Below are 144,179 nucleotides of genomic sequence, written 5' to 3'. Positions count from 1 at the left end.
TTCAGAAGTTACAGTCAGTAGCATACGTACTTCGGCAGAGTTCGGGGGACTACCAGAACAAAACGTTCAGCTATTACTACCAAACCAAGGTTATACTTTTTTTGAAAATGTTGCACAAAATATATCCGGAATATTTGATCCAGTTAAAATGAACCAAACAGTTTTTGCCGTTTACTTTCATTCAAGATCTTTGACTAAGTATGGTTAAAATTTAGTACCTACTCCTGTCCTATCAACTATCTACCTATCCTAGTCCTAGTCAACTCCCGGCCTATAAAATGAATGACTGCGAGTGGTACGCAAGAAATCCGCTAGATGTCAGTGCCCTTAGTGTAAGTTTTTGTTTACAAAATACGTCTCGATCGCGTTCGCGTTAAAATCTCAATTTGTATGGAAACACGAACATTGCAAACGTTCCGCTAGAGGGCTGTTCGTGTTTCCTTATAAATTGAGATTTTAACGCGAACGCGATCAAGACGTATTTTGTAACCGAAAACTTACACTAAGGTACAGAAGTAGTCTTGTTGCCTGTACTAATGATGCTGCACGCCCGTAAATACGTAAAGTTAACTTGACGAACGAGGAAAGAGGATCAAGGAGTTGGAACGTGCAAGGTCATCCAGGTAGGGGACGCCCTTTTGTCAATTTCTGTAATCGCTTCTTGGCAGGCATAGTTTGCAGAACTATCCGCTACAGATGCTCAATGGTATATTAGGAGATAGATCTCCATTGATGACCGATCTCCATTGAATGGTAAACGAGTCCTGAGCAGATCTACCAGATGGACCGATCAATTAAGGGACTCCAGGTCCCCGAGGTTTAGCTCCGTTGTCAGGGTCGCGATGAAAAGCCGTCGGAAACAAATCTATTCCAAGTATATAGACCACGTTGACGACCACGATCCTATCCTAATACTAGACAGAGAATTTCATCACAATACGGTATTTGACAACTTACTGTTGAATTTTCTATATCCTTAATATTATTATAAAAATATAGACCTACACAGGCAATGTTTAGCGAAGAGAAAAATTAATTCAGTTCAAAATTGGATTTATAGCAATTTTTTGAAAAATATATATATCTAAAAAACTATAATAATATACCGAATGTAATCTAAATTGGTTCAGCGGTTTAGACTTGATCAGGTAAAAACAAACAAACACTAACTTTCGCATTTATTATAATATTCAGGGGTCGGACAAAAAGTGCGGATGACGTAAAAATGACGTAATCTTGCACACAAGATGATGTTTTTATTTAAACTTCCGTGTGACATGTAGTAACAAAGTAGCATTAATGAAGTAACAAAATAATCGTAAATAAATTAATGGAATTCAGTGAATAAAATAAATTTCATATCGTTTAATAAAGAGGTTGATAAATGATAAGTATAATTGTTTATGAAAATCAAAAATACTATTTGAAATCATCCTATAAGTGGTTTGACGTCATCGGCACTTTTTGTCCGACCCCTGAATATATTTGTCGGATTTGTTACAGATTACTATGACCCCAGGCCGATCAGTATTTGAGGCAACCCTCAGGCATTTCGTAAAGAGTGATTTCTTTGCGATCTCTGAACATGATATCTCGAGGGTAAACGCGTAAGTTTTGCTTCGTTCCTAACCCACTGAAGCCCACAATATAAATATTTTAAAAAAAATTGACAAAGCAATTAGAATCTAATTGTTTCGAGAATAAAGTCAAACTTCCGTCAAACTGCCATGGTGTAAAACAATAGAAAAACAAAAGAATTTTTACTTTGTTACATTGTCATAGATTCCTTATTCCCTTGAACTTATTGTGTACATTCTATAACATTGGGCCGCGCGAGGCTAAGGGATGAAATACATTGAAATAGGAGCTCCGCAAAGTGGAGCCATGCAGTTTCATATTAGTGTGAGCAGTGTCACTTTGATGCCTCATCATTATAATCATATCAGCCATAGGTACAATCGAGTTCATAAACTTGTGAGCAAAATTTTGATCAAAAAAACTGAACACGCTTCTACGCCGTTAACAATAGAGTCGTGTTCAGATATTTTTGATAAAGTTTTCGCTCTCAAGTTTATGAACTCGACTGTAGGACGTCCAACGTTGTGCATGTCTATAGGCCTCCCCCATTTTTAGTGCCAATACTGGAAACTGTAACAGAATCTTCTATCAGTCAACAAAAACACGCACGAAAAAAATCGCTCGTTTAAATCGACCCACCTATAATATTTTACAAGCAATAAATATAGATGAAACTTAAGTTGATTAATGTCATAGCTATTTTTTGTTTTTTTTAACTAGCCTACAATAGTGTCCCACTGCTGGGCAAAGACCTCTCCTCTTGATCTCCACACCTCCCGGTTCAGCGCAATGTCAGGCCAATCCCTTGCATACGCGTCTAAATCGTCCCGCCATCTCCTTTTCGGTCTGCCTCGCCGTCGACGGCCGTCCTCCGGTGCCCACCAAGTGACTGTGTGAGCCCACCTCTGTGGGTGCATGCGACAGACGTGTCCAGCCCAGTCCCACTTCAGCTTAGCAGTTAGCTATTATTTAAGTATTTTAACTATTTTTAAATTATTAATCATTATTACAGGTACGCCAACGAGTCATCGTGTGTCACAAATAAAGGCGAGCACATAAAAAAGTTCTGTTACTGTAAAAATAATTCACCCAATTCACTGAAATCGCTATTTTTTTAAATGAGTAAATATAAATAAAGTCTGTATAATTCAAAACGAATCGAAGAAATGAGGTTTGTGTGAAAAAGAAAAAGAATCGGGTTTAAAAATCTCCACACAGATCTAATCTGAGGGATACAGTGCTTTAAGTGGAGATTTAACACCTGTTTCACCATCCATCGATCAATTTATTTGACGGATAAATGTGATGCCGTCTCTGTTTGTTTTGTTCGAATAGGCATCACATTTATCCGTCAAATAAAATTAATCAATGGATGGTAAAACAGTCAGTTTGTCTCCTTTTCGTCATTAGAGTACCCATGGATGGCTAGTACTAAATAAACAACTACTCAGAATTTTTTTAGTAATATACTTATACTGTATAGTCTCATATTTCTTAAACACGCACTGCGGAGCTCCTATTTCTTAACTCTGATCTTATGTTTCCTATTTCAACCTCGACATTGGCGGAATCATCGATAGTATCGATGGAGCTATATTTTTTCTAAAAATTGAATTGAAATGTTTCCTAATAGTAGCGGATCCAGCTTGACTCGTCATCAAGATGAAATATGCTACGAGGAGAGGGAAGTTTATCACAAGCTTGACAACTAAGGACAGCATCGTGAGGAAACCTGCCTACCTGTGAAGCAATTCAATAGCGTGACGTTCCCAATCCGCTCTGGGCCCGCGTAGGAACTAGAGTCTGAGCCTTCTCATTCTAAGAGTGATAGCCCTCGAGAGAGCGAAGTTGCGGTATGAACTACACGAACTGTGATGTCTTGTTGTAATAATATAAGAACGGAAATATAAGATAAAATAGTTCATTGAAATAACCTTATTGCTTATTTATTGCTTAGTTATTAAGAGCTATTTTATTTTACATTGCCGTTCATTTTAAACTGAGGGTTATGCACTTGAGGACATAATTAGAATACAATGGCTTTGTTCGAAAGGTGGGCTGTTAAAGAGATCGGGACACCCCAAAAAATTAATACTACACTTAATTACGCAACGTTTGCAGAGATGCGTAATAACCTATCCAAATAAAATCGAAAATGTTTTGCTCCAACTTTTATTGATTCGGATAATATACAACGTCTTATTGTCTATTCTGCTAGCGGCAGTAACAAAACTTTCTGAGAGCCTGATGCTTGGATGTGAGACAAGCCGATTCGTTGGCATACCTGAAAACAGCAATTTTATTAATGTTATCATAACCTAACATAATAATATTTATATATTTATGTCATTCATGGATGGCGGAAATTTGCAAGTGTCAGCTGCGTTTCAACCAGAGATGTGCGAGCCGCGAGGATGTGTTTTTCATGAACCAATAGAAACGCTTCATTTACCTCGCCTCGCTCCGCTCAGCTGTTCCCACCAGAGCGGTGCTGTGCGAGGATAGGTAATGAAGCAATTCCATTGGTACATGAAAAACACGTTCCTCGCGACACATTCTCGCACAGATGAACCAGAGATTGGTTGAAACGCAGAACGCAGCCTATAGCAGGCTCTTTTCAAATAAGCGAACGGGGTGCGGTGGAGCGGAGAGTGGGCCCGACTGGGAGCTAGTTAACCAAACCACTACCACTACCACTACCACTACCACTAGACCACACGGCTTTTTTTAAATATAAATAAACCCATGCTTTTTCTACATTCTAAATAATGCGAATCAGTCACTACGAGATCTTCCATCGAGATTTCTTTCAATTCCCACTTCTGTTTGTTTATCAATATAGGCGTGTGATCGAAACCGATCTGTTTTGCCTTCAGTATCTAGGTTAGTAAAGTTAGTGTTTATATTTAGTGTCTATGACTAAGTGCTATAATACAGCGCAAGATTAACTCTATGTGGTGGAATTGTAGAGCTGTTTTTGCATAAGTAGGTGGAGGTAACTTAATGGTTGGAGTATGACTCAGTCTGTCTGTGTGTGCCGCAGGATGTGGTTCCCTCGGTTGTGAGAAAATCTGTGTTTTTGTGTAAAAAATATATGATTTTTGTGTAGTTGTATGTTAATACCTAATGGTGAGTTCCTAATGTACGTTAGGTACCAAACTGTCATTTTGTTAGATATTGTTTTCAACTTTTGTTATTTATATTCATAATATGTTTGACGGCCATGTGGTTAGAGAACCTGACTATGAAGCTTGAGGTCCAGGGTTCGATCGCCGATCGGGGCAGATATTTGTATGAATAATACGAATGTTTGTTCTCGGGTCTTGGACATTTAATATTTATTTGAGTATACATATAAAATAGTTACTATACTTCGTTTTTTTAAGCATTTGAAAAAGCGTAAACAATTTTGACGAGTCTTTTTATTGAAAATTCTTAAAAAAACCGGTAACGTACTAGTTATGATACCTAAATAATGTGAATTGTTGCATATTTTCTACAACTTATTTTTCAAAGGTGGTTTTCAATAAAAAGACATACTAAAAATAATGAAATCCTCCCTCGCACATCTGGGCATTTCTATCTACCGTGTTGAACCCTGAGTTTATCTCTCTGATTACAACAAAATTTGGTAGGTAGCCTCAGTCCATGATTTCGAGGTGGAAAAATAGGGTCTCCAGATGTGTCCCCAAAATCATAGACAGAGTCTACCTCCCAAATTTTGTTGAAATCAGAGAGATAATCTCAGGGTACAACTACATAGAAATGCCCATCACTCGTATGGAAACGCAGTCTTGCTGAAAATAATAGTTCCAAATCCCTCCAAGATGGCGCTAGAGTAGGAATAACTAGTGTCTGTTTTTTTTTATTTGAAAATTCAGACAGGAATTTTGGGAAAATTCCGGAATTTCAATTTAACTTCTACTAGCTTGTTGCCCGTGACTTCGTCCACGCAGAATTCGTTTATCACTATCCCGCTGGGACCATGCAATTTTCTGGGATAAAAACTATGTCCTTCCCCGGGACTCAAATTATCTGTATACCAAATTTCATCTAAATCGGTTCAGCGGTTTAGATTGATGAGGTAACAAACAAACAAACAGGCTTACAAACTTTCGCATTTATAATCATCATCATCAGCCGAAAGACGTCCACTGCTGAACAAAGGTCTCCCCTTAGAATGCCACAATAAACGACAACTCGCCACTTGCATCCATCGGTTTCCCGCAACTCTCACGATGTCGTCAGTCCACCTGGTTGGAGGCCTGCCAACGCTTTGTCTTCCGGTACGTTGTCGCCACTCGAGGACTTTTCTTCCCCAACGGTTATCTGTTCTTCGAGCGATGTGGCCCGCCCATTACAACTTCAACTTGCATATTTTTCCAGCTATGTCGGTGACTTTAGTTCATTGACGAACTTCCGTATTCCGGATTCTATCGCGCATTGAAACTCCAAGCATAGCTCTCTCCATAGCTCGTTGCGTGACTTTGAGCCTCTCTAAAAGGCCAACAGTCAATATATAATATTAAGTACATTTATAATATTAAGCAGGATTATTATTGTTTACAACTTACGAGTTCAGTCTCGATATGTCTTGCTCGGAGGCCGCAAAGTAATCTAATTTACTATAATACCTCACGGTTGCCTCGAACACAGCATCACCAGGATTCATTATTACCTGTAAAAACGGTTTGTCAATACCCACATCTAAAACAAAAATAAGATAATTCGGTCCGCATAATTTTTGAAAGTCATAATGTGATGTTTGTTATATCATAATATTTGTTAGTCATATTTTTTCCCCCGCCGACACCGTAAATTCCAATGCCGCCGATGCTGGCAGAATATACTGAACTAACACTTTTTACTAACTTTGAATGTGCGCATCCCTATTTAAAGTTGTACCCTAAGCTTATCTCTCCGATCGCAACAAAATTTGGGAGGTGATTCCGAGCTGGATAAACAGGGTCTCCATATGTGTCCCCAAAACATTAAATAAATCTATATATATAAAAGGCAAAAGTGATTGACTGATGTATCAACGCACAACCCAAACCGCTAGGTCGAGGGGTTCCAAATTTAGCACGTAGGTTCCTTTTAAGGTCTAGGGGTGCACTAAGAAAGGATTTTTCAAAATTCACCCTCTAAGGGGGTGAAATGGGGGTCCAAATTTAGTATAGGGAAACAAGATTACTTAGACTGTTTTATTCGAAACTTCACAGGAGTCCTCTTAACATTAAATAAGTAAACACGTGTTTCAGGTTTTTTGAGAATTCAACCCCTAAAAGGGGGTAATGTGGTGACAACGTCAATCGAAAATCAATCGTTGATATATCAAAGCACAGCCGAAACCACTAGACGAACAGACTTGAAATTTTTCACATAGATACCTTATACAATGTAAGCATCCACTAAGAAAGGATTTTTGGAAATTCTTACGGGAACGGGAAAAAACGGGGACTTATATATTCGATTCCGAGTTACCCTATCTCAGTAACTATAATAACTAGACTCTTCAAATTTGATTCACAAGTAGGTAGTCAAAACATCGATTTCAAGATTTTGGGAAATTACCACGGGATAAGGAAAAAACGGGATTAGTTTAACGGAATCTATTTTTCGTTATACTGGTCCTAGAAAACTGATATTTGGCATTTAGGTTCCTTAAAAATTGTAGGGCAACACTACAAAAAAAAAACCTGAAATTCTGACGGGAACGGGAAAAAATGGGATTTTTCCATTTACTGGTCGTAGAAGGCTGCAATTTGGCATGTATGTAGGTTGCTTAAGGAGTGAAGAGAACCATTAAGAAATTTTCCGAAATTCCCACGGGAAAGGGAAAAAACGGGATTTTTCATTTTACTGGTCCTAGAAAGCTGAAATGCGGTATGTAGGTGTTTGGGGAGTGTAGAGGAGAGCTAAGAGAGGGCTTTCCAAAATTCCCACGGGAACGGGAAAATACGGGATTTTTCCTTTTACTGGTCGAAGAAAACTCAAATTTGGCATTTAGGTTCCTTGGGGAGCGTAGGGGAGCACTACAAAAGGATTTCCTGAAATTCAGACAACAGGAAAAAACAGGATTTATCGTTATACTGCTCGTAGAAAGCTGAAATTCGGCATGTAGGTTGCTTGAGGAGTGTAGAGGAGCATTGAGAGAGGACTTTCCAAAATTCATACGAGAACGGGGAAAAAACGGGATTTTACTGGTCGTAGAAAGCTGAAACTTGGCAAGTGGGTTCCTTGGAGAGTGGAGGGGAAAATTAATTAAGCATTTTCTGAATTTCTTATGGGAACGGGAAAAAACAGGATTTTGCGTTATATTGGTTATAGTCAAAATTCAAAAGTTTATACTGCACGTACGCTGCAAAGAGCTCTTTAACCGACTTCAAAAATAGAAAGAGGTTATGAATTCCGCTATATATATATATATATATTTGTACGTTCAACGATTTTTCGCTCAATTGCGGACCCGAGGTAGCCCCATGGTCACTAAATCAGAATCTGATGACGGGATCTCGGGGAAATCGAGGGCAACCCTCAATTTTTTTAGGCACGCCTTACGTTTTTCATATATTTTCTCAAGCTTATTAAATATTTGCGTCTGATAGACATCATCTCATGTTGATGAGATGGAAGGTAAAACTGCTAACCGGTTAGGAGGTAGAGGAAGTTTCTTTAAATATCATATGCACGTATAGGTAGACCTTTAGTTGTATTCTTTCTGGTTATTCAGGTGAGCTGATGATGGAAGGTATAACTCCTTAACAGTTAGGAGGACACATTAAGTACCTATGCCAAACCAATCAACTCATTCCGTAACAAAATTTATCCATACCTGTAAAACAGTATACTGTGACAGGATGACTGACTGACAGACGACGCGTAGTTTAAACTACAGACCTGAGTTTGGCACACATGTAGATAAAGTATCATAGAACACTAAGTATGGATTTTTCGAAATTTCCATGGGATAAGGAAATATTTAACTTTGTCTGCTTCTTTGTTTCTGTGGGGGAATCTCCGGAAAAACTGAGCTGATTTAAAAAAATCTATTCGTGAAAGCTTTTTAAAAATCGATACGCGAAATAATAGAAGCCTGTTTCAATCCAATCGCGGACAGTGAGGTTTTCTATTGAATTCAATTATTTCTATCCTGCGGGAACAATCCTCACAGGTACGAAGCCGCACAGGTACGAAGTCGCGGGCAAAAGAAACACGTGGGTTTTCCAAAATTACACCCCTGACCTAAAGATGTGAAACAGGGGTTCAAAGTTTGTACGAATTATGATTATGTAGGTTGATTTTTGAATTCAAAAATTTGCAAATATTATCCGCCGAAAAATCAATTAAAACACGAAAATAAAGATCGTATAGAGTAAATCTGTGTTACCCCAAATTTAACGCGAGCGAAGCCGCGGGCAAAGCTAGTAATAAATAAATATCATGGGCCACTTGACACCAATTGACCTAGTCCCAAACTAAGCAAAGCTTGTACCATAGATACAAACCAACGGATAAACATACTTATATAGATAAATACATACTTAAATACATATTAAACATCCAAGACCCGAGAACAAACATTCGTGTTATTCACACAAATATCTGCCCCGGCCGGGATTCGAACCCAGGACCTCAAGCTTCGTAGTCAGGTTCTCTAACCACTTAACCATCCGGTCGTCCGGTCGACATTGTATGGAATATTTTTTTTTAAATAATTTTCGTAACAAAACGTACACATCCATACAATATTTTGGGGATACATCTGGAGTATTCTGGAGACCCCGTTTTTACAGGTCGGAATCATGATCTGAGTCTACCTACCAAATTTTGTTTAAGTAAATCGGAGAGATAAACACAGGGTAGGTACAACTTTAAATAGAAATGCCTGTAGCATTTCTCAGAAATAAATAAATTATTGATTGATTCCATCCCAACATTTTAAACGGGAATGAATATTGAATGAACTGTAATCAGTATTTTCCAAACAAATTGAATACTAAATATAATGACCCGGATAACTCACGTCTTAAATCGAGTTTAGCTTGACATGTTTCGGGCTAATCCGTAGCCCTTCGTCTTCGGAGCAACGCGACTCAGCGGCTGCTGCGACACGCGCACTGCGCGCCGCCGCTCAAGACGAAGGGCTACGGATTAGCCCGAAACATGTCGAGCTAAACTCGATTTAAGACGTGAGTTATCCCGGTCATTATATTTAATATGAGTGAGTCTCACGGTAGTTTCATGTTCAAAATTGAATACTATGAAAAGTAATCAATGAATTACCTTAGCTTTGTAATACTTGCTCCTCGGCACGACCCATTGCTCAATTTTTAGCTCTCGTTCCTCGTCGCTATTTTTCGCGTCCGGCAGTAGTCTTTGCACACGCTCTATTACATTCAGCTTCCGTGGCAGGCAATGCTTTCTGTTGTGAGAGAGAAAACATCATCAAAGAACACGACGACAGAGACAGCTATAGCCCCTGTAGTCCCATCTCTTAGCCAGATTTGGTATACCTACCTAGTGCCACGAGAGTTGAAGTGAAACACACAGCTACAAAAAGAACTGATGGCACACAGTGCCGGTTTTAGCACTTCCGGCGCCCTGGGCGAGATTGCCACGGCGCCCCCAACTTTTAGGAATTTTTCAGTGTCAGCTAGATGCTTTGGACTCGTTGGAGCGCCGAGCGAAGAGGATCATAGGCAGTGACTCACTCGTGGGGGCAAATCTTCTGAGCCTCGAACACCGTAGACGAGTGGCCTGCCTTTCGGTTTTTTATCGGTTACATTTCGGTGTGCGGAGGTTTTACATAACCTACCCCCCCCCTACCCCTTCCCCTTTCCGTCACCGAACGACTAGGCACGGCCAGCAGTTTCATCCTTATGTTGTAGACATTCCTCCATTACGCCTCAAATCAAATAAAAAAGTAAAGATGGAGAGCGGTAAACAGCCAAGTGAGGCCTGTTTTATAAACATGTGTTCGTAGGCCGGTGTTGCCATAATAATTCTCAGTACCCCGCAACTACAAAAATATTGTTATCGTTAATAACGTTTCTATTTATTGCTTTAAATTCATAAACCAGCCTAAAACAACTACATTAAAATACGTTAGTAAACGTTTACAGGAAACAAATAACTTTACGTTGCGTGTCACGTTAATACCGTTACTATAATAAAAAACGTTGATGAACTTTTACAAGAACCAAATAACTTAACGTTACGTGTCACGTTCTCAAGTTTTAAGCCATAGAAAGAATAGAATTTTAAAATAAAAAATAAAAGATTGTATTACCTAGGCGACTTTTACCCAATAATAGGGTAACTACAATTATTATAATGGCAACACTAGTATTGACGTTTTGTGTTCAAAGCAAAATTCAAACAAAATTATTTCGATTTTTAATGAAAGTATTGGTTTTCGAGTTTACTAGCGTGTGAAAAGTGATTCCATCCTGCTTTTTATCTTTGGATGGATAGTTTTTAGATCCTTTCACGACACAATTTGGCATTATTAGTTATATTTGTCGAAGTTTAAGATACGTCATGCTCCACGGGAATGCGTTGCTAAGTGATAAGGTTTTGGTGTAGTTTGGTTGCAAGTGTGTGCGTGCCACTGTGTAAGCACACGGATTGGTGTAGTTTGATCGGCCTCACTCGGCTGTTCACCGCTCTCCATCTTTACTTTTTTATTTGATCTGAGCATTACGCACGAAGCGGTTTGTCTCTTCTTTCATTATGCGGACGGCTAAAGTAGAACTCTCTGCCGAGGTCAGTTTTTCCGGAACGTCTTTAAGGACAAAGTGAACAGACACCTTCTAGGCAAACGTGTACCATTTTAGGCCTCATCTTCGCCTTCCATCAAGCGAGATTGAGGCTAAACGTAAACCTATTTTTTATATATAAGTATATAAAAAAAAGTATAGGCTTCGCTCAATGAGCGAGAGGATAAAGGGGCGCCTGCACGCTCTGCAGGCTAGCGCGTATATTATATATTTTTTATATAAGAAGGGGAAACGAGCATGCGGGTCACCTGATGAAAAGCAATCACCGCCGCCCATGGACATCTGCCAACACGAGGGGTATCACAGGTGCCCTTTGACTTTGAGAGATAGATAGGCTCGTATTTAAAGATCCCTAAGCTGTACCGCTCCGGAAACACTGCCCCTAAGCTGGTTCCATATTTGTGGCAAGCAAGGCATCTTACCTTAATTCAGCAGTAGCGTCGTTGATATAGTTAGCCAGCAAGGTGCCGATCTCCTTGTGGAGGGGGTCGTGGCGATCCAGGGGTTGCCAGGCGGCGCACGCGCACCAGTGCGGCATGACCCCCGCCTCGCCGCACGATCGCGACAAGGGGATCCAAAAATATACAACAATCAAACATTTCAACCAGTGGATGTATCTATAACCCTACAGTTTTAAGGTCTCTGCCCACCAAATCATACCATGTCCGTAACATAGGAGCGTGTCAGGCACAATATATATTCTCGAAGATCATTACTTTCTGGAAGTCTTTCACCTAAAACCGCTTCTGAATGCGACTCTCTTCGAACTCATTTATAATTTATCATCATCAATCATCATATCAGCCGTAGGACGGCCATTGTTGGACATAGCTCCCCCATAGACCCCTAGTTGCTTCGGTTGGAAGCGATCTACATACACCAGTGGTTTTAACCAGGTCATCCATCCACCTCGCTGGTGGATGTCCTCCGCTGCGCTTGCCAATTGACGGTCTCCATTCGAGATCTTTTTGGCCTCAACGGCCATCTTCTCCGGTCACTGATATAATTATCTGATGGGAACTGCACTAACATGACCTGTAGCCATATTGTCTAACGCTCTGACGTTCGCGTTCACATTCACCGTCTCTTTCTACCCTCATCTTATACCATATGACAGAAAGAAGTGGGAAAAACGTTAGTGATTATATGTGTTAGACGATATGGCCTCTGGTTTTCCAGCAGAAACATTCAACAAACACTCACAGGTCGCAGCAGTGTCAGCCCTCTCTCCATATCGGCACCAGGCACTGTATACTGATTCCTCGTGTCTTCAATACCCAAGACATCCGTCAAAGTCGAGTGGATATCGAACGGCGTGGTCAGAACGTCAAGGTTGGCTGCCAACGCCGTCGTAGCATCAGGTCTGATCTGCTTCAAACGATCTGGTAACACTAGTGCCATCAGAGGCAAGTGGTCTTCTAGGGTCAGTTGGGGTACTTCACGGAGTGATGAGAAGCTGTAAACAATTTGATCCAGCCGTTACTTTGCTAAGGTCCACGCATGTGATGTGAATGAACCACAACTCGATCTTCTTCCGCTATAATTTGCTGTTTGCTTGCTACAGTGTAAGTATAATCCTTTCATATTATATTTTTTGGAGAACGTTCGTATTTGTCATGTTAACCTCAGTAGGTATCCACCAAGACAGCATAAGGAAAAGTCACATCAAAAGATTAATAATCGATACAGAGCGGTTAACACCTTAGGAAAGCTTTTTATTCTATTTTTAGGGTTCCATAGTCATCTAAGAACCCTTACCTTATAGTTTCGCCATGTCTATCCGTCTGTCTGTCTGTGTGTCTGTCTGTCCGTCCGCGGCTAAGCTCAGAGACCGTTAGCACTAGAAAGCTGTAATTTGGCATGAATATACATATCAGTCACGCCGACAGTGATAAAATAAAAAACGTAAAAAAAAATTATTATACCTCGCATAGACGTATAGAGGGGAAGATTTTTTTTTCTCGACGATAGTTTGGGGTATCGTTGGATAGGTCTTTTAAAACCATTGGGAGGGTTGCTAAGACGATTTTTCTATTCAGTGATCTTTTTGCGAAATAATCAACTGTGAAGTGCAAATTTTCATTAAAATCGAGCGTCTCCCCCCTCTAAAATCTAAACTTTTGCGTAGAAAAATTTAAAAAAATCAGAATGGTAGTAAATTTAATATACCAATTTACAAGGAAATTATAGCGGCTAAGATTTCTTGAGAATTATTAGTAGTTTAAGTTAAGAGTAGCATCAGTAGATAAATATTACCTATTTTTTCGTAATAGCTACGGAACCCTACCCTGGGCGTGTCCGACAGGCTCTTGGCCTGTTTTTTTATACTACATTCTCTACATAATTTGATTGTGGGGGTTGTAACATCTCCATGTGATACATACGTATAATTTGATTGTGGGGGTTGTAACATCTCCATGTGATACATACGTATAATTTGATTGTGGGGGTTGTAACATCTCCATGTGATACATACGTATAATTCAAGCTTGTGGTTTGATATTGGAATTATCAAGAAGTGTTCGCACCTTGACCCATGGGCTCCCATGACAAAAAGCATTGTTTTCTTCATGTGTCTGCTTTTGTGGAAGCGATGTAGAAAACTTGCCAAGTCCGCGTCGGCCGCGGAAGCCATGTTGAACTCGTCGTGATTGACGTCCGTGATGAACGTGAAAGAGAATCGGGGCCCGTTCAATCTGGTGAACTGTCAAAAACATGGGAAAGAGGAAGTAGAAGAAAAAAAGGGAAAAAGGTTATAGGCCCGTTCCGAATGACGGCTGGAATCGTAACTCGTTAATTATAGCTTATTTTTGTTTATCTAGGATACGCCTATGAATATAATTAATAAACCCAACTCACTCTAGGGCGTTGTAAAATTATTATTATTATTTAAGATACCGCTTAATACTTTACCACGATTCATATTGTATCTATACACACGTATTTTTGATAGGACAGAGATTTGATAACATGCAAATTAAGTGGAAAATAATGACAGATTCGACACATGTACCTATAATACATGTTGACTTTAAAGATTAGATTAGATAGGCAGTGGGATAAACAGCAACATACTTATAAATAAACTATGATAAAGTCAATCGTTACAGGATGACAGATAGTGCTCCTTAAGCATAGATTTAAAGTGTGACAAAGATTTTGCCCGTCGTAGGTCAATCGGTAAGGAATTCCACAACCAAACAGCCTGGACAGTATAAGAATAGACATAGAATTTGGAGTTAGAAAGAGGCACGGTAAAGAGAAAGTTCTGAGAGCATCGCTCTTTGAGGTAGCATGCCGTAAAGAAGGTGGAGAATGTGAGAGTTACGGCGAAGGCGGATTGGGAGCCACTTGAGCTGTGATCGAAAGCAGAGACATGATCGAACTTACGTAGCCCAAATATAATTGTTAAGTGTTTGTACTCAAACCATGAACATATCATAGACTGACTTATGATTATGTTTATTCATTATACTGTACTGTACTGTTGTGGTAAGGGTACTTGAAAATTGTATTCTGATGATTCTATTCCGGTGGGAGATTTTTTTTGACATTCAATAAGTGATTGTTATAGCCTAAATTGAATAAAGATATTTTGACTTTGACTTTGATCTCGGTTTGATAATAATAGAATGTTTTAATTTCTGTTGTTTTTATGTTGTTGCTGTGTGTTTTGTTGTTGTTTGTGGTATTTTAGCTAACTATGTTAATAACTGGTAATTACCTGATGCGTGAGGTTCAACAACAGCCTGTAAAGCGGCATGTCTCCAAAGCAGAAGTGTCTGGTGTTGGCTCTAGTCTTCCCATACACTGAGTATAGCAGAGGTAAGAGGTGATGGTCCGTCGGTAGACTTTGTGAGTCGTCGAAAGTCCCTTTGAAGGTGCCATGGACCGGGGAATCTCCGAAATACGCTGTACGGTAGCTGATGAGAATGTTAAACGTAAGCTTAGAATCTTATTCCTTATCTTACTTCCTTATATTACTTAATACTAGCTTTTGCCCGCGGCTTCGCCCGCGTGGAATTCGGTTATCGCGCGCTGTTCTATCGGGAACTGTGCATTTTTCCGGGATAAAATATTGCCTAAGTCACTCTCTGGCCTATAAACTGTCTCTATGCCAAAATTCACGTCGATCCGTCGCTCTGTTTCGACGTGAAAGACAGACAAACATACAAACACACAAATATATGAACTATAATATAGTATGGATTAATAAAAAATGAAAAAAATATACCTTAGAATTATTAGGACTACCAAATTCAAGCAATTGAGCGAAACCCTCAATATGATCATTTGAAAGTTAAATATCTTTAAAATGGCTGAATATTTGCTCATTGTTATGATAATATTTTTAATTAAAACAGCTTCCGATTAAAAAAAATGCCTCTAAATGGGCCCATCCTTTGGGAGATATGATGTCACCGACACACACACACACACACACACACACACACACACACACACACACACGACAGTCAAACTTATAACACCCTCTTACGTAGCGGGTGAAAAGAACTCGAAATAACAGAGAAAGAGATATTGATCTTACCCCATTTTGAACAATTGGTGGAGAATACAGTCCTTTGCGTCAAAGAATTCGGTGGAGCGCGTGATGTTCATCTCGTCCCCCACAAAAATAGGAAAGAGAGCACCCGAGGTCCCGTCTCCGACTATATTGTATCTGTTGGTTAGAGTCCGCCGATTATTAATAACTGGCCTACGCTACTGTCGCGGTTTGCACGGAGCGGGTGGACACCTTTTGAAAAATAGCATGAGCAGCGCCAGCGACAGCCTTAGGGGTGGCGAACAGGGCAATCGCCCGGGGCCTCGCTCTTGCAGGGGCCTCGCGCAACAACCCAAGCAAATTTAAAGCATATAGAAACCAGACCTACTTTCGCATCACAAACTTTTCACGAAGGACAAAGAGCCTCGCAAAGACCTGCCGCCTGGAGCCTCGCAATGGGTAAGGCCGCCGCTGAGCAGCGCTAAGATTAAACGCACATTAAAACTGGCCGCCACAAGCTGCGGACGCAAACCAAGCGTTTGAGTGACCGCGTTCGAGCCACCAGCTGCGGGAGTCGACCGCGCTCGCTACTTTTGGCTGCGTATTGTCGTTTGACTCGTGCGCACACACGGCCATAGTGTCCGATCACTTGACGCAAGTGGCAGCCACTGGTGGTGGCGTGTAGTGGTCTGGCTGAACCACTGGTAGTCGCATTTAGTGGCGGCGACTCGTGGCCATAATGTGCGGGGGCCCTAACTGCGCGCGTCGCATACTACGGATTGTTAGCTGCACCCGCGCCCGCAGGCGTGCGCCCGCTAAGTGCACCCGCGCCAAGCTAGCAGGTCCTTAATGTTTACCCGCAGTTTCGAACGCGTCGTTAATCCATTAAGGCTCAGTTACATTGGTCGATAGGGCCCGCATTCGGGGTGCGGTAGATTTCTGTAACGCATGCCATATAGGGCCCGCATTCGGGGAATCGTTATCATTGGTCGATAGGGACTTATGAGTTTCACTAGTCAAATTAACATCTTACCCGTTTAATATAAACGCTCCCATCTTCTTAAGAGTAGCAAGACTCTCGGGCATTTTCCTGGTGAAGCTGTTCTTGGACATGGCGCCAAAGCATAGCATTGCGACGTTGAGGCGAGGGCCGCGGGAGGAGCGCTTGCGCAGGTGTACGCGCCGTAAGCCCGCCTTAAAGCCTGACCATTTGAACTGAGGTCCTGGGCTGCAGAAAGAGTAGAGAATAGAGAAGCGTGGACACACTACGACACCATTTAGGGGCGAGGGGCGAATATCACGAGCTATAAGAGTTGCGGAATCCTCGTGGATTGAGCCTTAAGGGCCAACCAAAGACAACTAGGTCTTTGCTTTTGTTTACTTTATTTCAGTTTTTAAATTTTGATGAGGTGCTTTATGAGGAGATGGAGACGTGCTGTCGAGAAAAATCTATTATGGACGGCTGGGAAAGGAGAGCCCATAAGTGTCGGACTCTCGCCGGCTAAAAAGCCCGTCTGCATGTCCCCAACACCATGGGGTTTACTACGGGGAGGAGAGGGTTGGAGTAGTTTTCTTATCTACCCACGTCTTGTTTCGGTTATTTTGTGAAGAGCCGGAGAAGTTAAGTTATCTGGGTCAGTTTTTTCGTTGATCCTCATTGGTTTTTTACTTGACTTAGTGGTTTGACCCATGGTCTCTCAGGCAGAAGGCCAGGGCTTGCAATTTAAGTGTGAAAACATTTGAAATTTACTATGACCTTTACGGTGAAGTAAAACTTTGTGAGGGAACCTGCACGTACCTGAAGGGAAACTATGGGTCGAACCATGGATCTACGTATAGAGAGGGAGCGTGCACCTGGGACTGGAGGTCAAAGACAGACTACCTCTACCTACACTTCTACCTTTTACATATGCGGGGAACGTCTGGCCCTCACTTCCGCGGGCACTGCAATTTACCTTGTCCAAAAAAAATAGAAACTTGGAGTAGTGACAATAGACATACTGAAGCCGGTTGATGCCAATACAAGCCACGTGGACGAAGTCGCTCTTTCTCAATCTGTATATCTGACCGTCGTTCAGCGTCCTTGCCGGGCCCAAATGTTGCGTCGTGTTACCGACATATACTATGTCGCGGTACACGCAGCTCACGTCTTTTAAGTCATCTTGAACAGTTTTAGCGACGGAGCATTTGTCAAACTGTAAAAAAAGAAAAGCCCGTTGGACCTAAGAGTTTTTGGAAGTGAGTTTTTCGAAAGTCATGTGCGGAATTACATAAATTTAAAAAATAACATTTGAAATTTACCACGACCGAACCTGCGAAGCAATTCAATGGTGTGTGTGAAGTTTCCAGTCCGCACTGAGCCCACGTGGGAACTACGGCCCAAGCCCTCTCACTCTGAGAGGAAGCCTGTGTACAGCAGTGGGACGTATACGAGTACATATAGGCTGGGATGAAGATGATGATGACATTTACCGTCTGTGATAATTATTTTGTGAGCTGTTACCTACCACACCAGTAACGTAACATTCGCTAGAATGTTCATTATCATTACCTACTAGTGTTGTCAAGTGTTGTGTTGTGTTGTCGTTGTTTGTGTTGCCCAAATTTGGGTGGCACAGCACGGTCTGGGGCTGACCCAGCACCTTCACATCTGCTCCTACTAGGTACTTCAACTGTTGCAACGGCTGGCTGTCTGGAACCGAAGACCTGACCTTCCTCCTTCGCTAAGGCTATACTGCAGCCCCTACTGCCTCCAGCCTTCGTCCAGCACCGACGGCCTGCGCTTCGGACTCTAATCCAGGGAAGCCTGACCAGGAAACGCCTTCCAACTCAACTCTCTCGTATCCGCGACCCTCGAGATCTAATTTTTCAGTCAGTACAGCCTCAGGGGCTAATTTACGTCTAAAAACTTTGATTTGTTTCACTCAATCTACGCCCCTAGGGTCCCCCAGCTCTACACTAACAGTGTTTGCTTAAGTTTATCAGCACGTTTTGGTGTAAATGGTGTCAAAAACTTACAATACATTCCACCCAGTCCTTCCCCTCACAGACACCCGTGGGCAACTTCTTTTCATTAATCAAAACATCCTCATCAAATGGATCCAGTTTAGGCATGATGCAACCTTTGCCTTTATTCTCCAATACGTTGTTTCTTAGGTCTTCTTGCATCGCTCTAAAAAAAACCTTTTATTTTTAATATAGCTAGAGCTCTAGGAAGTGGGGAGGTGCAGTCGTCCGGCACTCTCTGGGCCCTCCCCTAGTCGTCTATAATAGATTGGACTGGGCCCCCATCTCCTATAAAGCACCTAATATTATTATTATTTTATTATTTAGAAGCCTGTAGAGGTGTCGCACTACTGGGCAAAGGCCTCCCCCCATGTCTTCCACTCTACCCGTTCTTGGGCGATCTCTGACCAGCTGCGAAGAAAGGCGTCCAGATCGTCCCGCCATCGACGCCTGGGTCTGCCACGCCGCCGAAGTCCGTTTTGTGGTATCCAGCTATTTTAGCCCACCTATTGGGTTCCATACGGCTGACGTGGCCTGCCCAGTCCCATTTCAGCCTGGCAGTCTTGGCACCCACATCAGCAATGCGTGTTTTAGATGATAGCACCTAATATAAAATGTAAAAACTAAAAACAAGTTTTTAAAAGCAAGAACCTAGTCTCTGGCGCTTAAGGCGAAACAACCCCTGACAGATGTCATTCGATCAACCGGCCGGCAATTTGCGGATTGGCGATTGATGGATTAACCTGTAATTGCTGCTTCAATTACTTTTCTGGCTTTTTTATTTTATACTAGGGGTCCTGATGTTGTAAGTATACGTTGATGACATACTGGTATATAAAGTCGAAATCACTTCTTATTTTATCCTCCATATTCAGCCTCCGTATGTAATTGATTGCTAAGATGGATATGACCACCATTACTGCCACGTATATGTAGAGGTTCTGAAAATAATATAAGGGGGCGTTGAGCGACTCTTTTAGTCCAGTTGACGAATTCAGCGCTCGGTTGTTTTGTAACGTGTAACGTCAATTTTGCATCAGATAATCTAATTATCAAACATTGTCTTACGCGGTGAGCGCAGCGGCAGGCGCATGCATTGTCTGATGCAACATTGATGTGCGTCAAACGCATTGCGTTTAACGCAGCGTTTATCGCATAAAAAAATCGAGCGCTTTAACGAGCAATAGTCTGTCAGATCCAGTAGGTAGGTACACATCGCGTCTTGATATTGAGTCATACCTACTTGCTATAACCTCGTAAGGCCCAACGTCCTAAATTTAGGACATACATTACAGCTAAAGTCAAACTTCACTAAATTGCAATAACAAAATAAAGCTAAGAAGCATCTTGACAGTCTGGCAGCCACCGTTACGTAAATCTTGTCGCGAACGTGCGAACCTCCTACCGTCGAATGGCGAACCCCTAAGGTTTCGCGTACCCGACTTTGAGAAACCCAGAAGGACTACTACGAAATCCGAAAATCGAAGTTCGTATATCGTACCGTCTCCCTCACTCTTGTATTAAATAATATTAGCGTCAGTGGGACGGTACGATACGAATTTCCATTTTCGAATTTCGTAGTAGCCTCTCTGTTCTACAGGCTCTGAATGAGGGCTATCGTTTTTTGTCTCACTAGATGGCGCACTGTTGCGTGAGGTTTTTAAGTATGGCTTTCAAAGTCTGTTATTACGGGCGTGAAAACAAAGTTTAGATTAAAATCATATTTAATACACCTTAATACCGTACCATAAAAATATAGAGCATGCCACAGTGTTGCATAGTCCCCGTTTTGTTCGGAAAAAAGGGAGGACAAAGGTTTCCGAAAGACAAAACTGTCTCAAAACCAGACATTCATAGCCCCGTAACGCATTATTGCCATAATTAATTTCAGATAATGCAAAATATTCACAAAATTATATTAATTATAAATAAACTCGCGTAGCTCACCCAAAAACTATGAGATTTGACATTTCGGAAACCTCACGCTACACTAGCGCCTCTAGTGGCGAATTCATACGCGATAGCCCTCATTCGCAACGCTGTTTTTCATTAACCAATAGAAACGCTCTATTTACCTCGCCTCGCTCCGCTCAGATGTTTCCACCAAGATATGAGCTGTGCGAGGATGTATAAATGAAGCGTTTCTATTGGTTAATGAAAAACACATTCCTCGCAACACATCCTTGCACATTATTGGTGGAAAAGCAGCTTAAGAGAAGTCTCTTCGTTCCATTCTCCATACAAACGTAGTCCCGGTCTCATTTGAAAACTAGACAACAGAAATAGATGAAGTTTTGTAAGTATGGACTAGACGTAATTATCTATGCCTGTGGTTTTTTAGATTTTCATATAAATTTGTAATATCAGAATTACAGGAGCTCAAAAGTCGATAAAAAAAAAAGATGACAACTTTTCACGAGAATTACAGACTAAAGCATAAATAAAGCATTTTTACAAAAACCGAAAAACCACAGGCATAGAAAATTATAATGAATATCTTGATTGTAAAATATCATTGATTTCTGTGCTATACTTTTCGTATAATATGAGGACAACGATACCCAAAATTCAACCGCCCAAATCTTGAAAAGCCTACAGCTATCTCGATATAAATTACGGACGTCGTTGCGGAAGGCATGGGGGGGGACGGCTGCGAGCGCTTATGTCACGAGCGATAAGGACAGCAATATCCCAAACGAATACCTAACGCGGCCGCGCGGCTGGCAGGGAAACTTCTCTTAAGGCCTGTGATATCATTTCACTGAACCAACCTACGCAACTCGAAACTTGAAGTTCCTATCGTACCGTCCCTCTCGCTCTCGTATTAAATAGTATAAGTGTCAGAGGGGCCACACGAGACGATCTTCGAGTTAGTCTGTATTTTCCGGATAAAACCTAGGGCTCTTCGTGGCTAGAGCCCAGTCCAAAGTGTGCCTAGTCAATATTGGGAGCCCAAATCTGCGAAGTAGCCCAAATATAATTTATGTTGATAAACATAATATGCCGATGACTTACGTTTTTCAGCGCTATTGCCTTTGAGCTTTTCATTTAGCGCGGTAATATTGTTTTCTTTTCTAATGACATGAACGGCCGCCGGCCGCCTCAATTTAGTTTCTGACACTTTGTTTCTGACGATTTCTGACAGAAAACATTCGAAAGCCACTTTGTCAGTCATTTCGCCAGAACGACAGATGAGACAGAAGGGACAGAAGTGTTTTTTTGTCTAAGGTTTTATTGATTTATTAAGGTGGAATCAGACGGATAATTTTCATACACTTTTGCATCTAAGACTTTTCCCGTTTCCTTTGGCATTGTTCACTTAAAGTGATTACTTAAAGTAGTTCATCTGAACAAAATGAAACAAAATTGAGAAATTAATTACTCTAGTGAACATTTGTTCGAGTGAACTTGGAGTGAACCAAGAGTGAACCACCTAATATTTGCCTTTATGGTTGTCCATTTATAGCATTTATATTCTAAGATAGTACTAAGAAAGTTTTTACGTGAATTTACATGCTTATGGATCTCTGGATTATGAAATCTAAGATAGATAAGAAAAAAAAGCCCTAATATGCCTTTTAAGAATGGCATGTTATGTTTTGTTAAGAACTGTTAGACACCGCACAATGTAAACTAATTATGATAAAATATTATATGGATGTGTCCGTTTTGTTACGATTTTTCAAAATATTTTTTGTAACAAAGACACATCCATACAATATTTTGGGGACACATCTGGAGATCCTGTTTGTACAGCTCAGAATCATTAGTCATACTTGTTAAGGCCATTTTTTGGCCGGATGCTGCACTTCGTGAAGAAAGCAAGCCGCTTTGCACAGTGATAGTACAGACTAAACTGAGTGATTTGACTCGCAGCAGCGGAAGTTTCACCCCTTAGGAACAGAGATGGCGCCACTTCTTTAAAAAATATTTCAAAAAATTCTACAAGCTAAAGTAATAAACCGATTTCAATGTTTAATATCTCAAATGAGAGCCTATTATATGCGTTACTTATAAAAAAATACAAAAAAAATTGTTACAAAAACTTTTGTCAAAAAACGCCATCTTAAGTTTTTTTTTCTTACCTGATTTGTAGTTTTTACTTGATTGCTTAAAAAAACTGTATGTAACATGAATGGTTTAATGCATGTACATATTACTGAGTACATAACAAGTATTTTAAAAAAAATCCGACACCGATACCTATCATATTTAACGAAATATGACAGTTTAAATGTGAGCACAAATTTCTTTAAAAAATATTTCAAAAAATTCTACGAGCTAAAGTAATAGACCGATTTCAATGTTTAATATCTCAAATTAAAGCTCATAACATTCATTATTTACAAAAAAATATAAAAAAAATATTTACTGAAAACTTTTGGCAAAAAACACCATCTCAAGTTTTTTTTTCTTACCTGATTGGTAGTTTTTATTTGATTGCTTAAAAAAACTGTATGCAACATGAATGGTTTAATGCATATACATGTTACTGAGTACATAATAAGTATTTAAAAAAAAAATTGACACCGATACCTATCATATTTCACGAAATATGAAAGTTTAAATGTGAGCACAAATGTCTTTAAAAAAATTCAATAAATTCTACAAGCTAAACTAATAAACCGATTTAAATGTTTAATATCCCAAATCAAAGCTCATAAAATTCATTATGTAGAAAAAAATATTAAAAAAATATTTACTGAAAATTTTTGGCAAACAACGCCATCTTAAGCTTTTATTTCTTACCTGATTGGTAGTTTTTACTTGATTGCTTAATAACATTGTATGTTGTATGCAACATGAATGGTTTAATGCATACTTATATATATTTCTGAGTAAATAAAAAGTATTATAAAAAAAACCTACACCGATACCCTTCATACTTCACGAAATATTTAAGTTTAATTGTGCACGCTTTTCTTACAAATAAATTTCAACGAAATCTTCAAGTGAAACTAGTACTCTGATTATAATGTTTAATGTTAAATGAAAAGAAGAACGAAATTACCTATTATTAAAAAAAAAAAAAATCCTGGTGTTACGAAAAAACATAATTACTTTAAAATTAGTAATTATTAAGACAATAAATAAAAACTATACCGTTTCCGGCATAGTTGATTCTGAGATGTAATATATATTGCTTAGTAGTTGGCGAATTTATTTAAAAATTAGCTTTTTGTGTGATAGGTAGGGCTACAGCTTATAGATATGTCACATTTGAAATAAAAGACTATGAACATCAATGTTCATCAAATATTTAAGTTAAAACCTATAAGTCCTCTTCGGGTTCATCGGCAGATGTAGAACTGAAAAGGAAAAGTCGTTTTGAAGTACTTGTGCTTTTCCAATACTACAAAATCACAGATCTTTTAGACACGGACTGTGTTGCTGTAATTACTGTTGAATTATTTTTGTGCCTAGTTGATTACCATTAGATCTAAGATTTTGTGCCTACCTGTGGAAATCAGTGGGCAGCATACTAAATAACCCTGCATTGAATATTATATTAACTTACTTTTGATTTGTACAGCCACCTTTGCAGGATTTACACTGGGCAGTGCATGGTAAGCTGACCCGACGACACCCACAACGCATGGTATCGCAGCCAGATTTGCAGCCACAATACTTAATGGTCCAAGAGGCTTACTTTCTTTTGCCAACTCTCTTTTGCCTTAGTCCATCCCCAAGAAGATGGACATGGTACGGAAACTTCTGGTTTCAGAGCGTTTCTCCATATTTGGCCCGCTTGGTAAGCTTCACGCAGTGTATGTTTATAGAGAGCATGTCCATACCATGTCCATCTTCTTGGGGATGGACTAAGGCAAAAGAGAAGGACTCCAGAATTGTCGCAGTTACAGCGATTTGGTCGCAATTAAGCCTCTTGGACCATTGTGGCTGCAAATCTGGCTGCGATACCATGCGTTGTGGGTATCGTCGGGTCAGCTTACCATGCACTGCCCAGTGTAAATCCTGCAAAGGTGGCTGTACAAATCAAAAGTAAGTTAATATAATATTCAATGCAGGGTTATTTCGTTCTTCTTTTCATTTAACATTAAACCTTATAATCAGAGTACTAGTTTCACTTCAAGATTTCGTTGAAATTTATTTGTAAGAAAAGCGTGCACAATTAAACTTAAATATTTCGTGAAGTATGAAGGGTATCGGTGTAGGTTTTTTTTTATAATACTTGTTATTTACTCAGAAATATATATAAGTATGCATTAAACCATTCATGTTGCATACAACATACAATGTTATTAAGCAATCAAGTAAAAACTACCAATCAGGTAAGAAATAAAAGCTTAAGATGGCGTTGTTTGCCAAAAATTTTCAGTAAATATTTTTTTAATATTTTTTTCTACATAATGAATTTTATGAGCTTTGATTTGGGATATTAAACATTTAAATCGGTTTATTAGTTTAGCTTGTAGAATTTATTGAATTTTTTTAAAGACATTTGTGCTCACATTTAAACTTTCATATTTCGTGAAATATGATAGGTATCGGTGTCATTTTTTTTTAATACTTATTATGTACTCAGTAACATGTATATGCATTAAACCATTCATGTTGCATACAGTTTTTTTAAGCAATCAAATAAAAACAACCAATCAGGTAAGAAAAAAAACTTGAGATGGTGTTTTTTGCCAAAAGTTTTCAGTAAATATTTTTTTATATTTTTTTGTAAATAATGAATGTTATGAGCTTTAATTTGAGATATTAAACATTGAAATCGGTCTATTACTTTAGCTCGTAGAATTTTTTGAAATATTTTTTAAAGAAATTTGTGCTCACATTTAAACTGTCATATTTCGTTAAATATGATAGGTATCGGTGTCGGATTTTTATAAAATACTTGTTATGTACTCAGTAATATGTACATGCATTAAACCATTCATGTTGCATACAGTTTTTTTAAGCAATCAAGTAAAAACTACAAATCAGGTAAAAAAAAAACTTTAGATGACGTTTTTTGACAAAAGTTTTTTGTAAATATTTTTTTTGTATTTTTTTATAAGTAACGTATATAATAGGCTCTCATTTGAGATATTAAACATTGAAATCGGTTTATTACTTTAGCTTGTAGAATATTTTGAAATATTTTTTAAAGAAGTGGCGCCATCTCTGTTCCTAAGGGGTGAAACTTCCGCTGCTGCGAGTCAAATCACTCAGTTTAGTCTGTACTATCACTGTGCAAAGCGGCTTGCTTTCTTCACGAAGTGCAGCATTTTGTCTCTAACAAGTATGACTACATGGACTGAGTCTACCTCCCAAATTTTGTTGAAATCAGAGAGATAAACTCTGGGTAGGTACAGTCACCAGCACCACTATCTGTCACAACAAAGCGTGCATAAATATCTGTTACGACTCTATTTCTAGGGCCGGGAAGACGTGTCAGATGTTTTTGCACGCTACGCTGGGGAAGATATTAATGCAGGTGGCTGTACCTACAACTTTAAATAGAAATGCCCAAAATACGGTATTTGACTATTTTGTATATGTTTTATAAATTAAAACTACACAATGCCTGTTATCGAGTAGAAAAACATTTTTTAAGCTACCTTTACAAATAACAAAGTTATAAAGGTTTGAAATTCAAGATTAGACAGAGAAAGACATACTGGCATTTGACGTCACACTCCAGTACCGCCATACTTGCTGCGTAGAGAAAAGCGTCTGAGAAAGAGACAGGTATATAGATTATTCAAAAAAACACTTAATCCAATTTTCAACCGAAATACCTACTATCTGTTTATCTATATTTTCATAATAATATTAAGATATGGCAAAAAAAGGAGTTGTCAAATACCGTATTGTGCCCTGTCTATTCGCCTTAACAAATAAAAGAAATAAAACAACATTTCATGCAATATAACTTTATTGTTATAACAGCAAATTGCTCTACCATCATTGTTGATAAAACTTTTTGATCTACACTTTAATCAAGTATAAACATGTCACCAGCACCCACAAGTATCTGACACGACAAAGCGTGCACTATCTCTCTCTGATACTACTATTTCTAGGGTCGGTAAGACGTGTCAGATATTTTTGGACGCTCCACTGTGGCAGATATTAATGCAGGTGACGACATAACATAGAAGTATCCTAAATCGAGCACATAAGCCCTTTTTACTATCACTTTCTTACTTACAATAACAAAAAAGCCCTAAGTGAGGAGCAGATTGCCAAACACACCAAGCCTCGTTGCCATACCTGTAAAGTAATTTAGAAGGCGTTTTTTAATTTATTTTGATTACTTCGTTTGGTCATAGATATCGTAAGGGCTTACGCTAGCTGCCTCGGGTGCACGCAGCGAGCGGCCTGCGGGTGCGGGGTACAGTACCACTATTTTCATTCATTCATTCATCCTAGCCTATATACGTCCCACTGCAGGGCCTAGGCCTCCTCTTAGAACAAGAGGGCTTGGGCCATAGTTCCCACGCGGGCCCAACGCGGATTGGGAACTTCGCACGCACCATTGAAGTGCTTCGCAGGTTTGTGGAGTTTTCCTCACGATATTTTCCTGCACCGTAAAGCTCGTGGTAAACTTCAAATTTCATTCCGCTCATGAATTTCGAAACTCAGAGGTGCGTGCTGGGGTTTGTACCCACGGTCCTCTGCTTCAGAAGCGATAGGTCCAACCACTAGGCCACCACGACTTTTTGTTCGATTGACGAAATAAATAAACAACATAAAGTTGGAAAACCCCCGACTTTGTCACTTCAAAGATCAATATCTCAAAAACAGCTTAACCGATTTTGATGAAACTTGTCTTAGAACCATTGCTTGCTAAAAAAACCTGCTTTCAAATAAAAAAACCGCATTCAAATCAGTCCACCCGTTTAAGAGCTACGGTGCCAGGGACAGACATACAGACACACATAGCGGTCAAGCTTATAACACCCCTATTTTTGCGTCGGGGGTTAAAAATACGTTTCAAACACATGGTCTTGTACGATATTATATTTTATTGACAGTAGAGACCGAACTTTTTGAATTGAATATAATAATAATAAATATTTTTATTTTGTATGTACTTTTCTGTATTTTAGTTTATAGAACTATTATAAAAACCTAAACCTAAGAATGAAAGAAAAATAAAGAACATAATAATAATAATAAATTAATATCACGGGACAATTCACACCAATTAACCTAGTCCCAAAGTAAGCTTAGCAAAGCTTGTGTTATGGGTACTGAGCAACGGATAAATATAATTATATAGATAGATACATACTTAAATACATATACATAACAAACATTCGTATTTTTCATACAAATATCTGCCCCGACACGGGAAATGAACCCGGGACCTCAAGCTTCGTAGTCAGGTTCTCTAACCACTAGGCCATCTGGTCGTCAAATAGTTTAAATACTTCCGACCACAGAACAGAAAAAACGTTTTTACTGTTCCGTGCTTCCGACCGATTGAAGTCGAAGTTAGTTTATACTTACTCAGTTACCCTAGAAATGTCATTTACAGATATCAGATAGCGATTTTCTTCCCTCAGATATATGACGACACCCTCGAAGATCCCGTTCCCTGGACTCGTTACAATCTGAAAACCACAAATAATAATTATACCTAATCTTTTTTGACATTAATAAGTGCTTGTTATAGCCTAAATTGAATAAAGATATTTTGACTTCGACTTTGAAACATCTTGGTGGAAACGCTGCTTAAGGGTTTATTAGCTTGACGCGGTTTGCACGGAGAGCGTCGCGTGCGACGGATTGTACCTGCACCCGCGCCCGCAGGCGTGCGCCCGCGCAGTGCACCCGCGCCAACTAGCGTAGGCCCCAAAAGCAGGTTATATGTTTTTTTATCCCTTTTTTACTGTTTCTAGTTTGAATGATACGAATAAAGCATATGACAATTTTTTTTATTCGACTGAATGGCAAACGAGGAAGTGGGTCTCCTGGTGGTAAGAGATCATCACCGCCCATAGACACCTGCAACACCAGGGGATTGCAGATGCGTTGCCAACCTAGAGGCCTAAGATGGGATACCTCAAGTGCCAGTAATTTCACCGGCTGTCTTGCTCTCCACGCCGAAATACAACAATGCAAGAACTGCTGCTTCACGACAGGATTAGCGAGCAAGAAGGTGGTAGCAATCCGGGCGGACCTTGCACAAGGTCCTACCACCTAAATACAACAGTATGGGGTTGCAGTTTAATGATATGATCGACCTTGGACCTGGTTACCTTAGCCTGGTAATAGTCGCTGGATAATTTGACATACTCTTCTTCCGACTTTGCTTTGCGATGTTCTGAGCTGGTTATTTTCTGCGTCACCCATTCGATGCTAGTCAGCTTGCGGACGCGGCAAAGTGTACTGCAAATGGAATTTATTTGGGGACACCAAAATTTGCTATGTATGAGTTTCTGTTACACATAAAAAATCTCATTCTTATGAGGAGTAAGCACCGAGCGATAGCCACTTTACGGAATCGGAACGGGGACGAATATGAGTAGAGCGGGCGGCGCGGCACAGCACTGGACCAGCGACTGGATTGCGCGGCGCGCGGCGTGGCACTGCGTAGTTTTGTCTTGCGAAGATTGGTAAGCGGCCGTGTAAATGACGCTTGGCTGTGTGCGTGCGTCGATTCGGGCGCTAGTATGAAGTCGAACTACTGTCTATTACTTGTATTATGATTACAGGGTCTGTCAAGTGCTCGGCATCGTGTATCTGCACGATTCGATAACGTGCCGCGCTCCGGCGCCGCGCCGTGGTGATGTGAGCAAAGCTGAAGGGCGTATAGTTGAGAGTACCTCTTGGCGCTAGTGATGTTGTTGATGTAGTGGAGCAGCGCGTGCGCCGCGCGTCTGTACTGCGGCATGAAGCGCGGCAGCGGCCGCCACGACGCGCACGCGCAGTAGTGCGCCACCACGCCCGCCTCGCCGCACGACCGTAGCGGCGGTATCTGCGTACATTAGATCATCAGTCGTAGGACGTCCACTGTTAGCTTACTGTTGGTCATAGGCCTCCCTCATATAATTCCCGTTGCTTCGATTGCAAGCGGCCTGCAGGGCTACTACGAAACTCGAAGTTCGTCGTGTCGTGCGGTCCCTTTGACACTTATAATACGAGAGCGAGAGGGGAGTTTCGTAGTAGCCCTGGTGGGTCATTATTTGAGCGGTTTTTTCGTATGGACACATTTTTGTTGGCAACTTGGCACGGTAGAAGATTCTGTTACAGTTTCTGGGTTATCTAACAACTTTGTTTCAAAGCAGGTTAGCTTGAAATGTTCTCTTTTAGGGATAAGTTCGCCTTAGTACACTTTTTTTTTTTTTTTTGTTTTTTAGCGAACAGCTGGCAAATTAGCAGACGAGTCACCTGATGGTAAGTATCACCGCTGCTCATGATAATGATAATAATAAATTTATTTTTCAAACATAGTACAATCATAGATATTAAAATATTTCCATTATTTATTTTATTATGCCGATTTACATTTAATTTTTAGTAAGTCGCTAGTATGGAAGTAAGTAGCTAAGCCTCTTGGTCAAACCCCTAAATATGGTTATACTGTTTTTTTTACTCTTTTTTTATCTTTTATTTACTTTACCTTTTATTTACTGTACCTCTTATCTTTTATTTACTTTACTTTTTTTATCCCATCAATTGCTTAGTATAAAAGCTCAGAGCCAGTTTGACTACCCTCTCAAAAGTAAGGGCCTACGCTAGCTGACGCGGGTGTACTGCGCGGGCGCACGCCTGTGGGCGCGGGTGCAGGTGTACAAGTACAATCCGTCGCACGCGACGCGCGCAGTTAGCGCAGCTTAAGGTGGTTTTCCACTGGCGAGGCGAGACGAGACGAGGCGTGACGAGAAATGAAATCTGTATGGCGGCGCCCGCGGCGGCTCGCGGCGGGCGCGCGAGAATGCATCATCATCATCATCATCAGCCCGAAGACGTCCACTGCTGGACAAAGGCCTCCCCCTTAGAACGCCACAATGAACGACAACTCGCTACTTGCATCCACCGGTTTCCCGCTACTCTCACGATGTCGTCAGTCCACCTGGTGGGAGGCCTGCCAACGCTTCGTCTTCCGGTTCGTGGTCGCCACTCGAGGACTTTTCTCCCCCAACGGTTAGCTGTTCTTCGAGCGATGTGGCCTGCCCATTGCCACTTCAATTTGCATATTTTTCCAGCTATGTCAGTGACTTTAGTTCTTCGACGAATTTCCGTATTCCGGATTCTATCGCGCAAAGAAACTCCAAGCATAGCTCTCTCCATAGCTCGTTGCGTGACTTTGAGCCTCTTTAAGAGGCCAACAGTCAAGGACCACGTCCCAGCGCCATAAGCCATTACTGGCAACACACACTGGTCGAAGACTCTAGTCTTCAGACACTGCTATTCTCATCTCATCTCGCCTCGACGGTGGAAAATCACCATTATACTCTATTTCAAGAGGCGTCCACCAGCTCCGTGCAAACCGCGTCAGCTAGCATAGGCCCTAAGATCTATCAGAAAGAAGAGAAATAGGCTCTTGAGCCTATAACTCACGGGTTCTAACAAACTCATCCCCCTTGGCAGGTCAGATCCTTTTATGGTGAACCTGTTCTTCATCTCTCCAGCTCCCATGACATCCAGCAGCGTCGTGTGAATATCGAAGGGAGTTGTCAGGGCATTGGCGTTGTCCACCAAAGCTGTCAGAGCATCTGGTCTATTTCTAACCAGTTCTGGAGGCAACCGTATCGCCATGAATGGGAGAAGTTCTTCCAACTTTCCCTGGAAGGTGGTTTCACGAATTGAATTGTACCTGGTTTTTGAACAGAAAAGGAATCAGTTGGCCAAATTAATAGTACAGTCCTAGTACCTGCATATTGATATCTGCCACAGCGTCCGGTGAAATAGAGTCGTATCAGATAATAATATAGATATAGAACAATATCTACTCTTTAGAAATATTTTTCATTACGGCCTCCATCTGGTACTGGTCTGGTACACGAGGCCGATTCACACTTCCCCGATATTTTTGAAAGTTCACCTGGTGCCGTGGTCGCCCATGACCATCAGCATGGTGTCTCCCCGATCTTGGAAGCTCCTGAGCAGGTCTACCAACTCGTCGTCCGCTGTGGTGATCATGTTGAAGTCGTCGTGGCTGATGTCTCCGATGAATGTGAACGAAAAATGCAAGCCATCGAGGTCGTAGAACTAAAAACATCTCATCTTTTAAACTCAGCGGCACAAAATTTGGCCCACTATACATACAAAATTACTATTACTGCATACATTTGAGGGGCAGATTTTTTTGCCGCTCTTCAGTATATTTAAACGTAACGTAATTCATAGAGTCATCATCATCATCCCAGCCTATATACGTCCTCACTGCTGGGCACAGGCCTCCTCTCAGAACAAGAGGGCTTGGGCCATAGTTCCCCAGGCCCAGTGTGGATTGGGAACTTCACACGCACCATTGAATTGCTTCGCAGGTTTGTGCAGGTTTCCTCACGATGTTTTCCTTCACCGCAAAGCTCGTGGTAAATTTCAAATGTAATTCCGCACATGAATTTCGAAAAACTCAGAGGTGCGAGCCGGGGTTTGAACCCACGACCCTCTGTTTGAGAGGCGATAGGTCAAACCACTAGGCCACCACGGCTTTTTAATTCTTATATTCTTATACTAAATATCATACGGTACGGCGTGCGATGAGGAGCGAAACGAGGAGTGGTTAGGGACTTACGAAGACCTGTGACCTATGGCCACACAGGTATGTGGTTCTAAAAGTGCTAATAATAAAAAAGTAACGGAGAAAAATTTAGTTTGGCAAACATTATGAGAGGTCTATTGTGGCCAATAAAAGAGCGCACTAAAAATTAATGCGATTTTCTTCTAAATCTATTGGTAAAATATGCGTAAAAAATCGCTACGTGAAAAAGAAGAATTTCGTTCGGCAAAATGACAAAAAAAACTGCAAGGATAAAATGCTTTTAGGAAAGCGGTCTAACAAACCGGTCGTACCTGGCGCGTGAGGTTAAACATCATAGCGTACTGCGGAGTATCCCCAATGCAGTACCGCCCCTTGACCCCGTGCCACCATTTGCGGCCACCTTCTGTCTCCAGCATGAGCATCGCGCGGAGATAGTGGTGTGCCGGCTGCCGTTCGAACCCGTTGAAACGGGTTTGAAAGGTGCCAATCCACGGCATGTTCTCGAAGTAAGCCGTGCGATAGCTGGAAGCGAAAGTAGTATAAAAGGGTCCATAGCGGCTCTACGAGCCTGTTGTATTTGCAAGTTTGCGACTGTAAGTAGGCTGGCCAGAATTATAAAAAACCTCGATATTGCGGAAAACCATTAGAACTAATTTCTTGTATGTATTATGACTTTCAAAAATTATGCGATTAGACACGCACCTATTTTGCGTTTCATTATTTGTTTCGTTTAAAAAAAGTTCAACTAACTCACCCCAAAGTAGAAGCTACGTGAAACAGCAATATCTTTTCGTCTATGAATTCCTTGGACAGCATTTTCCTATATTCCTTGTGTTCCAGAGGGGTTTTACCGGTGAGCAGAGGGAACAAGGCAGCGGTAGTACCATCGCCAAGGATATTGTACCTTGGTTAGAGAAAGAAAAGTCCTATTTTAGCATGACATCTATGTATGGTAAGGTGTAACAAACATACACAATGTTTCGCATTTATAATAAACACACATTTATAATGTATATCGAAAATACTAACTGAAACATAGATGCACAGAAAAACCAAAAAAAGAGACCAGCGCTGGGAATCGAACCCAGGTGCTCAGCATTCCGTGCTACGTGCCATACCCTTACACTACCACTGGACAGGAGTACAGACACGAATTTCTCCTATGCACTGCACCACATATTTCAGCTTGTTTGTTTCTTATTTAGTCACTTAAGCAGCGACACTAGCGACAAGGTTGACTGGCAGAGATCCCTGCAGGGATAAGTCCGCCTTTGTACTTAACACAACTTTTATTTATGTAACCTTTTTGTTTTTCCTTTTTGTACAATAAAGAGTATAAACAAACAAACAAACAAACATCTATGTTGTAGCCCTCATCGAGAAACTTTCAACACCCCATTGGAACTAACCGTTCACCCGGACAAGAGATGTCGCTATTAAGCAATCAAATTAAGAAAATGGCACGCAGCACGGAATGCTGAGAACCTGGGTTCGATTCCCAGCGCTGGTCTCTTTATTTTCGATATAGATGTGAAGGGATGACCGCAAAAGTAACAAAATTTGGAGTTGAAATAAAAAATACAAAAAGACTCCAAAAACCAATCTTAATTCACAATGTACACAGTATTAGGATTCGGTACTAAGTACTTGTATATTTTTGGTCTTTATCTCTTTATGTTAGTTCGGGAGAAATGGTAACCGAGAGGACCGAAATAAAGGAACACGCGCAGTAACGACAAGAGCTGTATTCAAACTAAAAAACTTGCATTCGCCGCGGGCGCAGCCGCGGTACGCATCATATTTAAGTCTACCCACTTACTACTAACACTTTATAATACCTACTTATTCATCACCACAGCCTTTAATTCTCTAGTTAACAAGTCATAGGACTTGGGCATTCTTCGGACGAAGCCGCCATGCGACGTGGAGTCGAAAACGACGATCAGCACGTTGAAGGGGTCGCTCGGTGGTCGCAGCCTGGGCGCCGGCGGGGGTTGGAGAGTCGGGGTCGCTGGGGGCCTTGGGAGGGGGCGGAACCCCGCCTTGTAACCGAACCAGCGAGACGGAACGAGTCTGAATTGTAATAAATAATAAGGATATTATTAAGTATATCACATCAATTTTGACCATTTTCAACTCCCTCCCCTCCTTTGTCACACGTGTTGCTATGGAAATTTCAATTACTTTGTTGTTGTGTCACAACCCGCAGCCCGCAACAAACAATCTTCGGGAATCTGACTATGAAAAGGTTCCAGCATGGTACACGGTTCAGTTTCCTCTATTTGTAAATAGAAAAACACATAAACAATCAGATAAGTGTAGTGGCTGAGAATCGAACCCAGTTCTTTATAAGCCAGCAGGGATATAAATAGGTTTTGGTCTAACCTAAAAAGGAGTCTAGGGATAGGGTTGACAAATGATCGGAAATCGTCTGGATTCTAAGTGAACAGCTAAGTACGAATAAATGTGAACAGTATTGTATGTTCTTTTATGAGTAAATAAAGATTCTCTAACCCTAATAGTAGGCAGGTACATGTGAGCACTTATAACTGATGAGAATATTGCTTCATTATTTTTGGTAGGCGCAACCTGCGCGGTTAATAGTACCTTTTCACATTAAACGTCCCAGTGGCTTCCTTGATGAAAACAATGATGACTTACTGAGACAAGGTTGTCCTGCAAGTCGTGGTTACGATGTTATACCTATAGCACTCTATTGCTGCCTTTGAGTTTGCCTTGAACCAATAAAAACGCTTCATTTACCTCGCTCCGCTGAGCTGTTTCCACTTGAGCAGCGCTGAGCGAGGATAGGTTAATGAAGTGTTTAAATTGGTTTATAATACATCCTCTCAAAGCATTGTCGCACATCTCTGGTGGAAACACAGCCTCAGGTTGCCCCTATGAAAGACTGGCTACGCTCTATTCATCATCACCAGCATTTGGCTCTTCAAGGCTAGAGTGAATAGGCTGAACCAGTGAGATACACCTTTGGCCTCATCTACACTTAACATCAGGTGAGACTGGGGCCACAGATCACAGTCAGTCTCATGTAAAAAAAAAACCGGAAGACGTCCACTCAGTGTTGCCAGACACCCCGCTTTTCCGCTTTTTTCCCCGCGTTAAGATAACGCGGATCCGCTTTTTTTAAATATACACGAACAACTTTCAAATGTTACCACTTGCTCGTGAAAAAAGGTGGTAAATTCAAAACATCGAACGAACGAAACCGCCGAACGCTTACGGCGCAGCGGAAGCCCTAGCTGTACTATGATTTTTCTTCGGCTTTTCAACGTGCCAAAAAAACCTATAAACATATTCCGCAAATCCGCATTTTCATTTAGAAATCCGCGTTTTGAAAGCGCAGCTCCCGCTTTTTGTATTCCGTCATCTGGCAACACTGCGTCCACTGAATAAAGGCCTCCACCAGAATCCTCCACCTTAGAACGCCACATGAACGACAGCTCCCCACTTTGCATCCACTGGTTGCCCGCAAACCTCACGATGTCGTCAGTCCACCTAGTGGGAGGCCTGCCAACGCGAGGCTTTGTCAAAGTCAAAGTCAAAATATCTTTATTCAATTTAGGCTATAACAGCACTTATGAATGTCAAAAAAAAACTACCACCAGTTTGGAAAAACCTCTGTTGAGAAGAATCCGGCAAGAAACTCAACGAGGTAAATTTTTTAAACAGATTTTCAATACTATTAAATGATATCTATGTATATCACAAGTATTTTATTTAACACAACTTTATTTTTAACACAGTAGATTCGCTATTTGAAGGGATCGCCAATGCGTATCGGAATTAACTTTATAATACGCCTTAGATATTAATGTCTTCATGACAATAGATCTCAATTTTGTAGCCGTTTCATTTGTAATATTTTTTGGAATTTCATTATAAAAACGTATGCAATTTCCCAGAAAAGACTTTTTGGGTTTAGCCAGTCTGTAAGATGGAACTTTGAGCTTCCCTGTGGTGAAAGCACTAAAAATTAACGGGCTAAGATAAGCAACGGCTATGGTAGCAAAGCTTTACTAAAACCCCTGCAAAAATCCTCGAAAGGGTACTGGGTGAACACCATGATAGGTGAATGAATACAAATACAAACCCCTCATAGCTGGTGCAAGCCACTTTGACATGGTCACTGGCTTCTAGCTTGTAAATCCCGCTCCCATACACTTTCTTTGGCGGGCCAAGTTTCGTCGTGAAGTCATCCACGTACAATATGTCTTTGTATATGCAGAAAACGTCTTTCTTTGCGAGCAGTATTTCCTTGATTACTCTGCATTCGTGAAGCTGAAAATATTATAGCATGAAACCCTTCTAAGACAAAGGTACCTAGGTACCTACTATGCGTGTGGTAAGAAGTTAGGAACCTAAGTAAGTACTTACCTACTACCTATGTTTTTCAAATATTTTTTGCTAAGTGTGTTTTTTGACTGTACTTGAACTTGCAAAATTCACGTAGGTAATCAAATTTGCAAGTTAAGTAGGTAAAGCTTTGTTAACACCTAAATAAATATAAGTTGGTAATGCTGTAAGTACAATACATGTAAACATATAACTGAATTAGTATTTACATACTTATCAAATATGTATAAAAATGGCAGAAAAGATAACAAATTTCAAAGCGGTCGCCAAACGGAGCTTCTAGCGACCTCTTTCGGATTATATTCCGAATCATATAACACGAGTGATACAAAGTAGTACCGCTACTCGGCAACAGAGAGCGCTGTAATCAAATTTGTAAGTACTTGCAAAATCAACACCATAACCATAAGGGATGAAATTTGCGACTGTGGGAGTGAGAGACGACTAGAAGCGCAGCGCAATGAACTATTTTTTAAACTTTTTTTAATTTTAAGAATAAGAACTGTTGGGATGGGACTATAGCAGCGACTTTTTATCCAGTATTTTATACATTTCAGTGACTTTTTTGTTTAAGCTGAGAGGTGGCAGGATTTTTTTAAAACGATCATGGATACGGTTAGATTTATTTTTATGTGCTGTAGAGTGGTCTGCTGATGTGAATAATTTTGGTCTGCCTGCTCTCAGTGGTTGCAAATTTGAGATATACCTAGCGCATAAAAGAGGCTTCATTGTTGTGAAAATAAAAAATAACAGAAATGGTCAGTTTTAGTACGTATATAAAAAAGTCAAAAGGCAAAGTGATTTATTTGTAAACATATGACTATTAACTAATTACAGTGGTGGAAAAGTTTGGCATGCAACATTATGTTTTACCGATAGGCGTACAATAATCTAAGATAAAATTGAAATTAAAACTAGGATTAGAGTAAAATAAATAATTAAGGACGTCTTGTAGGCTTTTTTAAATCTCGATTTAAGGCTTAAACTGACAGTTCTTGTATGGATCTGACAGGACTTAAGACCACTTAAACCTAGATTAAAAATACTGCAAGTGGACGTAAAACATTTTTAAAAAACTATTCGAAGTAGACAGACGCCTGCAAGGCTACTACGAAACTCGAAACTCGAAGTTCGTATCGTACCGTCCCTCTTGCTCTCGCATTAAATAGTATAAGTTTCAGAGGGACCGCACGACACGAACTTCGAGTTTCGCAGTAGCCCTGCAGTTTTGGAACAAATTCCATCTATGACATCTCCGGCGAGTTGGTCTGCCGGCTCTTAGTGGTTGTATTTCAGAGATAATAATATGATGCTCGCAAGATTCTTTTATTGTAGAGAAAATTCAAGGTAATGGTAATCAATAAAATCAAGCTCAGAGGCCATAAGTACTAGAAAGTTGTAATTTGTCATGAATATACATATCAGTCAAGCCCGCAGTGGTAAAATAAAAAAACATTTTTTTAGGGTACCTTCCATAGACGTAAAAAGTGAGGGTGATTTTTTTTTCTCAACTAACCCTATAATGTGGGGTATCGTTGGATAGGTTAAACCAAACCATTAAAACCATTGGCAATGTTTGCGAAATATTCAACTTAACAGTGCAAATTGTCATCAAAATCGAGCGTAATAACCCCCTATAAGCCGGGTGGAAAAAATTGAAAAAATTCAGGATGGTAGTACCTAATTATAACAAATTTACAAGAAAAAATTATAACGGCTAAGATTGCTTGAGAATAAGAAGTAGTTTAAGAGTCCTTAGCAGCCTAAGGTATAAAATATACCTAAACTTGGAAGATTCCGTAAACAATACGAAATCCTTAGAAAAATATTAAGTACTTGATTTTTTCGTAATGGCTACGGAACCCTTTCTTTGGCTTGTCCGATACGCGCTTGGCCGATTTTTATTAAATCAACTTACTTATATACTTAATGTTAACAAAGATTGGCATTTCGTAATCGATTCCTGATTTCACGATTAAGTATTTGATTTTACTTTGTAATCCTCTACTGGGTGTCAGATTACATGTAATATAATCAAGTGAGACGGTGAGTTGCCATTACGTATCATGGAATCAGTAATCATCTATACTATTCAAATATTATAATTAATAGTAATTGGGAATCACTACTTCCAGATTACTTCTATATATTAACTATATAAATAAAATGGGTCGGCCACTTATCTAGGATGCCACTTGTGTGGATACCCGCGCGCCGTCCCATTTAGCCTCTTCATCTACCAAGGCGGGCGGAGCAGCAGCGCAGGCTGAGACAGCAAAACGCCGCAAATATACAGGTCTCTCTAAAGACTACATATTTGCAGCTTTTGCTGTTGAAACTTTGGGTCCATGGAGTTCGGACGCTCACAAACTTTTTGGACAAATAAAAAAAAAATATTCGAAATTACCAATGACCATAGGGCTGGTGCATTTCTCGCCCAACGTATTGGAATCACGATCCAGCGCGGAAAAGCAGCCAGCCTTATGGGCACTCTTCCTCAGGGACAAGACTTGGGCGAACTGTATATATAGTTAATCTATTTTTAGGATAGTTTAGTACCTCAATTGTTCCTTTTTAATTAATAAATAATTTCAGTGAAAAAAATTTGAAAAATAATAAAATTAACAATTTATTCATATGGATTTTTTGTATTTTTAATATAATTGTATTTTTTTAGTTTTATTGATTTATTTTGATTGATTTTCTTGGAAACTTTTTACTAACATAATGGATCTTGTTATTTAACATAATAAATATTTTGATTATTATTTAATAAACTGAATATAATAATAATAGCCTTTATTTAACAATCTTTCTTACAATACAGTTACAGTAATTTTATTTAATTATTTGACACCGGTACGTGAAGAATTGTCTTGCTGTCCAACATAGGCCTCCCTTAGAGTTCACCATCGAATGCGGTTCTGCGCTTGTCTATTCCAAGTATGTCTTGCTATTTTTAGGGTGCCGTACCTCAAAATGAAAAAACGGCAACCCTATTGGATCATTTTTTGCCCTTCTGTCTGTCTGTCTGTCTGCATGGCAAGACCCTTTTTCTCGGGAACGCGTGGAGGTATCAAGCTGAAATTTATATCAAATACTGAGGTCTACTGTCCCTTGGAGCTGTGAAAAAATCAAACTTCTAAGCCAACGCAATCAAAAGATGCAGCCGTTTATGCTGCAAATTTCCGCAAATTTTCGAAACTCGCAAGGGAATCAAAACCTACAGGGTTACTTCCCTTGAACTCAGAATCTTGAAAGGGTCTAGCAGGCTAAGCTAACAAGAGTGGCCCCCGCAAAGGGTTATGGTTGTAATTTGAGGTGCAGTAGTGGCAGGACCTCTTAATACTGTATGCGTAATATCAGCCTTCGATCTTCTTTTGTTTCAGACTTATTCACGAAAATGTCAAAAAATCAAGGTAATTTTTAAACTTATTTTAGCTAAACCAAGCAAGCGAGAGTAACCAAATAAATTCAGAATTAAGGAGCATAAAATGGGGTTCATAATGCATATTTTTACAGACATTCATATCTTTGAACTTGGATGAACAAAATTATAGTTTTTTTTGGCTTCCTTTTTTTGCCACTTCTCGTAGAGACACAACTATCAAAAAAATTACTTAATAAGCCACAATTGTCAACTACGTATACAGTTAAAAACATTTTAGCCGGTTTTTTTTTAATATCGTCTTCCCGTCTACGACGTTGTCTTCCTTTCCTTCTTTTGTATTGTCTGGGCACCACTCTGTTATATCCTTAGACTCCTTATACTCCTAATCATATGTCCTGCCCACGTCTATTTCAGTTTTTTAATACATTAAGTAAAATTTGTGATTCTAGTTTTCTTACTTAGTATCTAGTTTTATTTTATCTTTTAATTTGATGCTTCGTTCCATACTGTGTTGGCAAGTTTCTAATTTATGTATATTATGATTAGTTAAGCTCCAGGCAGAATACATTGTTGTTGTTATTGTTGTTGTTAGCCTACTCTGTCCCACTGCTGGGCAATTAAATATTTTGCTCTTCGCTTTGAGTGGTACGGGAGGGTTCTTCATTACCTCCTTTAGAGACCAGTATGTAAAGTGACTCTGTTAGTAACTTCTTTCGTTGTTAGGTCTATTGGAGATATGATCTGTCCGAGGTACGTGTATTCCTCTACATATTCTATGGTTTTGACATTAACAGCTATGGGGATGTTTCCCGAGTTTGACATTATTTTAGTTTTCGCAGTACTCACTGACAGTCCTACCAATTACTTATTCTGTGGTCCTACTTAATCACTTTCATAGACCAGTTGTTCCAACATCTTTTGTAAGCTTTTTGGATCTTCGGAAATGATTATTAGATCGTCTGCAAATCTTAGGTGGTTTAATCGCACTCCGTTGATATTTAATCCGAAGTTATCCCACTCGAGATGTCTAAACACGTGTTGAACAGCTGAGAAAAGTTTGGGTGACAGAGGATCACCTTGTCTTACTCCTCTTTTTATCATTAGCGGGGAAGCGAGAGGGGAGGTGCAGCGCTGCAGCGCACCGCGCCGTCTTCTCTCTGTCATTACGCGACCGGTGATATGAATTTTGGATTTTTGACACTATCATAGAAAATTGTAATTGTCTTACGCTTGTTGTAACGCTCGAATGGATTTGGAGAAATTGACGCCCTACAAGAAGTCACTATTGATCAAGGCGATTGTAATCTATGAATTATTGAAAGGCGTAAAGGGGTGACTGCATCAGGATTTGGCAAAATTTGCAAAATGAGGCCAACTACATCCGCCACAAGTGCGATTAAAGAATTGTTGTATTCAACATTCAAAGGAAAAAAAGCCACAAATTATGGTAAAAACAATAAGGAGCGAGCCATTAAATTTGCAATTTTACTAGGTTTTTAAATTAAAAGATGTGGTTTGTTTGTTGACCTTGTTGACATACCTGGCAGCCAGTCCTGGTGGAGTTGTTGGAACAGATGGCCTTGTCGAGGTCAAGTGGCCTTACTCAGCATCTGATTAACCTCCTCAGGACGCTATACAAAAAAGAGATTTTTGTATGTTTTCGTATAGTAACAGCGTAAACGTTCTTAATTTATGACGTTTTTTCAAAGTCCATTACAAACCCGTTTTTAATTCACACATATTTAGTAAAAGAAAGTTAAACATGTTGATTTTTTTGATGTCTCTCTCATCTGTCACGTCAATGTCACTTGTAAAGTATGTTTATTTTACAATTTAACTATTAGCAATGAATGTGAAGCTATATGCGTGAAACAGAAACATTATTTTTCTTTAATTTCACGAAAAAGATGACTGTTAGGTAGTTCATCTCAATGAACTGGGCCGTCTGCCGAAGTTAACGGATATAAAAAAACAAGGTGTATATTATAATTTATAATATACAGCGTGTATTTTTGATACTACCTCAAACTGTAACCAGACGAAGATTTAAGTGCTGTGAACCGATATCAAAACAAATTGTTAATTTGGAATTAACTACCAGAGCGTAATTAATTTTTGAAATATTTTCGAGCAGCAAAGCGTTCTGTGACATCTGTCACGTCAAAAGTGCGACGTTTTGAATAAAAACAAAAGTAGTATCGCGTAGTGATACATTGCGTGCTAATTAATTTTGTATGAAAAAAATGACTATTTTTTTTACTAAAACATAATAAAATGTGATTATTAGGGCCTTCACTAACTGCCCTTAAAGTTTGAGGTAGTATCAAAAATACACGCTGTATACACAATGGCATGCTGATTGATGTGGAGGATCTTCGTTGTTTTAATAATTAAACTTTATCAAGGAAAATTTCCATTATGCCAATTACGGTAAAAACTAAATAAATAAAGGCTGAAGCGTCAAAGGTCGTAACGGACAGAATGAGGGATGGACTGACCGACAGACTGACCCAACTCCCACCCAATCCTATTGTTGACTTGATAACTACCAGATTACTTCCATATATAAAATTTATTTATATAGTTAATTTATAGAAGTAATCTAGAAGTAATCAAGTCAACAATTCCAGTAATTTGAAATCGATATTGATTCCCAATTACTAGTAATTATAATATTTATATAGATGGTTACGGATTCCTTAATATGTAATGGCAATTCACCATCTCACTTGATTATATTACATGCAATCTGACACCCAGTAGAGGATTACAAAGTAAAATCAAATAATCGTGAAATCTGGAATCGATTACGAAATGCCCATCTTTGTTACCAAAGTTGATTAAGTACATTATATAAGTAAGTTGAATTAATAAAAATTGGTCAAGAGCGTATCGGACACGCCCAAGAAAGGGTTCCGTAGCCATTACGAAAAAATCAAGTAAGTACTTAATATTTTTCTAAGGATTTCGTATTGTGTACGGAATCTTCCAAGTTTAGGTATATTTTATACCTTAGGCTGCTAGCTACTCTTAAACTACTTCTAATTCTCAAGCAATCTTAGCTGTTAGGTATAATTTTCTTGTAAATTTGTTATACTTACTACCATCATGAATTTTTTCAAATTTTTCCACCCAGCGGTTTAGATTTTATAGGGGGTGAAGCTCGATTTTGATGAAAGTGCACTTTCAAGTTGAATATTTCGCAAACAGATCACTGAATCAAAAAATCGTCCTGGCAACCCCCCAATGGTTTTAATGGTTTTAACCTATCCAACGATATATACCTCACACTATAGGGTTAGTTGAGAAAAAAAAATCACCTCACTTTACGTATATGGGAGGTACCCTAAAAAATGTTTTATTTTTATTTTTGTATTTTACTACTTTGTCGGCGTGACATATAGTACATATTCATGACAAATTACAGCTTTCTAGTACTAACGGTCTGAGCTTGATTTTCTTGATTACTACCTTGATTTTTTTTTACAATTAAGCATCTTGTGAGCATCATAGCTCTGAAATACAACCACTTAGAGCCGGCAGACCAACTTGTTTCAGCGGCGGAGATGTCATACTTGGAATTTGTTCCAAAACTGATCATTACCCTTATCGTTTTTTTTTCACAACATAAAACGACTTGCGCGCGTCATAGCTCCGAAATACAGCCACTGAGAGCAGGCAGACGGATTCGTTTCACATGCGGAGACGCCATGCTTCGAATATGTACTAAAAACCATTCAACCATTTCTGTTATCGTTTTTTTTTCACAACAATTGAAGCCTCTTTTATGCGCTATATCTAAAAGTTGCAACCACTGAGAGCAGGCAGACCAAAATTATTCACATCAGCAGACCAATCCACAACAACCCATAATACCCTAACCAAGAAAAAATTGGAAAACCCCGGACTTTGTCACTGCAAAGTTCAACATCTCAAAAACGGCTGAACCGATTTTGATAAAACATATCTAAGAACCATCGCTAGAAAACCAGCTTTCAATTAAAAAACCCGCATTCAAATCGCTCCACCCGTTTAAGAGCTACGGTGCCACAGACAGACACACATAGCGGTCAAACTTATAACACCCCTCTTTTTGCATCTGGGGTTAAAAATAAATCTAACCGTATCCATGATCGTTCTAAAAAATCATGTCGACTCTTAGACTAGTTAATTTTCTATACACAGGTAAAGTATAACGGCATTTGGTATTAGTTTCCTAAGGAGCTGTTTCACCATCCATTGATTAGCGTTAACCGACGGTTAAATATCATGCCGTCTCCGTCTATTCGAACAAAACAAATAGAGACGGCATCACACCTAACCGCCAGTTAACACTAATCAATGGACGGTGAAACAGCCCCTAAATATAATATAGCTCTAGATAGGGATATGCGGAGGTCAAGAGGCAAAGCCTTTGCTCAGCATTGGGTAAATAGGCAATTTTTTTTTATTCGACTGGATGGCAAACGAGCAAGTGGGTCTCCTGATGGTAAGAGATCACCACCGCCCATAGACACCTGCAACACCAGGGAGATTGCAGATGCGTCGCCAACCTAGAGGCCTAAGATGGGATACCTCAAGTGCCAGTAATTTCATCGGCTGTCTTACTCTCCACGCCTAAATACAACAGTGCAAGCACTGCTGTTTCACGGCAAGATTAACGAGCAAGATGGTGGTAGCAATCCGGGCGGAGCTTGCACAAGGTCCTACCACCTGCTTGTATGTGTATACATGTATTATACTAACATAACATTGAACCCAGTCCGTCCCTTCGCAAACCACTTTAGGCAGATCCCTGCTGAACTGCAGCACTTCAGCCGCGAAGGGGTCCAGGGGGGGTGGATCGCAGCCACTGCTCTTGTCGTGGAGAACGCTGATCTCCAACTCTTGCAGCAACAGTGCGTTTAGATAGCTACGAGAAATGAAACTCATTTATAGATACAGCTGACGTATAGGGCATATTATGCAAAGCTGTACTATGGATACTAGGCAACGGATAAACATACGATAGATAAATACATACTTAAATACATATTGAACATCCAAGACCCAAGAATAAACATTCGTATTATTTATACAAATATCTGCCCCGGCCGGGAATCGAACCCGGAGCCTCAAGCTTCGTAGTCAGGGTTTCTATCCACTTGGCCATCCGGTCGTATGATAATGCCCAGGGGTCGCCAAACTAGGGCCCGCGAGTCCCTCTTATCCGGCCCGCGGAAAGAAAGCGGGCGAGCCCACGGTCCGGCCCACGATAGGGTCCGATTTTATAATGCTACAAGTAATTAGTAATAATGCGGATGCTAAATTTAATGCGGATACTCCGCTGTTACGGATGCGGATGCGAATATCTGCAACACCCCTGGTTTATAGTGTTACCTGTTGCTTAAATATCCGCAACACCCCTGGTTTATAGTGTTACATGTTGCTTAAATATACGCAACACCCCTGGTTTATAGTGTTACCTGTTGCTTAAATATCCACAACACCCCTGGTTTATAGTGTTACCTGTTGCTTAAATATCCACAACACCCCTGGTTTATAGTGTTAACTGTTGCTTAAATATCCGCAACACCCCTGGTTTATAGTGTTACCTGTTGCTTAAATATCCGCAACACCCCTGGTTTATATAGTGTTACCTGTTGCTTAAATATCCGCAACACCCCTGGTTTATAGTGTTACCTGTTGCTTAAATATCCACAACACCCCTGGTTTATAGTGTTACCTGTTGCTTAAATATCCACAACACCCCTGGTTTATAGTGTTACCTGTTGCTTAAATATCCGCAACACCCCTGGTTTATAGTGTTACCTGTTGCTTAAATATCCACAACACCCCTGGTTTATAGTGTTAACTGTTGCTTAAATATCCGCAACACCCCTGGTTTATAGTGTTACCTGTTGCTTAAATATCCGCAACACCCCTGGTTTATAGTGTTAACTGTTGCTTAAATATCCGCAACACCCCAGGTGTATATAGTGTTACCTGTTGCTTAAATATCGCGACACCCCTGGTTTATAGTGTTATCTGTTGCTTAAATATCCGCAACACCCCAGGTGTATATAGTGTTACTGTTGCTTAAATATCCGCAACACCCCTGGTTTATAGTGTTACCTGTTGCTTAAATATCCGCAACACCCCTGGTTTATATAGTGTTACCTGTTGCTTAAATATCCACAACACCCCTGGTTTATAGTGTTACCTGTTGCTTAAATATCCGCAACACCCCTGGTTTATATAGTGTTACCTGTTGCTTAAATATCGCGACACCCCTGGTTTATAGTGTTACCTGTTGCTTAAATATCCACAACACCCCTGGTTTATATAGTGTTACCTGTTGCTTAAATATGCGCAATACCCCTGGTTTATAGTGTTACCTGTTGCTTAAATATCCACAACACCCCTGGTTTATAGTGTTACCTGTTGCTTAAATATCCACAACACCCCTGGTTTATAGTGTTAACTGTTGCTTAAATATCCGCAACACCCCTGGTTTATAGTGTTACCTGTTGCTTAAATATCCACAACACCCCTGTTTTATAGTGTTACCTGTTGCTTAAATATCCGCAACACCCCTGGTTTATAGTGTTACCTGTTGCTTAAATATCCACAACACCCCTGGTTTATAGTGTTAACTGTTGCTTAAATATCCGCAACACCCAGGTGTATATAGTGTTACCTGTTGCTTAAATATCGCGACACACCCTGGTTTATAGTGTTACCTGTTGCTTAAATATCCGCAACACCCCAGGTGTATATAGTGTTACCTGTTGCTTAAATATCGCGACACCCCTGGTTTAAGTGTTACCTGTTGCTTAAATATCCGCAACACCCCTGGTTTATAGTGTTACCTGTTGCTTAAATATCCGCAACACCCCTGGTTTATAGTGTTACCTGTTGCTTAAATATCCGCAACACCCCAGGTGTATATAGTGTTACCTGTTGCTTAAATATCGCGACACCCCTGGTTTATAGTGTTACCTGTTGCTTAAATATCCACAACACCCCTGGTTTATAGTGTTACCTGTTGCTTAAATATCCGCAACACCCCTGGTTTATAGTGTTACCTGTTGCTTAAATATCCGCAACACCCCTGGTTTATACAGTGTTACCTGTTGCTTAAATATCACAACATCCTGGTTTATATAGTGTTACATGTTGCTTAAATATCCGCAACACCCCTGGTTTATAGTGTTAACTGTTGCTTAAATATCGCGACACCCCTGGTTTATAGTGTTACCTGTTGTTTAAATTCGCGGGTGCGAACTGGGAGTATTCATCGTCGTATTTTATTAACAAGATTCCCCAAATGCACAAGGCAGTTAATACAACTAACGCAATCCGAAGTTTCTGGGTGCGAAGCTGCCATTTTACTACTTTAAATTGCTGAAATCAAGATAAATTTAATTCATCAATTACACACATAGTAGAAGGTTTAAAAGGTCACGTCAATGTTATCGTCGAGTCTGTATTTGACCTTTAAATTTACTCTGAAGTTATAGTAGGTATCTTATATGTACAATTAAAGCATTTGCGCATTTATTTGGGGGGCTTTTACATTTTTAAGTGGGAGATTACTGTTTTAATTTCATTTGTGTTTTTGTTTACCGTATTTGCAATTCAATTTTATTTGTACATTGTTTGTTCCCTACAGCTAGGAACTTCATTAATTATTTAAATGTTTGACCAAAAAATGAATTACCGGTAGTCTCTATCAATGAACTGAGCTGTCTGTCGAAGTGGACGGAAATAAAATAAGCAAACTTCCCACGGGATAGCGATAAACGAATTTTTTGCAGACGGAGTCGCGGGAGAAAGTATTACAAATGCGAAATTAACTCTGTTAAGATGTCTGTCTGTTACCTTTTCACGCTTAAATTGCTGAACTGATTTAGATGACATTCGATACAAAAATACCTACTTTAAGACTGGGAAAGAAATAGTTTTTTTTATCCCGGAAAACACCATAGTTCCCGCGGGATAGCGAAAAACGAATTCCTGACGGACAAAATCGCGAGCGACAGCTTTATATATGTTACGTTATGAGGTTGTAGCTTAGTGATTGATCTATGGCCTCTCAAGGAGAGGATCGTGGGTTCAATCTGAGATAATCAGATTTCATATGCGAAATTAAATGCTGCAAATATCTGCAAAACTGTTCTATGTAAGTGTGAAATTCCCAATCTACCACTACCAATTAGCCCTGTAATTCTGGGAAGAGACCTGTGGGATGTATATATGCCGAGATGAATGATGAAGACAATTACCTTGCTGATATGTTGCAGAGACATATTTTTCAGTATCCGTGACGATTTTAAACTATTTATTTGATTCATTCTCATAGCTCTTCCGCTATCACGAAATGACAAAGTGACAGAAAGGCGCGTAGAGGAGTAGAGGATAAAAAGTAGAAAAAGGTTTATTGTAGTTGGGTTTTAAAAGGTCTATGGATTGCACTGGATGTAGGGTTTAAATAAGCAGGGGGGCTACTTCGGAACTCGATAAGTGAAGTTCGAATCGTACCGTCCCTCTCACTCTCGTATTGAATAATATTAGCGTCAGCGGGACGGCAAGATACGAAATTTGCACTTCGTAGTATAGGACCAGGGTCGTCTTAAGCCATGCGGGCTCTGGGGCACATAAGAACTTGGGGCCCTTTTGGAAATTAAAGAAAGTAAATGATAGTTTTTTTTGCTGTGAATATGAAAAAAAAAAGCAACCTGAGATATGTGTGCATAGGAGAAATTCGTGTCTGTACTCCTGTCCAGTGGTAGTGTAGGGGTATGGCACGCAGCACGGAATGCTGAGGACCTGGGTTCGATTCCTAGCGCTGGTCTCTTTTTCTGGTTTTTCTGTGCATCCATATCTAAATTTGTATTTTCGATATGCTGTGCATGTATTATTTTATTTATTACACGCCTATAGGTATGGTTAGCTTACATGTTTTTTTTCGAGATTATAACTTTTTGACAGATTAAAGTATAAAAGTTTTTGGTAAAAATAAAAAAAACAATTTGAATACAAGCTTTTTTTGCTGACTGTACTTTTTGTTGACTGTACTTGTATTGTCACCCAAACTACATTTGCATACCAAATTTCAAGTCGATGCCACTAACCGTTGAAGATTATCACGCAATTTACATTAGTAAGTATACCAAATTTCAATTCAATCTAACTACTGTAAGTAGGTCGAGTTTCACTTGCAAAATTTGATTACAGACAGACAGACACACAACGGGACTGGTGAAACTAAATAAACGCTAAATATATCTGCCTGGGCACGGGCCTCGTGTGCCCTTATGAGATGGGCAATCTTCATGTATGCAAATGTGGCCATCGAAAAGTTTAAAACAAAGCTTCATAACAGACGGACCCATTACAACTGTGACCGTTTTGTTTTAACAAGAAAATATTTTGATTGTGAGACGATTGTATCTAATTCATTGTGCTAATTACCAGAATTTTTAATGGATTTCGTAATTGGCAATGGATATTTTGGACAATTAGTCCCTTTTTTGATCGTTTTAGCCTTAATTTTAAACGATTAAAATCATTGACATACTGTCGATGGATTGTCACATATGATTTATTCATGTGTCGTTTTTTAGGTTTCCGTAGTCAAAATGGCAAAAACGGAACCCTTATTACTTTCGCCATGTCTGTCTGTCCGTCCGAGGCTTTGCTCAGGGACTATCAATGCTAGAAAGCTGTAATTTTGCACGGATATATATGTGAACTGTGGCCACAAAATGGTAGGTACAATAAGAAATACAAAAAAAAATTTTTTTTTGGTGTACCTCCCATAGACGTAAAGTAACATAAATATAATGGTATATATGTCGGCGGCCGATCGTAAAATCCGCCAGATCACGAAATTCCTAGGTATATCGTGAAATGGCACCATTTCGTGAATTGGCTAGGGGACATCCGTCATATCGATAAACACTCACCGTTTAACGATTTGTCTAGTGATGTTTAGGCAGATCATGAAATTCCTAGGCATAACATGAAACGCCGCCATATCGGTAGTGGTCACAATTCATACTAACACCTTCCCCTTTTTATAGCGGCAACATTTCCTTATTATGTTACTTATTATGCGTCATTGCTGTTATAAATAACTTATTTTCTTTCTTTCTTTCTTTCTAACAACTCCTCGCTTCGCTCGTCGTACATACATTTTTCTTTTTCAGCATACTCGTATCACGATGTGCCCGGTATAGAGCTAGGAATATCAACAAATGCGTTGCTTTAATCGATCTGCCGTATTGTTTCTCAGGCACATCGTGATATGCCGCCATTTCACGATATGCCTAGGAATTTCGTGATCTGGCGGATTTTACGATCGGCCGCCGACATAATATTTAAATTTAAGAGCTACGCTTTTGTCGGTGGAGTAATTGCCACTCCGCACGGTCTTCGGCCAGCTGTTTGACTTCCTGATTCAACACGACATCCATTTTCTCCTTCAACTGGTCAAAAGAGGTCAGTCTTTGTGTTAAGTATATTATCGTCACTTTTTTTAGAATAAGTTTGTCAAAAATTTAATTTTTAACACAAGCATTTATCATCATCATCATGTCAGCCGAAAGACGTCCACTGCCGGACATAGGCCTCCCCCAAGGCTCTCCACTCAGACCGGTCTTGTGCTTTCCGCATCCAACGCGATCCCTGGTCGTCGCTCCATCTTGTTATCGGCCATCAGTCCTGCAAGCAATGTGCCCCGCCCACTACCACTTTAGTTTCGCAATTCTTCGGGCTATGTCGGTAACCTTAGTTCTACTGCGGATATCATTTCCAATTCTAACCCGCAGAGAAACCCCGAGCATAAGACCTTTCCACAAGCTTTTAATTTTTAAATGTTCCGATCTATAGAGCTTTGCATTTTCAGTATTTTAACCTTTACGAACTAGGTATTTAAGCGTCTCTGAGTGCACCGATTCACCCTTGGACGTAAAGCGTCACGGCGAATGCTTTATAAAGCCACGTTCCACACCTTTGCGTTAAGTGACAAAAATAATTATTATAACCACAATGACCTTGACGTGACAAAGAGACTGTTATATACAATACGACTAAGTCGGTCACGTTCGAGGTCGTTCGGGTCACAAATAAAGCACTCATTTTTTGTTCAGTCGGCTAAGCTTGGATTGTTAGCTATATTGAAACAAGCGAACACATCGCATGCTGAGAACGATAGTGGCTTAACTAAAAAACCGGCCAAGAGCGTGTCGGACACGCCCAAGATAGGCGTCCGTAGGCATTACGAAAAAAATATTATGTGCGTTGTAACACAATTAAAACACTATAGTCTTAAAATCTATTACCAGAAAAAGAGCGTGTCTTACGTCCTTTTGTTGAGAAGCGCAGTTTTTCGACAATAACTCAAAAACGGTATATCCGATCATGTTGATACCAATTTTCGTTGAAAGTATTTATTAAGCGTTACCTTTCCATATTTTTTGGACAAGGGGGGGGGGGACACAATTTTTCCTACTTTGGGAGCGATTATTTCCGGAAATCTTTACTTAATCAAAAAAGTTTTTGAGAAACCTTACTATCTTTTCAAAAGAGCTGTCGAACTATGTGCCACACGTTGACACATTAACAAAAAAAACACGTTTGTGTATGGGAGCCCCTCTTATATATCATTTATTTTGTTTTAATCTATTTCTTATTTTTAAAGTGAACATGCGACTAATTATTATATAAGCATCTACCTGTTGCCGTTATTAATATCGAGCAAATAACGCCAAAAAAAACACGTTTGTTGTATGGGAGCCCCCCTTAAATAATTATTTTTTTCTGTTTTTAGTATTTATTGTTATAGTGTAAGTAGCAACAGAAATACATGATCTGTGAAAATTTCAACTGTCTAGCTATCCCGATTCATGAGATACAGCCTGGTGACAAACGGACCGACAGACAGCGGAGTCTTAGTAATAGAGTCCCGTTTTTACCCTTTGGCTATGGAACCCTAAAAAGCTGATTTGTGGCAAATTCATAGGTCGACCAGAAGGGCGGTCTTCACCCTTATGTATTTATGTTGTCAGCTCTAAGTTATATAAGTTTATTTTTAACAAAAAAACGGAGTCTTTTGTCCATCAGTGGGACGAACTACAAGCTTAGTATAAGAAGGAGAGAAAAAAAAGAAAAGATTTATTCGTGACAACATGAGAAGAATGGATAAAAAAAAAAAGAAAAAAAAAAGTTATGCACGTCACGAAATGGTCCCAAATAAGCAATCTGCCGGTCTTGCGAAAAAAAAACCCTGACTTTTTATCATACATAGTTCTACAGACCGAGCCAAGTATTATATATGAATATAAGTATATGTAAACTATGCCGACAAAATAGTCCCCTAAAAAATTAAAAAAAAATCTTAGGGTACCTCCCATAGACGTAAAGTGGGGGTGATTTTCTTTTTCTGATCCAACCCTATAGTGTGGGGTATCGTTAGATAGGTCTTTTAAAAAAAACGGGTTTGTTAAGACGATTTTTGGATTCAGTGATCTGTTTGCGAAATATTCAACTTTAAAGTGCAAATTTTCATTAAAATCGAGCGTCCCCCCCTCTAAAATCTAGACCGGTGGGTGGAAAAATTTGAAAAAAAACAGAATGGTAGTAAGTATATCAAACTTACAAGGAAAACTATAACGGCTAAGTTTGCTTGAGAATTATTATTAGTTTAAGAGTAAATAGCAGCCTACGGTATAAATAATATACCTAAACTTGGAAGATTCCGTATAAAATACGAAATCCTTAGAAAAATATTACCTAATTTTTTCGTAGTGGCTACGGAACCCTATTTTGGGCGTGTCCGACACGCTCTTGGCCGATTTTTAGTTTTACATAAAATAAAAATTATTAAAAAAATATGTAGAAACTTCTTTGTTTGGTGCTGTTTACACCTTGCCTTGCCTTGCATTGCCTTTGTCTCAGACGGTGATTTTATTTTATGCACTAGAGCATAAATAGTCATTTTATGCATGTCGCCTAGATCCAGCATAAATAGGTACCAACTTTAAGGCTGTTCCTGTACCCAAATGAATTCTAAAATCGATAAAAGTACATGTCCGTCTGGCACGAGCGCTCAGCGATCACTGTCACATTTCGAAAGAATGACGGAGATAGACATTGCAGGCCGTAACTCAATATCTTATTACGTTAGAATTTGTCGATATTTATTTATTTTAAAAATATTGCCTCAAATTATTGAAATTCGGAAGCTGTCAAATTACTATTTAAGTTATGATTGATTTTTCTCTTTTTTTTGTTTCATAGTGTCACGTAGTAAAAAAACAAGTAGAGTTGGAGTAAAAAATCTAATTGGAGGTTACTTTGGGAATTAATTGTATCGAGCGAAGTGTGATGAACAAGGAGCGGAATTTCTCATAGCAAAAATTTCAGTAATTAATAAAACAGGAAATAGTAGGTACTTTTAAAATAGCACTTTTTAAGTGTTACAATTAAAGTATAAAGAGCTTGAGCTGCTTTAAATTAAGAAAAGAAAAGAATCTTCATTGTAAATAAGTAAGGGATGTTTTTTAATCCATTTGTTAATCGTTTTTCTTTTAGGATTAACCATTTTAATAACACGGGAATGACTAAGAAAAACTCAAGCGACATAAATGTCATAATATGTGACGTTGACGCGATTTATTTTATTTTAATATGGAGATGAAAGTCGCTTATCAGAGGTCAAATGTTACAGAATATTGTTACAAGGCAATAACAAGAAGATTCGATTCGATAACATCGATAACTGGAGTAGTCGATAAAACTTATGTTCAATCCCTTTAATGTTTAATTTTTGCTATGAGCACCTATAAGAAACTCCGCTCCTTGGTGATGAATCGTGTATCGAAAGCTGTGTTATTAAAGATAATAGAATGATATATATTTTTCCCACGTCTACAAATATCAACGTTTCGTAGAAAAATAGGATAATTCTTGGGGTAGTTTTGCGTATTTGGCTCAGGGAACGGCCTTAAGAGCATGAGAAGTGATAATGAAATTTTTTAACAAAAAAGTAAAACCGACTCCAAAACATTAATAAACAAAAAAAGGAACCGACTACAAAACCCTTGAAAATATTTTTCTACGTACGTACTAGCTCGAAGTCGGTGCCTCAGCCCGAGCCAGCAGGAGTGGGACAATAGTCGTCTACCTCTTACATACTATGTGTTTCATTCAATCCCTCCTGCTGGGTCGTGCTGAGTCACCGACTTCGAGCTAGTACGTACCTACTAACCTAGAAAAATATTTTCAAGGGTTTTGTAGTCGGTTCCATTTTTTGTTATTTTTTTGGAGTCGGTTTTATTTTTTTGTTAAACATTTTCTTTATTTCTCACTTTTTAGTGATTCGTAGCCAAAGTACATCTCTCAACGATTCTATTAAGCCCAAACAAACTTAGTTGCTTTGTTTTATAACAGAGTTCCGTTGCCTACCTTCTGGCTTCAGCATCAGATCAGTTCGAAAGAATCATTAACTTAAAGCTTCTTCTTAGTCGCTTATCTAGGTATATTAATCATGATCGTTTATAGACGAGCGAGCATTACTTACTTAGCTTTGATGAGTTCCATTGGTCATCACGGTCTTCTTCATCAGGTCCAGGTTACCAAATGATACTTTCTGAATGTAAATGCTCATCTTAATGCTAAAAATGCCAAAATCGCCATAGGTGTGCCTATAAAATTTGAGGTTTTCCCTCGATTTCCCTAGGATAAAATCATCAGATCTTGACTTGGTGACAATGGGAGTACCTCAGAAAATACCCATTCGATTAAAAAAATAATTTTGAAAATCGGTCCACAATTGACTGAGTAATCGGTGAACAGACATAAAAAAAAAGAAATACAAACATTGGAACATAGAACCACCTCCTTTTTTGAAGTCGGTTAAAAAGTATGTTAGTGCCGCATCACTGTAGGTACTGATTTGGGTGTTATTGCTATTATTTTGGCTTCTAGAAAAGTTTCCGTGGCCGGGGCCGCCTAATCAGGACTCACGTACGGGTTATCAATCAGCTTTTTTTCTTTCTTATCTATTTTGACGAGGGTTTCTAATACGAGTAGATAATATTTTAGACCCACTTGGTAGTTAATTTGTTTCACTATATGTAAAGATAGAGTATGTATGTTATTAGCAATGGTGTTTTCTTTTTATAGTTAGGTATGTTTATGTAGTTTTTATTTATATAGTTTCCTATCATATTCTTGTATCTTGTGTTATGAATGTGAATAAATGTAATTCTTAGATCCAGGAATAATTGTTATAGCATATGTACCTTATGTTTATATGAGAAATTATACAAAAATATTATAGTAAGTACTCGTGTGATAACTGGGCGTTTTCTTGTACGTATATCGTTTTCTTTTTTTTTTTCAATTTTGGAAAAAATATGTCATTTCCTACTCAGAATCAAGAGTACAATCGATTCCGATAGTTTCAAAAAATGACCCCAAATAAAATGTCAGTTTTGCTACGTTTTTTTCATACACTTCGTATGGGTGTAACAAAACTGACTCGAAAAAATGGAGACATTTTTTTAAACTATCGGAATCGATTGTGCTCTTGATTCGGAGTAGGAAAAGCCATATTTTTTTAAAATTAAAAAAAAGAAAGGGACATCTGTACACGAAAACGCCTAAGTAAAACCCAAAATCCTTTCCCTATCCAGCACTTTGACATGCCAACCACATTGATGCCGGGCCTGATGTTTTTAAACAATCCATTTTTTCTTCTTTATTTTAATTATTGTGCGTTGTAATTTATTTATTTCTTGCTTTGTTATAGTTATTACTATTATTTTTCTCTTAAGTTTATTTGTGTATGTATAGATAAGTGGTTTATTTATTCATTATATTTGTGTATCGTTCCGTGAGTCACAGACGGTTCTGGCAGAAAATCAGCGCTGCAGGCGTTTAACGCTTCAGCATAATGCTGAGTCAGCGACCGTTTCACTTTCGCGGGAACACACAACATTGTGTATATTGTATTTAATATTTTCATGTGTTTTTCTATATTTTTTTATTTTTATTTTTTATTTGTTAATTTTGCTGTATATGTGTGTCTTCTGTGTTAGTGAATAAATGTCTTCTTTCTTTCTTTCTTTCTTTCTAAGTACGAGGCAGTCGGGATTTAGATTTTTTTAAATTTTTAACTAGTTTTTGCCCGCGGCTTCGCTCGCGCAGAAATGGTATGTAGCTTAAACCTTTTTTTATCCCACAGTAAACATACATTATTTCAGGATGCCAAATGCCTGTATGCCAAATTTCATGCAAATCCGTTCAGCAGTTTTTGCGTGAAAGAGTAACAAACATCCAAACATCCATCCGTACAAACTTTCGCGTTTATAATATTAATTATTATTATAATAATTATTAATAATTATTATTGGTGCAACTTGGTACAATACATTTTTTATTCATCTCGGTATCCAGAGGCAAGCAAAGTTCAACGAATAAGCAGGTTCAGTCCAAGGTACTAGCACAGGTCGCCGAGTAGGTATATTAGGGTAATCGGAATCCTGGGAAAAGCAGTTCACAGCGTTAAACGAGATGTAGAATAATATCTGTGAATAATATTATGTTACGAGGATGGAACGGATTGACAATAGTGAAAGTTGGTTGACAGTTGACACTAAACTTGACCACAGATTAAAAAAAAGAGGGTGCCACTAGACAAAGTCATGAATTAATCAACTATGTGGTAGCACTTTATCGTATTGTGACGTCATCAACCAACATATTTTCAATAATTAATTTTGAAAAAAGTAGTGAACTAAATGAAAAAAATATTGAAATTATTTTCATATAATTTCTAATTAAACTTTTCTACACAAAAAAAATATAAAAACCATGGGTAATTTTTTTTAGACATTCCCAATTCCTGCAAGTCAAGTTAAAAAAAATCGGCCAAGTGCAATGCAAGTCGGACTCGCGCACCGGGGGTTCCGTACTTTGTGGCAAATTTCTAACTAGAAGAAAATTGCTAAACTATGCAATTTTTTACAAAGCTTTTCGTTTACGCTCTTTCCATTACCAGTTTTGATCGATATACGGGTACTTATTCGTACCTACTGCCTTTTCGTAACGTAACGTTTGACATACTGTTTCATTTCGCAACTTTTCATTTTACAAACTCTAACTGTAAATATTTCCGTATTTTTTTCAGGGCCATCCACCCTTTAGGTTAGTTTTATAAAAATCCTGAAATACTTACAGTTTCAGACATTAGATGTGATTGATCCCTATAGGTACATATATAATCATTTATATTTATTTTATTCCAATAATATTTTGAAAACTCTTCTTTTAACCCTAGTACACGTAGATTCGAAGAATAATGTTAATACTTAGATCTTAGAAAATGGCTATGTCCAAATGTTTGATATCCAAAAGTAGAAGGTCATATAGGTAAAAAATATATATGTAAGTTAAAAAATATTAAACAGTTGGGAAATGAAAAGTTGCGAAATGAAACAGGTTGCCAAACGTTATTTGCCGAAACATTAGTAAACCGTTAAGTAGTAATGTAAGTATGTGTATGTACCCAAGAACTTTAACCCCTGACGCAAAAAGTGGGGTGTTATAAGTTTGACTATGTGTGTCTGTGTGTGTGTGTGTCTGTCTGTGGCACCGTAGCTCTTAAACGGCTGGACCGATTTGAATGCGGTTCTTTTTTATTTGAAATCAGGTTTTCTAGCGATGGTTAAACATGTTTCATCAAAATCGGTTCAGCCGTTTTTGAGATATTGTATTTGAAGTGACAATTTTAGGGGTTTTTTAACTTTACGTTGGTTAAGTTATTTGGTTATGGCACTGTAAATCCAAACTTTTTATTTTCTTTATTCTGCTGAAAATAATTCTGATAAATTGTAAAATGTCAAAGTATTCTGAGATTGTATTAGGTACTTATGTAGCTACGCGCAAAATGATTGGACTCAAGTTAATAATTAGGTATTGTTTGTTTGGTAATATTGTACTCTAAACAGGAAATGTAATATGACAGCGTTAAAAAAATTGCAGAGTGAAATGCAGTTGTAGGTACTTATCATTTATTCTTCAGAAGGTAAATATATTACGTTTATTTTACCTATTTTAGGATTGGCTGAAGGAGTAACAAACATACACACACACACACACACACACACACACACACACATACACACATACTTTCGCATTTATAATATTAGTAGGATTTTCAATTTCTTTAGTGCGCGCGGGACCCCTAGACCAAGCGGGGCCCCTAGGCAGTTGTATATTCTCCCTACTGGTTAATCTGACCCGTCCATTACTGGGAATTTTAGAGCTGGTCACGATGAATGGGTCCCGACTGTTGTTTTTAAGCTCTAGATTACTAAACTTGTTTTTTAGGGTTCCGGAGCCAAAATGGCAAAAACGGAACCCTTATAGTTTCGCATTGTCTGTATGTCTGTCTGTCTGTCCGTCCGCGGCTTTGCTCAGGGACTATCAATGCTAGAAAGCTGTAATTTTGCACGGATATAAAGGTAAACTATGCCGACAAAATGGTACAATTAAAAGTTATAAAAACTTTTTTTTAGGGTACCTCCCATAGACGTAAAGTGGGGGTGTTTTTTTTTTCTCATCCAACCCTATAGTGTGGGGTATCGTTGGATAGGTCTTAAAAAAAATCTCCTTAACACCCCTCTTTTTGCACCGGGGGTCAAAAAGAAAAAACCGGCCAAGAGCGTGTCGGACACGCCCAAAATAGGGTTCCGTAGCCATTACGAAATCATTAAGTAATATTTTTCTAAGGATTTCGTATTTTATACGGAATCTTCCAAGTTTAGGTATATTTTATACCTTAGGCTGCTATTTACTCATAAACTACTAATAATTCTCAAGCAAACTTGGCCGCTATAGTTATCCTTGAAAGTTTGATATGCTTACTACCATCCTGAATTTTTTCAAATTTTTCCACCCACGGGTTTAGATTTTAGAGGGGGGCGACGCTCGATTTTAATGAAATTTTGCACTTTAAAGTTGAATATTTTGCAAACGAATCACTGAATCGAAAAATCGTATTAGCAAACCCCTAATAGCTGAGCAAAGCCGCGGACGGACAGACAGACAGACAGACATGGCGAAACTATAAGGGTTCCGTTTTTGCCATTTTGGCTACGGAACCTAACAAATTCCTCGCACATCTATCTCTGATAGAAACGCAACCTAACTTAGAACTTTGTGAATGCGGACTATACTTGTATATTCGGTGAACCAGCTATAATTTGATGCCAGTCACGTGTTAGGGAATACAAAAACATTCTTAGGCATATATAAATCATGCGAAGGCTGCAGATTCTATTAATTGCTTCAAGCAAACAAGAGTTGCTACTGCCCACAAAGCGCTATTTATTTATCGGTCAAATTTAAAAAATTCGGTTCGTGGTTAGGCTCTGGGATTATTAATCAGCCGGTCAATTTGCTCACACATCCTTGTAACGCCCAGCGTAATATGTTTAGAAAGAAGAAAGAAAAAATATTCGTGCGACATTCAAGCTTTATTAATAACCTAACTACCTAACCATCAAAAAGTTTTAAAACCCCTGACTGTCACTCCAAAGTTCAATATCTCAAAAACGGCTAAACCGATTTTGATAAAACATATCTAAGAATCATCGCTTGAAAACCCGCTTTCAAATAAAAAAAAATCGCATTCAAATCGGTCCACCCGTTTAAGAGCTAGGGTGCCATAGACAGACACACAAACATACATAGACACACAGTGCGGTCAAACTTATAACACCCCTCTTTTTGCGTCGGGGGTTAAAAAGAGAAAAACGGAAACGAAGACAAATTGTCACGAAATGGTCCCAACTCAGCATGATATTCGGCCTTGCAGCCGGCGCCTTGCAGCGGTCTTGCTACGATTTCTATGAAATTAGTTCTTTCCGGGTTTTTGGGTGCGAATTAATTATCTCACATGATGATAATGTATGAAAAAAAAACGCGTATTTTGGAGTTTTAGACGTGGTGAAGCTCGGTCTCCCATTTGCTTGGCATTCAGTTTCAAATTAGAGCGGTTGCACACTAAATCCGATTCGAATCCGATCCGACTACGTCAATACACTTTTACGCTCCGATTTCATTCCGATCTCACCATTAGAACGGTTCTACTAGTAATTCGGACCGTATTTTCACTGAAGGATCGGATTCGGATCTTAGTGCGAAACCGCTCCTAAGATAGGTTCTTGTTGTTGTTGTTGTCATATGGTACCCCAATGGTACAAAGGGACTTCGTGAGACGTCGCCATCCGCTCCTGTCCTGCGCCTGTTGATTCGCGCCTCCCTAACGCAGCCCGGCCGCCGCAGCTCGGCGTCCACGGTGCGCTGCCCTAAGATAGGTACCTACTTAAAATTTCCCGTGTGCCTTAAGACGCGGTATAAAAAGCAAAAAGTAAAATAATATACTTTAGCAAGCAAAGAAAGGGGCTAAGCACTAGCTTAACACAAGTTGCTCGGAGACACGTGTATAGTTAACAACTTTAAAGATGCCACCAGCAAACCCAGAACTTTGCACAATGGCCACACATTTGTCCTTCTACTAACCGCACGCGTAACTTTGTAAGTTAGTAATGTTATCTATTTTTCATAAAAGTTCATTGTAACATATATTTTAATAATAAACAGATGAAACATAAAACTTTTTGGATAAGATTACTTAATAAGTAAAAATATTGTACTGATTGTAGCGAAAATCATTGAAGAATTGGCTTGTTTTGTTTGTCACAAGTGTTATAAGTTTGACGCCCTGTCTGTCCGTTTGTCTGTAGCATCGTAGCTCTCAAACGGATGGACTGATTCTGATTCGGTTTTTCATAAGTGGTTTCTTGGCGGTAGTTCTTGGCTGTGTTATTTTAACTTAACTAACTTGCCTGCTACAAAAAGGGATGATCTTACTTGTACGTACACCCTTTAATAAGTCAAGGTTAGTTTACTAGGTCTTAAAGTGCATCTGATTAAATCCTTGTTTTCACTAGGGCGTATTATAGCGCACGTGGGCCATTTCATAAAAAGTTGTACACACCGAAAAATCATGGGTTCAAAATCAATCTCGCTGTAAATTAATTTCAATAATTTTTACGGATGCCCTGATATATAAATTTATTCAAAACGTAATTTATATCTTTAAATAGTTATTTGGAACGCATTAAAAAAATATTTTCCAAAGTAGGAGAGATGCAAGCGCTCCATTCCGTGACCAAATTGTCACAGTGATAAAAAATAAAATAATAGGATTAAAATTTTCTAATTAATTTATAAACATTGGTGATAGAGTAAATTACTGATTTACATTCTTAGTTGGACATCGAATGTACACATTTTTTTTCTAGAGATACTTATACTTCCATTACGTTACTCTTAGGATAAAATAAATCAAACTTTTCTCCACAAACAATTATTTAACAGGTTTATCTAATGAGATCAATTATTATTAAAATAACAAAACCCAACAGCATTTTATCAAATAATCAAAAAGTAGCTTAATTAACAAATTATATTATATTTTTGCATATAAAAATATTTCTTGTGTGGGACAGTCACGGAAAGAAATATATTGGTAACGGAATAAATTCTAAAGTCTCCTTCACAACAATGACACAAACCTTACTAAAATGTATTGTATTTAAGAACATTTTACTTGGAAAGTTTTCATAAAATTAAGCGGCGTACAAATATCAGCAAAATTATTATAATTACGTCCATAATTTTTTAAAATATAAAAAATCTAAAAATCCATGGCCACGTTGATGGTGCTAGCGAAATTAATTTACTTTTTGTCAAGAAGCAATCCACGTCTGCGTAAATAATCATTTAGGGGCCCTAAAAAACACGTTTTACTTCATTTGTGGCTATTAAATTAAACTAGCACAAAACAATGAATATCTAATTTTTTCCAACTAAATTATTAAAAACACCATTTTGTATGCCGCTTTATATTCCTATTCCGTTACTTTTTTCGTTCCACTTCTACGAAACTGGCGTTTGGGTTTCAGAATGGAAGTAACGGAGCACTACTTGTGGTTGGTTTTAATTAAATATTAAATGAAATAAACTTTAAACCAAGTTCAAAGAGCGAAAATTTGCTTTTTGAATACATAATTGATACAATAATAAATATATACAAATGATTTATTATAAGTTTACCAGAAATTTGGTTTCGGATTGTGGAATTCACAAAATGTTGTGCAACGATGAGTCCTTGTCGGCAATTGGGCAACGGAATAAGGCGGTTATTTAATTTTTTTTGCTTAGTGTAGCCAGATTGAATAATATGCCAACAAATAGTGGAAATAATATTTACAGTTTATTCCCAAATAGCGGTTTCGGAATGGAAAATTCCACAAAGTTCAATTTACGTCTCAGAATAATTTTATTAATTTAAAATACTTGTAATGGTTTTAAATGGAAAATGTTCAAAGAATATCATTAAATATATATCAAACTATGAATAGTTGCCCATCGTTGATTTTTAGGACAGCCATTTTTGAAAAAAACTGCCTTAGTTTTGTAGAGCAATCGACGTGGGACAGGGAAATTTAGTACTTTTTTTAACAAAAAATATTTTTTATAAAATTTTCTATTATACTTGATAGAAAAAAGAAAATACTAAGTTGTAGAAAACGAAATGTTGATTTAGGAACAATATTTTCTTTACTAACTTAGGTTCCCCATATACATGAAAAATAATGTTAAATGTATGGGACAACCCAAAAACGCTGTGTACAACTTTTTATGAAATGGCCCACGTATCTTTTAAAAACGTAAAGTTTCCTTGCATCAATTTGGAGTACATTAAGAAAAACTACAAGAAATTCTAAGCTATTTGTCAATAGAAGACTGTAACTTTAAATGTAACTTTAGAAACAACAGAAGTATAATTTTTCAAATTATTTTTTTCCAGTTTTTAACTTCTAAAAAGTTGTGTTTTAAATTGTGTTTTACGCCTTTTGAGCCCCAAGGTATCGGTATCGTATAGAAAGTAAAGTAAAAACTTTAAAACGGAAAGTTTTAAAAAGTTTAAGTAGGCTGCAGGTGGTAGGACCTTGTGCAAGGTTCGCCCGGATTGCTACCACCATCTTGCTCGCTAATCCTGCCGTGAAGCAGCAGTGCTTGCACTGTTCTGTTTCGGCGTGGTGAGTAAGACAGCCGGTGAAATTACTGGCACGTGAGGTATCCCATCTTAGGCCTCTAGGTTGGCAACGCGTCTGCAATACCCCTGGTGTTGCAGATGTTTATGGGCGGTGGTGATCTCTTACCATCAGGAGACCCATTTGCTCGCTTGCCATCCAGTCAAATAAAAAAAATAAAAAAAAGTAGAGAATATATTGACCCGGATAACTCACGTCTTAAATCGAGTTTAGCTCGACATGTTTCTCCGTCGCTCCGGAGACGAAGGGCTACGGATTACCCCGAAACATGTCGAGCTAAACTCGATTTAAGACGTGAGTTATCCGGGTCAATATATTTAATATGAGTGAGTCTCACGGTAGTTTCATGTTCATAATGTAGAGAAGTTGAGAATCGAATTTTTACAGTATCACGTCCCTAATAAAATATAATATACTTACAGCCTTATTCATAAAAAAACCTTAATTGAGGTTTGATTGGTTACTTAGCAGACTGATTAAGCTTAATAGACGGTTGTCAAGAAGTATTCATAAACACTTGCTAGCAGTCTGCTAGTTGTTGAGCTGCTGATAGACGGATTAGACGCGTTATGTTTATGTTGGCCACCTTGACAAATCAAAGACAAAAAATGGCCTAATCGATAATTAAAAAAAAAATTGACAGCAGTGACAGCAAATTAGCAGGAAAAAAATAAAAAGCGAGATGTTTGTTTTCCCGCCATTTCCGATCCGCATGTTTATGTTGTGTAAAAAGCCATAATTATGTTAATCATCCTATTTTTTTTTCATATTTATTGTTAATTTATTGTTGCTAATTTAGAGGATTTTTAAATACAAATTCCTGAAAATAAATTTTCCAGGTTTTTTTTTAAATCTTTGCGTAGCCCTGCCTTCACTATAAATATCTTCGGTATGGTTTTTTGCTCTTGTCAAAGTCAGCTGTTCAAACTTGTGGCGGCCATTTTGTGACTTAGCAGGGAGATAAAGGAGGGTCTACGGTCCTCTAACTTTAGCAGAGCCTTGATCGACTGATTAGCGCTAACAGACGTTTATGAATCATGTTTTTTAGCATCGGGCCTTCAAGGAGCCTTCAAGGAGGCTCTAACTTTTTATGAATAAGGCTGTTAGTCTATAATATTTTGCCCTCGGAAATCATTTCATTCATTGCATTTCAGACAGTGAATCATTCCCAACACGTCAACGATTCCATTAAGTCATTAAAGCGGGGATTTTCACCTGGCTACAGTCCGTGACGCAAATTGGTTTTATAAAAAGTTAACTTGGAATTATACCAAATGCCTATGGCTCAGTTTTCACCAGAGACGTATAGATTCATGAACCAATAGAAACGTTCATTTACCTCGCCTAGCTATGCTCAGCTCAAAGCTCCGCGCTCCACTAGTTTATGGTTGAATACACCCAGAGTTGTTCAGCTATGGAGAGGGCTATGCTCGGGGTTTCTTTTCGGGATCGAATCAGAAATCGACTGTTGAAGTTTAAATTACTTCCCTACAGACTTCTAGACTTGGTTTCTCCGTTTTAATTTTTAATCCCGGACACAAAAAGAGGAATGTTTTAAGTCGTAGCTCTCAAACGAATTGATTGATTTAAATGCGGTTTTTTACGTGGGCGAGTTTCTTGCGGCGCTTCTTAGCCATGTTTAATAAAAATCGATTATACCATTTTTGAGATATTGAACTCCGAAATGATTGTCGGAGGGTTTCCAATTTATCTAAACTGATTATATTATTATTAGTTTATTATTTCAAGTTATTTAAGGCAGAATATAAATTTTGTTGTATTGACTGCATGGATCTCTTCGTCGGTGTATTTTTTACTGTTACGGTATCTAGTTGTACGTATAAATCTCGTAATAATAATAGCATTTGTTTAAATACGAGTATCTTAATGTTTAGATCGTTTGACATAGTGATCACGACGAGATTTGTCGTGACTTTTTATTCCATAAAACTTATGTTATACTGTAAAGGGTGTACGAATAAAGTTGGTTTAATTTAGGGTTGTCACTTTCTTGAACATAAAGAGTATTTTTTTTTGCACATTAAAATGTAATGCCTTTGGGATAAATGGAAAAAATATATTATGTACAGTAGATACATTCAGCAGTAAAAGTATATGATCAGTTGTGGTGCTGAAAATACTTAATCTAAATACTATTTTATTACTTTGGCAGTAGAGTCGTGTGTAGATCATTTTGAGCAGCGTTTTCAGATTATTCGATCCCATATCGGTATCGGACGCCGATACGATTTCGGAGCAAGTAAAATGTATGAAATATGATCCGATATCGGATCGGATAATCTGAAAGACAGGTACATATTTCATACATTTTAGGTACTTGCCCCGATACCGATATCGGATCGGATAATCTGAAAGCGCTCTAACCGCTCACCCACTACTGCTGCTGACTGTACAACTAGAATGTTGAAATTGCAACGTCTCCTGAGTTACCTATTAAAAGTATGATTTTATGGGACAAATACACTAAAAGTTAGGATTTGTGACAGTTTTAGGCAATTCCTTCATGGCTCATTTTTTAAGCGTGCTAATGTGCTAATATTATAAATTGGAAAAAAAGTAACAGATTGTATCACGGATGTCTCCTAAGTTACGGTACAGAACAATAGAATAACAACACTAAAAGTTCATTGACCCTTGTTGCTCGGGACTTGTCGGTTTTTACATTTTCTGCAAGAAATGAGGAAATAAAACCGATCTTTTGTTTCCAGCTGGCTCATCGGTGAAGCTTGGAGTTCCTCAAGGCTCCATTTTGGGTCCATTTCTCTTTCTAGTATATATAAATGACCTGCCCCACTTGCTCGAACAGAAATGCAACGTAGTATTGTTTGCAGATGATACTTCTTTGATTTTCAAAGTAAACAGGCAACTAGAAGATCCACCCCACATCAATGAGACCTTAGCAGAGGCGCTAAACTGTTTCACCGCTAACAATTTGTTACTAAATGCAGCTAAAACTAAGTGTATAAAATTTTCGTTGCCTATAAGACAGTGACACAATTATTTCCTTAAACGGAGAGAATCTGAAACTTGTGCATGACACTGTTTTTATTGGTCTTAAGGTGCGGCCAAACCGCTGCTTAAAATACCGTGACGGTGCGGAATCGCAGTGACGCATCGTATGCGCACCGTTTTTTTGCATGCTTTCCACACCGCTGCTTAAAATACGCAAACGGTGCGGAATCGCAGTGACGTGCCGTAAACGTCACGACCTGAAGTTTACGACACGTCACTGCGATTCCGTATTTTAAGCAGCGGTGTGGAGAGCATGCGATAAAAAAGGTGCGCATACGGTGCGTTACGGCGATTCCGTGCCGTCACCGATTTTTAAGCAGCGGTTTGGTCGCACCTTACGTTGGATCGAAATTTAGAAAGGAGCCCGCATATTTCTGGTCTTGCTGGTAGATTGAACAATACCGGTACCTACTGGTGTAAGCCGTGGTGGCCTAGTGGTTTGACCTATCGCCTCTCAAGCAGAGGGTCGTGGGTTCGAACCCCGGCTCGCACCTCTGAGTTTTTCGAAATTCATGTGCGGAATTACACTTGAAATTTACCACGAGCTTTGCAGTGAAGGAAAAAATCGTGAGGAAGTTCCCAATCCGCTCTGGGCCCGCGTGGGAACTATGGCCAAGCCCTCTTGTTCTGAGAGGAGACCTGTGCCCAGCAGTGAGATGTATATAGGCTGGGATGATGATGATGACTGGTGACAACCCTAGTTGAAACAATGAAAGATAGTGAAATTCGGCTAATATATAATGTCAGTATTTATGTGTATTTTATACATACCCTATGCTGTCCTACTTGACATTCCGACGATAACATGGTACCCAAAACCAAAATGCTTCAACCCGTCCATGGGTACTTTAGTGACGTAAAGTTTGACCTTGATTTTGTGCATAAATCTTATATTATAAGCTATTATTGTATAAACAGTATTTGAATGAGTAAACATTAATTTACGTCGCAGTACTTTTTCTTTATTCAAAACCTTGTAGTTAGAAAATTGTGGACGCACAGCGCGTTGGATCCGTCTATAAAAAACCCGGACGGTTGGAGGCATATTTGTCGCGCACTCCGGACTGTCAAGTGGACTATCGTCTCTACTCTACACATCATCATCTCAGCCGCAGGACGTCCACTGTTGGACATAGGCCTCCCCCACAGACCTCCAGTTGCTTCGGGTGGCAGCGGCCTGCATCCACCGTGAACACGCGGCTTTAACCAGGTCATCCGTCCATCTTGTTGGACTCTACACATACATAGCAGTTAAATTGCTGCGATTTCTTTCAGATTTTCAGTTTTTTATCCCCCTACGCAAAAAGAGAGGTGATATAAGTTTGACCGCTATGTGTGTATGTGTCTTTGTGTGTCTCTGTCTGTCTGTGACAACGTAGCTCTTAACCGTAGGACCGATTTGAATGCGTTTATTTTATTTGATGTCAGGTATTCTAGCGATGTTTATTAGACATGTTTCATCAAAATCGGTTTAGCCGTTTTTGAGATATTGAACTTTGAAGTGACAAAGTCGGGGGTTTTCCAACTAATTGTTGGTTAGGTTATAAAGTAACACCTATGTAAAAATGTGAATAATATACTAAAATGTACTTTATTAAACAATAAATGTCAAGTTACAAGAATTAAATAAGCATTAAATTAATAAAACTACCTATCCTAAAGAGGGCTTTACTTACATAAAATAAAATGTAAATACAAACTATACAAATATTTGCTAGGTATTTCAAGAAACTTGAAAATTTCCACAATGTACAATGTAACGTGAATGAAGACCGCGATGTATTTTTTGGAAATTCCCACATCAATTTAATAAAAATCCAGATATTAAAATTCAGCTGACGGATCATCAAGTATCATTAGAATGGATTACGTCGAAGACGCGGGTAAAAGCTATTAGCAAACCACAAAATAAATAAACAAAAGGAAGGAAGTTTTTGTTCCATAAAATAATTAAAAAATATTTAAATATCCTGTATTTCAGAACCAAAATCGCATAGATATGTGCCTTAAGATGACTCAACCCCTAAAAAAACACTAAAATGGCTTGTCCAAGTTTCTACAGGATTTTTCTACGCCCATCTCAAATATTTTACACAAAAATATCCACAAGCTCTCCACAAATATCCGTACTATTAATTTTGAAAATAAAGGTACAGTAAGTAGGTAAGTTAAGTAAGCGATAAGACCGCCTATTGTTTACCTCAGAAAGTCTCTGTGTATATAGGTACCTGTGTTTTCTGGTCTGCTTGCATTGTTGGTGTGCAATAAAGCGTTATTGTATTGTATTGTATTGTACAAAGCAAAGTCGCGGGCTAAAGCTAGTATATGATATAAAACGTGTGGCAAGTTCATGATGATATCCTAAATCACGTTTTAAACGTGTGTGCATGATAACAAATGTTTTTTTTCTAAACACCGCGACTGATATAATATTAACTTGGCAACAATAAAATTGAAAGCATGGTAAGTAATTTATTGAATCAGGCGTTACTTTGCGGTGGTCCATATCAATGAACTAAAAGAATTTCCTTGCTCACCCGCGACCTTACGATAGCTAGTGTAGTGTGGTGGTGGTGATGGATGGGTTTGTGTGATTTGTGTGTGTTCTTACAGTGTGGAGGTGGAGGAACTGCATGAACACGCATTTTTTGCATATTAAGCTTAGCTATCTTAAGGTCGCGGGTGAGCAAGGAAATTCTTTTAGTTCATGGTAAGTAACCCAATTATATTAAACATTACCAATACACATACCTATCTATATCTCATTCGGCAGGCATTTGAAAAACATGCCTATGTTTTTTTATGTATTTTTCAGTGTCCGATTCACAACCGCACTGACACATACTATTCTTCGTGTTGTATACTTGTAGTTTAATATTGTTGCGTCTTGTGTTGTGAATATGTATTATCTTTCTTATTTTGAGTTTGTGACTTAATTTCAACAAAGTGCAAACAGTCTAGGCCCTAAATATCTATACAGCTATAGCATCAAATATATAACGGTCTCTGCCCTTTGAATAAAATTAATACAACGTGTTGATTAGGGTATGTATTTCTAACCTATGTACAAAGCCATACACAACGCCACAGTAACGGAGAAATTACTGATTTACGATTTAATTCTTCATTTGTATATTCATCTAATAATGGTGCTATAGTGCTATAAGCTAAGCTAAAATTGCAAAGTAAAAATGACATCCAGATTTTCTGCCACAAGCATTGACCCCAATACACTGGCCGCATTACCTCTCTGAACTGTTATTCCTAATCTTTGCGAGAGGCAGTGCCAGCTCTGGGGTCGCCTGGGGCCGAAACCAGACGAGATGATAAATCGGGTGACACTCTTTCCCGCCCTGCATAATACCGACCCTGTTTTTTGTGTGTACGCCCATAGAAACTGACATGAGATTCAATGGGCGTGTACACGAAAAAAAGGGTCGGTATTATCCGGGCCGGAAAAGAGTGTCACCCGATACATTAAATAGCTTACAATATTACTCTACTCGGAATTTCGGTTTTTGTCAAGAAGGTAGAGAAACGTATATGTATACTTCGACATTGACCTCATGGCTAGTGGCATACTAGTGGCTAGCTAGTGGTTAGCTATACTCGAAACAATGAGGGCTATCGTTTTTTGTCTCACTAGATGGCGCACTGTTGCGTGAGGTTTTTAAGTATGGCTTTCAAAGTCTGTTATTACGGGCGAGAAAACAAAGTTTAGATTAAAATCATATTTAATACACCTTAAAACCGTACCACAAATATATCGAGCATGCCACAGTGTTGCATAGTCCCCGTTTTGTTCGGAAAAAAGGGAAGACAAAGGTTTCCGAAAGACAAAACTGTCTCAAAACACAGACATTCATTGCCCCGGAACGCATATTTGTCATAATTAATTTCAGATATTGCAAAATATTCACATAATTATTCTAATTATAATTAAACCCGCGTAGCTCACCCAAAAAATATGAGATTTGACATTTCGGAGACCTCACGCTACACTAGCGCCTCTAGTGGCGAATTCAAGCCCTCATTATTTTGAATCAGGTTCAGAATTGTCTCTGGAAAAAGTGAGTAGGTGCCTAACCTACCCATCTCAATACATTATGTTCTATGTGATACTATAAAGCTAGAAATGGGAAATGGTATAATTGACTAGTTTTTAATTTATTTTATTTATTTATTTTTCCACACTTCCATCTATTTTACAGTATCTTACTCTAAGTTACAATTTTAATTTAAGACAATTTACATTTTTAATTCATTTTATAAATTATATGTTTTATAAAATGCTGCCAGCATATTTGGATGCATTGCGTATGGCGTAGGAGGGAATGATACGCGTATTAGACTCACATCATCAAGGAACATAACTGCATCAAGGAGAAGTTCCAACGTTGTGAAAAATATCAGTATAAAATAATTTAAGATAATTTATGTCTTAAAAATGTTGTAAGTACGATAATTTAATCCACCTTAAAGCTACTGATTAGTAGTGATTAGGTACTAATACCATACCAGGGAAGAAGTTCAATATCTCAAAAACGGCTGAACCGATTTTAATAAAACATGTCTAAGAACCATCGCTAGAAAACCTGATATCAAATAAAAAAAACGCATTCAAATCGGTCCACCCGTTTAAGAGCTACGTTGCCACAGACAGACAGACAGACATACACACAGACATACAGACACACAGATACACATAGCGGTCAAACTTATAACACACTTCTTTTTGCGTCGGGGGTTTAAAATATCTTAATTAAGCAAAAAAAAGTTTTGTATGGAAGTAGATCACAAGAATACTTTATCTCCATACAAAATATATATTTTTTTATTTTAAAATTTCAATGTTTTTCCACTTTTATCGTACGTGAGTTAAATGATTGTACAAGATTTTCTTAACACCATGTAGAAAATTATCAGATATTTTAAACTGGCAACCATCAAAATCATATAGAGTTCACTTATACATATACACCTTGTTAGTTATTTATACAGCCTTCCTTATCAATATCTGATACATTTACTTTCCTCAGAAAACTTACTGAACGGAAACTTGCTTTTAATTCTCGTAAAAGTTTACAGGAACTTCTTGGAAATTTCCTTAATTTTTGAGAGTAATCTGCAATTTATAAATTGTTATAAAGGATCGAAGTAGGTACCTAGCGTAAGTAAGATTTCATCTGCCAGCTTAACCTACTAAATTGAAAAATCTGTTGCAATATATCAGTAATATTTCATAATACCACAAAATAATACGTTTTTATGTTAACGACTAGCCATCATCATCATTAGATGTTGATAACAATACCATATTCAAAACTCAAATATAAAGCTATAGTGACAAGGTTCACTATCGCGCAACGTTTCACTTGAAATAATTTTTGATGTCGCTGCTGTAAAAGCAATTTTATACAGTTAAGGAATTGAAACTAAGTATATAAATACATTTTTACTAAGACAAGCCATTTGTGTTCTAGCTACGGCCTCAGTCGCTCGCTTTTAGCGTTGAAAAAAAAAACTTATCAGCATTTTTTCTCCTTACAGCCACGCGATTGCCTTGGCCGTAGCACCAAACAGGTTGAACAGTCGCATAACTGCTCTGTGCTACTCGCCGCTCTGTCAAAGTGACGTTTGAAAGCGCGCGAAACGGTTATAATCCGCGCTAGATTTTCAATTTTTTTTTTATTGAACTCTGTGTGTGATCATGAAGGAGTTAGCTGTTGCTGTTTCCAGCCAGTGCTCCGACGGCAATGGAGTCATTGTTGCAAAGAACGGGAAAAAATCGGAAAACGGTGAGTTTTTTTTTTCATTTCTAGCCAGTATGATTTCATGAAACATTAATGTTGTGAAGGGAAGAAGTTATTATTTTTCATGTCTACAAATGTTTATAAATCAACATTTACGCATATACTTATTACAAGAAATCATTTATTAAGAAATATTAAGAAAATACAAAATATCCATAGGACTAAAACTACTATTAAATTAAAATAACTAAAACTAATTAAAAAAGAGAGGGCCTCTTGGCATGGTGCCCATCACGCAGGCCTTATTATATATTTATTTCCTCAAGGTATATTCTAGTTTCATCGGGAGGAAATTATATAAATTTTATTTTATGAATAAGTAACTGAATTTAGTTGGCAATGGTTAGCCCCAATTCGTGTAATAGTATTTCTAGTGAATTGTGAACTTTGCAATTAAAATTGCAATAATAACGCCACAGCGCTGTCGTTTCCATAGTTAGTAGAATGTCGATTGCATATTTAATTTGCCCGAGTCATTAATCCTAAAGCCATGTTTAGACTTGCAAGAAAAATAGTACAGCTGCTTGCATTACATTGCGTGGCCGTCCAGAGAACGCGTTCAAAACGGCCAATCAAATGCCACAGTGTACGCGGCTTGCTCGATTATTCTTGTCATATCTAAAAGGCCTGTAAAGTCACTAATTGTAATTAATTCAAAGCAAATGTATGATTAAGTACAAGCTATTAACGCACTAACCCAACTCCACATAATAACCCATTATATTAAATTGCAATGTTAACTTAAAGCACTTTGGGCTGGCCTACCTATACTTTACGGTTTTAACAAGGTCAAGTAATATGACAAAATTTATTTTATTACAATGACTTTAATTAATGATGGTGGTAATAACTAAGTATTCATGTACTTAAATCTGAACTCTTTTAATTAAAATATACAACGTGTCTCTACCACGGGCCTCTACCCTCTGGATAGAGATGAATAGAACATGTCGATAGGGTATTTCTAAACATTTTAGGGTTCCGGAGCCAAAATGGCAAAAACGGAGCCCTTATAGTTTCGCCATGTCTGTCTGTCCGTCCGCGGCTTTGCTCAGGGACTAGCAATGCTAGTAAGCTGTAATTTTGCTCGGATATATTAACTATGCCGACAAAATGGTACATAGACCATAGATAGAGAGGGTAACTCCCATAGACGTAAAGTGGGGGTGATTTTTTTTTCTTATCCAACCCTATAGTGTGGGGTATCGTTGGATGGTATTTTAAAACCATTAGGGGGTTGTTAAGACAATTTTTCGATTCAGTGGTTTGCAATTTTTAAGTGCAAATTTTCATTAAAATCGATCTCCCCCCCCTCTAAAATCTAAACACGATTTAATTTCGTGAAACACAATTAATGATTACGAATATGAATCTATTCAATTATATTACAGAGTAATTCATTTTATTTTGCATAGTCCAATTAGTTTTAAAATAGTTTTCAATTTTGAAACTGTTGGCTAAATATGCAAGCATTTAAAGCTTCTTCATAAACAAAAAAAGAAAAGAAAGAAGCGCGCAAGCAATTTTTTTGCAATTTTATTTTTAAAAAGATGGGCTTGTCCATTAGTCGAGCGTGTGTTTAAAAAGTAATATTGTAATTTTCATCAGAACATTATTTTTTTTCCTCGCATTCAAAGTAAAAAGTCTTCGATCAAAAATTAGTACTAATTTACAACAACACACTCGTAAACAACTCGTGTCATTATGCCTTGTTTTAGTCCCTTGTTGAACAATCTACTATTTTTTGTCTTGCCTAATAATGTATAATAATTAAGTATATGCAATCACACGTTTACCATGAGCTTTTCAGTGAAGAAAATATCGTAGGGTTTCTATGACAGACTGGTTGGCGCTAGCAGGGCTACTACGCGAAACTCGAAACTCGAAGTTCGTATCGTACCGTCCCTCTCGCTCTCGTATTAAGAGAAGTTTCCCTGCCGGCCGCGCGGCCGCGTTAGGTATTCGTTTGGGATATTGCTGTCTTTATCGCTCGTGACATAAGCGCTCGCAGCCGTCCCCCCCATGCTCCCCATGTCTTCCGCAACGACGTCCGTAATTTATATCGAGATAGCTGTAGGCTTTTGAAGATTTCGGCGGTTGAATTTTGAGTCTCGTTGTCCTCATATTATACGAAAAGTATAGCACAGAAATCAATGATACTTTACAATCAAGATATTCATTATATTTTCTATGCCTGTGGTTTTTTCGATTTTTGTAAAAATGCTTTATTAGTCTGTAATTCTCGTGCAAAGTTGGCATCTTTTTTTTGTCGACTTTTGAGCGCCTGTAATTCTGATATTACACATTTATATGAAAATCTGAAAAACCACAGCCATAGACGTCTAGTCCATAATTACAAAATTTCATCTATTTCTGTTGCCTAGTTTTCAAATGAGACCGGGTCTACGTTTGTATGGAGAATGGAACGAAGAGATTCTCTTAAATAGTATAAGTGTCAGAGGGACCACACGACACGAACTTCGAGTTACGAGTTTCGTAGTAGCCCTGCAGTATTGTGAGGTCTGTTTGACACTTGCATCATATACCACATACCTATTGATTGAATAAAGAACTAAATGAGCCAATCGCAAGCAAGACTGAAACGTCAAACAGACCTCTCGACACTAACGCCATCTAGCGATATTTAAGTTAAGAAACTCGCATTAAAAGATCCTAAAAAATATTTACAGAATGTTCAGTCAAATTTACTCAACCTGCTGAAACAACGTTTTTCAAAACTTGAGTAACCTAGTTCTCGTCCTCGTAATCTAGTCCTAGTTCTCGGTATTATAGCTATAATTAATTTATCATCATCATCATCATCTCAGCCTATATACGTCCCACTGCTGGGCACAGGCCTCCTCTCAGAACAAGAGGGCTTGGGCCATAGTTCCCACGCGGGCCCAGTGCGGATTGGGAACTTCGCACGCACCATTGAATCGCTTCGCAGGTTTGTGCAGGTTTCATCACGATGTTTTCCTTCACCGCAAAGCTCGTGGTAAATTTCAAATGTAATTCCGCACATGAATTTCGAAAAACTCAGAGGTGCGAGCCGGGGTTCGAACCCACGACCCTCTGCTTGAGGGGGGTGATAATTAATTTATGAAGCTAATGAATGAAGCCGTTAAATATCCATCACAATTAACTGCAATTAATTATAATATGATTTGAAATGAATTGACAAGTATATCGATCATGAACTACAATTGTAATTGTTTAAATCGTTATGTATATTCCGGCAAACATTGTTTTGCCATATAAATTATGAAAAAAAACGTATTTGTTATAAATTATTTGGATATTCTGAAAAAATCTTTACGACCTATTCTCATACATACCTAAATATTTAAAAAAAAAACATAAATATCGGTCGAGTCGTTACGGAGGAGTGCTACCACAAACACAATGACACGATAATTTTATTAGAGAGCATAATTTATAAAAAAATGAATTAATAAACAACAACAAACAAAAGGGAAAATTAAAACCTACTAATTGTTTTAGTATTAGATATCTTTATTCAAATTAAATGATCACTAAATTTACCACATCTCAGCCAGCTAATAGGATTATGACGCAGTAATAAATAAAAATGTGGATGTTTTTGCCGATAATTTAATAAGAGTGAAAGTTTTCATTTAAATTTCACATTAAGATAGGGTTCCAATTTTGATGATTATTTAATACATGTGATTACCAAAATATTTTTTGGTCTTATAAGTATAATTTGGTGATCCCTTGAACAGTGATCGTAAATCGAAGGATATAGAATAAGGATACTAATGCGGACCTCATCTTTCTCACTCAGTTCAGTGCCGATACTCTTTTGACTGAGTTGCTTGCCATTTGCTGCAGAAAATTAAATCTTGATTTAGTGTTAAAACAGTTTAGTGGTTTCAGAATGTACCTTAACTGTCAACAAATAAGTTTTTTTTTAATCCCATCCTTCAGGGCTACTACGAAACTCGAAACTCGAAGTTCGTATCGTACCGTCTCTCTCGCTCACCTATTAAATAGTGTAAGTGTCAGAGGGACCGCACGACACGAACTTCGAGTTGCGAGTTTCGTAGTAGCCCTGCTTAATTTTATTCAAAGTTGGAAAGTATGTAAGAATCATTACTTATTTTAAACAACGCGGACCGTAATTGCAACACAATATGCTTCGTTATGCTACAGTTTGCTGCGTTTAGCTACCGGAAGCCTGCCTCAATCAATGCCAAGGGTATTCTAAGGTCTTTAAACTAGGTCATGATAATTAGACATTACGATTACTTGCAACATATACTATCATACATACATCAAGGATAGTTATCATGGTACAAAAGTGTCAAAAAAAAACTTCGCCAAAGATTCATAGGGTTTCGTTTTTTGACAAATTCTTATTTGAATTTTACCACGAGCTTTAATGTGAAGGTGAACATTGTGAGGAATTTTGCACAAAACCTGCGAAGAAATTTAATGGTGTGTGAAGTTCCCAAACCTCACTGGGCCTGAGTGGGAACTACGGCCCAGCAGTAGGACGTATAGACGCTGGGATAATGATGATGAATTTATTTACCCGCGACTCCTTCCGCGTAGGATTTGGTTTTCACAATCCCGCGGGGACTATGAAATTTTCCGGGATAAAAACTATCCTATGTCCTTCCCCGGGACGCAAACTATCTGTATACCGAATATCATCTAAATCGGCTCAGCGGTTTAGACGTGATGGAGTAACCAAACAAACACTTACAAACTTTCGCATTAATAATATTAATAGGATTAAAAAAAATACAATGCATTACAAAATATTCTTTATTACACACCACAAATCAGTAAAAAAATGTTATATGGACAAATTGGCGGTCTTATCACTTAAAAGCGAATATAAATGTCAACCTGTTTTGATCACCCTGGGGCGATTAATGAGAAGAGTAATAGGTATATCACATTTTATCTCTGTTCGATTCATTTGCCGAACTAGATAGAACTAGATATAGGTGATCAAATCGCAAAGGCGTAAAAATGTAAATATATTGCAGCTGCCAATGTCTAAACTAGCCATTTATAAAAATGGCCCATATTGTCGTTGTATAATAGTACTAGATGAAAACCCGGCTTCGCTCGGGTAAAATGTAGACTCATAATAATGTTTGAAAAATCTTTTTTGCCAGTGTAATGACTGTCGTACTCGTACTTACCGAAAATTCGACGTATATTCCCAGCCTTAATATTATCACAAACACTTTCACAGCTAACCTACGTATCGGTATTTCACCAGTAGATATTTCTCCTAAATCTTATTTGCCCAAATAACTATGATGCTGTACGATCGATCTGATGAAAATCGACGAATCGTACCGTGTGTGGGGCCTTTAAGAGGTCACAATGGAGAACGAAATACGAACCTGTGACACGTGATGACGTGACACTAACGCCACTTTGATGTGATGACATTGACATGTTTACTTCGCAACGCCATTATATACTTAGTAATTTATTCAAGAATACTCGATAATCCGAATTTTCCGCCTACAAGTTGTCGACTCGGATTGACTAATTTTTTACGCTCTTCAATTTGATGTGCATTTCGTTCGAGTCTACCGTAGACCGGTACGAAATTATTAATATAGAAGAGATATAGAGATTTAACAAAGTACCACAGCATATAAGGGAGGAAATGAGAGATGAAGTATTTAAACGAAAATTAAGAGAATTGTTAATTGAAAGGTGCTATTATTCTATAGAAGAGTTCTTGAATATGAATGATAGGTCATTGATCGCATAAATCTTATAATTGTAATTTTGTAAATAAATAAATAAAATTAATTTGTTTAGATAGGTACAATACAATACAATATTATGTACATGAAATATAAACCAGCAAATTAACTTGTTTCGTGTTTTTAACCACTGAATTGTGACTGTAATAATGATAATGTATTTTATGTAAAATAATTTTCATTTTAATTATTATTATTATTAAATAATATTATGTATAAATTGCTGTGCCCTAACAGGGTTCATGTCTTGAATCTAATTATACTATGTACTCGTAAGACCTACCTAATGTACGACATGATTACTATGCAATAAATTAATTATGAATTATGAAAATGATCGATGCCCGTTGACATTCATGAACCTCATTAGTTACAAAATAAAACACAAAATGTGGTGGCGCTAGTATCGCGCATCAATATAAATAAGGTTTTTAAGTTTGTTTGTCACTGTTCCTGTTCCATTGCAATCGGCTTCGGAGTAAAAGGTCTAAAAACCAACCGATCTCTCATTTCGGGCACCCAATTTTACACTGATATATAAAATTTTCGGGTCAAAAATGTTTGTGACCAAACTCCTATGAAACGGCTTGACCAATTTTCATGAAATGTTTTTGTGTATATTCGGTAGGTTTGAGAATAGGATCATAGGATGTTAACTATTTTTCATACTTTACGCGGACAGAGTAGCAACAGCTAGTAAACAATAAAAATACATTAAAGAGCCCAAAAAATTGTATGATTGGTTATTTGGAGTCTTTTTGTATTTTTTATTTCAACTCCAAATTTGTTACTTTTACGGGTATCCCGTGAAACCATATCGAAAATACAAACTGAGACATGGATGCACAGAAAAACCAGAAAAAGAGACCAGCGCTGGGAATCGAACCCAGGTAGTGCTGCTGCATAAGTAGCGTAGTAGAAATAAGCAACCTGAGATAAAAAAATTCGTGTCTAAATTCCTGTCCAGCGGTGGTGTAGGGGTTATAGCACGCAGCACGGATTGCTGAGGACCTGGGTTCGATTCCCAGCGCTGGTCTCTTTTTCTGGTTTTTCTGTGCATCCATGTCTCAGTTTGTATTTTCCAAAAAATTGTGCCATCTTGGATATTTTACAGTAGCACCTCTGTCCCGTTGTCTGTCTGTCTGTCTGTAATCATAAAATATGTTGCAAGTTAAATTCGACCATCTTCCAGTAGTCCGATTGACTACAAAATTTGGCATACTTATGTAATTAGCGTGACAGTACAATAACACTCACTTTTTTTTGTCTGTCCCTGACTGAATGCTCCTCTCATCCACTCAAAGGTTGACTGGTTGACCCTTAAAGGGATAAGTTCGCCTTTGTACATATATTTGATTGTTTGTCATCTGTGTTTGTTTACTTATTTTGTACAATAAAGAGTTTACATACATACATACATAATCTGGCAGTGACATCCTGGTACTCGTAATCCAGCCAGGATCGTCTCCGCAGGAGGGAACTCTTCAACAGTTAATGGCATCGACTTGAAATTTGGTATGCGAATGTAGTTTGAGTGCAAATGCAAGTTAAATCGACAGAAAGTACAGTCAGCAAAAAACTTTTTAACAAAAAGCTGACTGTTTGCTAATTGGATGCTAATGACATTTGACAATGATGATTTACTGTAATGTAATCTATTTTATTTTGAAAGCACATAATAACTGTAGTATACCTATATACCTAGCTTTGCACATTTCTGTAACCCCTGTCAGCTTTAAAATAATGTCGCGGTGTTGCAATTGATGAAACAAAAGTATTTAATTCACAATTAGGCATTCCAAGTTTGTATTAAAACAAAAAGCCGTGGTGGCCTAGTGGTTTGACCTATCGCCTCTCAAAGAGAAGGACGTGGGTTCAAACCCCGGCTCGCACCTCTGAGTTTTTCGAAATTCATGTGCGGAATTACATTTGAAATTTACCACGAGCTTTGCGGTGAAGGAAAACATCGTGAGGAAACCTGCACTAACCTGCGAAGCAATTCAATGGTGCGTGTGAAGTTCCCAATCCGCAATGGGCCCGCGTGGGAACTATGGAGACGACTAACTAGAGAGAGAGAGATTGCCCGCGACTTCGTTTGCGAAGAATTCGTTTACTATCCTGTATCTTTCCCAGAGTCTCAAACTATATCCATATCAAATTTCATCTAAATCGGTTCAGTGATTTAAGCATAAAGACGTAACACAGCACTGCACAGATTTAGATTATATTTAGTATGTAAGTAGTAAATAGCTGGACGTCTTTAATAACTTTTATGCTACTTTTTATCCCAAATTTTCTTATGCTAGGATTGACATGAAATTTGACGAAGTTGTTTCATATGCAACATTAATGAAATCCACGATGTTATTTACGGGAATTCCCGCGAGACTTTAGGCAGGTTCCGGAATTTCTAAAAAGTCTAGTTTCCAAATAGAATAAGAAAGAAAGAAAACATTTCATCACTACTTTGAAAAAACCTCGTATCAAAATCAATATGTCAACAAATTTGAACCTTGAATCAATGTTCTTAGAGTTCACTCAGAAAAATTGTCTATTTTGAGGTACGAGTTTTTTTAAAAGTAGTGACGATTTATTCCTGCAAAACATGGAACAAAAAAAATGAACCAGGCATTTCTTTACGGAGGTACACATCAATTTACTAAAAACAATTACTTTGCTTTGCTTGCTCTGCGAGTGACCAAACTAATTGTTTTTAGTTCAATAAAAAGATGCGCGTAGTCACGAAATGGTCTTAAATCACTGACAAAGATAGCGATGATAGATAGGTACGATACTTTATTAAGATGACTTTATTGTATCAAATGACAGACACCATCGTATTAGATCACCGATGCATTACCTTGCAAGTTTCTGTTCAACCTCCACATGGTCTAGTTAACACGAGGCTGCGAATTAACGTGACGCACAAAAACATGACTATGTTTTGAGCTTCATTCATTTCAATAAAAAAAATTTTGGTGTTAGTAAATTTTTATTTTTGATGGCAAAAGCGTGTCTTAGTGCTCATTTTATAAAATTTGGTATTGAAGTAATCATTTTGGTGCATTTTTTCTCGTATATCGCTTCGTCTCGCACATCTTTTGTGAACATGCCACCTAAAAACCGCACTCGAATCCATCCTGCGGTTTAGGAGCTTCGATGGCACAAACAGACACTTGCACATACACGTGAAATTTACTTATAACGCCTTCTGCGTCGGGGCTTAAAATTATTGTGGTCACTTTTACAGCAGCCTGTAGTTTTCTTCCTAGAAAGTGATGTATCTGTCGGCGGCCGATCGTAAAATCCGCCAGATCACGAAATTCCGAATGCCGCCATTTCATGATGTGCCTGAGAAACAATACGGTAGATCGATTAGAGCAACGCATTCGTCGATATTCCTAGCTCTATACCGGGCACATCGTAGTATGCCGAAAAAAAATAAAAATGTAGGTACGAAGAGCGAAGCGAGGAGTGGTTAGTATGAATTGTGACCACAACGCACGAGCCAAGCGAGCGAAGCGAGCGTGCCGCGGCAGCGGCCGGCGAAGTGCCAGAACCGTTATGGCGGCGTTTCATGATATGCCTAGGAATTTCATGATCTGCCTAAACGTCACTAGGCAAATCGTTAAACGGTGAGTTTTGAACGATATGGCGGATGCTCCTTAGCCAGTTCATGAAATGGCGGCGTTTCACGATATGCCTAGGAATTTCGTGATCTGGCGGATTTTACGATCGGCCGCCGACATATCAATTATAAGGAAACTAGAAGGCGACAGTGTGAATGCGGTGCTGGTATCTGGTTTCTGTATCAAGTTTTGCGAAATACGACCCTAGTGGTAGGCCGAAACCACATTTAACAAATAGGGTCACAAACGTATTGGTAACTTTATTATCCTAATTTACTATGCACAAATTTACTGTGTTTCGCCGTGGAGAGTAAGACAGCCGGTGAAATACTGGCACTTGAGGTATCCCATCTTAGGCCTCTAGGTTGGCAACGCATCTGCAAAACCCCTGGTGTTGCAGATGTTTATGGGCGGTGGTGATCTCTTACCATCAGGAGACCCACTTGCTCGTTTGCCATCCAGTCGAATAAAAAAAACAACTTACGAAGAAACGAGTTTTTTACAAGCTTTTATTTTTGCAATGTATGTAATAGAATAATCGGAAGTGACAACTGATAGTCCAGCCAGAATCGTCTCCGCAGGACGGTACTCCTCATGCTTAATGATATCGACCTGAAATTTGGTGCGGAAATGTAGTTTGGATGACATTGCAACCAACAAAAAGTACAGTCAGAAGAAAAGCTTGTATCATATAATTGACGACCAGATGGCCTAGTGGTTAGAAAACCTGACTACGAAGCTTGAGGTCCCGGGTTCGATTCCCGTGTCGGGGCAGATATTTGTATGAAAAATACGAATGTTTGTTCTCGGGTCTTGGGTGTTTAATATGTATTTAAGTATGTATTTATCTATATAATTATATTTATCCGTTGCTTAGTACCCATAACACAAGCTTTGCTAAGCTTACTTTGGGGCTTAGGGACTAGGTCAATTGGTGTGAATTGTCCCGTGATATTTATTTATTTATTTATTAAAAAAGAAATTTTTAACAAAAGCTTATTCAAATATACTTGGGAGCGAAGAAATCGAGCCTCCCTTGCATTTTTTAAGATGGTTTTTATGATTTTAGGTCATAAATGTTATCATGGAAACGTAAAAATTTGCAAGGGTAGCTGGATTTCTTTGCTCCCAAGTGTACATGTTACGTTATTGCCTAATGGCGTTTTTAGGGTTCCGGAGCAAAAATGGCAAAAACGGAACCCTTATAGTTTCGCCATGTCTGTCTGTCCGTCCGTACGCGGCTTTGCTCAGGGACTATCAATGCTAGAAAGCTGTAATTTTGCACGGATATAAGTATATGTAAACTATGCCGAAAAAATGATACAATACAAAATTCTAAAATAAGAAATCCTTGGAAAAATATTGCTTAATTTTTTCGTTATGGCTACGGAACCCTATTTTGGGCGTGTTCGACACGCTCTTGGCCGGTTTTTGGTTTACGTAGCGCTCAAACCGATAGACAAACACGGATAAGTTAAAAAAAGAAAGTTAATTTTGTTGGGATGGATTTTATCTAAGTTGTAGTTATCACTTTAGATGTTTTTATGAAATCGTTGGATTTCTATTTTTAAAGTCATGACAAACTACATATATCTATAGTGCTCCTTATTGAAATCGGCGTAAGAGGCTCTTGAGTCCAGCTCAATGTCACAATAGAGCTTAAAGCTCTAGAATTCTTCTAAGTGAAATTAAACCCCAGACGTTTGAGTTTCAAGACTTTCAAGCACTGAATATCGAATAATTTAATAGTACAAATTAAATACGTAAATGCTTCGTTGGCTATAAATTTTAGAAAAAAAATATATTCACAAAATATCATTTAGGCTTAGTTACTAACGAAACACTAAATATCAAAAATAATATCTACGTTCATAAAAAGTTTGTCGGCACACTTTCTTACCTAACTTCTATTTCGCCAAAAAGCTTTTAGTTATGGCTACACTTTAAATTATATTTATAAAGTTATTTTTTAAATAATCACCAGATTTACGAAATGAGTTTTTATTTGTATTTAATAATAACTAGGTATCACAGCTTTAGGCTTACATAACAATAAATACTATCTAACATCCAAGTCTAAAACTATTTATAAACTAAACCATGTTACAAAATAAAAACGTCATCCAAATTTTCTGCCCCAGGCATTGACCCCAAGACACTGGCAGCATTACCTCTCTGAGCTGTTATTTCTAATCTTTGCGAGAGGTAAGTGCCAGCCCTGGGGTCACGAAATGATAGTCAAATATATAAGAAATAATCACCAAATTTAAAATAAGCATCATTTTTTTTAAATTATCATCAAAATTATGAAACGCACACTAAAATTATGAAATGACCACCGACTTTATGAATTGATCAGCAAATTTACGATGTGATCACTGAATTTGCTAAATAATCGAAACCTGTTTACCAATAAAAGTTCCGTGCATTAGGGCAAACCAAAATAAAATAACTCGCAGGAAATCGCATGTTTCCCAGAAAACTTATCTCATAAATTAACTTAACAATCTTTGACGTCAATGACACATGTCAACAACCTCGTACTTTTCCTGCTTTCTTAAAACCCAAGACACTAGGTTTTACCTGTATCCAGTAGGTACTTCCCTTTATGAGTCATTTGGTAAAGTCTTACGCAGTGTGCTATTTCATGCATTTGCGGTACATTGCTGTGTTCAATCAATCTTTTGCAAATCCACGGCTTCACAGCCAGCAATCTAACACCATATCGGGTCCATATCGGCTTGCATTCTTGAAAGTCAATCAATCAATCAAGTCAAATGTTTGTCATAACTCTTTTTTTTTTAAATGCATTAATTGTTCAGAATTAAGACCTAACCTGTAGAGTGCTAAAGGATGAACCTGGTAAAAAATCGGAAAAATGTATTATTAGGCGGGTTTTCTTTTTGAAAAACATTCAATTATGACTTTTAAAACTTATGCGACTAGATACGCACCCTATTTCTTGTTTTAAACCACATATCAACTAAATTTTTGAAAATTTAGCTCCATCGATATGTCTATGATGATGAATTCGCCATAATTGAATAATACTATCGATTTTAATTAGCCGTTGCTTAATTTAAAAGGAGGATTCGACACCATTTGTAAAACCCTTGTTGAAAATTAATAATTTAGATTTTATTTTACTTGATGGCTGGATCGTTGAACGTTGAAATAAAACAGAAATTGTGATTAAAGACTTGAAAATACAATTGTCCTAGAATTGGACAGGGTAAAATACAATATAACACCCTATTCTTATCTTAACACACCACTCTTCTGGCATTAATTAAATAGGGGTAGGTAAGAGTTAATCATAAGGATCAAAAATGTCTAACATAGGAAATAAAATATTTTTTATTTTTATTAAACATAAAACATAAAAGAAAACTAAAGTATCTTTTTTTCAAAGTCTTATTTAGTGCAGTTCAAAATAGTGTTTCCCTTCGGGTTTAAGTTTCAATTCTATGTTTTTCCTAATAAAAAAAAATCTTTTAATTTTGGAATCATATCTTTTCTAAGTGCTTACAAAATGGTAAATCCCTGTAGGTAGACCTTTGCGCTAATTAGAACTTTATTGCGAGTGCCATAGCTCTCTAATTTAGAACAAACGCTAATTAATAACAAAAAACCTGTATACAAATGATTTTAGACGCAAATTTTCCTTTAAATACAGTTGATTTTCACATGGAAATACTTTACTTAAATGATACCCGCGACCAACAGTGGCTAAACACTCGTATAGCTTAGAGTCTACAGTACAATTTAGAATGGAAAAGCCACTTTGACAAGTCGATCGATTCACACAAGCGCAATAGCAACTTGTACAAAATTCATCTGTTGCATTGCCGCCGTTCAGTCAGCCACAGAGAAGGACGGTGTCCACGCGTCCGCCATTTTGTTTGTCAAATTAATTTTCGATCCCGCGCTCCGTAAGTTCACTGCGTTCGCGGTCTTCTCGGATTGCTTGAGAAAAAAAAAATAGTGTGCGTTTAAAAAGTTTGTGAGTATTGATTGGGGTTTCGACTTCTGAAAAAGGGTTTTTGAAATTTGATTTTGTGTGTGTGTTTGATACGGTTGTCCTTATTATCGATTTTGATGACAATTCTTGTATTTACTGTAATAAAAAAAAATAACTACCACGAAGAATCAAAACGTAAAATACTAGATGTTGCTCGCTACTTCGTCTGCTTATTACTCGACAATAGCGCCACCTTTTGGGTCCAAAACTATCCCATTCTTCGAACAGGAACCAACCGTACACGTTTTTAAATTTTTAATGAAATCAATCGAAGAGTTCTGAAGTTATGCGTACTATAGGAACATTATAAAGGCACGTGTATTTTAAAACCTACATAAAGACATTAACATTTATAGTCAGTAAAGATATGACATGAATGCAGAATTTTTATTTACATAATTCGTAAATTTCACTCGATTTCCAAAACTTCTTTTGTAATCACTAAATACCTGTGTTAGTAATTAAATAAAATAGGTTCAACGGATCTCTACCCTCTGGAAAAAGATGAATAGATGTTAGATTAGAGTATTTCTAACTTATGTACAAAACCTCATACCAAACGCCACGGTATTAATGGAGAAATGACTGATTTACGATATAATACTTTGAAACATGGGTACCTAAATTAATTTTATTTTCAAAATATTTTATACATATATACCTAGTGCCATCCACGAAGACGCGTGATTTTGTCAAAATTAGACATTAATGACACTGTAATAAGAACCACGGCGCGCGTCATTGTGAATGACTCTACCTATATTAATCAAATCAAATAATTTACAATATTAGAATATTCCTGAAAAGGATAATTCTACTCGGGGTATCGCTCACTGTTCAAAGAAGTAGAGACTAGAGACACGCGTTGTATGGGTAAAGTCTCAGTTTTACGTAAGACATTATAACAGAAACCTATAAAAACCTCACGTTTAAAACTGGCTAATTTTAACGGTCGTGATTTTAACTCGTGGAAAAATTCACTTGATGTGCATAATTATGAATCTTTTAACTCATTAAGCTTATATTGACATTACATTCAATTGTTTTTATCTGTCACTTTGACATATATTTTGCTCGGCGCTGTCATCATTCATCCACCATTACCTCTCATATTTAGTTTTTTTGAATTTTTTACCGAATCACGGCAAACTCACTGGTAAAACTGTGGTCTGTTAGACAGACGGCAGCCATGTTTTTTTACAAGCTTTTATTTAACACCGTTTGTTGCTGTTGTCGTTTTAAATATTGCAATTTCATTTTCTCCCACTTCCAGTGGTCGGATTGATTTGAAATTTAGCATGAATAATGCAGATAGTCGAGAAAGACGCGGGAAACGACTTGGAGTCTCTGTGAGACCCTGAGAAGAAAATTATGATAGTTTTCCCGAAAAGTCGTAGTTCCCATTATAAAAGGATTGGATTCCCAACAAACAAAGTCGTGCACAACAACTAGTTACTTAGTTTTACAGCTTACAAATTAGATACTAATTATTTAGTAAGTACATATGTATAAATGTAGATGCAGGCAAGTGGTAGGCCCTTGTGCAAGGTCCACCCGGATTGCTACCACCATCTTGCTCGCTAATCCTGCCGTGAAGCAGCAGTGCTTGCACTGTTGTGTTTCGGCGTGGAGAGTACTTGAGGTATCCCATCTTAGGCCTCTAGGTTGGCAACGCATCTGCAATACCCCTGGTTTTGCAGGTGTCTATGGGCGGTGGTGATCTCTTACCACCAGGAGACCCACTTGCTCGTTTGCCATCCAGTGGAATAAAAAAAAAGAAAATTAAAAAAATATACCCACAAAAGTAAATGTTTGGCAATACGGTATTTGACAACTCCTGAATTTGCCATATTTTAATATTATTATGAAAATATGGATGTACATACAGTGTTTAGCGAAGAGAAAACTGAATTCGGTTGAAAATTGGATTTATAGTGATTTTTTGAAAAATCTATATACCTGTCTCTTTCTCAAATGCTTTTCTCTATGCAGCAAGTATGGCGGTACTGGCGTGTGACGTCACATGCCAGTATGTCTTTCTCTGTCTAATCTTGAATTTAAAACTTTTATAACTTTGTTATTTGTAAAGGTAGCTTAAAAATTGTTTCTCTATTCGATAACAGGCATTATCTAGTTTTTATTTATAAAACATATACAAAATAGTCAAATACCGTATTGGCACAACAAAATGTAGTTTAGAAGCAAGTTTGCATTTGCACACTACTGCAGGTCTCTGACAGAATACCAGCTCTGCAGCTACTCGAAGCTGCAGTACATGCTGAGTCAGCGCCTATTCTCCACATGATCACATGGCTCTATTAAATTCAAAATTATTTTTACTTTTTTTTGGATTTTTTTCACATTCTATTATTATTATTTTTATTCTATATTTCAATTCTGGGATTTCTCGCATGTTAGTTTTTAAGTTATAACTTTGTTAATTCATCATTGTATGTTGTACTCATGTATGTTTTCTGGTGATTCAAGTTTTTTATCTAGGTAAGCACTGATGTATTAAACTGTAGGTAAGATAAATAAGTATCAACATACATATTATCAACGTTAATAATATTGACTAATAACAAATTAATTAGTTATGTTTTAATTGAATTGCATCACTATTTCATCTCAGCCGATAGATAACATCAATGTTGAGTAAGACAGCCGGTGAAATTACTGGCACTTGAGGTATCCCATCTTAGGTATTTAGGTTGGCAACGCATCTGCAATACCCCTGGTTTTGCAGATGTTTATGGGCCGTGGTGATCTCTTACCATCAGGAGACCCATTTGCTCGTTTTCCATCCAGTCGAATAAAAAAAATATTGTCAAGTCTCACTATGGGCAATACTCATAATGATCGTGGGCAAACTTTACAAAGAATTAATGTGTCGCTAAACCGGGGAATCTATAAAATTGTCTAGAATAAAAAACAATCCCCTGTCCTTTCCAGTGTATTAAACTACCATACCAAATTTCACCATGATCGGTTCAATAATTCAAGCATTTCAAAATATTAGTTAGGATTAGTTAGATGTAAGAAAGTCTTGGCCCGTCGTTTGCATAGTTATAATTGAATACTAAATTAATATGGAAATCAGCAAAAGTTTTTTTGTATTACTCTTATTTACGTTGTATGAAAGACATTGCGATTTTACGATTCCGTGGGAATATCGGAATAAAAACAGCCAATCTGCATTTTTTGTGTAAAACCCAATCTATTAATATTTTAGACAACCTGGCACCTCATGTCAGTCCACTATTCATTTTTAATGTGTAGGTAAACTTTCAAACACAATTATTTCTTTACCTGGAGACCTACTTACTAGGGATGGGCCGAAATTCGTTTTATATTCGGTTTAAATGCCGAACATTCGGTACTAGAAAAAGAACCTACTTGTACTACTTCGAAACATCTTGATTACAATGCGTATATAAAATATATATATATTCGTAAATTTAATTTAAAAAAGTTTTTGGTTCACAATTTTCAGAAGCGAAATATTGAGAAACATTAATATTTTTATTACTTGAAGGTAAGTGGTTTATAATTTATTTTTTAAGATTAATAATAATTATTATTGTTTAATTATTAAAATGAGTTTTAAATTAAACGATCTCTTCTTATCTATCTACTCGTATTTAAAATTTAGTAGAGGCTGATTGTTGAACCGAAGTTCGCCCGAAATTTAGCCAATTTTTTTATTTTTACTGAATATTCGGCCGAAGTTCGTATTCGGTTCAATGATCAAAGCACATTCGGCCTATCTCTACTACTTACACTGTAGGTGAAACAAAAACCACATTATGTTGCAATACATTTCATTTTTTAACTATTCAAATTGTGAGTGATTTCCCGAAGTACAAAATAACAAAAAAAAACATGAAAACTTTTGTAAAATGTTCCTTATTTATCATTTGAGATTTGTGTGGTTTGTTTTGCTATTAAGGAAACTGCTTTAGGAAAACATGGGACAGGTTTACAAAATAGTTAAGGAAAATCTTCTTTACTTAACTCTAATCACAGTAATGACTTAGTGTTCGCCGAATCAAACAAGTGCTACGTAATTGTACTCACATTTTATAGTAATTTTGAACCAATATTTTCTGGGTGTAAAAATATTATCAACTGGGGAAAAGTGATTAAGTTTACAAGTAAGGGGTCATTCGATTACGCAAGGACAATTTTGCCCACCCCCTCTGATCCAATACTGGTTGGCCTGAGGATAGAATACGTGGAGCACTCTTTCTTAGCACCTGGTGGCCAAGTGTGGAAAAGGATACTCTGATGGCGGTGTGCAGCAGTGGTGTGGCACCGTGACAACACCATCGAATAGCCCAAATAATTATGTGCGGTCATTTACGAAATAGCCCAAATAATTATGTGCGGTCATTTACGAAAACAAAAGTAACTGTCCTCCCGCGACCTTATGATAGAGCTACATTTTTGCAAGAATATGCATGTTTATGCAGTTCCTCCACCTCCACAATGTAAGAATACACACAAATCACACAAACTCGTCTATCATCGCCACCACACTACACTGACGAGTTTCGAACTCAACTAGAGCTCATTCTCAGAGCAACACAACCGTACACCATGCTACCAGATGTTATGATATGCTAACATCTGGTAGCGTGGTGTACGGTTGTGTTCTTCTTTTAAAGAAATTCTTTTAGTTCATTGACATGGACCTGCGCAAAGTACCTAACGCCTGATTCAATAAACTGTATTCACCGCGAGATGCGACAATCCGAAGACATCTATTCACTTTTCTCTCTCCAGTTGCCTAAATGAAAATATTCGCCACGCAGCCAGTTTTCATGTTGACTACATGTGAGTAACGAAAGGAAGGGAAGAACCGCGCTCCACAGCAAAATGATACACATCATGCAGTTAATAGCGAGCGACTTTAACAGGGCGCCTTTCGTTTCGAAAATAAACGTTGTGATTGTTCATAGAACATCCATGACCCAATGTTGCTTTGTCTTAATAAAGACAGAAGAAATGGTATTTTATAGCACCATTATCACCTCATTGTGGCTATAAATGTTTAATTATGCTGTGGTCAATTTATGCACTGGCACCATCATTTAAACTTACTTTCTTAAAATAGACCTTAGATTACAATACAATACAATACAATAACTCTTTATTGCACACCAATACAGTAAACAGTACAGAGAACACAAGTATATACATAGAGATTATTAACTATTTACTTTATATACAAACAACAAATGTTCTCTGTTCGAAGACTCAAATAATTATTTGTTAAAAAATACATTTTTAATGCAAGCTTTTTTGCCGACTGTACCTACTTGCACTGTTATCCAATTTACAGTTTTTTTTACATATGTTACCAAATTTTAAGTCAATCTGAACACTGAAGGTGGGTCAAAATGAACTTACAAGATTTGACCCAACTGCAACAACAACAGGGCTAGTTAAATAAACGCTTGTAAAAAGCAGATTTTCAATTTCCGACATAGATTGGAACGTTTTTTTCTTATGTAAATATAATGCCACAAAAAAACGTAAAAATAATAATAAAGAAGAAAGAGTTTTAAAACCCAAAAATTTAAGTCTAACTCAAATCAAACTAGAACTAAAGGTAAGGACATGCGTTCACTTTAAGGCAAGGACAAATAACTCGTTAAAAATGTGACTGTTAATCGAACAGTACTCCACTCGCATTGAATACACCTAGAATAAGATTTATTTCCATTATAGAAAAAATTTTTTTTTATGAAGAATGAAATAAAAATATATATTGTTTTTTGAGACTAATGCCAATTGTGGCCCATTATTACGTTAGATCAGTGTTTTTCTTTTTTTTTATCCCGTTAGCGCCTGTCTATAAATTTTGGTGACCACCTACGTACCCCTCTTTTTAGTTTTTTTTGTTTACTGAAATTATTAAGATAGAAATAAATTAAAACGCAGAAATAATACTAAATTTTACAAACTAAATTTAAAAACTATATTAAAAACTAAACTATATCTAAAAAAGGCCCCTGCGGCATTGTGTCTAGTAATTTGTATTTTTAACCGTTTAATACAAATATCGAATAACCATACATTATTATAATGTGTGTATGTTTATTAAAAAACGGCGACCCCCTGGGAGTTGTCATCCACAGGTTCAATTCAATACATTTTGTAATAATTTCATTTTTAGATGGTTGGTAGTTATCTTTTAATGTCGACTGCTTGATAATGACACAGCGAATTCGTAAATACCTTTAAAAAAACAAGACGCAAAAACAAAAAACACAAGAAAAACCTAAAACACCTGTGAACGTTAGTTCTAAGTACGAAAAGAAATAAGGTCAAATCAAAGATAAACATTGCATAAGAAACAGCAACAAAAAGTGTTCCTATTAAATAATCATTTACTAATGACGATAAATTGACGATCTTTTTCCATTCATCATTCGCTAGCCGCCCAATTTAATTTTAACATTACCAGTGGCGCTGACTTGTTAGAAAACAGTGAATTTTGCTTGAATTACAACTAGTTCCTAATTTAGCTACCCGCACCAATAAGTTTGTTGCTGGTTGAATGAATGACATTGCAACTAACGATTTCATGGAAAAAGATTGTTCTATTGTCTTTGGTAGGTTAATGGTGGCAATTTTAACTGGTAAAATACTAATTAATTATATTTTTTATAGCGACTCCTTTATTAGTTAATCGTAATGAGGGCTATCGTTTTTTGTCTCACTAGATGGCGCACTGTTGCGTGAGGTGTTTGAGTATGGTTTTGAAAGTCTGTTATTACGGGCGTGGAAACAAAGTTTAGATTAAAATCATATTTAATACACCTTAAAACCGTACCATATAAATATCGAGCATGCCACAGTGTTGCATAGTCCCCGTCTTGTTCGGAAAAAAGGGAGGACAAAGGTTTCCGAAAGACAAAACTGTCTCAAAACAAAGACATTCATTGCCCCCGAACGCATATTTGCCATAATTAATTACAGATATTGCAAAATATTCACAAAATTATTCTAATTCTCAATAAACCCGCGTAGCTCACCCAAAAACTATGAGATTTGACATTTCGGAGACCTCACGCTACACTAGCGCCTCTAGCGGCGAATTCATTCGCGATAGCCCTCATTAAATTGATATCTATGGTAAAACTCATGAACATGCAATAAATATTTTTAAATTTTGATATTTATTTTCAGAGTACATAGAGGCATACCTACCGTAAAGTCGGGGTACTTTAACCCAATTAATGGTAACTTTGGCCCGCATGAAAACCACATATGGGTCCTAGGTATAAATAATATAAGAACGTGAGCGGTCAGCTAAAGCAAATTGTATTATTATGACAATTATTTAAATGTAGGTAAGAATAAAATTTGGATCGTGTTAAAGTACAATTCAATAGAATCTGTCAATTTTCTACATATTTAAGACACCCTATCGTGGGCACACTTGATTATATATGTCCCTGTTGTTGCAATTATCATCTAAAAGGAATCAAAAAAGAATAATAGTCACATCACAAAGCCTTAGGCAGCCCGGTGTTTATATTAGTAGGCTGGAAGTGTCTACAGGATTGTCAGATTCTATTGAATTGGAGTTTAATTCCAATGACCAAAGTTAGCATTCAATCAAATTTGCACAGCTTTATTATACTAAACTTGCAGTCACGTGACGTGTGACTCTATCATTCACGATGACGCGTGCCGTGGTTCTTATTACAATGTCATTAATGGCTAATTTTGACAAAATCACGCGTCTACGTGGATGACACTAGGTATAAATAGAGGGACTAAGTGCTTATTAAATGTCTATAGTATTAGGAAGAATAACATGGACTGAATTATTATTTGCCGAATGAACAGTTTTAAGAGTAACTTTTTAACTTTTAAGCAAAAGCTTTTCGTATGTTTGTTTGTTAGTATTAGAGAAGCAAATAGTGCGGCTTTTTATTATTAGATCCTACCTACTTATTTAGTTTTATTGAATAGAATAAGTGGCCAGTGCGTAATAGTCAGCTTGATGAGGATGAGGTATAATCTGACTAGCCAAATGTAGCTTAAAATGTAGCTTGAATGACGATGCAAGTAATGTGAGAAAAAAAGTGTGTACCTATTAATAATATTTTCTTATCTGAACAAAATTACAAATTCCAAAAAATATTTTGCTTATTTCCATAAAGCAAGTTCTTCCAAATTGTTGAGAAATTCTTTGTTTGGATAATTCCATTCGAGGCATTTCTTCGTGTGATTATAAATCGCTTTATTAATAACTGGAACTGCTACTAAAATTAAAACGAAAGTAAAAGTTGTCGACAGTTGACAGTCCGCTTTCGATCTCCGTCAATTAATGCTTTCTTTTCACATGTTTTTGTCATTTATATCTTAAACAAGGCAAACGCATTCTGTTATAGTACATATTATGTAGAATACTGATCAGTGGCCATCAATATAGTAGGTAGCATTGTAAATAAACACAGATTGGTAATGGGCACTTAAAACGCCAGTGTTGCCATGCGTGGAGCGCTAGACTGAATCTGTGGTTATAGGCGGGAAAACAATAGCCATCTGTCAATTTCAAAAACGTAATGGCGTCGAAGAAATAACAACAACGAAAGCAATCATCCAGGAATTCATAACATAATTGGCATCGGTAGCCTACCACTCTCTTCTCTCATAATGTTGTCTCATGAGTCTATCATGTTTTTTTTTATTTAGCTTATATGGTGACCCACTGGCTGGGCAAAGGCCTTCCATTTTTGTTGCCATCCGTTTCGTTCGATGTATATTTGCATGCAGCCTTTATCCATGCGTCGGTATTTCTTCCCTACTGTGTAGGTACTTGCCTTTTTTAGGGTTTCGTGGTAAATAATAACATGGCAAAAACGGAACCCTTATAGTTTCGCCATGTCTGTCTGTCTGTCCCTCCGCGTCTTTGCTCAGAGACTATCAATGCTAGAAAGCTGTAATTTTGCACGAATATATATGCAAACTATGCCGACAAAATAGTACAATAAAAAAATCAAAAAACAATTATTGAGAGTACCTCCCATAGACGTAAAAGTGGGGGTGATTTTTTTTTCTCATCCAACCTTAGGAACCTTGTGGGGTATCGTTGGATAGGTCTTTTAAAATCATTCCGTGTCCGACACGCTCTTGGCCAGTTTTTTATTATTAGAAATACATAGGTACGATCAGAAAAAAATACTTGAGTCAAAAAGTTTTTTAACGAAAACTTATATCTTTACCGACACAATATTGCATAACATAAATACGCGATTAAATAACCACCGGAAATCACGTGACCTTGTCTGAGCATAACCTCTACTTTCACAATGTCGGTCAACGTTCGTACAAGGAGACTTATTGACCTCACTCCGACCGGTTACTGTGCTTATCCGGATTAAAATGCTTAGAGCTTTTTTAAATTGCACCATATTTAATTATAAACTCGGAACAAGACGACACGTGCTAGACGGCTACGTCTGCGCGGCCCTTATATAAATAATAAATAAATATCATGGGACACTTGACACCAATTGACCTAGTCCCAAACTAAGTAAAGCTTGTACCATGGATACTAGGCAACGGATAAACATACTTATTTAGATAAATACATATTAAACAAACAAGACCCGAGAACAAACATTCGTACAATAAAGCATGGCTATAAACAAATTTAAATCTTAAAGGAATAAATTCGCCTTTGTACAATCACCCGCACAAATATCTGACACAACAAAGCGTGCATAAATATCATCAGATCTATTTCTAGCGCCGTTGGACGTGTCAGATATTTTTGCACGCTCCAGTCACCCGCACAAATATCTGACACAACAAAGCGTGCATAAATATCTGATACGACTCTATTTCTACGGCCGGTAGGAAGTGTCAGATATTTTTGCACGCGCTGTGGCAGATATTAATGCAGGTAACAACGTTGTGCTGCAGGTTCAATTTTTTAATTAATTATACCCTTAAAATTTGCGGTTAGAATACAAAGCTGTATAATTAAATTAAGTGTATATTTTATCATCAAATAATTTTGTAATACTAACCAATGGATCTGAGTAATCTGAGTACATAAATTATTATTAGTATTATAACTCAGCCGTGAACTATGTACTTCGGGAGGATATTGAGAACATATTTATTTACACAGCATAGCAGAGGTCAGTTACTATGTTGCATTGTACTTAACTATATAGTCTTTCACCACGGCTTCGCACACATAAACTTTAAGCTCCGGCAGTTGATCTAAAATTTCGGTATATCCAACAGAAACAAGGGATCACGTGATTTTCAATGGTAAAACGAAAATACTAATAAATATAATTCTTTTTAACATTCTTTTGTTTAATTTTTAACCCCCGACGCAAAAGGAGGGGTGTTATAAGTTTGACCGCTATGTGTGTCTGGTCTGTGACCGTGCTCTTAAAAGGGTGGAGTGATTTGAATGCGGTTTTTCATTTGAAATCAGGATTTCTAGCAATGGTTCTTAGACATGTTTAATCAAAATCGGTTCAGCCGTTTTTGAGATGTTGAACTTTTATATTTAACTGTACTGATTAAACGTAAGTGGCGCTTATTTTCTTTCGTCTAGTATAAAATACTAAATTTCAATGAGAATTCCGTAACGTTCCTTATTTACGTTGCTTGTAGAAATATAATACTTATTTTTAAAATCAAATAAAAAAAAACAGTTTACGACTTTGCCTTTCTGGATAATGATGGGCCACTCACTTTAATAAATCATACTACTATCATAAATGCAAAAGCTTGTGTGTGTGTGTGTACAGATTTGGATGAATTTGGTATGTACCTAGTAGTGGACGTCTGGAATAAAATGGGTAGGTACCTACTCGTATAGGCTACTTTTTCCTGATATTTCCACGAGATCCATGTAGCTAAATCCCCAAAATGTTGACCGCTAAGTTAAGAGACATTAAATTTTGCACGGGTTTTCGTCATAACAACGTGGCATAGCTAATATAAATAAAAGAAGACCTGATAACGAATTAGTTAAATCCTGGAATTTTAATTCGACTGCCAAATTAAATGATTTGATTTGAGCGAAGCCGCGGCGAAAAGCTATTTTATTTCATACCGTTTTTTTTGATCCGATTGGTTTTACTTACTCATTACTCCGATTTGGTCATAGAGACACATTTTCTATTAAACATTGTTTAAGTCTTTGTAATAACACACTATTTTGTGCCATACAAATTAAAATTGCAATTTTTTTGCATACAACGTATTATTTCATCATTCTATTGTACTATTTATACGGACATATGTAAACTTCGAGAAAATTTCAACGCTTGACTTATACCTACTATGTAGTCTAGGTAGAGTCATTCACGATGACGCGTACCGTGGTTCTTATTACAATGTCATTAATGTCTAATTTTGACAAAATCACGCGTCTTCGTGGATGGCACTAGGTATACATACGTATCTAATCTTTCTACCACATTGAAAATTGTAATCTTTGACTGGTCAAATGTCTCTAACAGTCAAATGTCAATATTATATCAGACACACGGAAACCCTATCATTGGGAGTAATTAAGAAGAAAACAATATTATCGCTACTCATGGACATATGATAACCCCTAGTCATCAGACAAATTGACTTTAAAATGTTGTTCAGTGACACTCCGATAACCAACAAACGCACACACATGTCATGTCATGATCACAAACTAAAATTCCATCAGCATTTCAACGCAACCTGCCAGTAACAACACTCGAGCAATCCGTTAAAACCGTTTTTTTTAAACAAAAGAAAGAAATTAAAAATAAAACTTTGTAGGTTTTATGAAATGGCCAGCATGAACGGAAAGGACTCAGATCAGCCCATTGTGCCACCTTCTTCCTTGATAAGACGCGTCAGTTCCAAATCGATAAGAAATTCAATATCTGAGGACAAAGAGAATGGAGATGTGCCGAAGTCGTTTGCGTCCATATATAAGAACAAGCCTGAAGCGTTGAAGAATTTCCACATGAGTGAAGCAGATAGCGAACTCGAGGTTCCTGGGACGCCTATGACGCCAAGAACATCCACTACACCTGGTTCGTATAAATATAATAAGCACAGACCGACTTATTTTTACTTTTGGGGAAGCCCTATGTCCAATAGTGGCCGTCCTACGACTGACATGCTAATCATGTTTTTTTTGTCACTTTTGAACTTCTACTTTTTAGGGTTCCGTAGTCAACTAGGAACCCTTATATAGTTTCGCCATGTCTGTATTTCTGTCCGTCCGCGGCTTAGTTCAGAGACCGTTAGTGCTAAGAAGCTGTAATTTGGCATGAATATACTTAAAAGTCACGCCGACAAAGTGGTAAAATAAAAAAGAATAAAACATTTTTTTAGCGTATAGACGTAAAGTGGGGTGACTTTTTTTTCTCGGTCAACCCTATTGTGTGGGGTATCGTTAGATAGGTCTTGTAAGGTTTCCAAGACGATTTTTCGATTGAGTGATCTGTTTGCGAAATACTCAACTTTAAAGTGCAAATTTTCATGAAAATCGAGCTAACCCCCCCCCCCCCTTCCTCTAAAATCTTCTGTTGGGTGGAAAAATTTGAAACAATTCAGGATAGTAGTAAGTATGTCTAATTTACAAGGAAAATTATAACGGCTAAGATTGCTTAAGAATTATTAGTAGTTTAAGAGTAAATAGCAGCCTGAAGTGTAAAATATATCCAAACTATACCTAAACTTATAAAGATAAGATTCCGTACACAATACGAAATCCTTATAAAAATATTACTAGATTTTTTCGTAATGGCTACGTAACCCTTTCTTGGGCGTGTGCGACACGGTCTTGGCTGGTTTTTTTATTACTTACTATCTCCATACTAATCAAAAGACATTAAGAGCTACTTGAGTTTTATTGGGTTGAGTTGAGTTGTTTTATCAGTAAAAAATATATCTGCTTTTTTATCTGAAAACATTTAATTAAATGTAGAGTATTTATGTTGTGTTATGTTGTAGGTACTAATATAGGTACCAATTGGCATTGATCACTCTTTACAATGTGGTCTAATTCCAAAACCATTTCGAGAAATAGGTTTATTAAATCATTTTATGACATATTAGTTAAAAAATACTTAATTATCGTGTGTATATTTACAAACTAACGTTTGACCTTTGTTTGACTTTCATCGTAAATAAACGTTTTGTAATTAAACCGCCTAATCCTAACAATGCCAGCTGCAGTGCTACTACGAAACTCGAAACTCGAAGTTCGTATCGTACCGTCCCTCTCGCTCTCATATTAAATAGTATAAGTGCTAGAGGGACCGCACGACACGAACTTCGAGTTACGAGTTTCGTAGTAGCTCTGCTGACCAAAGATACTACGTTTTTTTTTAATTATTATGACGGGCAACGATAAACGCAGTTTTTAACGCCATGGCAACAATGGTTAGATATAATTCCGGTAACTTATAAATAGGATAAAAAAATTAAAACCCATCTAAAACCAAAATCCTTCAAATAGGTGTCCTAAATTAGCCTATTTTATGAAAAAAAATATAAAAATAAACATTGTTTTTTTGAGACCAATAATTTTTAAACAAGGAATGTTATAAAGAACTATATCTGTTTTCTGTTGGGTATTACGTAAGTTCTTTCGTAAATCATGAATATAGCCAATTCTAGTTGTCAAATTTCGCACGTGTTAGAGTATGTAAGTACACCACTCTTGCCATACTTGTCATCAGTGACGTCGAGTAAACAGTTATTATTATAAGGAGAATGTGCAAAAGCAACAGGCAATTGGGTGGTTACGGCACTATGACACTGATACCCTAAAAAATAAATAAATAAATATCATGGGACACTTGACACCAATTGACCTCGTCCCAAACTAAGCAAAGCTTGTATTGGATACTAGGCAACGAATAAACATACTTATATAGATAAATACATACTTAAATACATATTAAACATCCAAGACCCGAGAACAAACATTCGTATTATTCATACAAATATCTGCCCCGGCCGGGATTTGAACCCGGGACCTTAAGCTTCGTAGTCAGGTTCTCTAACCACTCGGCCATCCGGTCGTCAAATGAAGAATAAGCTTAAATTATAATAATAATAAAAAGAAACTTGCCCGTTCCACTGGTGACCATAGGGTTGGCTCTTTCCTCGGTCAAAGTATTGGCATTGCCATATAACGAGGAAACGCAGCCAGCCTTATGGGCACCCTGCCCAATAGCAACGACTTGGGTGATATTTGTAAATATAGATTTTTAGAATTAGAGTAAGTTAGTTTTAGTTCTTTTTTTTATTTATTACTGTTAATTATCTATATATATAAAAGAAGAAACTGACTGACTGACTGACTGACTTATAGATCAACGCACAGCCCAAACCGCTGGGCCTAGAAACTTGAAATTTGGTACAGGGGTTCTTTTCATGATGTAAGTGAGCACTAAGAAAGGATTTTTAGAAATTCGTCCCTTAAGGGGCTAAAATAGGAGGGTGAAGTTTATATGGATTTTTCTCATTTCTGGACTAAGAAGTATAAAAATAGGTGTATAAGTTTTCGATTACAAATAAAAATTATCTGTGTAAGTAAAATGGATAAAATTCCCCCCTAAAGGGGTAAAATGGGGGGTAAAGTCTGTATGGAAAATTTCTCATTTCTGGACTAAGAAGTATGCAAATAGGTGTATAAGTTCTCGATTACAATTAAAAATTATCTGTGTAAGTGTAATAGATAAAATTTCCCCCTAAAAGGGTAAAATGGGGGGTAAAGTTTGTATGGTTTTTTTTTCATTTCTGGCCTTACAGGTATGAAATAGGTACATAAAGTTCTCGATTACAATGAAAAATTATCTGTGTAGGTTTATCTTAACCTATTCATTATATTATAACAGTTCTCGTTCACTAAGTGCAAAGTTCTGTATTATTTTGACCATAAAAGTCTACACAGAGCAACAACCTTGTGCCTCCGGTATACTGTAACTTGTTGCTGGTATTGCATAATACTTTAGGCATTCCGCACGTTAGTTGTATCCTTTATATTTAGGTCAGTCAAGTTGTTGTGTTAGTTACTCGTCACATTCTTGTGGTCAAGTTACTGTAACATGCCTGGAAACGAAGGTAAAATAAGTTTCTGTTAAAAAAACATTTTTTAATATGTAATTTTTTTGCTGGATGCACTTTTTGCTATCAGTACTTACATTTTCTTCCAACTTATTCCAACTTATTAAATTTCAAGTCAATCCGACCACTGAAAGTGGGCAAAACGAACTTGCAAGATTTGACCCAACCAAAACAACAACAACAAACTGGGCAAATTAAACAGCTTGTGAAATGCACATTTTTTTGAGTTATGTTTTGTTGTTGTCGTATTTTGACAGGTAAACTACTTGTGTCATACATAATCATTATAATGCATAACTGACAAAAGTCAGACTTAGGTCCTATAAGGATTCGGTTTTTTCTTTTGAGGCACGAAACTCAAAAAATTGAAAAAAAAATCGAGTCCGATAATGATTGATTCTGAATTTTATTAAATTATGTAGGTACTTGAATGATTATTTGCCTTGTACGTCGACTTATTATTAAAGTTAGCGTTTCAGCATTATTGTTAACGTATGTGAAAGAAAATAGCCAGCATCTCGTGTTTCATAATGTGTGTGTATAGTCATCAAAAAATAAGCTTAAGTGAGCCTATAGAGTCATAACCATGCCCGTGAGCTGACTACAAATTTACTCGCAAATGTGATGAAAAAAATTGTAGGTCGCACGGGTAGTATTGGAATTACGAAAATCGACTCATTAAAGCCCTCATTCCACTTCGGGCTTCTTATAAACTCTCGTTCATAATTCCTTACCTATTTAACCCCACTAGTCGTCGTCCCCCCACAACCCCCCCATATACGCCTATGCCACAAAACACAGATAGTTCAGAATTCAATCTCCATACAAGTGCGCTCGAGCAACGCACACATAGACACTGCTCACGGACACGATATCTCGGACCGGTTGGGACCAGTGCGAGCGCGAGTGCCATCCGCTTGAGACACGCGTCTGTGAACTGTTTCGTGCAATAATGGAGCAACAAAAAACAAGTTATTATATATATAAGTGGACGGTTGTTTAAATTAAATAGATATTTTCTGTGACAAATTTATAATATAACAATGACATTAAAATTAAAATATTTTAGTTATTAATTTACATTTCCATTCTTCCGATACGAGTGCCACTACCACGATAGTTTTTTGGTGCATAAGCCATAGTTGACAACCTTAGAGCGACCGCCGAGCGTAGGTATGAAAAGTGAAGTAGGTACATACAGGAGATTGACTTCTGAACTACCTGTGTTTTGTGCCTATGCATAGGTCATACCACTAGCTAGGCCACCACGGCTTTTTAGGCCAGCCAGGTACCTATTAATTACTTTAATGGGACTCTACTGAGTCTGATCTAAGTAGGTATAATATGACTATAGGTATTGTTCTTAGAAAAAGTATCATTATCTTAATAGACTGTTTACTGTAAGCACGCAGTTTATCCTAATGCAATTACCTATTACCTAGTCCTATTGTGTGAATAAATATTTATTGTTATTATTATACCTACTTCAAGTACTCGTACCGTTGATGTGGCTATATTTTTTTATGTTAATAACTAATAAGCAGTAGCCCGCGACTTCGTTTATGAATACTCCGTTTTACGCTCGCTCGCGGGAACCATACAGTTTTGCGGTGTAATGTGTAGAGACCTTTAAACTATCCTATGTCCTTCTCAGGGTTTTGTACCTCCTGTAGCTCTTAACTACTAGCGCCATCTAGTGAGCAAATATAGAAACTCCATCATCCTGCATCGCGCCATCGAAGTTTCCCAGCTCGGACGCTGTATACCTACCTACAACTCCCGACGCTCTTCCATCGGACTTCGGTCCGCAGGCGTAATGCCTGCAGGCAGTATTCATGGAAGAGATCTCTCCGCGAATGGAAAAACAGTCCTTAACTCCGCTCCGCATTAAGGAACGGCCACACCGCTGCTTAAAAAACGTAGTGTGAGTGTGACGCATCGTATGCGCACCGTTTTTAGCATAGAGGTGGACGTTATTTCACGTCACCGTTTACAGTAACTGGTGACGTGCTGAATAACCAAATCACTGGTTTCACGTCAAGCGACAAGTGGTGATTTTTGTAAAGAGCTATTTTTGTGGTGATGCGATTTTCGCCTCAACGTGACAGACGTCACGAGTAGCACAGAGTAAAAATTATAACCTTAACTTTATACAATGTCAAAGAAACGATTCTTAGATTATGAAATTATTGTCATTACACCGAAAAACGATGCTTGTGATAAATAACGTCATAGCTCAATAGCTTGTAACAAATTACGTTAAATACTAGTTTCATTTCTAATTCAGTTACAGTGACTGTCACAGAACGCGTCACTGCAGGCAGTGAAAGAAACTGGTTACTAAAATCACTGGTTTTAGTAACCAGTGACATGATTCTTGTCACCAGTTTCGTTTCGATTCGCTTAAAACACGTAACGACCCACACCTAATTTTAGCATGCTTTCCACACCGCTGCTTAAAATACGCAAACGGTGCGGAATCGCAGTGACGTGCCGTAAACTTCAGAACTTTACCGGAAAACCTATTTTTGTTCGCAGGCCACGAGAACTGCACCTTCCACCATGACCTGGAGCTGGACCACAGACCACCCACCAGAGAGGCCCTGCTTCCTGACATGGCCAGCTCTTACAGACTGCTGCTCACAGGTATTCCTCATAATGATGATTATCATGATTACAGCCGCCACAGTCAATCGAATTAGCTCGTTGAAATGTCAATGGAGAACAGAGGCCGTATTGTCTATCGTTTCTGGCACTCGATGCGATCACAATCAAATGACAGTTTTTGTATGCGAAAACTGTCATTTGACTGCGATCGCTAGCGTCAGAAACGTTACGCAATAGACCCTCAGGTGGCCGTTGGGGCCGAAAAGTTCTCGAGTGGAGACCGCGGATCGGCAAGCACAGCGTAGGACGTCTAACGAGATGGACGGATCACCGGGTTAACTCCGCCTGCTCACGGTTGATGCGTCTCCCTCTGACGCTTATACTATTTAATACGAGTGAAAGGGACGATACGATACGAACTTTAATTATATTTTTTAAATTCCCACGGGATAGGATAGGGATATATCTGAACTTCTTTGTTTTCTTCTTTGTTTGTAGGATGTTATCTCTACGAGTAAAACTACTCAGCCGATATTCAAAATGCTTTCACCAATAGAAAATACTATCCCTTATTTACATAGTCTGCTTTTTATCCGGAAAAATTTCCGCGAGATAAAAATAAGTGAAATCAAGTTCGGGGCTGATTTTAAAAATTCTTTCACCAATAGAAAACTATAACACACTGTCTCTGATTAGTCTGTGTTTCCACCAGAGACGAAACATATCGCTCTCACTTCTGTCTAGTCAGCCACGAAAGACGTATTGTATTGTATCTTATTCCTTAAAATATTAAACGTTGTGCAGAGGCAACACGCCAAAATTCGTTAAAAACAGACGTAGGTCTAATGATGATTAATATGGTAGCTTAGTACCTATGTGTTGCGCTTTATTCTTCATGTAATTATTAAGTATGTAATGATAAGGCCGTCTATTGTTTGCCTTGTAGTTTTCTTTATGTGTGTTGCTTACTATTTCTGGTGTACAACAAAGAGTCATTGTATTGTATTGTATTGTATTTATTTTTCAGGATTGGGCGAGGACCCAGACAGGCAGGGGCTGCTCAAGACGCCAGAACGCGCCGCCAAAGCCATGCTCTTCTTCACGAAGGGATACGACCAGAGCCTTGAGGGTATGTGGGTCTTTATATGTCACAGATTAAGAAGAGTAGATACGCCCTTACCATTCTTTCACCGCGACGAAATGTGTCAATTACGAAATGAGTGAGCTCACGAAATCTTGATAGAGAAAGTAGCGTGGGCAATTACTGTAAGACAGAAATAGATGGCACTACTTTCCGGTACCCTTAGTGTAAGTTTTCGGTTATTTTGTAAAATCTCAATTTATATGGAAACACGAACAGCGCCTCTAGCGGAACGTTTGCGATGTTCGTGTTTCCATACAAATTGAGATTTTAACGCGAACGCGATCGAGACGTATTTTGTAACCGAAAACTTAGACTAAGGGCACGGATCCGGAAACTGGAATATTTAACTGAACTGAAAACGTATCAGGATTTTCCACTCTGTCGACAAATGTTTCTGCATATTGGTCGGTGTTGGGCTTATTATGCCTACACATTGAAGCAAAAAAAAAAAAACTTAAAAACGCCTTGTGTTTTTGAACGGTTGAAGGTATTTAAATCGCTAATCTTTGGTCATTGCATTATGTACTGGTGCGTTTATTTAGCGTGAGCTGATTTTTGTTGACATGGTAGAAGATTCTGTTACAGTTTCCAGGTTATCTAGTAGAAGTACAGGAGGTCTAAAAATAATCTAAAATGTCATCAAATTCTACAGTTAAAATTCTCTACCCACTACCACCGTATCATGCTATGACCGTAATAGGAACGTGCCAGGAACGGAATGTCAAGCGCATACATGACACGCGACGGCGACGGTTGGTTAGGAAACGTGCTAGTGGGCATAGTCTCATAGTTTTCAACACATAGAATATTAAGATTACTTACTTTTTGGAGTCTTTTTGTATTTTTTATTTCTACTCCAAATTTTGTTACTTTTAACACAACCCAATCGAACCCAGGTCCTCTGCAATCCGTGCTGCGTGCTTTTCCCCTACACCACCATTGGACTGGTATGGGTTCGATTCCCAGCGCTGGTCTATTTTTCTGGGTTTTCTGTGCAGCCATGTTTCAGCTTTTGTTTTCGTGTGAAATATATAGAATATTTATTTTTACCTTTCATCATCCCAGCCTATATACGTCCCACTGCAGGGCACAGGCCTCCCCTCAGAATGAGAGGGTTTGGGCAGTAGTTCCCACGCGGGCCCAGTGCGGATTGGAAACTTCACACACACCATTGAATTGCTTCGCAGGTTTGCGCAGGTTTCCTCACGATGTTTTCCTTCACCGTAAAGCTCGTGGTAAATTTCAAATGTAATTCCGCACATGAATTTCGAAAAACTCAGAGGTGCGAGCCGGGGTTTGAACCCACGATCCTCTGCTTGAGAGGCCATAGGTCAAACCACTCGGCCACCACGGCTTCCCTTTATTCATTAAAAAAATGTGACCACAAAAATTGATCGCGGGATCGCGGTGGATGCGGAAAGCACTAGACCGGTCTGAGTGGAGAGCCTTGGGGGACCCATGTCCAGCAGTGGACGTCATTCGGTTGACATGATGATGATGATGACGAAAATTAAGGCGGTTAAAACTCTCGAGTAATGACCCTCTTACATCATCCTTCCTCTGTGTTGTAGAAGTACTAAACGAGGCGATATTCGACGAAGACACAGATGAAATGGTGGTCGTCAAGGACATAGAGATGTTCTCCATGTGCGAGCACCATCTCGTGCCGTTCTACGGGAAGGTGTCCATCGGGTACCTGCCTCAGGGCAAGATCCTCGGTCTCAGCAAGCTGGCTAGGTAAGACACTAATGTACCACTAATATTATAAATGCGAAAGTTTGTGAGTCTGTTTGTTTGTTGTTACCTCATCACGTCTAAACCGCTGAAACGACTTAGAGGCAATTCGGTATAGGTAAGATAGTTTCAGTCCCGGGGAAGTAATTATGTGGTAAATTTCAAACGTAATTTCGCACATGAATTTCAATAAATTAAGGGGAGCGAGCCGGGGTTTGAACCCACGATTCTCTGCTTTAGAGGCCATAGGTCAACCCACTAGGCCAACACGTCTTATATTTTTATCCATGTTGCCTATAGTATGCATTGAAAAATAAAACTCCTTGATGTCTTTAGTTACACGTTCATTCTGGCGTCAGTACAGTTCATCATTCTAGTTTTCTGTAATTCACATCGGGTTGACGAATATCATCAAAACATTTGACTTTCACCAGTCTGGACCATCAGCCCGTCAGTCTGAAAGGGTTACACGGTAATTCTATCGTCATTCAGAGCTGTGCGTTTCTCCGCCAACTTTTCCCAGTCAAGGTGGTCAATTTTGAAGGCGGCCATGTCTCGCTTAGCGCAGTCCTTAAATCTGAGCAAAGGTCTCCCGACGTTTCTCTTGCACATTGGCCACTGCGCCGAGCATGACATGACGTGGTAATCGAGAGGGCTCCATTCTATGCACATGCCCTAGCCAACGTAAGCGTCTCTGATTGGCGCGGACGTGTATTGGAGGGTCGCAAGTATTGAGAGCCTGGCTCAAGGCACTTGCTGACAAGAGACAGAAACGACACCAAGGTGGTTCTGCACCAACATCCGCAGACTTCTCTTGTCTGGCCTGTGGGCGAACATGTCGCTCTCGCATCGGTCTGGTCAGTCACCAAAGACGTTGTGCACAAGCGCCACGCCAAAATTCGTCTGGAACAGACGCGTAGGCCTGATGATTCAGAGCTGAATGATGAACTGACGCCAGAATGAGGTGTTACCATATCTATGTGTGTTTGTTTACAGAATAGTGGAGATTTACTCCCGTCGACTGCAGGTGCAGGAGAGACTGACGAAACAGATCGCCATCGCCGTGACGCAGGCCGTACGGCCGGCGGGCGTCGCCGTCGTCATCGAAGGAGTGTAAGTACCAGACCAGACGCCAGAAGTACCAGATCTAGGAGGCAAAATTTAGTTTTGGGCTTATAACTTCTAAATTGCATTTTACCTTTTTATCAATATTCCCAGATCTCAAAACTTCTTGGTCTCAAAATACCTAAATTGCAGAATGCCTAATTTTATTTACTTATAACACCGGAATCTTAATATGGCTGAATTTCAAAATATCTTAGTCTCATAATACCTAAACTTCAAAATCACTTTCATGGCAAAACACATATACTTAAAACAACCAAAAGTTTAAATACCTAAATTTGTACGTTGAACAGGAACTATACTAAAAGTCAATAATGAAATTAAATTAAATTAGGCATTTTGCCTTTTGGGTGTTTTCAGTTTGAGTTGTTTAAATATTTTGTCATTTCTGTCATTCGGTATCTGAATGAATTGTGCTTCAATCTTTAGGTATTTAGAGAATATGACATTTTAAGTCAAAGTCATAATGAATTTCGTTCATTTTAATACAAGAGACAATTTAACATTTAAGGTATTATGAGCCCATGGTAATTTGAAAATTAGGGGTATTAGTGAATAAGGTATTATGAAATTTAGGGGTTTTAAGCCCAAAGCAAAAATTACCGTAACGATTTTTTTTTACCATTCTGTTGGCATATTTGCTACATGTATCCGTGCAAAATTACAGCTTACTAGCACTGATATTCCTGAGCAAAGCCGCGGACGGACCGACAGATAGACAGACATGTCGAAACTAAAAGGTTTTTGCCATTTTAACTACGGAACCCAAGAAACCGGTCAATTGTGAATCGAACCCACTCGGTTTAACCCTATAGTCGAGTCTTTAGAATCGCTCATTTATTCCCAAATTTTACTATCGTTTTTTTATATCCCCCACAGCCACATGTGCATGGTGATGCGAGGAGTCCAGAAGATCAACAGCAAGACTGTCACCTCCACCATGCTGGGAGTCTTCCGCGACGACCCGAAGACCAGGGAGGAGTTCCTAAACCTGGTGCACTCCAAGTGAGCTGGCTACACTACGTACATGTCCAGGATAGACGGCTGAAAAACCATTTTTAAGCAGAAAAATTAATACCACCCTTATTTTAACCCCTTAATGGTGATTTTCCACCGGGGAGGCGAGACGAGAATTGAAATTTGTATGCATTCTCGCACGCCCGCTGCGAGCCGCCGCGGGTGCCGCCATACAGATTTCAATTCACGTCTCGCCTCGTCTCGTCTCGCCTCGCCGGTGGAAAATCACCTTAAGAGCTCTTTTTGTTAAAACATTTTGAACTGAGCTCATCCACTTTAGACTACAATGCCATTGTTGTTTGTTTGTTTAATACTCTTTATTGTACAAAAAGGAAAAACAAAAAGTTACTATAAAATACACTAACCTTTCTCGTAACTGGTTGGCGGTTTCGGGAACAAAGGCAGGATACCTAATACAAGTAGGATTGTATAGGTAAGAGTACAATGTCATTGTGAATACACGAGCTTAGTTCAAAGTGTTTAAACTATACACATAAACACGATACAGTGCGGTGTCGTTTAGTGAGACGTCGTGTCGTGGAAATCTATTAAGCATTGCATCGTGATTTTCCACGACACGACGTTCATATTGTGAAACGAAATAGTGTCTCGTCTCGTGTTTATGTGTAAGAGCTTTAAGGGTTGTATTTACAAAATTACAAAGACACTGACGTTAAACAAGGTGTCTCTGCTACATTTAGCTGAGTGGGGCTCACTTTATAATATTCCATGTTATATTTTTAAATAATAATGATTCTAACGATTGAACATTGAGGATCAATAAATTTTCTAAATTCAAGTTATTTGAAGATGTTACATTACAAAATAAAAGTAGCTCAGTTATGGGAGTACAATCGAACCTTGCATTTAAAGCCCATGGTCAAAAAGCCTCTATATTTTCATTTGATATTTAGATGCCAAATTCCAAGTGTCTGATTTTAAAAGCTTAATTTAAAATTAAAGTAACCGTAAAATATGAATTTCAGAAATCCGTTCCCAGAAAGCGTTTTCGCTTTAAAAAACTTTAATAATATTTAATGTCAAATAAAATGGTTATTTAGCCGTCTACCTACACCTTAAGGGTAATTTTTTAGTCTTACTTAGCTCAAATTTTAATAGTTGGTTTTTAATTTGATAAAAACTCAGTGCTTTCAAAACGATAAAAATGCAACTAGTTTTATTAAAGTGAATATGTTATTTACATTTACTTATTTCACTGTCAGTTTTCAAGAAAACAACAGGGTTTTGGCGTTTTAATAATTTCGACGTCATATTAAAAGATTATCAAAAGTAGTTAAGGCCCAAAATAAGTTTGTTTATTCATGTTCTTTTTGTTACTTTTATTCCTTTGTAATCATTTTGTAATATTTAAGCAGTTGACAGTATTTAAAATCGTAACAGGATTTGTAACTGCCTCAGATATATGTGATTTTGCATGTTTTATTTAGTTGAATTTGTTTTAAATGTATTTTTGTAAGACATATATTTTTGAATATTTTTAACAAAAAGAATTATATATGACAATAATATGCATTGATTTATGGGAAATATGATAGTAAAATTGCCCAATTATCATGTTTTCCATGTTATGTAGTTAAAAAATTTTTTTGGTTACCTAATTTATAGTTTTTTTTATAAACCTATAATATGTGGACCAATCAATTTCAAAATATTTTTAAATTTTAACAAAAATCTTAAGCAATCTGATGGCTGATGCTTGACATTTTTGAAAATAAACAAACAATTTATATATTTTATTTTTGAATTTTATACTCATATTATGCCAATGTTGTTGCCTTAATATTTTTAATGTAATAAATCAATTTTGATATTTTTAATTATACATACCAATATAAAATGTTATTTGAAAAGTATTTTGATTTAAATAATAAAGGTTTTATTTTAAGTTGATGCGATGTTTTTTTATTTACCCCCTTTATATTAGAAAGAAACGATAAATAATACTGACAGCAATTGTAAAAGAAATTACATGATAACCTACCCTCCGATCATACAAACAATAAGGGAGATATGCCAAGGAGGCGTGGCAGTGGCACGTGCGAACGCAAACCAGAGGCCGAATTGCCTAACGTTTCTGGCGCTCGCGATCGCAATGAGGGCTATCGCGTATGAATTCGCCACTAGAGGCGCTAGTGTAGCGTGAGGTCTCCGAAATGTCAAATCTCATAGTTTTTGGGTGAGCTACGCGGGTTTATTTATAATTAGAATAAATTTGTGAGTATTTTCCAATATCTGAAATTAATTATAGCAAATATGCGTTCCGGGGCAATGAATGTCTGTGTTTTGAGACAGTTTTGTCTTTCGGAAACCTTTGTCCTCCCTTTTTTCCGAACAAAACGGGGACTATGCAACACTGTGGCATGGTCAATATTTTTATGGTACTGTTTTAAGGTGTATTAAATTTGATTTTAATCTAAACTTTGTTTTCACGCCCGTAATAACAGACTTTAAAAGCAATACTTAAAAACCTCACGCTACAGTGCGCCATCTAGTGAGACAAAAAACGATAGCCCTCATTAAATGACAGTTTTTGTATGCGAAATCTGTCATTTGATTGCGAAAGCGAGCATCAGAAACGTTAGGCAATACGGCCTCAGCTCAACTGCTGGCCTCAAACCAGCTTGATGCGAGTTTCTGTCATTAGTCAAATGTCACTCCGGTACAGCTAAATTTCTCTCGATGTTTGACAAATTGCCGCGTTGTTCCGTGGTTGTTTGTAAAAATACCAGCTATAACGTGAACATTGTGAAAGATGGAATTTCGTTGGAATTTGGTTTACATACTCCACAGGCTATCCTAGATGCGATGCCATAATTATTTTTAACTTTAATTTTATTTTGCGAGATTTATTCAAATAAAAAAAAACAACCACAAATCTTCAAATTGCTGAAAATGCAGGCGACAAAAATGACACAAAACGCTATAATAAGCTTCATAGGTACGACTGTACCCACAGGCAAAAAATAAGAAACTTTAGAATTCTTGAAACTTGTTACCTCAAAATAACGTACCTACCTAGCCCTATCGGCCTAATTGTGAAGGATGGAATTTCGTTTTACACGTAGAAACTTCGATATAATTGTTTTTTCTATAGTAAACAGTACATCATTTTTCATATAATGTTTGTAGATGATTTCGCAGCAAATCAAATATTTTCAATAGAAACAAAAACCATTGCTTGCTTTGACAACAATTCGATTTCTGAATAGGCTGGTCTAACAGCGCAATGGATGAGTGTAACGACGATACATTAGAGTCGAAGTACGGCCGCTGCTAGATTATGTGAATACTTTTTTATTTAGTATTTCTTTCTGTTTTTATATGATAACTAGTACTTATTAGGTGGTGATGCAAATCTATATGTCGGCGGCCGATCGTAAAGTCCGCCAGATCACGAAATTCCTAGGCAAATCATGAAATGGCGCCATTTCAGGATATGCCTAAAAGTTGGCCAGGCATATCACGATGTGCCTGAGAAACAATACGGCAGATCGATTAGAGCAACGCATTCGTCGATATTCCTAGCTCTACACCGGGCACATCGTGATATGCCGAAAAAAAGAAAAATTTAGGTACGACGGGCGAAGCGAGGAGTGGTTAGTATGAATTGTGGCCACAACGCACGAGCCGAGCGAGCGAAGCGAGCGTGCCGCGGGAGCAGCCGTCGAAGTGCCAGAAACGATATGGCGGCGTTTCATGATATGCCTAGGAATTTCATGATCTGCCTAAACGTCACTAGGCAAATTGTTAAACGGTGAGTTTTGAACGATATGGCGGATGTCCCTTAGCCAATTCATGAAATGACGCCATTTCACGATATGCCTAGGAATTTCGTGATTTGGCGGATTTTACGATCAGCCGCCGACATACCTATATAAAGAACATCATTTCAAAATTTAAAGCAAATCGCTTGAATACATCCCGGAAAAACCATAAATTAAAAAAAAAACTTGAAAAAATCATAAGTCAAGAACTGTCACAAGTAGGATAGGTACTCAACATAAATATTCTTCACCATAATAAGAGGTACTCACAAAAAAAAATCCGAGCCCATTCGATGTAAGGGCCCCGACTTACTATGGAAACCCGACTATGGCCTCGACTGTAGCCAACCCTGTGCCCTTAGTGTAAGTTTTCGGTTACAAAATACGTCTCGATCGCCTTCGCGTTAAAATCTCAATTTGTATGGAAACACGAACATCGCAAACGTTCCGCTAGAGGCGCTGTTCGTGTTTCCATATAAATTGAGAGTTTAACGCGAACGCGATCGGGACGTATTTTGCAACCGAAAACTTACACTAAGGGTACTGAATACCAAAATTCCAAGTCAATCCAACTCAAAATCATGACCAGCTCTAAAATTATCAATAACGTGTCTCGACTGTTGAACTTTATGCTACTTAACAGATTCTGGACCACTAGACTTAATTTTTTTCTTTTTAGTTTTTCTAATATCGTCGGTTTTATGATTTTTTAATTTATTTTTAATTTCAATATTTTTTGATATATTTGTGAAAATGGTAACTTAAAAATATTGTAGAAGATATATTTAGATAAAGACCACAATGATTTTTTTTTAAATGCCATCGGTATTTAGAGCCTTATCACACTGGCGATTGGCGAACGTGTTGAAAGCGAGGCGAACGCGCAGCGAGCGCGAAACGATTTCCCTGCGAGCGCTCAACACTGGGTGCCCCTTATTTCGCATAACATTAATTGTCCTAATATGAATTCGCATAACTGATTTGGCATAAAATATTTGTGCATAGCATATAAAGAAGCATAACACTTATTTAGCATAATGATGAATCCGCATAATTGAAATATGCATAACACCTTGAGGTAGTTATCCCATCTTAGGCCTCTAGGTTGGCAACGCATCTGCAATAAACATGGTGTTGCAGATGTTTATGGGCGGTGCTGATCTCTTACCATCAGGAGATCCACTTGCTCGTTTGCCATCCGGTCGAATAAAAAAAAATGTTAACAAGCGAGTGAATTAGCTTGTTCAGGGCAAAATCGACTCGGTTAGGTTAGGTTCAGAAGGCTTCGATGTTAGTTATTTTTTTTATAATAGCCCAATAATATAATAGATATTCTCACATAGTACCTAATTCACTTCTCAGATCTAATTGAATTAAGTAAATAAGGGCCAATCAACTATTTTACCGACACTTTGGGCGTCTCCTGCGTTACCAAAATTGCCTCTGGCGTTACCAAAAAATCGTACTTCCAACAAGATATTTCACGGTTTAATAGGTTGAACTTACGTAGGATGGCATGTATTCATGTACACCATCTATTAAATTACAGAAAAAACATGTTTACTTACAAAAATCTGCAATTGTTTGAAAAATGACGCGGACAGATTAGTGTACCATTTTACTCTTAGTAATAATTTTTCAATTTTGAACATGAAACTACCGTGAGACTCACTCATATTAAATATATTGACCCGGTAAACTCACGTCTTAAATTGAGTTTAGCTCGAGATGTTCCGTACGCGTTCAATCCGCACGCGGAAAAACCCTAAATACTTGCTCTGGACGCTTAGATGTTTAATTATACATATATTTAAGTGTATATCTATACAAGGTGCTAATTAAATATATCTTACGCGCGCAGACCCTAACAGCTTAATATTATTTTAAGTTAGTTATTAGCATTTATTTAAAAGTACACTCGAACCAACTGAATCGTGACTCACTGTGGAACCTTTTCGAGTTTTCGTAGAAAATGTCATAGTGAAATCGCATCGCTTGACAAGGGAATTTATCATGACATTTACCTTCACAGTGAGAACGTTTTCCGGTAGGCCAGGAATCAAATGTCCTCAATGAGGGCTGGATCGTTCATCCACCATCACCTCTCATATTTCGTTTTCTAGAATTTTTTTATCGTACAACGGCAAAAACTACTAGACACTGGCAAAATTGTCCTCCGATGGACAGAGCCATATTTTTTTAAAGAAACAACAACAACAATGAGGGCTATCGTTTTTTGTCTCACTAGATGGCGCACTGTTGCGTGAGGTTTTTAAGTATGGCTTTCAAAGTCTGTTATTACGGGCGTGAAAACAAAGTTTAGATTAAAATCATATTTAATACACCTTAAAACCGTACCATAAAAATATCGAGCATGCCACAGTGTTGCATAGTCCCCGTTTTGTTCGGAAAAAAGGGAGGTCAAAGGTTTCCGAAAGACAAAACTGTCTCAAAACATAGACATTCATTGCCCCGGAACGCATATTTGCCATAATTAATTTCAGATATTGCAAAATATTCACAAAATTATTCTAATTATAAATAAACCCGCGTAACTAACCCAAAAACTATGAGATTTGACATTTCGGAGACCTCACGCTACACTAGCGCCTCTAGTGGCGAATTCATACGCGATAGCCCTCATTATTTCAAAAATATTTGTACGGTCTATGGAAACCGCACATTCCTTTTGTCAGCATTTCACGTTGTATTGTGTAATTTCATTATATTATTAGCATTTGATTTGCATCGGTGTATCAATTGTACCTAATCAATTATCAAATAAATCATTACTTCAGTAATCTGCCATTATATCAATACAACTATCGTCCAAAACTCGTGCGAGACTACATTGTCCCGTACATCTTTATGGTACTTTGAACCGGATCGTGTCCCGTACAATATTTTTACATAACCTTTCCAAAACATGAGGTTAAAAAAACATTAACTGCTTTAAAATAGGTATAGTATAGTGTAAAATTGCTTCTTCTCTCGATTCTGAACAAAATACTTTTAGGTCTACAGTTATTTATTATTATTTAGATAAGATATAGTTATTAACATTTTGTGTAAACGTGTTTATCTTGTTTAGTATACGATATATATATGATAGTGCCACCAGATGCAGTTAGGTCACGTACACAAGAACATGTCATTATGAGGGCGGGATTTTGACATTCACTCATTCATTTCATCCATTCTAATGTTATGCAATCAGTTCTTGAAGCTGTGTGTGTATTCACTTCAACCACAGATATAGATTACACTAGATTACACAAATGCATCTACTTCGCGTGTCCGAACCCCGACCAAACGTCGAGGTTGGCCCCATACAAAGACTGGCCGCTAACTGACTAATCATGACTAGTGACTGACTCGAGCCCCACGTCGCGGGCGGGCGGCGCATTTGAATCGATTTTGCGCGGACATCGGGGTATTCACATCACTAATTCGCTCTTGAGACGTCACAGTAGATATAAAAAAGTGACACGGTTGGTTTTCATACAGATTGAGGTGTTTGAGTTATCTAGTGTAATCTATATCTGTGACTTCAACTCTCGTGGCACTACCTATACCCATACATACATAATACCTATTAGCTTTGATAGGAGCATTTCTTTAGTTTTTTTTTACAAATGTACAGTGACACGTCTAGCCGAATACATTGGCATGCATGTATTATCCTATTAAATAAGTATGAAGTAGGTACAACCAGGGCCGGATTTAGAGGTCTGGAGGCCTTTTGTGGAGGCCCCGGGGATGTAGCCCGAATGTCCTCCCCTAAATCCGACCCTGGGTACAACAGAAAACAGTACCTAAATAAATAAATAATATTTGATTACTTTGGCGCTAAGTAATACGGTGCGTGACTATATATTTTTTATTTATTTATCTGCGCGGTACTGGATAGGCACTGACTTTATCGACTTATTTTTTTTCAGAGCAAACAGTGAAGCGCTTAGCAGTCTTCTGGGATTCAGCTACCGGGAAGCTAAAAGTCGCTCACACCTCTGAGAAAGGAAAGAAAGAGAAAGAAATGAAAGAATCTAAAACGCAGGACCACATTATTTATTTAACATAATATTATGAGAAAACTACATTAAAACGACTATTTACTAACTTTTAGTCTTTAATTCGGCCGCATAATTAATTGACTATAGCAACTACCTATAAAAAAAATACTGTGTTACATTATAAGTAGGGTCATGTGTCAAATACAACGGGAACACTCAAATACTCCGAAACATTTTATTCCGAATTTGCTAATTCCGATTTTCAAAACTCCGATTTATACAATTTCTAAGACATAATTCCGATTACAAAAACACGACATTTATTTCTCCGAATTTCAAAATATTGTTTTTTTTTAATATGCGATTTTGATTACGAATCTCGAATTAATATCAATCAATTTAGATAAATTGACCTGCATGTTAGGTTAGGTTAGGTTAGAATTGCGACAAGGCGCGAAGCGTCATATTAAATGGCAAAAAGGACGGAACTAATAACACTGCTACCAAATCTACGATTTCCTTTAGCGAATGATCAGAAGGTATCAGAGCAATCGGATAGATAAATCAATAAAGATACTGCACACTTACAAGTTGTTTTATTTTTATAACACTTTTTTATATAATAAGTTTTATACACTTTTCCACCAGAGCTGTGCTGTGCGTGGATAGGTTTACAAGCGTTTCTATTGGTTCATGCAAAACACATTCCTCGCACGTCTCTGGTGCAAACGCAGCCTATTTACCCGACTGCCCGAAGGAGGGTTATGTTTTTCGAGCGTATGTATGTATGTATGTATGTGTGGGTATGTATGTCCATTTCTTTGGTCCTCGCTGCAGCCTAAACGGCTAGACGGATTTTAACATATGAGGTATCATTGGATTCGTCATAACTGTCGGAGTGTCATAGGCTATATAATATTTCAATATGGCGTCTGCGAAAAAAAATATGGCGGAGGTATGAAATAAATATATTTGTAGGGTATCTAATGAAAGCTAATAATTACCCCTTCTAAATATATATGGTTTATAATACTTTTAATCTACCGTTTTCACATAAATATCAAAAAAGTGTAAAATAAAACATTAAATTAAAAAAATCAAAAACCCGACTGCCAAAACTAAAAGGAAGAAAATAAGTCTAGTGGTCTAGAACTCTGTTAAGTAGCTAATTTAAAGTTCAACAGTCGGGACCCATTTAAATCGTGACGCTCAAAAATTCTTAGTAATGGGTCCCGACAGTTGAACTTTAAATTAGCTACTTAACAGAGTTCTAGACCACTAGACTTATTTTCTTCCTTTTAGTTTTGACAGATGGGTTTTTGATATTTTTAATTTAATGTTTTGTCCTGACTGATTCATCATTGCCCAGCTAAAACTACTGGAGCCAGAAACTTGAAATTTGGCAGACGTATTTCTCGAGGGTCGTAGAGATCCCTAAGAAGATCACTAAGAAGGGATTTTTCGAAATTCGACGGTGTCTTCGTGAACCATGAAGATATAAATATGTATAAATATATATCAGTAGCGACCCGCCCCGGCTTCGCACGGGTAAAATAAAAAAACCGGCCAAGTGCGAGCCGGACCCCCACACGAAGGGTTCCGTACTTTATACAACATTAGAAATTAGAAAAAATCGTCAAAAAACACGTTTGCTGTAGAGGAGCTCCTGTTATATATTTATTCAATTTTAATTTAATAGTTATTTTCAAAGTGAATGAAAATACAAATAAATATTCTGTGAATATTTCAAGCAACTGCCTCTTGCCGTAAAGAGCTTAGTACCCCTTAAATATTAATTTTATTCTGTTTTTAGTATTTGTTGTTATAGCAGCAACAGAAATACATCATCTGTGAGAATTTCACCTGTCTAGCTATCACGGTTCATGAGATACAGCCTAGTGACAGACATAGACAGACAGACAATGGAGTCTTAGTAATAGGGTCCCGTTTTAATTACACTTTGGGCACAGAACTATAAAAAGGTCTCTAATCGAGGGCACTTCACACACATTTTTCAGCTCCATTTCCCAAAAACTACACCCGACCCGTGCGAAACCGGGGCGCGTCAACGTAAACACATTTTTTATAAGATTGATATTTTAAAATTCGTAATAGGCATCTCTTGAATGGAATGTCCGATTTGAATAATTCAAAAAGTAATCTACGGATATTGAAACCGTCTTGAATATGAAATTATTTATTTGGATAAGGAATAATACAAAGCCATAAAAAAGATGATTTATTGTACCTACAATCAACTTGAAGCAAAATACAATGATCAATGAGTATGGAAAGTTTGTACAGAGAAGTCGCGGGAATGGTATGGATAACATGGTCTAATTTTAAAATGTAAAAAGTAGTTGCAGTGACGTAACTACAATAGTTAGACATATGATAGCGCTAAGTTTTTTGTAGATATTGAAATATATATATTCTTTAATATCGTAGTGCATTTCTTCGTTATATCATCAATAGTTTCAAAGATGTTTTATGGCAACTTTTTTTACACTTTGAGTTACATTATTGAAATTTTAGTACGGAACCTTAATATTTTCTGGTAATAAATATAGGTCTGAAATAATTTAGCATTCCAATAAAGTTTTTTTTTTTAAATCGATCTAGTAGTTTTTGAGTTATTTCGTAACAAACATCTTAAAATACAAAAATACAAACCTTTCCTCTTTATAATATTAAATATACAGACAGAGTTACCGGAGTTACCGGATATACAGACAGACAGACTGAAAGTGACTTTGTTTTAGGTATACTAGGTGTGTTATGTATGCTTCCTGATATAAATCAACTGACTCGGAGTCAAATGTCAAGAATATAAATGTACCTACAATATTATATCAATTTCAGTCATTTGTGCTGTTCTAAAGCAATAACACTTATAATCGGGTAAGTAGATGTCATCAAATATAATATATTTTTGCAAGCTCTTTGATAGTACGTGAATTATACGGCGTGTATTTTTGTTATGACCACAAATTCGAGGATTGCTACTTAAGGTCCTAATAAACACACTCACATATTTTACTAAAAAAAATTAACTCAAAAATTACACTCATAATCTTCTTCTTTTCTTTTAAAATATGGCTTTTCTGTCCTAATTAATAGGACAATTTCGCCAGTGTCAAGTTAAACTCTTTGAGAGGCACTTTGTACGGTGGTTGTAGTTTTTGCAACTTGATAGTAAAATTCCAGAAACCACGTGGACACCACTTCGACACCTCCTACGTATACTGGTACAAGTTGCATAATCATAAATTTACAGGAGAGCTGTTCAAAGGTTCCAAAACCTGTAACTTTCTCATTTGATGATATAACTTTTCAAAATTTTGCATTGGTTCCAAAGAAAATATTTGCTTTCTACCTGTATTCATGGAATTTTGAAATTTCTTATAGTTTTTGAGAAAATTGCAGATACACTACTATACGCGTATTTTACATCTTGTAGTTGTGCGGTATACTGAGCTAATTACCACTTGCTCCAGTATACGGCGTAATGCGTAGATTACTGATCTAACGATATTTTTATATTGTATATGAATTTTTAGATGAAATACTTATATGGCTTGCAATGTACAATAAAACAGATGCTCTTTTACCTTCATCTATTGATTTATAAACGTTTTTATCACTTGCATCAATATACGCTAACATTAGCAAGCCACTTGTACCAATATACCGCTAGTAATGTTTTAAACGTGCTATACAAAATACAGAAATATACCTTTATAAAAAACCTCACTTGAAATATAAATGGTTTTATTAAGAAAAGTAATTGTATTAAGTGCTTTAAATTAATGGAAGCACATTCAATGGATTCGTATTCCTGTTCAAATGTGTACTCATATTTTATTGTGAAAGGTTCTTCATGTGATACATATATCGCATCGCACCCATTTGTATCCACATAACGGTTTAGCTTTTTGTGCCTCTTCAGGGTTCCGTACCCAAAGGGTATAAACGGAAACCCTACTACTTTATACTACTTCGCTGTCCGTCCGTCTGTCACCAGGCTGTATCTCATGAACCATGATAGTTAGACAGTTGAAATTTTCACAGATTATGTATAACTGTAGTCGATATAATATATATATAACAAAAAATAGATCAGAATAAATATTTAAGGGGGCCCCCATACAACAAATGTAATTTTTTTGCCATTTTTTTGCTAATCCTAATGAAGTTGTATAGATGGTACGGAACCCTTCGTGCGCGAGTCTGATTGGCACTTTGCTTAAGACAAGCTTTGACATGAAATATTGAGTCAAAGTCAAAATATCTTTATTCAATTTAGATTGTAACAAGCACTTAGTGATATCTATACATCACAAGTATTTAAAACAGTTCTCAATTCGCTATTTGGAGTAAGCACTCGCCAATGCGGATCGGAATTATTTCCAAATTTCCCTATCCATGATATAATCATTAATTTTAATAATACGCCTTATATATTGATGTCTTCTTGACAATAGATTTAAATTTTGTGTCTGTTTCTGAGTCTTGGGAAACTTCTATAACTTCATACGGTTTACCCGTTTTCGCCATATACATAGCCAGGTACCATTTCTTAGGTGTGTATAAAAAAATGTGTATAGGGTGTTATTAAAACCCTGCACTATACTTTAAACCACATTAGGGCTACTAATTACTAATATGATCCAAGTAGAAAAATACTGTGATTCGAAAAAAAAAAAGTTTTGTATGGAAGTGGAGTCGCAAGAAGACTTTCTAATTTCGATGTTTTCCCACTTATATCGTATTAGTAATCAGTAGCCCTAATATGGGTTACAGTATAGTACAGGATTTTTTTATCAACCTGTAGGTATATTGAAATTTACTGTTCTCATTTTAATTAAAGCATGCATGCCTTCGCCTTCTTTTTGGGGATGCTCAACTACCAAAATGCAATGTAATACTGCAATGTTATATTTCTAGCACGCGTACATGTAGGTATAGCCGAGGAAACTGAATCACGTACTGGTACTGGGGTGGAACCGTTGTACTACCAATGTTATGTTGACATCCCATACATTTGCCAAAGAAATCATAGCGAAATAGATCACGAAAAGGTTTCACATTGGATTTAGTTTCCATGACTGTCTATGAGAAATACGGCTATTGTGGTCTTGCCAAACCAAACATGTTTTTTTTTTTTATATATATTATCAAATTATGTGCTCGTAGAACAGTTTAAACGGTCCGCACGCAGCGACGGCTAGCACGTACACTGAGGCAACTGCCAGTTACACTCGACTTCCCGGCCCCGCGACAATATCGGTGCCGCGTATAGTGGTGCATGTCGGTTGCCTCAGTATACGTTGTACCGATTAGCAAAACGGTGTTAGATGCATTCATATACGTCACTTTATTTCCAAAACTAATAGGAATATCCGTCCAAATTTTTTGTGGTAGGTAAATAAGGAAATATTAATCACAAAATTGCAAAAAACTAAAAATCAGAAATTTGTCACTTGTACCAGTATACGTAGGAGGTATCGACTTGCGCATTAAAAAATGTTAGACACGAGAGCAATATAGGATTTTGGGATCACTGTTCACTGTTAAGGTTAATCGCCGGATAAAACACTATCAAAATTATACTTCAACTAGCCAAATAAACAGAAATAGCAAAATTAGATATTGTCTAGGTACATCCGCCATCTTCGAATGCTACAAATCGAATCCTACACTCATAATTTGCGATTTTCAGTTGCGCTTTGACATTTTTAAGAGAAAATGAAAGTGTTAGCAAAACGGCCAGTATTAAAATTATCTAAATAGTATGAATGAAACTTCGCTAAAACATTTAATCAGCGTATACACTCGTAACATTTAGGGTCTGTTTCACCACCCATTGATTGATTTTATTTGACGGGTAAATGTGATGTTGTCTCCGTCTATTCGAACAAAACAGACAGAGACAAACAGATTAAAATCAATGGATGGTGAAACAGGGGGTTAGACTAGGCACAATGAAAGGGATCTAAAACTACAGACACAATTTGATTTAAAATATGTGTAATCAATTCTACTCTCGATTCAGACCGAACTACTTTCTGTTTGACCTACAGCCTTTCAAGCAGAGGATCGCGGGCTCAAGCCCCGGCTCGCACCTCAAGTTTTTCGAAATTCATGTGAGAAATTACATTTAAATATACCACGGGCTTTACAGTCAAGGAAATCATCATGAGAAATTGTAAAAACCTGTGAAACAATTTAATGGTGTGTGTGAAGTTCCCAATCCGTCCAGAATCGGCGTGGGAACCACGGCCCAAGCCCCCTCATTCTGAGAGGAGGCCTGTGCCCAGCAGTGGGCGTATATAGGCTGGGATGATGATGATGATGATAATATTGATGATAAACGTACCAAATTTTTTGAACCCTGAAAACTTCCAAAAGTCTCAAGTTACATAACGCTTTGGAACCATTTATCAGGGTAACCTTTGTAATTCTGAACTCTGTCTGTTTTTAAGATAAAGCTTGTCGAATGTAAATAATTTTGGGATTATAAATAGGTAATGAACAGAATAATACTTAAACGGATACTGCAATAGGAACTGCCACAAAAAATATTGGTACTAAGATACAAATAGCCCTCTAGGTTAGCTACGTGACACGATTTCGTTAACACGCTCATTCTGGCGTCTATTCAGTCCATCATTCTGGTTTTATATTATTCACATCCATATTAAAGTAGTATTATAATCTTATTGACGATACATTCGAAGCGCATTCCAGAACAAAATAACAATAGGTATGGCCGCCGCGTTAGCTCGCCCGTCCGGCATCATGTTTGACAAAAACTGCAAGGTACCACGACACTTAGTTCACGCGGTGCCAAGCTACGCCCGTCATACAGTTTGCCATAATTAAGCGACAGTCGCTATTCCGAGATGTTATCATAGACTTTGTAGGCTGAAGATGACGATATTAATTCCATGTAATTTATTTCTCAGCATCATGGGCTTGCCAGTAATTCTGTCGGCTGTGCTGTCTCTTCTGCTGGCTTCCAGTACTACAGCTACCCCGCATCCGAGCAGTGTGTACAGCGGCAGTGAGTACAAGCTGGTGGTCACCCGAAAATTCTTCCCTGATTCCAGCATCAAATATACTAGCCAGCATGATATTGTCAACCTACTCGTCCCTCTCAACAAAATCAACTTCGATGATGACGATGACTCAGATGAAGAAGGAAGCAACAATGTCACTTTTTTCTTTACTGAAGCCGATATAGAAAACAACGGCGACCGACAATATAAAGGTCTCAGTGTCTACCATAATGGTAAAGCCACAAAAGTTTTAGAAAATGGACGAGACGCAACAGCATTCAACGATGACAGTAAAAAAGTTTACATAGGAGCAACAAATGGCATTTATATTTACGAAGATGGAGCTACTAAAAAATATGGTGCATTATCTGACAGCATAATTCAAATTGAAGCTGATAATCAAACTGGTACTGTTTATTTCTTGACTGAAGATCATCAGTTATTCTCTGTTGGCGATGAAGGTGATGCAAAGAATAAAGTAGAGGATGTTAAAGATGTAAAAGAGTTCGTTGTTGACTATAATAGTAACATTTTTTACTATGATTCTAATGAACATTTACATGTTTTCAACCAAGATGGTGTAAAGAAGTTTGAAGATTTGCCAAAAGATTCTACGGTGAAACTAGTCAGGCCGATGTTTTCACAAGATGAAGGAGCTTCCGCTGTTATTGGTAAAAAAGTCTACGTCATTAACCCCAATGCTACATTATCTCCAACTCCGGTAACAATGGAAGTAGCACCAACTGCGTATGCACCTGATGCAACCTTACTGCAATATTATGCGTTGGATAAGAAGATTTATGAATACAATGTTATGGATCTATTTGTGTCAAACTTTAAAGATTTGAAAGATTATTTAAATGACAAGAAGGATGAAATTAATAAAATTGCTACCAAATCTAGGAGTGCCTTTGGGGCGTGAACAGAAGAAATGATCAATCGAATAAATCAATAAAGATACTGCACACTTACAAGTTGTTTTATTTTTAACAATAAGTAATTGTTTTTATATCACAGGTTTACAGCTTTACATTCGTGGAAAAACAAAAAATTGCCAATAGGTAAAAAACTTAAGAAGATGATGTAGTAGTGAACAGAATAGGGAACATTGCTGCAATTTTATCCTATATCAGAGTGCAGCACTAGCACATACTATATGTTTGGTTTATGTTTTTTGAGTATTTTTAAATTTCCGTAGGATGCCGTAATATCATTATTCAATTATTTTTTTGGAAATATAGCTCTATCGCTAGCATCGATGTAAACAAATAGGTATCATTTATTTTGTGACTTACATATGTCATGATTTCTATAGGTATTAATGCTCTTTGGTTATGATCCGTAATGGCGACAAAATATAAAGAGAACTGACGTTGTCATGGCGGTTTCTTTACGGTTTGTGCTAGTGTCGCCCCCTGCGCAGAGCTTTGCCTAATATGCCCTGTTGTGTTGATATGGGACTTAATGACTTAATTCATTTTTCGAATATGGAACGTCGTCTTATCTACCTATACGAACACGTTACTACCTACTACATAATATTATATAACAGGTCATCTTCTTAAGTTTTTTTTACCTATAATTCTCTTTCGCTTCTTAGCGCGCCTCTATGATTCCCAATCATCATGATATCAGCTAATCCAAAAGCCGAAAGACGGCCATTGCTGGACATAGGCCTCCCCCAAGGCCCTCCCCTCAGACCAGTCTTGTGCCCTCCGCATCCAACGTGATCCCGCGGTCTTAATGGGCCTATTGCATAATTAGATTAATAATATTAGAAAATAATACAAGTTACTAGTTAGCAATTTACAAGTTGTGTTATTTCGTGTTGCATAAATTACTAAACCTCTTTCTAAAAATTACACGAGGTTAAAATAGCATAATATGTTATGTATAAATTAATTAATGTAATTAATTTTAAAATTGCCACGCCCCAACAGGGCATCATTTTTTTATAATTTTTTGTAAAAGGTGTTGCAATAAATAAATACTGAATATTAATAATATCTTGAAAGTTACAAGCGAATTTATAATTATTTACAAGTACTAATAAATTTCGTTGCATAACATATTTTTGCTAACTTGTAATAAGCATACTAATATTATTAGCAAAACACAAAATTACAAGTAACAAAGTTGGCTGAGTGAGGTAGGTAAACCTTTGCTCATCTGTGGACTTTGCAATGAAAAATATAAATCTTGGCGGGAACAGTAACGTCAACGTAAAACTATTTTCGTAATGTCTAACTGCGAAAATGGTTTGGGAACTAATTTGGATCAATTTACACTAGCTGTGTTTATTCCAGAAACTACAACCGATCCGATAATCAAAATAATACGGATACCGCGTATGCAAATCAGGAATAATCAGAATGTTGATGATTCTAATAATTTATTTCAATTTAAGTACATTAGCAGAACAACAAAGAATTTCATCAAATTGTTCAAATTTCTTTATTAACTATTAAAAGTTAAAAAAAATAATGTTTTTTTGAAAGCTGATCTTGTCCTTTTAAACCTTTACAACGGGTTATTAGATATTGATCATCTTCATCGTCGGATAAATGCAAAATATTAAACATTTTTCGTCGATTAGGCCTTAACCAAATCACTTGTAATTCAAAACTACCATGGTCCTTGGGTACGTAGTAATAAATACAAGTTACAACTAATAATTTGAATTTTTAGACTCGTACTGCAACAATAACTAATATAATATTAGTTATTAGGACTCATATTTTTTCACTTGTATTTTATAACTCGTATTTTATCATGCAACAATAATTTAAAAGTTACAACCAAAATCACTAATAGTATTAGCTTGTACCTACTTTATTATGCAATAGGCCCCAGGTCGTCTCGCTCCATCTGGTTGGAGGCCTACCGACAGCTCGTCTCCCGGTCCGCGGACGCCATTCGAGAACCTTCTGACCCCATCGGCCATCAGTCCTGCGAGCATGTGCCCCGCCCACTGCCACTTCAGTTTCGCAATTCATCGAGCTACATGGTGTCGGTAACCATAGTTCTACACTGCGGATGATTCCTAAAGTCAAAGGCCAACATGATGGCAAGTCGAGCCGTAGCCGTATAAATAAACATCGAAAAAAAAAACTGGCAGCTTCTATCAAAACAAGTAAATAAAGAAGAATAATTTTTGCTACTTATGTCATGTCGCCTTTCGATTTTTAGTGACGTTTGCAATAGGATTTTTTATATATTTTTTTTTGTGATTTTTAAGTCATGTTTTCTACTTATTTATGTATATATGCACGTTATTGATGTTACTTTTTTAAAGGTTAATTATGTACATTCGTTTTGTAAAGGTAAGTTTGAAAAAACATATTTTACTTTATTTTCTTTGTTGCATTTCGGTCTGGCATAGAGGCAAAGACCGCCAGGGAAATTGCTAAAAAACACTCCATTTTGGCCTTCTAAATTGACAATCATCATCATTATATCTCGAAAAACTTTCAAGCAATCAAAGCAAGATTTTTAGGGTGCCGTACCTTAAGGGTGCTAACGGAACCCTATATTACTGAGACTCCGCGGCTGTCTGTCACGGGGCTCTATCTCTTGAGTCGTAATAGTTACACTTGAAATTTTCACAGATTGTTTAACTATGGCCGCTGTAGCAACAAATACTAAAAACAGAATAAAATAAATATTTAAGGGGGCTCCCATACAACAAACTTGGTTTTTGTGCCGTTTTTAGGGTTCCGAAGCCAAACTGGCAAAAACGGAACCCTTATAGTTTCGTCAAGTCCGTCTGTCTCTCTATCCGTCCGTCCGTATGTTACAGGCATTTTACTCGAAAAATACTAGATGTATATCAATGAAATTTGGAGCACAGATGTCTTGTCAAAGCCGCTATTTAGTTTTGTAGTTAAATTACAAAAATAAATATTTACAGGGGGGCACTCCATACACGTAACAGAAATTGTTTTTTTTTATAACTCGCATCAACGTGTGGCACATAGTTCATCAGCTCTTTTGAAAAGATAGTAAGGTTTCTCAAAAACTTTTTTGATTAAGTAAAGATTTCCGGAAATAATCGCTCCCAAAGTAGGAAAAATTTTGTCCCCCCCCCCTTGTCCAAAAAATATGTAAAAAAATATGGAAAGGTAACGCTTAATAAATACTTTCAACGAAAATTGGTTTCAACGTGATCGGATATACCGTTTTTGAGTTATTGCCGAAAAAATGCGCTTCTCAACAAAAGGACGTAAGTGCCCTGAAGATACGCTCTTTTTCTGATAATAGATTTTAAGGCTGTAGTAAGTGTTTTAATTGTGTTATAACGCACATAATATTACTTGATTTTTTTCGTAATGGCTATGGATCCCTATCTTGGGCGTGTCCGACACGCTCTTGGCCGGTTTTTTTATATTTTGCTATGTCTTATGTTGTAGGTATATAGATAATGGTTCGGAACCCTTCGTGCGCGATTCCGACTCGCACTTGGGCGGGGTTTCCTTAGCGCAATAATTCCATTGAAAGTAACTGAAGGAATTACTGCGAATAACTCATTAGGGTTATTCCTAGTTCTGGTCCACATCCCCCGCACTGGGAACTATTAAGATTTTTTTCTCATTTGTTCGCACAAATGGAAATAGACACGTCGACATCTTTTTTTATTAAATAGCTGGCAAATTGAGCATGCGGGTAACCTATGGTAAGCAATCACCGCCACCCATGGACACCTACAGCATTATTAGGACTGCGGGTGCATTGCCGGCCTAAAGGGGAGGGGGAAGGGGAGGGGAGTTGGGCCTCCAGATCTCCCACTCATCGTACGAAACACAGTAGCAATACTACTATTATTTCTGTAATAGTCCGCAATTATTGTCTCTGGTGTTATCAACTGGGAATATTATGGTCAAAGTCAAAATACCTTTATTCAATTAAGGCTATAATAATAATAATTAATTTATTTCAAGAACAAAATAGATCCAAATTAAATAAATACAATTCTAAGTCAATAAGCAAAATGATGAGCAATAAGCATGATGATGAAATGACCTATGGCCTCTTAAGCAGAGGATCGTGGGTTCAAACCCCGGCTTGCACCTCTGAGATTTTCGAAATTCATGTGCGGAATTACATTTTAAATTTACCACGAGCTTTACGGTGAAGGAAAACATCGTGAGGAAACCTGCACAACAAACCTGCGAAGCAATTCGACGGTGTGTGTGAAGTTCCCAATCCGCACTGGGCCCGCGTGGGAATTACTGCCCAAGCCCTCTCGTTCCGAGAGGAGGCCTGTACCCTGCAGTGGGACGTATATAGGCTGGGATGAAGCAAAATGATATTAATGTAAATTAATTAATTAACGCACTGGACGTAGTTTAGCAAAAATGTTCCAAAGCATTTTTATTTTATTTTATTATATCAGGTGTCCCTAACTTTTATATGAAAAAATATTTCTCAGGTGCGTTACGTTCGTAGAAATATAAAAATCATTCATACAAAAATGTAAAGATGGAAAATTTGGAACTCATTTTTTCTTGTATGAGGTTCGAATATAGAAACGATTCTAATATACTTACGCCTAAAACATTTTTAGGGAAAAAAACTAAAGGTGCATAATATTTTCTGCAAATTACCCAAATCGATTATTGTATCACACTAATTTTCCAAAACCGCTTTTCAGTAAAGTATATAACTCCGAGAAATGTCGACGGGTGGGGGTTACGAGATCAGGGCGACTGGCGCCGAGGCCAGAAACTATAACTTTGTAGCCGCTAGGGGGCCGCAGAAGACCACAAAGTAAGGATGGCTTTGTATTTAAAAACTTTCCGGAATTTGGTAACATGATACCTTAAGCTGTCTGTCCACTGGAACTGAGCGCAGAGGGGCTGCTCCGAAATTCGAAAATCAAAGTTCGTATCGTACCGTCTCTCTCACTCCCGTATAAGTGTCTAGTGTATAGTATAAGTGTCAGAGGAACGGCACAACTCGAATTTCGGAGTAAGCCCGAAGCAGCGGAGCGGTGAGCGACCACCAATAGAATTGGCATAAAATTTCCGTTCCTCTTTTGTGGACAGGGAGTTGATAACTAGCTTAAAAAAATACACAAGAAGAGAAAGAGGAGCTGGGAAGCTCCGCGAATGGTAAAATAGTCTGCAACTGCGCTCCGCATTGCTTTCTCGCTCCACTCCGCTATCTGGCTCTAGGCAGAAAACACAGATAGTTCAGAAGTCAATCTCCATACAAGTGCGCTCGAGCAACGCACAAATAGACACTGCTCACGGACACGGTATCTCGGACTGGCTGGGACCAGTGCGAGCGAGAGTGCCGTCCGCTTGAGACACGCGTCTGTGAACTTTTTTGTGCAATAATGGAGCAACAAAAAATATATATTATAACTGTTTAGTGGACTGTTGTTTAAATTGAATAATCGTGAATTTCGCCAATAACGAAATCGTCGCAAGATATTTTCTCTGACAAATTTATAATAAATATAACAATGACATTAAACATAAAATGTTTTAGTTTAATTTATTTTTCCATTCTTCCCGTTTCATTCTCAACAATAAATCAAACAACTAGATAAGAGCCACTACCGCGATAGTTTTTTGGTGCATAAGCCATAGTTGACATCCTTAGAGCGACCCCCGAGCGTAGGTATGAAAAGTGAAGTACATAAAGGAGATTGACTTCTGAACTATCTGTATTTTGTGCTCTAGGGGCGTCGCCAGCCGGTGGCCCATGAATTGCAGGTAAAGTCGAGAGCACATGAAGCTTTTCACTGGTAGTACGAGCCTTATATCTATGGCGATTGTAAATACTTTAGTCTGGCAACTTTTTAGAATCTCTAGGCGGGCAGCTGCTCCTCCCTGCCCCCCCTTGGCGACGCCCTTGTCTAGCTCCGCGCCTTCGCAACCCCGCTTCGCATTTTTTCTCGTTCCACTCCGCTGTATAGCTCCGCACCTCCGCTCCGCAATACTGTCTGGCTCCGCTCCGCTATCTGCTCCGCGCCTATAAGGACAGACGCAGTCCGCATTACGCCCTCGCTGCGCTCCAGTGGACGGTTTCAGAACGTTCTGTCCGTTTCCCAAAACATCCGTTCCCAAAACATACGTTCCCGTCACTACTTTATCCTAAATAATGCGTTTCCCGATATAAGTGTTTCCCAAATCACCCGTTGTTAATACGTAGGTATGTATGTGTAACCTCTTTACAATACGGAAAATGAGCAATGGATGTTATGAACTGAACTGGTCTTATGGTATACGGACGCTATGAGAAACGGGTCTTTTGGGAATACGGAATGAGAAACGAATCTTTTGGCATACGGATGCTATGAGAAACGGGTCTTTTGGTATACGGACGCTACTATGATGAGAAGCGGGTCTTTTGGCATGCGGTCGATTTAGGAAACTGTTATTTGGGAACGGGTGTTTTGGGAAAGGGTATTTTGGGAAAAGGATGGAACGTTCCGAAACCCAGTGGACAGGCAGTCAAATCGGGTGTGTGCATAAATTATCGCAGTCAGCGTGCAGTTGTGCCGACTGCAATGCAGTCGGCAGTTGGGAGTTACATTGCAGTTGGAATGTAGTAACGTCTTTACAGGTATATGGACTAAGCTACCCTGGCTTCTCTATTTCAGTGTTATAGAATCAATTGGGCATCTAGTGAAGAGCTGTTTGGGTGGAGGTGTGGTGGCAATACACGAGTCATACAAGCACTGTGGTCTCTGGACCGCTCTTTTCCTGAACATCTTCCTGGGTGCTTTTGTCGGCTATTGCATGCATGTAAGCTATACATATATCATTTAATTACTTTCTAGGGATTGCAGTACTGATACCGGTATTTTTTTGGGGATGAGTGGCCTTAAGGTTGCGGCTCCACTTAGGCGGAGACGAGCGGTGCGGAGAGGAAATCGACCAATCATATTAGTTGAATCCACATCTCGTCTCCGCCTCATTATCATCAGACGTGTAGTAAGGATTGGTCGATCCGTACACGTCTCCTCTCCGCTACCCCCGTCTTCGCCTCAGTGGAGCCGCAGCTTAAGGCTGCGTTGCCACCAAAGATGTTCGAGGATGTGCTGCGAGAAATATGTTGTTCATGAACCAATAGAATCGCTTCATTTACCTATCCTCGCATAGTACATCTCTGATGGACACAGCTGAGCGGAGCAAGACGAGGTAAATGAAGCATTTCTATTGGTTCAGGAAAATCACATTCCCCGCAACTTGCCTCGTACATCTCCGGTGCTAGCGGAGCCTAACGGCTAGAGACGCAAGTCCTTGCTTTTATTTACCTACTTGTTTTTAAACTTTCTAATTTTATATGACAAAGTGGTCGCCCGAAGAATCCAACTCGGATGGGAAGCGTTCGGGAAACTTCGTGATGTCTTCTTGTCAGATGTTCTTGTGAGTGTTCGATCAGTGTGTGTTGCCGGTGATGACTTTATGACGCTGAGACGTGGTTCTTGACTGTTGGCCTCTTGGAGAGGCTCAGAGTTACGCAACGAGCTATGGAGAGAGATGATAGAATCTGGAATACGAAATTCGTCGAAGAACTAAAGTCACCGACATACGGGTAGCTGTAAAAAGTTCTATATCTCAAAAACGGCTAAACGGATTTTGATGAAACATGTCTATGAACCATCGCTAGAAAACCTGCTTTCAAATAAAAAAAAACGCATTCAAATCGGCCCACCCGTTTAAGAGCTCCGCTGCCACAGACAGACACACACAGACACAAATAGCGGACACAAATAAACTTATAACACCCCTGTTTTTGCGTCGGGGTTAAAAATACCTATGCAAGTTGAAGTGGCAATGGGCGAGCCACAGCGCTCAAAGAACAGATAACCGTTGGGGGAGAAAAGTTCTCAAGTTATGATTGGTTATTTGGAGTCTTTTTGTATTTTTTATTTCAACTCCAAATTTGTTACTTTTACGGTCACCCGTAAAACCATATCGAAAATAGAAACTGAGACATGGATGCACAGAAAAACCAGAAAAAGAGACCAGCGCCAGGAATCGAACCCATGTCCTCAGCATTCCGTGCTGCGTGCCATACTCCTACACTACCACTGGACAGGAGTACAAACACGAATTTCTTCTATGCACCCGACGTAACACACTTTCGGAACTAACCGCTCACCCAGACAAGAGATGTCGCTACTAGTTCTCAAGTGGCGACCGCGAACCGGAAGACGAAGCGTTGGCAGGCCTCCCACCAGGTGGACTGACGTCATCGTGAGAATTGGTAACCGATGGATGCAAGTGGCGAGTTGTCGTTCATTGTGGCGTTTTAAGGGGGAGGCATTTGTTCAGCAGTAGACGTCTTCTGGCTGATGATGATGATGATGATGAATTCTATATGAGGTGCTTTATAGGAGATGGGGGCGGGCAGTTGGAAAGAATCCATTACGGACGACTGGAAAGGAACAGTACCCGTAAAAAACCCTGCTGCACGGTCCCCATTCCCTTGAGCTTACTACGGGGAGGAGAGGGCAGGAGGGGTTTATATCTTCCCAGTCTTGTTACAGCTATTTGCTGGAAAACCGGGAGAGGAGCAGACATTAAATTTTCCCATTGGACTCTGTGGGCAGCTTGGGTCCATCTTTTTTGTTGATCCCCATTGGTTTCTTGGTGTTTTAAATAAATAATTGAACGTTTTCTCCGCCAGATATTAGTGTCATCGGCACAGACAATGTATGGGAGGCTGCAACAATCCAAAATGTCCTACCCTGACTTGGCGGAAGCCACTTTGGCTGCTGGACCCTTTAAGAGTCTTAGACGTTACCACAAATGCTTCAGGTAACTTTACCGTAATCCTTAATAATTAATAATTCCTTTATTGCATTTTTATGGGGTTTAAGAGATTTTCTAGGTAGGTATTTACATGTCCCGGTAAACCGCGTTAGGGAACAGCAATACCTATTATATAATAGTATATTACTGCAGAAGGCGGGAAAAGTCGTGGTCGTTCGTGTATGAGTATGGTTTTGAATTCAATATATTTATATTCAATAGATACGAATCCACGAAATGACATTATATTTATTCGACACAATATGTTTATAAATAAACTCGTAACAATCTACCTACAATCTAAACAAAATACTTTTAATACTTTTAATAGTAATAAAAATAAACCTTACTGATAAATAACACGGCAGAAAATCCTTGACAAAATGAAATTCACGATATTAAAGACTTAGGTCCTAATCGTACCTACTCGTATATTTGATTCCACATACAATATAAGTAGTAGGTACGTACTCAAAATAAATTAAAAGAAAACTTATACAATTAGTAAACATAAATATTATACATTATTACTTTTAGTTAAAGCGGCAATTCCTAAACGCACAACATTAAAAAAACATAGGTACTTTTGTTACAAAATATTTAGCAGTCCGAGAAGATAATTATCTTTACACTTGACTGAACATACTCATTCCTGTGGGTTCGCTCAAAGCATGAAATGTGGCCGGTTTTAGACAAGTGAAAGAAAACTACACGTGTTTTTAGGGTTCCGGAACCAAATTGGCAAAAACGGAACCCCTATAGTTTCGCCATGTCTGTCTGTCTGTCTGTCCGTTCGCGGCTTTACTCAGGGACTATCAATGCTAGAAAGCTGTAATTTTGCACGGATATATAAGTAAACTATGCCGACGAAATGGTACAAATAAAAATTAAAAAATATATATTTTTAGGATTACCTCCCATAAAGTGGAGATGTTTTTTTTCTCATCCAACCCTATAGTGTGGGGTATTGTTGGATAGGTCTTTTGAAACCATTAGGGGTTTGCTAAGACGATTTTTCGATTCAGTGATTTGTTTGCGAAATATTCAACTTTCAAGTGAAAATTTTCATTAAAATCGAGCGTCCCTCCCCCTCTAAAATCTAAACCGGTGGGTGAGAAAAATTTGAAAAAATTCAGGATGGTAGTAAGTATATCAAACTTTCAAGGAAAACTATAACAGCTAAGTTTGCTTGAGAATTATTAGTAGTTTATGAGTAAATAGCAGCCTAAGGTATGAAATATACTTAAACTTGGAAGATTCCGTGTATAATACGAAATCCTTAGAAAAATATTACTTTATTTTCGTAATGGCTACGGAGCCCTATTTTGGGCGTGTATCCGACACGATCTTGGCCGGTTTTTATTTTATTTTAATTAATTCTTTTAATTAACTAAATCAGGTACTGCGTCGACGTGACTATAGGTCTGGATCTATTTGGCTCCTGCTGCGTGTACACAGTCATCATGGCGCGTTCCATCATGCAGCTCATTGAGGGCGCCAACTGGATCGCGAAGCAGGATAACTACTCCATCCGCTACTATATCGCCATCCTCGTCGTTCCCTGCCTGCTGTTATGCATGATAACCTCGCTCAAATACTTAGCGCCGTTTTCTATAGTTGCTGATTGTTTTATAGGTAAGTGCTACCAAAAATTCAAAATTTGTATTATCCAAGTAAGTTGCAAAGGGCTGTTTTATATGTTAACTTTTTAAATTATTATCGCATTCGGAAAGACCATCATTGCCAAGAAGAATGCGCCACAAGAAAATTGGCCGAAAGTATTTTTTTGTAGGAAAACACATACCTATAAATTACAGTATAAGATTAACCTTTTCGCCGCCCCGTCAAATACAAAAGACATTACCCATGTACGCCAGGCATCTATATTGCAATGCCTAAAATTGAACCTTAACACAATTGAACGAAGGTTGCTTTTGCGTTGAAGTTATGGACGTATGAATAGGTTATTGGCCTCGAAAAGGTTAAAGAAAAAAGTATTTACCTAACTACAAAAAAAATACAAGCCCAACTACTTCTTAGGAAATTATGTTACAAGTGAAGCTAATAACCGTCAATAATTGGTTCCAGTGACGATTGCGGTCTCAACTGTGGTATACGGTATACAAGCTGCATCGAGGCCGCTCATGGACGTCCCCGCTTATAAAAGTCTAGGGGGGGTGCTGGAGTACATAGGCGTGTGCGTGTTTAGCATGGAAGGGGTGGGGGTGTCTTTGCCCATCGAGAATCATATGACGAACCCGCATCACTTCTATTTGGTGTTACTTGGAGGTAAGTAAATGAATTTGGTGAAATGCCACTTTAAAGATTTTGTCTGAATATAGGTTTAAAGTTAAGTGTAAAAACCGGTTGGCAATGTACTTAAAATATTACGGTCAAATACGTGTCCGAGGCGCACGAGGTGACACACCGAGGGTTTCGTATAATCTTATTTTAACACGTTTAATAGTCAAGTGCAAAAATATCTTAGCTATGCACTACAAAATCTTCAATACCTATTGTATTTACCAAATTTCACGTTCTTAGGTCAAAAGAAGTTAACCCTTTATAAGGCAGAGACGATTTAGCGACCACTTGCATTGAGTTGGAAACTGAACCTTATTGCTTTCCTAATACGTCACAATTTCCATTGTAATTATTGAAAATACGACTAGCTTTATAAATATTCTTTGTCAGGTATGCGTATTCGATAGCTGCTTTTGATTCTGTGGTAGTAATAAATGGGGCCTTATAAAAGGTTAAAAAAACATGTTTTTTTTTTTAAATATCCTTGTATTTTATCTATTTAAGAGCTCTGAACAACGATAGGTATTTCACTCTATGGGAGTCCTAAAAACGATACATGTAAATTAAGACATTACTCAAAGACCTGATAGCTGTTAGCGTCAATGTGCTCTTGACTGGTAACTTTGTACCTGAAGATATAGCGTAGACAGGCCTTGTCCAAACTGGACTAGTGACTTGGTGAAGGTCGTAGAAGTCCGATGAGACCGGTTAAGTGCCGTTCTTTTGGGAAGGTTCAGCACTAGCAGAACGTCTTCTAGCTGACCATGTTGATGGATCTCCGTACAGGTATGTCCGTGGTGACTGGCATCGTGATGGTCATCGGTTTCTTCGGTTACTACGGCTTCGGAGAGCAAGCCAGGTCCCCTATCACCCTGAACTACCCTTGGGCGCCGTAAGTAATCAAATCACTTACGTTATTTTTAACCCTTTCAAATTTGTGTACCTAATGCGTAAAGGGACGCGTTATGACTAGTCTTAGTGCGAAGTAGACATATATATATATATATATATTATATAATATATATTGCCCCGTGTGGTGTCGGGTTAGAATTACACCTCTCCATTTCTTCTGTGGATGTCGTAAGAGGCGACTGAGGATATAGGTTAAGGTATACCGTAGGCGACAGGCTAGCAACCTGTCACTATTGTACCGTTTTTGTCAATCTTAAAACCTAAAATTGCTAAAAGTGGCTCCGAAGCGGTAACGTTTCGTGTGCTCTGCCTACCCCATTTGGGAATACAGGCGTGATTTTTGTGCGTGTGTATAATATATATATATGTAGATAGTTAGACCTATTGCGATATTGGTTAGAAGCGAGGAAGGCAAGGAGTTTCATTGACAGACTGCCTTTTAGTTCAAAAGTTACACAAAAATTACACAATATTGGGTAGGTTATAGGTTCGGTAGATATCTTCAGATGTCTGAAGGGCAGACAGCCTAGGAGGAACAGGAGCCCCGCGTAGCGGTGCTCCGTCGACATAAGGCGTGAGTTGCCTAATGCTGCTGAAAATTATATGCCTCTGATTTATGTTGTAGGTATTTATGACAATTAGGCATAACGCAATTTAGGCTGATGAATAGTTGGTCTGATAAAGATATAGCTTTCAAACGAAGTAAGCAGTGTGCTAAAAAGGCTAACATCGTCCTAGACCCAAAGCTAATTTTATATGAAGTTTAGGCATAAGTTATGGCTAAACTTCATATTAATTTAGCTTATGGCGTATGCGTAGGCGACCACTTCCTCGTATCTGGTTGAGCTGAAATTTGACATAGATAGATAATTAATTAGTTATTCCTATTTTGTGATAATAAAATACTCTGATACCGAAATTCTCATGATGGAACTCTTCAAATTCCATCGACTTGAAACGGTATAGATCATTTATTTTGGTTAACAATGCAAGTGCAGTCAAAGTTCTCATTCACTCAAAGGTGGACTGGTAGAAATCCCTTAAGGGATAAGTCCGCCTTACATATATATTTTACCGCTTGTCAATTGAATTTCTTTCTATTTCGTTCAATAATGAATTTACGTACACTCCGTGAGCTCTTAAAAAACCTTCGGATTTTAGAAGCATTTTCGGGTATTGACGATCGATGACACGCGATCGTGATATGCGGTTCTGTTCTATTATCAACTTGCAAAACTTTTCGAAGTTCGAAAAGTTATGCACTTGAACTTTGAACTTTTTCAATTTTCGAAAAATAAACTTAATAAATAAGTAAATGGTGGTATTAGCGGCTCTATATAAATCTATGAAAACAACGAGTGTACTCTCCGCGTGATGGATTGCTACTAAGTCAAAAAGACAATTGTCATTTTCTACAACACGAATCCTTCCGATTTCCCCCGAAACGCGAAGGTTTTTCTTTGGTTTTTCTAAGAGCTCACGGATTGTACTGTACCGCACTCTTAGATCTCGAAAGCGGTATGAACTAAAAATAATACACCATTTTTAACCGACTTCAAAAAAGGAGGAGGATCTATGTTCCATGTTTACATTTTATTTTTTTAGTTTTACCTATGTACAGTCAAGGGCAAAAATATGTATACACTTTAGTACCTTGTCACTTTAACCACTGTGATAGTTCATATATGGCAGTTCAAATATGACGAAAATAGACAAGGTACTAAAGTATATACATATTTTTGCCCTTGACTGTACATGAAAGGCCTTATCAGAAGATTATTAGAAGATTAAAATGCTGTATTTTTTTGAACTTGATAATTGAACATACTGTCTACCAAAAGTAACTACAGTCAGCAAAAAAGTTTTCTTTTAACGCATTCACTGCCACCGACGCACGTATCGGAAGTTCGCCCAGTCCCGCCATAATTAGGTATTCATACAATTTGAACGCACATGTGCGTCGGTGGCAACTGTGGAAGTCAAGTGGCAGTGAACGGGTTTGATTAAATTTTACTTACCTTTCGGCAGATTCCCCATAGCACTGAAGGCGTTTATGGTGCTCGTGATATACGTGACGTTTGCTCTCAATTTCTGGGTGCCCTTCGACCTGGTGTGGTACTATCTGAAGCAGAGGCACCCGGAGAACAAGCACTGGTTCTGGGAGCGCGTGTACAGAGCCATATTTGTGATTGTGATTGTTGGTATTGCCGTCATTTTCCCAAGTGTATCCAGCTTCATGGGATTGGTTAGTATCCAGACATTAAATTTGAAATTTAGCATGAGCTTTACGGCGAAGGAAAGCATCGTGAGGAAAACTGCACACACCTGAGACCTATACTGCTCAAAAGAAAATAAGGGCCACGCAACTTTATTGGTAAAAAACGAAAATAGTAATAAACATATTTTTTTATAACATTTCATGGACAAGGGTTTTATGCTACACAACACAACGTATTCTAATAACTTTAAACGAGCAAGTCTTGTATATAATATATATTCCGGGGATCGCGGAAACGGCTCCAACGATAGCCATGAAATTTGGTAGGGTTTTTGGGGATGACAAATCGATCTGATGTGATGTCCTCCATGTCGTGTCCGACAAAGGCGAACCTTTAGAATTGTTTATTATGTGCCCGAATATGGCTGGCAAAGCCAAACTTAGTCTTAAAGGTCCTTTTACAGGGCGCGCAATGTAATTGACCACTATCATTATACGTGTAATTGTAGGAAGGTCTAGCTTGGTCTTATCTCTGGGAAAACGCTTACTAACGAGTTTTAGCCAGTTGACTGTTTCCTTGACTGTATAACCGTGCCATCCACGAAGACGCGTGATTTTGACAATATTATACATTAATGACATTGTAATAAATACATTGTATTGTAATAAACCTATAACTATGTTAACATGTGATTTATCTGCCAACAGCTGGGTTCCTTCTGTCTCTCCAACATGGGCTTCATCTTCCCCGCTTTCATCCAGCTGACGATTGAGTGGGAAGACCCGGGTTTGGGCTTTATGAAATGGAGGATGATCCGATTCCTATTCATCACTATCTTCGGCATATGTCTGTGTATAATGGGCACGTATTTAAACGCAAAGAACATGATCAAAGCTGTGCTCGACCCCGACGATGCCGATCAAGAATAGAAAACATTATATCGTATTTTTATCAGTGCATTAATTTTTATATGATATTATTGAAGTTTGGATAATATTGTCATTTTGTGTCGTCTTTAACGGCCACGCGGAATTATCACTAACGGAGTTTTTTTTTAAATTAAATTGTGATTGTTTAACATTGCGTCCATGTGCTTTTGAAGTCTGTGATTTGAAACTGTAATAAATTGTAATGCTTCCTCTATTACTGAGTTTTCTTTAGATGGACTGAGTGCAGAATCGACAATGACATAGTTTGAAATCTATAACTACCCCGTTCACTTTGTGGATATTTACCCGACTCATCAACGCCAAAAAGGAAGGGGTAATTATACAAACAATACAAAACAATACGCTGCGCTTTGCTTTGATAAAGTTGTTTGTTTGAAATAGAAATGGATTTAGGTATTATAAAATATGCAGGTTCGGTTAGGTTCATATAATAATTCTGCCTTCCTAAGCCAAAAGGCGGTATATAAAAAAATGATTTTTTTTAATAAAAGGGTCAATCAACTTTTTCTTGTTTGTTATTCTGTCTCGTTGTCCAAAAAAAACTGCTTTAATATATGCGACTATAATGTGCCTAAGAAATAGTCCATAAAATAATAACTATGACAAAAATTTAAGCTTGATGAATTTTAACCACAGAAATCATGTAGAACCTCGTGGTTTTAAAGAGTTGTCCAGGGGACGTAACCATGGCAACGAGGCACATCAAGAAGTTGACCGACCCAAAAAATACAGGGTGGAAAGTTGAGATGGTTCAGCAATACTGAGTTAAGACACTAACTTTAGTTAAAATGTTGTGTTTTTAGTTGTCTACATACTGTTTAATTTTCTTTAATATAGATACGACGGATTCATATAGGTACGTAAAAAACAACATGCGAAAGTTTCACCTTGCAAATTAGTAGGTACCCTACGAACTGAACGGAAAAAGTTTTTTTTTGATTTGTGGGTATTCTAGTACCCTAACCTTAGTTGGTCTCAAAGTGTTTTAATCCTTGATAGAAATGGGACCGATTGGCATTAAAAGTCAAATCTGTCGATTACCTCGCTGACTGACTTTTTATCAAAAATCTGTGAATGTCGATTGTCATCATTCAAGAAGTTAGTAAAGGTCTCCTAAGAGCATTTTTACGTAGCTGCAAGGGATCTAGTAGTTGCCCTTTCTGCCCCATCTCAACTTTCCACCCTGTATATACTTACTAAGGCTACTTGACACTCTTTTTACAAACAGCCGAAACTATTTTCCATCGGCCAAGGTTTTTCGTGTTAAAATTAAATATACTTACCTACTTAGTTTTTTTACTAGAGTTAAATATATCCAGGAATTAGTCAATGGTGTCAAATACCCTATTATTTGTATCTACGAAAGTAAAAAAAGGCAAAAATTATGTAAATGCTTTATTTACTTGGTTAATTCATACTGTGACCTTATTAGCTAAAATAATTGGTTTCAACCACGTTTCAGCCGTTTCATTGTACATAGAAAATACGCACATTTCATAAGCCTGCATAAGTATACATTCTAGCAACTTAGTAAAGGTTTCCGCCCACTAGACCGTATCATACTTGGATCATCACTGTTGTTCATGCACGTGCACGTCCTAGGGTCGGCCCGTCACAGATACAAAATTGATTGAATTTGACAAAAATATGATTCGCTTAAGGGCCTACACTATCTGACGCGGATTGCACGGAGCGGGTGGACGCCTGTTGAACAATAGTATAAGCAGCGCTAACTGCGCGCGTCGCACGCATAGGATTGTACCTGCACCCGCACCAGCTAGAGTAGGCCCTAATGACAACTCCATACCCATAACTCCATCCGTAACTTAACAATATAATACTATGATTAATATGAACTTGTGTGCTCACTGTGATTGTTGCGTCCGCCGGGACGATTACGCTCGTGATATGATACGATTTAGTGGACTAGGACCCTTAGTATCCAATTCCGCAATAACTCAGAAGACGGAATTATTCTTTAGCCAATAGGAAATATTACGCAAAGCTCTGCGCAGGGGGCGACACTAGCGCAAACCCCCATGACAACGTCAGTTCTCTTTATATTTTGTCGCCATGACAAATCGTGACCAAAGAGTATTAGTACTATAGAAAACATGACATATTTATTAGTAATTAGAATAACAATATTTACATAGATAGTAACGATGGAGCTATATTTCCGGGCATTTAAGATACTCCAAAAACTGTTTACGGTTTGTGCTAGAGCTGCACTCTGACGGCAGAAAATTGCAGTAATATTCCCTATTGACTAAGCTCTCTCCGAAAGTAAGTACTAAAAGTTGACCAACGTAGTGTTAATGTAATTAAAAGTGTACCGCATCATTTTAGAGTTCCATACCTCTCTAGGAAAAAGATATATATAAGATCGCGCAATAAACACGCGTAAATAAATTAAAATAGATAATTTGACATTCATTGACCTTACAGCATAAGTATAGGAAAATAATCCCAAATTATTATTTATTTATTTGGTTTGATAGCATTAGAAATAAGGCAAACAATCTTGAAAAATTGAGTGAAAATAGTTTTTTATAAAACCACAACAGCACGAATGACTATGCGACATCGTTAATAAATTGTAACATGTCGTTATTTATTTTATTAATATATCTTTTAATAAAATTTGTTTACCTTGTTTGAAATGCTAAAACACTCAAGTAAAAAGATCGCAAAAAATACTTTTGGCGATTACGAATTTACAGCATCGAGTAACAGTGTTCCTGTTGGGAACATACCGATATTATATTGAACTGCAAAGTTTAAAGTTTCAACTTTTGTATGTTTATTAGGTACGGAACTTTCGGTGCGCGAGCCCGACTCGCACTTGGCCGCTATTTTTAATCGAGCAATGTAAAGTTGCCAGTAAATAACGCTAATATGGTAACATTATTTTAATTACTTCATCAAGCATGCTCACAATATTAGCTAAGCACTTAATTTGCATTTAATCTAATTATAAATCGTTACAATTGACTTTGTGTATATTAAAAATATTTATTACAATTGTACAATATAACACATGTTATTCGTTATTCAGTCTCTCACAAGGCACATAAAAAACCTTGTATATAAAAGCTGCCATATATATAATATAATTGTACAAAATTGGCACAATTTATTGTCGTGTCGGTAACAATTTCATTAAAATGTTTTATCAATATTTTTATAACCTAAAAATACTGTGATTCCTTATTCGTATTATCGAAAGTATTCGATTTTTATTAAATGATTCGATAGCATTAAGTAAGACGTACTTAATTATCAATATAATATATCTACCAAACGTATTTATAAAAAAATCACACGCGTTTCAACTTAATGGTTCATTAGAAAACACTAAAGAGGTATCGTGACAAATGCCACTCCTTACTTCGTTAGAAAAGTGTGTTAGATTTTTTAGAACACAAAAATTAGAGGAATACACCCCACGTCCTACCGGATCGTAAGTATTACTAACACAGTGCACCTTCTTCATCTAAAGAAATTGTAGCTCCATAACGAATTCCATAAGCCCTCTGCACTTGTTGCCATAGGTATAATCGATCAAGAGATATTTTACAAATCAATGTACAATCAAAACTTAGATATTTATATTCAAGGTTAAAGTGAATAGGCTGTTACTTGACCAGTGAATTATACCTTAAGCTTGATGAGGCGGAATGGGCCTCATCTGTACTGTCTATCAGGAAAGATAGGGGTTATTCAATTTACTGTCAAAGAAAAGTGTCATTTTTTTCTGATGTTCCCTAAAATGATGAAGGACTTATTTAGCCGACTGTACAATAAAAAAAATATTGACATGTACAGTCGAACCAACTAAATCGTGACCCACTGTTGAACCTTTACTTTGAGAACGTCATAGTGACTTCGCATTGCTTGACATGGGAGTTCATTATGACACTTACTGTGAGCACGTCCTACTGTGGTCCAGGAGTCAAATCGTTCGACTTTACTAGCTAGGTTATATTTAAAAGCAAACAGTTTTTCGAGACTCGTCCCGCCATCTTGACCCATAGTGCCGAGCTACGCTACACCAAAGTAGCTAAATCCTCCCAAAGACTATCGCCTGCGCCAGTGTACCAGTTAATTAGCTGCTAAATGTAGTCTCAGTCTAAATAATCAGTGTACCCTTGGGCCCCAGTGAAGACCACGTCTATCCATATTCTTGCGGCTTCCCCTGAAGGCGCCATGAGGTAGTAGCGACGTTGGCGGGTCTTCACTATGAAGGTGGTCTGAGGGCTTGGAGATTTGGACGTGTTACCGTGGTCTAGGTACACCTCTTCGATTACCTGGAATGGATAAATTATTGCAGGTTGGTATAAGGTAGGTAGTCATTTACGATGACGCGTGCCGTGGTTCTTATTACAATGTTATTAATGTCTAATTTTGACAAAATCACGCGTCTTGGTGGATGGCACTACTGGCACTAGATATATTCTCTGAACTAGGTACATAATTTTTACTTAGCATTTTTTTTTTCAGCCGTTGTGGCCAGTGGTGGCCTAGAAGTTTGACCTAGCCTCTCAAGGGTCACACGTTTGATCCCGGGCTCGCACCCCTTGAGCGTTTCGAAATTATTTGAAATTTACTATAAGCTTTACGGTGAAGGAAACATCGTGAGAAAACCTAGACACACTTCGGAAGAAATACTTTCTAGG

At 37.8% G+C, this 144,179-nt stretch overlaps 7 protein-coding genes across 11 annotated transcripts in view; 3 read left to right on the top strand and 4 right to left on the bottom strand.

The window, feature by feature from the left end:
* Positions 1-3,753: 3,753 nt before the first annotated feature.
* Positions 3,754-12,141, bottom strand: LOC141444263 (uncharacterized). The gene is made up of 4 exons (XM_074109754.1): positions 11,783-12,141; positions 9,865-10,003; positions 6,153-6,256; positions 3,754-3,862 (listed from the first exon to the last, which is right to left on the bottom strand). Exons 1-4 carry the CDS (start codon positions 11,896-11,898, stop codon positions 3,793-3,795), a joined length of 429 nt encoding a protein of 142 aa, XP_073965855.1. The 5' UTR covers positions 11,899-12,141; the 3' UTR covers positions 3,754-3,792.
* Positions 12,142-12,258: 117 nt separating this feature from the next.
* Positions 12,259-21,995, bottom strand: LOC141444259 (uncharacterized). The gene is made up of 9 exons (XM_074109750.1): positions 21,886-21,995; positions 19,699-19,811; positions 18,883-19,036; positions 17,866-18,059; positions 16,898-17,092; positions 15,910-16,041; positions 15,085-15,283; positions 13,889-14,064; positions 12,259-12,816 (listed from the first exon to the last, which is right to left on the bottom strand). The coding sequence occupies exons 1-9, from the start codon at positions 21,916-21,918 to the stop codon at positions 12,549-12,551; spliced, it is 1,464 nt and encodes a 487-aa protein (XP_073965851.1). The 5' UTR covers positions 21,919-21,995; the 3' UTR covers positions 12,259-12,548.
* Positions 21,996-26,848: 4,853 nt separating this feature from the next.
* On the bottom strand, positions 26,849-36,620 carry LOC141444078 (uncharacterized). The gene is made up of 10 exons (XM_074109511.1): positions 36,607-36,620; positions 34,379-34,609; positions 33,291-33,440; positions 32,848-33,058; positions 31,874-32,040; positions 31,390-31,645; positions 29,652-29,803; positions 29,085-29,214; positions 28,333-28,436; positions 26,849-27,090 (listed from the first exon to the last, which is right to left on the bottom strand). The coding sequence occupies exons 1-10, from the start codon at positions 36,618-36,620 to the stop codon at positions 27,021-27,023; spliced, it is 1,485 nt and encodes a 494-aa protein (XP_073965612.1). The 3' UTR covers positions 26,849-27,020.
* Positions 36,621-71,991: 35,371 nt separating this feature from the next.
* On the top strand, positions 71,992-108,777 carry Pu (GTP cyclohydrolase punch). Of its 3 annotated transcripts, none has more exons than XM_074109925.1 (7): positions 85,548-85,650; positions 97,551-97,810; positions 103,398-103,505; positions 104,494-104,595; positions 106,182-106,347; positions 107,341-107,457; positions 108,349-108,777. In XM_074109925.1, exons 2-7 carry the CDS (start codon positions 97,561-97,563, stop codon positions 108,476-108,478), a joined length of 873 nt encoding a protein of 290 aa, XP_073966026.1. In that variant the 5' UTR covers positions 85,548-85,650; positions 97,551-97,560; the 3' UTR covers positions 108,479-108,777. The 3 variants fall into 3 exon arrangements, with proteins under 3 accessions (XP_073966025.1, XP_073966026.1, XP_073966024.1); XM_074109923.1 differs by lacking the exon at positions 85,548-85,650 and adding an exon at positions 85,657-85,721; XM_074109924.1 differs by lacking the exons at positions 85,548-85,650; positions 97,551-97,810 and adding an exon at positions 71,992-72,312.
* A 10,364-nt stretch (positions 108,778-119,141) lies between these two features.
* Positions 119,142-124,319, top strand: LOC141444271 (uncharacterized). The gene is made up of 2 exons (XM_074109761.1): positions 119,142-119,185; positions 123,253-124,319. The coding sequence occupies exon 2, from the start codon at positions 123,257-123,259 to the stop codon at positions 124,265-124,267; it is 1,011 nt and encodes a 336-aa protein (XP_073965862.1). The 5' UTR covers positions 119,142-119,185; positions 123,253-123,256; the 3' UTR covers positions 124,268-124,319.
* A 2,189-nt stretch (positions 124,320-126,508) lies between these two features.
* On the top strand, positions 126,509-139,693 carry LOC141444269 (proton-coupled amino acid transporter-like protein acs). Its single transcript, XM_074109760.1, has 9 exons — positions 126,509-126,668; positions 128,996-129,111; positions 130,955-131,099; positions 132,991-133,121; positions 134,515-134,750; positions 135,204-135,404; positions 136,206-136,311; positions 138,360-138,576; positions 139,258-139,693. Exons 2-9 carry the CDS (start codon positions 129,017-129,019, stop codon positions 139,477-139,479), a joined length of 1,353 nt encoding a protein of 450 aa, XP_073965861.1. The 5' UTR covers positions 126,509-126,668; positions 128,996-129,016; the 3' UTR covers positions 139,480-139,693.
* Positions 139,694-140,880: 1,187 nt separating this feature from the next.
* Positions 140,881-144,179, bottom strand: part of LOC141444268 (uncharacterized) — a 119,012-nt gene continuing 115,713 nt past the window's right edge. For all 3 annotated transcript variants that reach the window (XM_074109759.1, XM_074109757.1, XM_074109758.1), the window contains one exon: positions 140,881-143,810. In XM_074109759.1, the coding sequence (XP_073965860.1) occupies positions 143,628-143,810 (183 nt within the window). In that variant the 3' untranslated portion in view covers positions 140,881-143,627. The remainder of the gene's footprint in view (positions 143,811-144,179) is intronic.

The sequence above is a fragment of the Choristoneura fumiferana genome, chromosome 29 (genome assembly GCF_025370935.1).
Source record: "Choristoneura fumiferana chromosome 29, NRCan_CFum_1, whole genome shotgun sequence".
NCBI lineage: Eukaryota > Metazoa > Arthropoda > Insecta > Lepidoptera > Tortricidae > Choristoneura > Choristoneura fumiferana.
The sequence above is the reverse complement of the archived record's forward strand: the minus strand, read 5'-3'. Positions and strand labels throughout refer to the sequence as shown.

Excerpts from the sequence above, each read along its gene's own strand:
- LOC141444269 (XM_074109760.1), top strand. The coding sequence starts at position 129,017 with ATGTCGACGGGTGGGGGTTACGAGATCAGGGCGACTGGCGCCGAGGCC. Across the intron at positions 133,122-134,514 it reads CGTTACCACAAATGCTTCAG|GTACTGCGTCGACGTGACTA; the intron begins GTAACTTTACCG and ends TAACTAAATCAG. Across the intron at positions 134,751-135,203 it reads AGTTGCTGATTGTTTTATAG|TGACGATTGCGGTCTCAACT; the intron begins GTAAGTGCTACC and ends AATTGGTTCCAG.
- LOC141444263 (XM_074109754.1), bottom strand. The coding sequence starts at position 11,898 with ATGCCGCACTGGTGCGCGTGCGCCGCCTGGCAACCCCTGGATCGCCAC. Across the intron at positions 6,257-9,864 it reads GCAAGTATTACAAAGCTAAG|GTAATAATGAATCCTGGTGA; the intron begins GTAATTCATTGA and ends CCGTTTTTACAG. Across the intron at positions 3,863-6,152 it reads GACATATCGAGACTGAACTC|GTATGCCAACGAATCGGCTT; the intron begins GTAAGTTGTAAA and ends TGCTGTTTTCAG.
- Pu (XM_074109925.1), top strand. The coding sequence starts at position 97,561 with ATGGCCAGCATGAACGGAAAGGACTCAGATCAGCCCATTGTGCCACCT. Across the intron at positions 104,596-106,181 it reads ATACGACCAGAGCCTTGAGG|AAGTACTAAACGAGGCGATA; the intron begins GTATGTGGGTCT and ends TCTGTGTTGTAG. Across the intron at positions 107,458-108,348 it reads GCCGTCGTCATCGAAGGAGT|CCACATGTGCATGGTGATGC; the intron begins GTAAGTACCAGA and ends TATCCCCCACAG.
- LOC141444271 (XM_074109761.1), top strand. The coding sequence starts at position 123,257 with ATGGGCTTGCCAGTAATTCTGTCGGCTGTGCTGTCTCTTCTGCTGGCT.
- LOC141444259 (XM_074109750.1), bottom strand. The coding sequence starts at position 21,918 with ATGAAAAGCTCAAAGGCAATAGCGCTGAAAAAC. Across the intron at positions 19,037-19,698 it reads GATTTCGACTTTATATACCA|AGCGATGCAAGAAGACCTAA; the intron begins GTATGTCATCAA and ends GGTTTTTTTTAG. Across the intron at positions 16,042-16,897 it reads GGAGCGTTTATATTAAACGG|ATACAATATAGTCGGAGACG; the intron begins GTAAGATGTTAA and ends TCTAACCAACAG.
- LOC141444078 (XM_074109511.1), bottom strand. Across the intron at positions 33,441-34,378 it reads AAGGCTGTGGTGATGAATAA|GTACAATATCCTTGGCGATG; the intron begins GTAGGTATTATA and ends TCTCTAACCAAG. Across the intron at positions 31,646-31,873 it reads ATGGGCGACCACGGCACCAG|GTACAATTCAATTCGTGAAA; the intron begins GTGAACTTTCAA and ends TTCAAAAACCAG.